Source organism: Camellia sinensis, chromosome 2, assembly GCF_055761805.1.
Source record: "Camellia sinensis isolate YWXY chromosome 2, ASM5576180v1, whole genome shotgun sequence".
In the NCBI taxonomy this organism is placed as follows: Eukaryota; Viridiplantae; Streptophyta; class Magnoliopsida; order Ericales; family Theaceae; genus Camellia; species Camellia sinensis.
The window spans coordinates 174167236-174311414 of record NC_138962.1 but is presented as its reverse complement, the minus strand read 5'-3'; the positions used below and the strand labels follow the sequence as shown (position 1 = coordinate 174311414).

The 144179-nt window shown below is 38.5% G+C and overlaps 4 protein-coding genes and 2 long non-coding RNA genes across 9 annotated transcripts in view; 3 read left to right on the top strand and 3 right to left on the bottom strand.

The window, feature by feature from the left end:
* The first annotated feature begins 44501 nt into the window (after positions 1–44501).
* On the top strand, positions 44502–47463 carry LOC114297107 (protein PHLOEM PROTEIN 2-LIKE A1). The gene is made up of 4 exons (XM_028241470.2): positions 44502–44551; positions 44845–44987; positions 46328–46446; positions 46887–47463. The coding sequence occupies exons 2-4, from the start codon at positions 44934–44936 to the stop codon at positions 47260–47262; spliced, it is 549 nt and encodes a 182-aa protein (XP_028097271.1). The 5' UTR covers positions 44502–44551; positions 44845–44933; the 3' UTR covers positions 47263–47463.
* Positions 47464–47545: 82 nt separating this feature from the next.
* Positions 47546–103205, top strand: LOC145820464 (uncharacterized). The gene is made up of 2 exons (XR_014362049.1): positions 47546–47649; positions 102942–103205. It is a non-coding gene; the product is annotated as an uncharacterized LOC145820464 (long non-coding RNA).
* Positions 103206–108535: 5330 nt separating this feature from the next.
* LOC114310505 (lectin) lies at positions 108536–111266 on the top strand. Its single transcript, XM_028256518.2, has 3 exons — positions 108536–108728; positions 110080–110198; positions 110647–111266. Exons 1-3 carry the CDS (start codon positions 108675–108677, stop codon positions 110852–110854), a joined length of 381 nt encoding a protein of 126 aa, XP_028112319.2. The 5' UTR covers positions 108536–108674; the 3' UTR covers positions 110855–111266.
* A 2666-nt stretch (positions 111267–113932) lies between these two features.
* On the bottom strand, positions 113933–114827 carry LOC145820462 (uncharacterized). The gene is made up of 2 exons (XR_014362048.1): positions 114253–114827; positions 113933–114147 (listed from the first exon to the last, which is right to left on the bottom strand). It is a non-coding gene; the product is annotated as an uncharacterized LOC145820462 (long non-coding RNA).
* Positions 114828–117212: 2385 nt separating this feature from the next.
* Positions 117213–124099, bottom strand: LOC114310518 (large ribosomal subunit protein uL3c). Its single transcript, XM_028256534.2, has 2 exons — positions 123345–124099; positions 117213–117638 (listed from the first exon to the last, which is right to left on the bottom strand). Exons 1-2 carry the CDS (start codon positions 123898–123900, stop codon positions 117349–117351), a joined length of 846 nt encoding a protein of 281 aa, XP_028112335.2. The 5' UTR covers positions 123901–124099; the 3' UTR covers positions 117213–117348.
* A 15636-nt stretch (positions 124100–139735) lies between these two features.
* LOC114310517 (UTP--glucose-1-phosphate uridylyltransferase) overlaps positions 139736–144179 on the bottom strand; it is a 12477-nt gene continuing 8033 nt past the window's right edge. The window contains exons 12-20 of one of the 4 annotated variants that reach the window (XM_082916140.1): positions 142416–142448; positions 142199–142236; positions 142049–142124; positions 141909–141965; positions 141742–141825; positions 141549–141647; positions 141372–141476; positions 140350–140421; positions 139736–140242 (exon numbers count right to left, since the gene is read on the bottom strand). In XM_082916140.1, coding sequence (XP_082772266.1) covers positions 140216–140242; positions 140350–140421; positions 141372–141476; positions 141549–141647; positions 141742–141825; positions 141909–141965; positions 142049–142124; positions 142199–142236; positions 142416–142448 — 591 coding nt within the window. In that variant the 3' untranslated portion in view covers positions 139736–140215. The remainder of the gene's footprint in view (positions 140243–140349; positions 140422–141371; positions 141477–141548; positions 141648–141741; positions 141826–141908; positions 141966–142048; positions 142125–142198; positions 142237–142415; positions 142449–144179) is intronic. The other 3 variants (XM_082916142.1, XM_082916141.1, XM_082916143.1) reach the window with 3 other exon arrangements.

The window sequence follows — 144179 nt, the reverse complement described above, 5'->3', positions numbered from 1 at the left end:
TTTCCACAATTTCTACTGATTTCAAGATTGATAAAAGAACATGTAAAAGACATCTCGCAGCATATATCAAATGTGTCTGGACTTGAGTAAGTACAACAAACAAAATAGAAGATAATAAACAGCAAATTACAAACTTATATTATGTGACAACCCTCACCTCTGATTACTACTAAACTGTGACTGAACATGATAAGTAACTGATTAGGATGAAATCCTAAACTGATTACATGAGTATGTTGCTTGATTGCATTTCTATCTGTTTATCAATTGATTGATCTGTTCATGTTTTAAGTTTTGAACTGCAAATTGAAGGCCTTATCGGCGGCCGAATCTGAAATTGATTGGTATTTTATGCTAATTAAGATTTATGTGATTTTATGGTAGATTTAATTGAAATTTGATTTGGTGTGATTAAATTAGATTAAATAATGTTAAATCGCATTAGATCAAGTTATTTACCAAATTACCATTGAGTGGGCCACTTTGTTATTACATGTTTGGAGCCTTGTTCATATTTGTTACACCATTTCTCCATCTCCCAGAGCAAAACGTGAGAGAGAGAGAGAGAGAATTGGGAGAACATTGGTTTCATTGAGAATTTAGCTTGGAGATTTAGAAGAATTGAAGAGAGATTGCATAATTGAGCTTGTATACCTTGAATTCAAGACCTAAGGTAGAGATTTCATCATCTCATTTGTGAATTTGAGTTGTATCTTGCATGGTTCATGGTAATTTAGAGTTCAAAGTCAAGAATTGGGTTAAGGAGTTGAATTTGAGAGTGAATTCATGCATGCATGTACACATTCTTGAGTTTTGAGGTCTTTTCCATGAAATTTGCTACATGCATGTTCATATTTTGATTATAGTTCAAGAATTCATCATGTTTTTGGAAGGATTGAGTTATTTGGCCATGTATTTGAAGCTTTGAATTTAATTGAATACATGCATGTTGTGTTTGAGCTTGTTCTTGAAGTTTATTTGGAAATGGTGTTTAATTGACTCATCCCTGGGCTTTGATTTCTCAAATTGATCTTCAAAACATGTTATATTATGGGTTTAAAGTGTTTTTTCCAGAAAATTGGCCCAAAAGGATCGAATTTGAGGCTTTTAAAGTTGAGTTTTGTGCTTGGGGATGAATCTAGAAATTCCAGATTTTGGACCCACGCTTGAGCGTAGGACTCCACGCTCGAGCGTACCCTCTGAGTCATGCACTTCCGCTCGAGCGTGGAAAGTTGCGCTCGAGCATGAAATGCATGTGCCCAGAAGTTTATGTGTTTTACAGTCTGCTCGAGCGAGAGATTTAACGCTCGAGCGAGGACCTGAGTCTCACGCTTGAGCAGAGGTCGAGCATCCGTCGAGCTTGAATTGCATGCATCCAGTACTTTTTGAAGTTTGCAGTCTGCTCAAGCGAAGGAAGTCACGCTCGAGCGGAGCTCCTTTGTCTACATGTCCGCTCGAGCGTAGAAAGCCACGCTCGAGCGAGACCCTTGTTTTCTGAAAATTTTGAAAGGTATTTTAAAATGCATCTTTGCATCCTCTTTCCATCCTAGGCATTCCTAGGTCATGTTTAAGGCATCTGAATGAGGATATTGATGTAGAACCACACCGAGTCAAGATAGGGGCTAAGATGTTAATCCCAAGTGTGTAACTTAGTGTGTGTTCATTCTGCAACTGTGTAGGGTTGACATCCGAGGCCGCTCATTAGCTGCTTATAGCCCAGTGCTCTGTGAGTAACAATGTTGTAAAGATATGTACAATTATGATTATTTTCTGAATGATCAACTGTTCTGCTTACTGAAACGTTATTGCTTAATGAATGAATGTTTGTCCTATTTATAAACTGTATCCGTGGCATCCATAGCAAGTTACTGTTACTGTACTGTTATTGCTACTGTCACAGAGATCTCTGTCAGTTCCCATGTTTGGAACCACTACTGTTTACTGTTATGATGGCCATCAACTGACTGTTCGGTTTGTTAAGACCTACTGTACTGTTTTGCTATGTGATGCACCATATATGACTGCTATGGTTTCTAAGTGACTGTTATGACTGTTTATTTACTGAAAAGACATTCATTCTTAACCTCTTTACACAACTGTTATTCACTGGGCTTTAGCTCACTGTTTATATTTATATGTAGGTGTCCAGGCACCGGATCGGAGTTAAGAGCATTGGGTTAGCTCCCTTTTTGTCAAGCCAACCATCGTGCCTCACTTCGAGGTTCCATGTCAGAAAGCCAAGGTTGTTTTGGGGTGTTTTAGATTCCCCCTTTTGCCTTTGTTCTGTAATAAATGTTGAGACTTGCACTAAATTGTTATGGTAGGGATTTGGTCCCTAACCTGAATGTCTGTATATGATGTATGTATATACTATTTTGGTTTTAAATGTGCATATGTTCCGAAAAGTCTTTTTGCATTCAGATTGTCACAGCTCATTGGACATCTTTTATTTACTGTTTTGGCTTCCGCCAGCCCCTTTATTCTGTAATACTGTCTTTACTGTTAAGTAGGCCTTCGGTAATCACGGATTACTGGCCGGTTACGGTGCTAAACCCATAGAGACGGGTTTGGGTTGTGACATATTGCATTAACAACAATTAAATCCATTCTTTGTCATCTTATAGGGCTTTAATTTGGACAAGTGAGTTGAATCTCATTACCTTCGAAGACATTGGAAACCTAATAAAGCAAAAAGAAATTTCCAATTATGTAAGTCTTTCATCAAAATTTCCCTGCAATATTCCATCAGCCTTTATAAACCAATATTGCAATTATAAATCATATTTTTCAAGTCATTGATGGCTATGGAGAGATCCTTTTTGCTGACCAAATGAGAGAAAGACAACAGCCAACTTCATTTTTTTTCACATCCATGAGCTTAGTATGTTACTACTATTTTATTTGATTTTCTCTGGAATTTACTTACTACTTTCTCTTGTTAAGATACTTCTTGAAGCCAGTTGTGTCACTAGTCTAATTTTCTCTGGCTAGTTGTGTGCATCTAAAATTTCTGTGTGTATATTTCTTAAATTCCTATCATTTCAACTTTCTCATAACATAACTATTTTTTGATTTTCCCTGACCACAGAATTTCATCAAGATGACGGAAAATCAAACTTTCCGAGTCTCATTATTTGACAAGCATATTGAAACAGCATGGAGGAACTACAGGTTCCTCCATTTTCCAATAAATACTAGGGATAATCAGAAGTCAACAGATGGAAATCACTGGACCTTGCTTGTCCTGGACAAACAAAACAATTTGTGGAGGTTCTACAACTCCCTAAGGCCAATGAGGGATGATGCAGAAGACAAATATGTCAAAGATGCCAAACAATTGGTAATGAGTGCAAATTTCTCTGATCCATCATAATGTTTATGCGATGATAATTTTCATAGAATCCCATTGATTTGTCTGTAAATTTCTCTGTTATTTAAAAATTATTTTTTTGCAGCAAGATTATGTGGAGAATTTTTTGAAAGCTTGCCTTGAAAGAGAGGCTTAATCACAACCCTCTTTCAAATTGACAAGCTCACAAAACACAAGTTACGACTTTGAGTATGTCAACAATGCTCCACAACAAGACAGTGATTCGTAAGTTTCATACAACATCTATAAATAAGATAATCTAATTTGCATGTTTCTTAAAACTAACCATACCTATAATTTGTATGCAGTTTGGATTGTGGCCTCTTTGTCTGCTATATAATGAAACAATATAGCAAGCAAGAACCTATCAGCTCCAAATTGTCCACACAAGACATAAGGTTGATGAGGGCAAAACTCATAGAGAGATTTGTGACCAAAGTTGGCCGGTCATGGACTGAACCAATTGAAATACCTCCAGAAGAAGAACAAAAAATGTAATAGTGAAACTGGTGAAAGGAAGACAATGTACATATCCACACAGAGAAAATTGTCTCACATATATGTATATATCCACATAGTATTAACCATTCAGTTTTTTGTTCATACATTGAAGGAATGATGATGCTTGATATGTATATATCCTTTTTTGACTAATGTAAATTTCATTTTTATTTATTTATTTGACTAATGTAAATTTCATACCTATCAATGGTTAAATATATATATATATATATATATATATATATATATATATATATATATATATATATATATTATTGTGATTGTCAATACAATCCACACAGAGAAAATTGTCTACAGAAATTTCTCTGGTATGATATTACCAGAAATTCACAGAGAAATTTAACTTGTATCGTCCCAAGGGGATGCCTATATGATCATGTAATCTGTAATGCTTTGTGTTGGTACAAAACAGTCATCAAACTCAACAAAACACAAAGCGCACAGTAATTTTCTCTACTACTGGAAAATTTCTCTGGATTAAATTTATGGATTCGAATGGTGACAAAAAATGGAATTTCTAAGTTGTGAATTTCTCTGGGTTGAGTGAATTGGAGAAGGGGAATTTCTCTAGGTTGTGAGGAAAATTTCTCTGGCTTTGAGAAAAAATTTTGAGTTGAAGTGATTCTAGATAAATTCTTCCCTAGTCTAGAGAAATTCTCAACTCAGAGAAATTTCAAAAGAGCTTAATTTTGTTTCTTGGTTGTACTCAGTGCAATAATTTTGTGTATACTCTGTTTGGTGTGCACATTTCTTGAAGTGAGTCCAGAAAAATTCTTTCCTAATAAGAATTTCTCTGTGAAGTCTAGAGAAATTCTCTGGATTTCTCTAGTTTAAACTTAGAGCAATTTCAACAAACACAATGTACACTGTTTTTCAATGCTATTAGCAAATTTCTCTGGATGAATTGGACCTCACAAAACACAATGCACATTTCAACAAACACAATGCCCATAGTAAATTTCTCTTCTACTGGCAAACTTCTATGGATAAATTTGACTGATATGAAGTTATCAGAAATTCACAGAGAAATTTAACTCGTATCGTCCCAAAGAAGGTACCTATATGATCATGCAATCTATAATGCACTGTGTTAGTACAAAACAATTATTAAATTCAAAAAACACAATCCACACAGTACTTTTCTCTGCCATTGTCAAATTTATGTGGATGAATTTCAAGCTTCAAAACACAATACACAGAGTGTCACGACCCCATCCCGCCCCTAGTAGAATGGTGCCGTGATGGCCAGTTCCGAGATTACCAAAGGCCAACTTACAAAGATTTACACACAATCAGAATATACATATGGGGCCTACATGTGCGAAAGCAATAAATTAAAATTTAAATAGTCCATAAGAGCTGTGCATAGATCAAATGAAATGTCACACATCTTAATGTAACTTACAACTTGGATACCATAAAGTAAGGTACAAAATACATCTTGATCAAAAGGCTTCTCAAGCCGATATAAACAAAAGAAGTAACTACAAGCCAAGAAGCATGATCTTCAAGATGCTACAAAATGCGAATCCAAAACAAGTTGCAAACAATCATCTAGGCATCACCGCATTCTTGCTCATCACCTACATATATATAAGAGAGGGTGAGCTTGGATACTCAGTGAATGATACCAGTAATAAAGGTTTTGCATGAATGATACTCAAGATCTCTTTTCTAAACAATACATATCATAACTTATACAAAACAAGGGATGAACCAAGTCCATCTATCAAGTCTTTCAAATCTTCAAGGGATGCTTACTAACATCAATATAATACAAGGGATGACATTAAGCAAAGGTGCTACAAAATGTAAGGACTTGTGTTACAAAGGTTTAAAGTCCCCTAGCACGTACGGACTTGTCAAGAATGTCATCCAAAACAAGGCTAATACTTGATACACAAAATAGGGATATTCATTCATGCTCAACAAATATTTTTTCCAAAACAAAGCAAAGCAAAGCTTTATCAAAACTTTATAACATAAATTTATTAAAAATACCACTCACATAGTTCTTCGGGTGTAGGAATTACAAGCAAGGATCCAAGGCCTACAAGCACATAATAAATCCCATTGAATGCGTTTCAAGAAGACAAGAAGAGATGCTCAAAGATGGATATGAAATGCATCCTTAAGACAAGCTTTACATGACATGAAGGAATCTCGGCATTTTTTTCAAAATCAAGTCAAAGCAGAACATGCTGGGAAGTTAAAACATTGCCTTTTCATCTCGAGAAAACATGCTGGGTACTAACCAGGTCTAGGCCAAGGTCCCACACCTCTTGGCCAAGGTGTGTTCCTGACGACCACATTCAAAGAAATGAAGTCTGGGAAAAATCTGGGTTTCCCTCTTGAAGAACATGAAGAACAACAACATGAAATGCTAAAATCATAACTTCTTCATTCGAAATCTGAGTTTTCATGAGATGAGTTTGAAAACATGGACCTGAGTACCCATACTTGAATATTTCATGGAAACAAACACAAAAATATGGAACTTGTTACAAACTTTCGGATCAAAACATGGTTTTATCTCAAGAACATAAGAACATCATTTTCTCTTTCTAAAACAAATTTAAACCAATGCATGGCTCATGAAACATGTTGGATCATGCAATGCAATCGGATCATCATAAGGAATAACAAGAGTAAATCAAGATTCTAACCGCAAAACACGGATTAAACGGTTCGAACTCTAAAGATTAAGCTTGGGATCTAGCTCTCTCACTCCAAATTCCTCTCCTCTTCCTAGAGCTTCTCTCTCTACCATGCAAGAGATATGACACAAAATGATACATTTCTAACTCTGCCGGCTAACTAAACCCTCTGCTGGGACACGTGGCACTACCGGGTTGGACTTCCTCAAAAGGTGATAGAAAGACAAGACAAGGTTATGACAAAGTGTGTATGACAAGTAAGGTAACAAAGGCACTCCAGCAGGTAATGAACTCGGCTAGGACAAAGCTTCAGCAAGTAAGGTCTCAATGATCTCGGCCAGGAAGGACAACACTTGGCCTAGCTGTGCCACACCTCGGCCTAGATGTGCCACACCTCGGTCTAGGTCGTACCAGTCCAGGGACAAGATCACTTTGGTATAACATCTCGGCTTAGATAATACACATCTCGGCCTTGGTGGTGAACACCTCTGCCCAGATAATGACATCTCGGCCAACATGTCAATGTGAGGGTGGGGGTCAACCAAAGTGGTTCCAAGATGGTCCTAGGTGTAAGAAGTTCAAAAGTATAACCTAGGCTTAAGATGACCTCGGATAAACTCACACCAAGCAAGGAACAAGACATGCAAGCAACACTTATGCGAAACAAATTAAGATTTGCAATGCAACTTAACAAGACAAGATCATGTAAATACATGTAAGCATGACTAGAGTAAAGTGAGGGTTGCTACACAGAGAATTTTCTCTGCCATAGAAAAATTTCTCTGGATGAATTTGACAGGTATTATAAACCCACTGCCTATAGTATATATCAACAAACACAATGCACACTTTAACTGATATTGAAAAATTTCTCTAGATGAATTTGATTGATATTATTATATACACTGTCTAAAAAATACGTTTTACAAAACAAAATACACAAAGTAATCATCAAATGTATTATTCAATTAATAAAATGTATTATCCTCAACTATTTAACAAAGGTTCCTTGCATGTCCTCTTATTATGGCGACCAATACTCTCACAACAACTACACTTAATCACCCTTTTAAACTCTCCAGTAGAAGCAATTCTGTTCTTCTTCGGCCTCCCAGCTGGTCTCTTACTCAATGGAGGTAAAATCATAGCATCTTCAATGCTACACACAGGTTTTTCAACAGTTGGAACTGGGCCAATTGAAAACGAGTATGCTTGACGATACATATCAGCATGAAAAAATGGTTCAACAAATGAATTCAAATTCTTTCCACTCCTAAAAATTGTAGCAACAGCATGTTGACATGGATACCCATTTATTTCCCATTTTCGACATGAACAAGTTCTCAACCCAAGATCAACCATAACCGAAGGAAATAATGCACTTCAAAGACATTATCAGATGATAAACTCACATTCCATGTCCTCCCATCCAAAAAAGACTTCTCCAATACACTATCCATAGGAGGACATAGAACTTTATTCCATTTACTAGAAAGTAGCCTCCTATCAGACCTCATATTCATGATTTGCAACCGTATCATGTCCACTAAATTTGTTATTGGCAAGTGTCGAGCTTCTCGTATCCATGAATTGAATGACTCGGCAACATTTGAATACATCTCACCATAACATTTCCCCGCAAAATATGCATCACTCCAATTTTCATATAGTAAACTCCTCAGGAAAACACTCACAATGTCTCCTTTCTCACTTTTTAATTCATTTAACTTGAATGAAATGATGCCTTTGTTGGTGCATATGCACATTTTGAAAATTTGGACAAAATCGTCTCCCTAACCAAATTTGTGTTTCTACACGACAACTTATCCCTTAAATTTCTCTTTAGATGTTCAAGACAAAATCCATGAAAGCAGTTAGGGAAAAACCTAGCAATTCCCTCCACAATACCATAATGTTGATCTGATATGAAACTTATCACCCTTTCTGATCCCAATACTCCACATAAATGTTCAAGAAACCAACACCAATTGTCTTTATTCTCATCATCAACAACAGCAAAAGCTACAGGAAAAAAACCTACAAAACAAATAGGAACAAGCATATTAGATATACACATGCAAAGAAAATTAGAACAATAAACAACCAGAGAAATTTGACACTGCCAACATCCAGAGAAAATTCACTTAGTGTCCAACTCCAAAGAAAATTCACACATTGGCAACATCCAGAGAAAATTGACTTAGTGACCAACTACAGAGAAAATTCACACAGTTAGAATATCCAGAGAAAATTCACTTAGTGACCAACTGCAGATACAATTCACACAATGACAACATCCAGAGAAAATTCACACACTGACCAAAATCCAGTGAAAATTCTCACTGTCACGACCCAAACCCACCCCTATCAGTTTAGCACCGTAATCGGCCAGTAATCCGTGATTACCAAAGGCCTACTTAACAGTAATAACAGTAATACAGAGTAGAGGGGCTGGCGGAAGCCAAAACAGTAATAAAAGATATCCAATGAGCTGTGACAGTCTGTATGTAAAAAGACTTTTCATAACACATTCACATTCGGAACCGAAATAGTATGTACATACATCATATACAGGCATTTAGGTTAGAGACCAAATCCCTACCATAACGGTACAGTACAAGTCTATACAGTATTACAAAACAGAGACAGAACTGAGACACCCCCAAAAGCCTAAGCTTGAACACACTTGGAACCTCGCAGTGAGGCACGTTGGTTGGCTTGACAAAAAGGGAGTTTAACCCAACGCCCCTAGCTCCGCTTCGGTGCCTGGACACCTACATATATATGTAAACAATGAGCTAAAGCCCAGTGAATAACAAATGCGTAAAGAGGTTAAGAATGAATATCCTTTCAGTATTTAAAACAGTCATTTGAACAGTTTATCAGTTATTCGATCTTAGCAGTCATAAGTGGTACATCCAATAGCAAACAGTACAGTAGGTCTTAACAGACCGAACAGTCAGTTGATGGCCATCATAACAGTAAACAGTAGTGGTTCCAACATGGGAACCGACAGAGATCTCTGTGACAGTAGCAGTATAGTACAGTAACAGTAAATTGCTATGGATGTCACGAATTCAGTTCGTAAATAGGACAAGCATTCATTCAGTAAGAAATATCATTTCAGAAAGTAGTACAGTTGCTCATTCAGAAAATATTCATGATTGAATATATCTTTACAACATTGTTACTCATAGAGTTCTGGGCTACAGATAGGCTAGTGAGCGTCCTCGGATGCCAACCTTACACAGTTACAGGATGAACACACACTGAGTTGCACGTTTGGGAAACAATAACTTAGTCCCTATCTTGACTCGGTGTGGTTTTACATCAATATCCTCATTAAGACGCCTGAAACATGGCCTAGGAATGCCTAGGGTGGAAAGAGGATGCAAAGATGTACTTTAAAACACTTTTCAAAATTTTCAGAAAATAGGGGTCTCGCTCGAGCGTGGCTTTATACGCTTGAGCGGACATGCAGATAAAGGATCTCCGCTCGAGCGTGACTTCCTTCGCTCGAGCGGACTGTAAACTACAGTAAAAATACTGGATGCGCAAAAATCACGCTCGATGGGCGCTCGATCCACGCTTGAGCGTGAGACACAAGTCCTCACTCGAGCGTGCATTCCCTCACTCGAGCGGACTGTAAACACATGAAAAGTACTGGATACACTCATTTCACGCTCGAGCGTTACTTTCCCCGCTCGAGCGGGATACATGTCTTCAAAGTTTACGCTCGAGCGTGAAGTCCTACGCTCGAGCGTGGGTCCAAAATCTGGAATTTCCAGATTGAACCTCCAAGCTCAAAATCAACTTTTAAAGCATCAAATCCAATCCTTTTGGGCTAATTTTCTAGAAAACACTTTAAAACTCATAATATAACATGTTTCAAAGATCAATTTGCAAAACCAAAGCCCAAAGGTAGTTCCAATTAAACACAATTTCAACAAAACTTCATGAACATGATGAACATAAGACATGCAAAAGTTCAATCAAAGCTTCCAATACATAATCGAATGAGTCAAAACTTCCAAAAACATGATGAATTTATGGACCATTGCTAGAATATAGACATGCATGTGAGGATTTCCATGAAATCAACCTCAAAACTCAACAATGTGTACATGCATGCATGATTTAAGCCTCAATTCAACATGTTAGAACCAATTTTAGACTTAGATCACTAAAGACTCATTAACCATGCAAGGCACAACTAGAGTTCGCAATCAAGAAGATGAATATCCTAACTTATGTCTTGAATTCAAGGTATACAAGCTCAATTTGCTATCTACTCTTCAATTCTTCTAAATTTCAAGCCAAGATTTCAAGATGAATCAATTCTCTCCCAAGACACTTTCTCCCTCTCTCGGTTTTGGGTCTTGAATAATGGCTGAAGAGGTGCTAAGGCTAACATATATGAGTCAACTAAATGGTCCTAGAATAATCCACTAAGTGGCAAAAGAGTAATAAAGCCAACTAATGTAATTTAACTTCATTTGATCTAATTCAATCATACCAAATCAAATTTCAATTAAACATACCATAAAATCACATAAATTCTAATTAGTGTAAAACACTAATCAATTTCGGATTCGGCCGCCGATAAGGCCTTCAATTTGCAGTTTAAACATAAAACATGAACAGATTAATTAACAGCCAAACAGATAGAAATGCGCTTAAACTAATACACTCAATCAATCAGTTCAAAATGTCAGTCACAGTTTAGCAGTAATCAGTGGTATTATCAGTAAATAGTGGTGAGGGTTGTCACAGTCTCCCCTCCTTACAAAGAGTTTGGTCCTCCAAATTCGAGTTACTTTCATTTTGAAAGAATACTGGATCTAGAGGGAATAGTTCAGGATATCTCTTGATCATATCGTCTTCCCTTTCCCAAGTGGCATATACGCCACCGTGGTTTTGCCAATCAATTTTCACTAACGGAATCTCTTTGTTCCTCAACTTCTTGATCCGTCTGTTTACAATCTATATGAGCCGTTCTTCGTAAGTGTAGTCATCACTTAGCACTACACGGGTAAACTCAATAACATGAAAGGGATCCCGAAGATAATCCCTCAACATTGAAATATGGAAGACATTATGCATATGCTCCATTTCAGAAGGAAGTGCTACTTGATACGCAACCGGATTGATTTTCCCAATAATCTTATACGATCTGACATATCTCGGCGCTAGCTTGCCCTTGACTCCAAAACGAGTCTGGCCTTTCATCGGTGTCACTTTAACAAAAACATGATCACCTACTTCATATTCTCTGTCTCGCCTTCGAACATCCACATAACTTTTCTGCCGGCTCTGTACGGTTTTCAATCTCTGTTGAATCAATTTCACTTTTTCAGTGGTTTCCTGTACAATTTCGGGCCCAAGCAAAGGCCCATCTCCAACTTCTGCCTAGAAAATTGGAAATCAACATTTCCTACCATACAAAGCCTCGAAAGGCGCCATACCAATGCTTGACTGAATACTGTTGTTGTAGGCGAATTCAGCCAACGGTAAGTGGCTTTCCCAATTTCCCTGAAAATCAAGGACACACATCCGCAGTAAATCTTCTAGAGTCTGGATGGTTCTTTCTAACCAGCCATCTATCTGAGGGTGGTATGCACTACTCAGTCTCAGTTCAGTACCCAATGCAGTTTGCAGACTTTGCCAAAATCTCGATGTAAACTTCGAGTACCTGTCAGAAACAATAGATACATGCACTCCATGCAATCTAACAATCTCATCAATATAAATTATGGCCAATCTGTCTACATTATAAATTGTCTTGACAGGTAAGAAGTAAGCAGATTTAGTTAGTCTATCAACAATAACCCAAATTGAATCCATACCTTTACTGGAGCGAGGTAAACCAACAATGAAATCCATAGTGATATGTTCCCATTTCCACTCCGGTATTGGTAAGGGTTGCAGTAAGCCTGTGGGTCGTTGATGTTCGGCTTTAACTTGTTGGCAATGAAGACATTTCGACACAAAATCAGCAATTTCTTTCTTCATTCCCGGCCACCAGAAATTCAGTTTCAAGTCTTGGTACATTTTCGTATTTCCTGGATGGATAGACAATTTCGAATTGTAGCCCTCTTGCAGAATTCTTCTTTTCAGTTCAGAATTACTCGATACACATAATCTTCCTTGGAATTTCAATACATTGTTCTCAAATTTGAAATCGGGCCTTGGTTTAGATTCTCATTCATCGATTATCTTCTTCAAGAAGTCATCATGTTGTTGTTTCTCCTTGATCTCTTCGATAAGTGCCGGTTGAGCAGAAATAGCAGCTACTGTTCCACCTTGTTCACGCAAAACGATCTCAACTTCAAATCTTTCAAGGTCACATATCAATTCTTTCTACCCGGTGAGTAAACAGGCTAAATTTCCAATCGATTTCTAACTCAGTGCATCGGCAACGGTGTTAGCTTTTCCTGGATGGTACAAAATTTGCAAGTCATAATCCTTTATCAGTTCTAACCATCTCCGCTGTCTCATGTTCAGTTCTTTCTGTGTGAAGAAGTATTTCAAACTCTTGTGGTCTGTATACACCTCACATGTTGGCCCATAAAGGTAGTGACGCCAGATTTTCAGTGCGAACACTACTGCAGCAAGTTCCAAGTCATGGGTCGGGTAGTTCTTTTCATGTGGTCTCAGTTGTCGGGAAGCATATGCAATCACTTTACCATTTTGCATTAAAACACATCCCAAACCCTTATAAGAAGCATCACTAAATATGGTAAAACCATCCGTACATGAGGGTAGGGTAAGAATCGGTGCAGTCACAAGTCGAGTCTTTAACTCTTGAAAAGCTAATTCTCTCTGATCGGTCCAGTCAAATGATATCTCCTTTTGAGTCAACTGAGTCATTGGTGGGGCAATCTTGGAGAAGTCTTTCACGAATCTCCTGTAATACCTGGCTAAGCCTAAGAAACTTCGAACTTCTATAACATTGGCCGGTCTGGGCCAATTCACTACTGCTTCAATTTTCTGCGGGTCAACTGTAATACCATCTTTACTGATCACATGCCCCCAAAACATTACATTATCAAGTCAAAATTCACATTTTGTCAGTTTAGCATACAGTTTCTGTTCTCTTAGGGTCTGCAAGGCAATTCTCAAATGATGTTCATGTTCTTCCGTGCTTTTGGAATAAATCAAAATGTCATCTATGAAAACAACTACAAATTCATCTAGGAATGGTTTGAAAATTCTGTTCATAAGGTCCATAAATGGAACAGGTGCATTGGTAACTCCGAAAGGCATAACTAAGAATTCATAATGTCCGTACCTCATTCAAAATGCAGTCTTTTCAATGTCTCCTGTCTTGATTTTCAACTAGTGGTATCCAGATCTAAGGTCAATTTTGGAGAACACTTGGGCACCCTGTAACTGGTCGAATAAATCATCAATACGAGGCAATGGATATTTATTTTTCACTGTTACCTTGTTCAGTTCACGGTAGTCAATGCAGAGTCTCAATGTGCCGTCTTTCTTTTTCACAAATAAGACCGGCGCGCCCCACGGTGAAGTACTGAGTCTGATGAACTTCTTATCTAACAGTTCTTGCAGCTGAACTTTCAACTCTTTCAATTCAGTCGGTGCCATTATGTAAGGAGCTTTAGATACTGGCTGTGTACCCGGAATCACATCAATGGTGAATTCAATCTCCCTATCAATCAAATCCCTTGGCAAATCATCTGGAAAAATAGCTAGGAATTCTCTGACTATAGGAATACTGTTCACATCAGTTTTAGCATCAGTAGGTACAATTAACACACAACACAAATATCCCTTACACCCCTTTTCAATCAGTTTAAAAGCTTTCATAGATGAAATCGGATATGGGGGAGGTACTACTCCAACTCCGTTAAACACAAATTCAGGCAGTCCAGGTGGATGAAAAATAACTTGTTTTGTTACACAATCTATGGTAGCATGATATTTTGTTAATCAGTCCATTCCCAATATCACATCAAAGTGATCAATATTCAGATGCAGTAAATCAATATACAAATGAACATCCCCAACAATAATTTCACATACAGGGTACATATAAGCACAAGTCATAGATCCTCTAACAGGTGAAGATACAGCTAACAGATAGTTCATAGGTTCCAATGGTCTATTTAATTTTCGCGAAAAAGCATGCGATACATATGAATGTGTAGACCCCGAATCAATCAGAACATAAGCATTTTGAGTACAGATTGAGAGTATACCTGACACAACGGTCTCGATATTCTGCATATCTCCCGGTACGAGTGCAAACACTCAGCCTTGCCTCATAGGCTCTTTTCCAATAGCTTTGGGGTTGGGTTTCGGTGGAGCAGTTGATGTTGCTGCGCTTGATGCAGCTTTACTATTGCCTTGAGAAGTGGAAGGGCAATCTTTGACCATGTGGCCCACCTTGCCACACCTGTAACAAGCTCCATAAATTTTATAGCATACCCCTTTGTGTCTCTTGCCACACTCTAAACAGGGCGGTATGGAATTGTTACCCTGGCTAGAACTATTCGAAGACCCAGTGTTTTGCTTCTTGTTCAATGAACTGTTCCGGCCTTTCTTAAACTTGAAGCCCCGTCTCTTACCACACCATTTAGTTCCTGGTGTTTTAATCTGTTTCAATGCTTCAATGTTTGACTCAGCCATTATTGCTCGGTCAAGAACATCCACGTATTTCAGTAACTTCAGAACATTTATCCTGTTAAGTATTTCAACATTAAGGCCGCCTTCAAACTTCCTGGCCTTTTTGTAATCAGTATCAACCATATATGGTGCATATCTGGCGAGTTCAGTGAATTTAGATTCATACTCTGCTACCGACATGGTGCCTTGTTTCAGTTGTTCAAACTCAGTCACTTTGCAGTCCCTGACACACTGAGGGAAGTATTTCTCAAAGAAGGCTCCCTTAAACTGAGCCTAATTCATAACAGTGTCGGTGTCACGGACAAGCATCCACCACCGTCTAGCTTCCTCTTGCAAAGTAAAGGTAACCAATAGCACTTTGTGTGCTTCAGAACACGGAAAGACTTCAAACAATTTCTCTGTTTCAAGAACCCAGGCTTCGGCCTTTAATGGTTCATGGCCTCCTTGGAATGATGGCGGTTTCATTTTATTAAACTTCTGGGTCAGAGCAATTATATCATCATTAACATTCGCTCGGGTTGAATTGGAGGAGGTGGGGGCTATTGGTTCTGTTGTAGCCTCAAGGCCTCAGTCAACAGTTCAACTGTTCTTTCTAATCTTGCCATTCTGGCATCAGATGATTATGTTTCATCAGCATTCCTTGCATTGTCCATTTCACTATATGCAATACAATGATAATAAACATAGGCAGTTGCATACTTAAACACATTAACACATTAACACATATATTCATGTCATGGCCATACACACTTTTTTCATGCTCATGCAATGCCCTAATTACTTTTCTAGGACATCCTATAGCTCATTTGGACACGTGTGTGTGGTATAACTCGTGGTTTAGTATCGCTCTAATACCACTCTGTCACGACCCAAACCCGCCCCTATTGGTTTAGCACCGTAACCGGCCAGTAATCCGTGATTACCGAAGGCCTACTTAACAGTAATAACAGTAATACGGAGTACAGGGGCTGGTGGAAGCCAAAACAGTAATAAAAGATGTCTAATGAGCTGTGACAGTCTGTATGCAAAAAGATTTTTCATAACACATTCACATTCGGAACCGAAACAGTATGTACATACATCGTATACAGGCATTTAGGTTAGGGACCAAATCTCTACCATAACGGTACAGTACAAGTCTATACAGTATTAGAAAATAGAAACAGAAGGGTGAACTGAGACACCCCCAAAAGCCTAAGCTTGAACACACTTGGAACCTCGCAGTGAGGCACATTGGTTGGCTTGACCAAAAAGGAGTTTAACCCAACGCTCCTAGCTCCGCTCCGGTGCTTGGACACCTACATATATATATAAACAGTGAGCTAAAGCCCAGTGAATAATAAATGCGTAAAGAGGTTAAGAATGAATGTCTTTTCAGTATTTAAAACAGTCATTTGAACAGTATATCAGTCATTCGATCTTAGCAATCATAAGTGGTACATCCAATAGCAAACAGTACAATAGGTCTTAACAGACCGAACAGTCAATTGATGGCCATCATAACAGTAAACAGTAGTGGTTCCAACATGGGAACCGACAAAGATCTCTGTGACAGTAGCAATACAGTACAGTAACAGTAAATTGCTATGGATGTCACGAATACAGTTCGCAAATAAGACAAGCATTCATTCAGTAAGAAATATCATTTCAGAAAGCAGTACAGTTGATCATTCAGAAAATATTCATGATTGAATATATCTTTATAACATTGTTACTCACAGAGTTCTAGGCTACAGATAGGCTAGCGAGCTTCCTCGGATGCCAACCCTACACAGTTACAGGATGAACACACACTAAGTTGCACGTTTGGGAAACAATAATTTAGTCCCTATCTTAACTCGGTGTGGTTCTACATCAATATCCTCATTAACACGCCTTAAACATGGCCTAGGAATGCTTAGGGTGGAAAGAGGATACAAAGATGTACTTTAAAACACTTTTCAAAATTTTCAGAAAATAGGGGTCTCGCTCGAGCGTGGCTTTATACGCTCGAGCGGACATGCAGATAAAAGATCTCCGCTCGAGCGTGACTTCCTGCGCTCGAGCGGACTGTAAACTACAGTAAAAATACTGGATGCACAAAAATCAAGCTCGATGGGCGCTCAATCCACGCTCGAGCGTGAGACACAAGTCCTCACTCGAGTGTGCATTTCCTCGCTCGAGCGGACTGTAAACACATGAAAAGTACTGGATACATGGATTTCACGCTCGAGCGTTACTTTCCCCACTCGAGCGGGATGCATGTATTCAGAGTTTACGCTCGAGCACGAAGTCCTACGCTCGAGCATGGGTCCAAAATCTGGAATTTCCAAATTGAACCTCCAAGCTCAAAATCAACTTTTAAAGCATCAAATCCGATCCTTTTGGGCTATTTTTCTGGAAAACACTTTAAAACTCATAATATAACATGTTTCAAAGATCAATTTGCAAAACCAAAGCCCAAAGGTAGTTCCAATAAAACACAATTTCAACAAAACTTCATGAACATGATGAACATAAGACATGCAAGAGTTCAATTGAAATCAAAGCTTCCAATACATAATCGAATGAGTCAAAACTTCCAAAAACATGATGAATTCATGGACCATAGAATATAGACATGCATGTGAGGATTTCCATGAAATCAACCTCAAAACTCAACAATGTGTACATGCATGCATGATTTAAGTCTCAATTCAACATGTTAGAACCAATTTTAGACTTAGATCACTAAAGACTCATTAACCATGCAAGGCACAACTAGAGTTCGCAATCAAGAAGATGAATGTCCTAACTTATGTCTTGAATTCAAGGTATACAAGCTCAATTTGCTATCTACTCTTCAATTCTTCTAAATTTCAAGCCAAGATTTCAAGATGAATCAATTCTCTCCCAAGACACTTTCTCCCTCTCTCGGTTTTGGGTCTTGAATAATGGCTGAAGAGGTGCTAAGGCTAACATATATGAGTCAACTAAATGGTCCTAGAATAATCCACTAAGTGGCAAAAGAGTAATAAAGCCAACTAACGTAATTTAATCTTATTTGATCTAATTCAATCATACCAAATCAAATTTCAATTAAATATACCATAAAATCACATAAATTCTAATTAGCATAAAACACTAATCAATTTTGGATTGGCTGCTGATAAGGCCTTCAATTTGCAGTTTAAACATAAAACATGAACAGATCAATTAACAGCCAAACAGATAGAAATGCGTTTAAACTAATACACTCAATTAATCAGTTCAGAATGTCAGTCACAGTTTAGCAGTAATCAGTGGTATTATCAGTAAACAGTGGTGAAGGTTGTCACACTCACAATGGCCATAACCATAGAAAATCCACACAGTGGCCAAAACTAGAGAAAATTCAAAGTGTCAGAGAAAAATCACATTCACTCAATTCCTACATGTATAGAAAATTCACATACTTAGATAAAATTAGATATATTTACAATTACCTTCATTCCCATCTTTCCCCGTTGCAGCAAGCATAACTTTTTTGTATCGTCTTTTCAAAAATGTTCCATCAAGAAAAAGCAATGATCGACAATATTTGAAACCAGCAATGCATGCATGAAAAAGCCACAAACACTCTTTTGAAACGCTTGTTATCTTCAAAATCTAACTCAAAACGATTACCTGGATTGTTCTTTAATGTCTCATCAAAATACCACCGTAATTGATCAAATGACAAACAAGAATCCCCATATGTACTACATTTTTCTTTTTCAACCCCCAACCAACCACAGTTATAACTGATTGAAATCTCATACTTGTCTTTCATTTCTTTGACAACATCCACTGGACGAGTTAAAGGTTTTGCACTTACCTCTTCAAGTATCAGCCCAAAAACTAAGCTGGAAGTCATCCTAGCATGTTTACTCATTCGAACCGCCACACCACACGTATGTTCATTGTTCAAAGTCCTTATGTAGAAGAACTCATTTATTTTTTCAATTAAGCATGTACACGCCACATACATCCCCTTGATTCCTTATATGCACATTCTGTCATAACCCTTAGCTTGTCATTTTTAACATACGTAAACTGAAAACCAATCTCAATAACATACTTGCATAAAAAAGTACGGAACTCAACTACACCACTCTCAAAACTTTTGTCCAACACTCGTAATACTATTTCGCCAACCAGCTGACAATAATACCTTTTATTGGTGAGAACAAAGCTTAGAGAGTGAATTCCTTTCAATATCCACCAGCCTATCACATTCACCATCCACAACATCTACCCAATTAGACCCCACTTCATCCTCTTCATCAGAAGTACTACACCTACTAACTGAAATATCAACTATATCAACACCACGTGCACAAACAACCCTCAACATATTCAGAAAATCAATATTATTTCGAACCATACAATTCGGATGGCCCACGATAGAATATGAAATACACATAGTCTCAGGTTTCAAATTCTCCCATGTTTTACACAAAATGCCAACCAATTCATAAAAATTCAATTCACATGAAACATTAATGACAAGAGTATCATTTCCATATTTGCACAGCAATAACACTGCATTGTCCATTGAAATTGAAAGAAAAAACAAGAAAAATAAGTTGTTCAACATAAAAACACTTCACAAGAACAACATAAAAGTCCAGAGAAATTTCTACAAATTATAATTTTCTCTGGATTATAATAACAACCTTATAATTTTATCTGGACTCAAATAAAAGTTCAGAGACATTTACAAACTGAAAGAAAAAACACTGTATTGTCCATCTAAACTAAAAGAAAAAACACAAAAAATAACTTTCGCTCAGAGAAACAAAAACTTATATTCACTTTCTACAAATATATAATTTTCTCTGAACTACAAACTGAAAATGAGTAACAACTTATAATTTTCTCTGAACTACAAATAAAAGTCCAGATAAATTTATGAACTTACATTTACTTTCTCAGATTCTATCTGCATTAGAAACTTCTAATAATATGTCCATATGAACTTATAATTTTCTCTGTGATTTTCGTTGGATTATAATAACAAACTTATAATTTTCTCTAGACTATACCAACAAAAGTGCAGAGAATGAAATTTCTCTGGTTTGAAAAAATATAGAACAAAACTTATCATTGATCAACATGTTGATGAAAAACAGAGCACGAAAAATGAACTCTAAACATCAAAATCAACTACACTGTCAACACTCTTTGAAATTGATCAAAAAACATAGAATGAAAAACAATTCCAAAAATAAAAATCAACTCTATCAAGCTAGTTTCTCTCTAAACAAAAATCAAAATTTATGTAGAATCTCCATCGAAAACATACCTAATTCAACTGCACTGAAAAACGTACGCGATCCTAGCAATCTTTCTCGTCAACTCCACTGACATCTCCATCGAAAACATACCTGATTCAACTCTACTATAACACTTACAAGATCGTAGCAATCTTTCTTGTCAACTCCACTGAAATCTCCGACAAAATCACTACCGCGAAGTCAGTTTCCTAAATCTCCACTGTGAACTCACCAATATAACATTCACCGTGAACTTCACTGAAATCTCCGACGAAATCTCCATGCGAAGTCAATTTCCAAAATAACCACTGTGAAGTCAAGCATATAATATTCAAATAAATTTATGTTATAAAAGAAGGGTAAATTAGGTACTTTATAACCTAAAATAAACTTGAGAGACCTTAGCCATCAAAAAATATTATTTTAAACCTCTTCTCCTATCAAAAGTAGAGGAGCGATCTTAGACCAATTTTCCCTTTAAAAAGTGCTTAAAATATTAAAAAAAAATCATTGAAAATAACAAAAATACGAAAAATTAAAAAGTAAAAGTACGAAAAAGGAAAAAAAGTTCACTAAAGACGAAAAAAATGATAGTAAAATTTTCATTTCAGAATTGACAATACAAGTGTTTGTGTCAATGTATTTTTTTTTTTTTTTCATCTTTAGTAAATTTTTTTCTATTTTTAGTTAAATTTGTTTTTTATTTTTTTTAGCTGCATCTAATCTAGATGCATCTGTAATATAATAATACTTATAACAATAATACTAAATACACCAATTAGTGTAATAACTAGTGTACAAATTGATGATGTGACATAATTTAAGATATTTTTTTTGAATTTGTAATTTGTATAATGAGTAGGGTCAATAATAATGTCACAACTAGTGTTACTATACTAATTAGTACACTAATTCTTGCATATAGCACCAATAAAATCTAAAAAAGAATCCAAAAAATTAATTTTAAAAACCTTTCTAGATATCCTGAATAGCCAAACAGAAATTGTAAAATTTTCATAAAATTAAGGCCTACTTTGGTATAATTAAAAAAAGTTAAAAAGTCAAAAAGTCACTATCTTATTTAAGTTACATCATCTTATTTAAATCACATTATCTCTCTATCACATCACTTCAAACCCAACCCATATTTCACTTTTTTTGTAAAAAGTTAAAAAGTACACTTATTTAGATCATCCCAAACAAACCCATTTAAGTCCGAAAAACAAGAAGCAAACAGAGTAATTAGTTTGACTAGCAGTCAACTCACATAAGGGAAAAACTTCCAATTTAAAAATGCCTTAAAAAGAATAATACTATATGTATCAATTTGTATATTAATTAATGTATTAATTGATGATGTGGCATAATTTAGAATAATGTTATATGTACCAATTAGTGCACTAATTGATGATGTGACATAATTTAGAATAATGCTATATGCACCAATTAGTGTACTAACTAGTGCACTAATTGATGATGTGACATAATTTAAGAGATTTTTGGGATTTATAATGTGATTAATGTGTAGGGTCAATAATAACGGTGATGCTACATACACCAATTAATGCATATACTGGTGTACCAACTAGTGTTATGATATTATTATTTATCACATTTATTATACAAGTTACAAATATCCAAAACCATACAAATGATGCTACACATTTGTTAGTACACTAGTATGTACATTAATTAGTACATATAACATTATTCCAATAATAATGTTATAACTAGTGTTGTTACACTAGTTAGTACACTAATTGGTGTATGTAACACACTGCATAATTTAATATGTTTTTGATATTTATAATTTGTATAATGAGTGGAGTCAATAATAATATCATAACTAGTGTTGGTATACTAGTTAATACACTAATTAGTACATGTAGTATTACCGAATTAAAAAGGCTAGAATAATAAAGGAAGTGTATGTAATTTACCCTATATTTTAGGATTCGTTTGGGATGTAAATTGTCTTTTTGAATTTTTAACTATTTTAGTCTGGGGCTAAAAAGTCTTGCTTGGGATAAATTTTTTTGACTTTTTTTACTTTTGTAAGAAATAAAATAAAATTATTATGAATTAGATACGATATTTTATCGTATTAGACTAAAAACTTATTTTTTCTTTTTATAACTATTTTAACTAAAACAACTTTTATCTTTTTTATGCCAAACGAACTCTTAATATGGTCTTTTCCCTCTCTCTCTCTCTCTCTCTCTCTCTCTCTCTCTCTCTCTCTCTCTCTCTCTCTCTCTCTCTCTCTCTCTCTCTCTCTCATGCCCATTTGCTTTCACCACCATATTTCTCATCTTCTACCCACCCAAAAAAAACTCCTCATCTTCTCTCGTGCTCATTTGGTCTTTAGATTATTTAAATTACTAGTGTTTCACCCGTGCTATGCATAAATTGTACTTATAATTATTTGTATCTATGTAAATTATGATTTTTAAATATCTTCTTTTTTTTTTTCATTTTTGCACACAGAAAAAAGAAATATAACAAATTAGCATATCTTTAATCAATTATTTTATGTTTGCTTTTATTCAAAATTTAAAAATAATGTATGGGCAAAATTATAACTAAATTAAGAAAAAATTTATTCCTAACAACATTTTTTTACTTCTATATAAATATTTTAAAAAATAAACATGAAAAAGGTAGTCAATATAATATTATACATTAAGCAAAAAAAAAAATGTTACTAGCAATTATGCTTACATAAATTTACTATAGTTTTAATTTCAAATTTAAAAAAAAAAAAACTATTTTAAAAACATTTTATTTAGCTAGTACTAAATAGAATTTTCTTAGCAAAAATAAAAGTAAAAAAATTTTGTTACAAATTTTCAAATATTTATTGTTGAACATTCTATTCTACTGCTTATTTGTTTACTTGCTTGCTTTGGGAGTCTTGATATTTGATCTTTACTCTACATTCATCGTATTGTTTTATTTGTTTATTTTCTTCTTATTTGATTTTCGTATGATACTTCTTTCATAGTACATCTCCGAGTGTATTAATGAAAATATCATACACTTAAAATGTACAAAATTACAATATAGAGAAAAAAAAGGTAAGTAATTGCCTAAAACTAAAACTACTTTAAGAAAAAATAAAAACACAAATGAAATTGTTTGAAATAGAAAATTATTTAACTATTTATTTATTAATTTTTAAAAATAAAATTTTACAGAAAACAAAGAAAACTATATAAAAAAAAGTACAGAAACCAAACATAAAATATAATACAAAAAATAAATGAATTATAGGATTTTCAAGAAGTGAGACTCACAAATAAATTTTCTAAAATCTTGTCTATTCATGTACTTTTTGTATTTTTAATCCTGATAATGACATTGAAATAGTTTACACTTCTTCCATTAGGTCCATCTAATAGTTTCAGCAAACGCAGATATAATAAATTTCATAACACAAAACACAAACAATTGTGAGACAAAATATCTAAAAATAAATAAAGCAATATCCAATGATGATGTAAAAGCACACCTGACGTTTTAATTAGAGGTATAACTAGATAGATTGCCAGATAATGTTGCTCACTCTTCCACACGTCCAATTTTCTATCGGTATTAAAATGAATGCATGAACCCAAAAATAAAAAAATAAAAAAAATTTGAGAAGACAAAGAGATATGGTTTGAGATATTTCAATTACTGAATTATATTAATTAATAGTTATTAGGCTTCAATGGTTGGGCTTCTAATATTTGTTATCCATTAAAGTTGAGTTCTTTAATTTTATCTATATTTACTTGATAATTTGAGAGTTGACACGTGTCAAGTTTTTACATAAATACTTGGCACATTTTTTTGAGCATTATTAATGAAATGCACAGTGTAATTTTTTTCTATTTTTTTTGCAATTGTAACCTGTTATTTTTTAATAAGAATTTATATTTGTTTTAGATATTTTTTTAATATACAAATTTTTTTTTTTTAATTTTTTTATAAAAATAATTTAACAATCTCATCACTAAGCTTAGTGTATGGAAAAGTTGAAAATGGTGCAGCAGTAGGTATGAGAGAAGTAAAAAATACTTGAGAAATTTAGCCAAAATCCCTTCATTGGACCCTTGTTTAGTGAAAATGACAAACCAATTTATTTTACTTTATAAACCCTTGAGGAGAAAAACACATAATTAAGTAAGGACAAAGTAAAATATCTTCTTCTTTTTTTCTTGGATAATATTGCCAGAGTAACATATTGTTGTGAATGAGAGTAACATGTTACTATCAGATAAAGTAATATGTTACTGTAAGACAGAATAACATGTTACTGTCAAACAGAGAAACTATCAAACAGAGTAACATGTTATTGTTACTGTTTACATAAATCTCAACGGTAATTATTATTATTATTATTATTATTATTATTATTATTATTATTATTATTATGTATAAAGAATTTCAAAGTCAACAGGATAGATCTTGAAGAAATAATTCTAAAAATACTAATTTTATTACAAACTGACATCTACATAAAAAGTTATATTATATTAAAATTCAATATTTTGATAATAATCATATGTGTTGGCATTTTCAAGGAATTTTGTTTAGGGTTTGGCTTTGGTCCAGTCCAAGATCATATTGGACCGTGCTGTTGGGCCCGTGGGGACCCACCACGGGTCCCGTTTTGATAATTTGAACCGTTAAATGTATAGAACTCGTCGAGTACTATATGCTTATAAAAAATCACGTGATCGGATACCGATAGCTATGTGATCAAAATAGTTTTTTGTCAACCGTTAATTTGTTCACTGTCCATTTTTGTTTTATACAAAACTAATTTGATCACATAGCTATCAATATCCGATCAACGTGATTTTTTACAGACATATAATACTCAACGAGTTCTACACATTGAACGGTTTGAATTATCAAAATGAAACCTGTGGTGGGTCCCCACGGGCCCAACAGCACGGTCCAATCTGATCTTGGATTGGACCAAAGCCAAACCCTTTTGTTTATACTGGTCTTTCATGCATTAAAGTTCAATTATGAGAGGGTTTTGACCAAATCTCCCATAAGGCATGGGGGTTGGTAGAAATTAATAAATGCTGAAGTTTTTTTTTTAAATCAAAAAATTAGAAAATTAGGATTGAGATATTAGAGCTCTCATAAAACTTGTGGGTTAAAAATCTCTATTTCCTTATATGATATAAGATAGATATAGATTATGTTTGGTCATTATTTAGATAAGTGTGAATAAAAAATAAACTATTAATTTTTTTAAGATAAATTTGATAAAATGAAAATGTTACAATTATTAATTTCTCTCATGAATGATATATATAAAAAATTTTACAAAATAAATTATTTAAAATATCAAAATATAATCTGTGAGGAGCCACGGACATTCCAATCCAAATTGTAGATTGCAGAAAAACCAAAGATTTTTTTTATGAATAATCATGACAATTAAAGAGGAGGGGGGGGGGGGGGGTTGGTTTTAAGAATCAATGTAAACAGTACATAGCCATCAAATGAAAGCTCCCAAAATGGAGAAGAAGAATACATATAAATTAATGAAAGATTTATTAAAAAATTGTTTTCAACTACTTGTATTTAAATTAGTTTATAAGATATTTTTAAGAGTTGTGCTACAGGCCTTGAATGTTGAGGCTCGAATTTGCCTTGAATTTGTTTAACTGGTCGTTCGACAAAGAGACTAACAATCGTGGTCGACAATGTGACAACCGCGGTAGACAAGTGTTTCACCCAATCGTTTGGCCGGTTGACCGGTGACCACAAATTCGCTCCATTTGTGCCTGAAGCTCTCGAGGCTTGAAGCATTAACCTATTTTTAAATTCTAATAATTCATATTATTTTGAACATTTGACCCACTAAATTTTAATTCTTATATTTAAAATATTTTAAATTAAGTGAAACATAAATTGGTGAATAGGAATTTATGAATAAATGCTCAAAAATTAATTGATGTGCCGTGCAATAAAATATTTTGAAACCTAAAACAAAACTCCAAGTAATTGTTATGAAGAAATATAAAATATTAAAATATTTATAATCCTAGTACATTTTAAAAATTATTTATTTAACTAATTTTTTGACTTTTTTTTATTTGAAAAAACGTGAAAAAAAATAAAGAGGAAAATTGATTTTTTAGTAGTGACGTTTTGACTAAAATAATTTAGGAAAATGATTTGGAGCCCTAAAAATACCCCCTAATTTCCATTTTGGGCAACTGTTTCCTTTTTTTTTTTTTTTTTTTTTACTTGATATGGAAATTAGGGGGATTAGGGGGTATTTTTATGGGGATGTAGCATTGCCCAATAATTTATTACCAAACTTGCCGTCAATAAACTTCAACAGTTCTAAAATTAATTTGATATTCCTCTTATTGATTTGATTGGAAGTTGGTATGGGTGGGAAATTAAATCATATTATACTATCAATTTTATTGGATATATTTAGTTTTTAAATTCATTTTGTAAATCTAATGATGATGTATAAATAATATAATTAGTTGATAATTAAAAAAAATTATGTGAAGAATTGCTCTGATGTTTCCTCTTACAAATTAAATAGAATAAACTATAGTGGTCGGTCATTTAATCAACGTCTCACTACATCTTCCAATTTGAGATCCAAGTAAAACAGTATTACATTCCTTTCCTCTCATTTTTAACTCCTAATTTCACATTATTAGAGTGAAATTAGAGGACAAAATTAGAAAAATAAATTATTTTTCTTTAACCAAAAACCCGAGGCACGGTCAGTCCATCATTTATATATTTCAGCCAACTAAAAAACAAGCTTTACTTAAATAGTCTAAAAATCTCAATAGAAAAAGTTATTCACGTATTGACGAGTTAAATTAGCCTATTAAAAAATAAAATAAAATAATTTAATAAATAATTTAAAATATTATATCTAGATTATAATTGTTTTATTTTTTTTATAATTATTAAATCAACTATAAAAAGATCAAAAACATATCTAAATAGATTTTTTTTTACCTAAGTTAAAATAGTAGAAATCACAAAAATTAAATTTAAAAACAAAAATCCCAAACCGACAAAAACAAATAGAAAAAGTTGTTCACATATCGACAAAAAGTTGAGGAAAAGAATCTACAAAAGCGTTGGCAGAGGACGGAGCATGACCATGTCTCACAAATAAATCAACAATGATATAGACTATTAAAAAATATATCATTAATAGTATTAATGTATTGAGAATAATAATAAAAAAAAAGTATAGAAAATGAATGGGACCCACTGTCACGTTCTTCTAGTGCTCTATTTCTAGTGCTCTCAAACATTTTTCCAAATAAAATATATGAGCCCTGTTTGACAAGGTGGGTTTGGATTATTTTTTTAAATAAAATTTAAAGAAAAAAAAAAGTTAAAATTATTAGTAAGATAAAATATCACATCAAATTTATAATTATTTTATATTTTTTTTCACAAACATCACATTTAATTATAAAAAAATCTAATTATTTTTTCAAATATAAAAATTTTAGACTATTAAAATTTCTAAAAATTAATATAACCTGCTAAAATTACAGTTTTACAACCATCCTCACATGACATCCCACAAAATAAAGAAGTAAACTAGTGGATAATTGTCTGATAAAAAAAAAAAACTAGTGGATAATTGAGAGTATTATGGCATTCCACAAACCCTGACATGGCTGTGGAAAAGTTTTGCACCATTGACAAAAGCAACAATGATATATCTCATTAATTTAAGAGTATTAATGGACCACTAATGAGGTAAAAAAAAATTTTAAAAAAAAAAAGAAAGAAAAAACATAAGGCCAAAACATCACATTAGTCAATGAGACCCACTCTCTAGAGCTCCTTTAATACTCCTAATTTAGAACTTCCAAACATTTTTCTTGACAAAAGAGTACCGTTAAGGATTAATAATTCAAAAAATAATAATATATTAAGAAAGATAATGCGCAAACAAATTCAAACTACAGTGTTTTTTTTTGTGCGTGTGTTTAAATTTTTCATTTTTAATATTATTATTTATAAAAAAATCTACAAAAGTATTCACAAAGTGAAAATTTCTCGCACTACGAGAAATTTTGGTTACCAGCATTTATATAACAATGGTTTGAAAAACGGTAGGAATGGCAATGGGGGCAATGGGGTGGATATTAATTTCTCATCCCCATTCCTCTATAATAAATTTTTCCTATCCCCCATTCCCCATTCCCCATGGGTACCACCCTCCCCATTTTTTAATGGGTATGGATTTTCCCCAACCCACTTTAATCCCCATTTTTATTTTTTATACTTAATGTTAACAAAAACTTTTTTTTTTTTTTTTAAGGTTCACAACAAAAACTAAATATACCTTCAATCTTTTTTCTTTCTTTTTAAATATATTTAATGTTAACAATTTTTTTTTTTTTTATTTTTTTTTAAGGTTCACAACAAAAGTTAAATATACCTTCAATCTTTTTTCTTTCTTTTTTAATATATTTAATGTTAACAATTTTTATTTATTTATTTATTTTTTATTTATTTATTTATTTATTTATTTTTTAAGGTTCACAACAAAAGTTAAATATACCTTCAATCTTTTTTCTTTCTTTTTTAATATATTTAATGTTAACAATTTTTTTATTTTTTTTATTTTTTATTTAAGGTTCACAACAAAAGTTAAATATACCTTCAATCTTTTTTCTTTCTTTTTTAATATATTTAATGTTAACAACCTTCTTGTTTTCCTTTTGTCTTTTTTTATAAAGGTTTTAGCTAAATATACCTTCAATCTTTTTTCTTTCTTTTTTAATATATTTAATGTTAACAACTTATTTTTTTATTTTATTTTATATTTTTTTAAGGTTCACAACAAAAGCTAAATATACATTCAATCTTATTTTATTTTATTTGGTTCAACAACAAAATCAAATACACATTAATTAATAATTAAAAAGTTTGTTTTATAATAATCAAATATATAATTTTGAGAAAATCAAAAAGTTTGTTTGAAAAAAGTGTTATAAGACTCATATTAAATTGCATCAGGGCATAAATAAGGAATTGTTAGCCACGGACAATTTAGACATTAAACCATCTTTCTCTTAGCAGATTTGAACAATTCATTTTAATTTATCCAAAATCTAATTATACCTTTAACAAATCTGAACCACTCATTTTAAGATATCTATGCATTACCACACCCAATCCATCCTCCATCTTCTTCCTTTAGTCCCCCACGAATTTTGTTGTTTGTTACTTTTAAAAAACAAAAAATATTTTTTCAATTAAATTTTTACTAATTTCACAACACCATCACCACTATTCTCACTTTCACTGTCACACTACCATCACCATAGCCACTACCATCATCACTGCCGCCATCACCCCACCACTATGTAACAATTTCTACTTTCACCTTCGTTCCATCACCACCACCACCAAATATAAAAAAATATATTTTGAATTTTTTTTATAAAAAATATTTTTCATTAAAAAATATTTTCTATCTAAATAAATGAAGCATAACATTGGGAAACAAGCTGATTTCAGTTAAATCTGTTCATAACTAAGAAAATTCTTTAATTTAAAAAAAATTATTTAGTATGACTTTGTATCCCCTTTTTGTTTTTCTAGCAAATAAATCTATGTACCCATCATTTCTAACCAATCACAACTCATGCTTGTTTTGATTCTCTACAATTTCCTTATTTCAAATACATTCATATATATATATATATATATATATATATATATATATGTTGTATAAATTGTGTGATAACATAAAACAAATAGATTCATACTCGTTAATTGAAATTTCAGAACAAGCAAACCATTCTGAAAATTACAATACACAACAAAATAAAATAACATAGAAAAGCAAACCGAAACCTACACTAGACAATGTCCTTAATTTTTTTTAAATAAATTTTAAAAATTCTAGATATGCATAAAATTTGACAAGAATAATGTGACAATGTTAATTAATGTGTATTTGATTTTATTGTTGAGCCAAATAAAATAAAATAAGATTGAATGTATAGTTTTGGTTGTGAATCTTAAAAAAAAAAAAAAAAAAAATGGTTGTGAACCTTAAAAAAAAAATTTAAAAAAAAAGAAAAAAAAATTAAATATATATTTAGTTTTGGTTGTGAATCTTAAAAAAAAAAAATGGTTGTGAACCTTAAAAAAAATTTAAAAAGGAAAAAAATTAAATGTATATTTAGATTTTGTTGTGAATCTTAAAAATTAAAAAAATAATGGTTGTGGACCTTAAAAATAAAATAAAAAAAGATTGGAGGTATATTTAGTTTTGGTTGTGGATCTTAAAAAAAAAAAAAAAAAAAAAAAAGGTTGTGAACTTGAAAAAATAAATAAATAAATAAAAGAAAAAAAGATTGAATGTATATTTAGTTTTAGTTGTGAATCTTAAAAAAAAAAAAAAAAAAACATATGGGGAAATTAGTGGGTACCCATCCCCAACCCATCCCCTATGGATATTTAAAGAATATCACCTACTCTACCCAATGGATAAGAAAAAGAGGGGAAAGCCCATGTATTTGGGTTGGATCTCCATGGATACCCACAGGGTAGGTTATCCATTGCCATCCCTAAAAAACGGTGGTACTATATGTATTAATATTAATTATTATATTATTATTTATCACATTTATAAATTATATTACAAATTAATACAATAATTAATATATATAGCATTATTTTTTGAAAAATGCTGCATAAGAGGTGGCCCTTTTTTCAAACAATGTCATGTTACCCCGTTTAAAGAGGCACGATTTCAGTACCCAAAATATGCGTGTTTTGGGTATTTCTTCCATTTAACCTATTGCGTTTCTCCATAGACTTACTCTCAGAAAAGAGAAATTTTACAAAATCCCTTTCTCATAAAAAGAAGCTTAGACACCAATATTGAGCCTCTGTTTGGGAAGTGGGTTGGTTTTTTAGTTTTTTGGTTTTTTTTACTATTTTAGCCTGGGTTAAAAAGTTTGGTTTGGGAAGAGCTTTTTGACTTTTTAACTTTTTTGACTTTTTTTGTGAGAGAAGAATGTAATGATTATGGGTTGGATGTGATATTTTATTTTTTGTAGCTAAAATAGCCTATTTAATTTTTTGTGGTTAAAATAGTCGAAAAAATCCCGTTTAACTCTTGCCAAACGGAGCCTGAGAGATGGGAGTTCTTACTTTTTAGTGAGAGAAAGTTTGTAAGAATGGCATCTAGGATTTGGATCTGTTGAATTTTCTTCGATTCCTCTGTAATCGTTTTATTTAAGCTTTGAATCTATGTGTTCTTCAATTTCTTTCTAATTGGTTTATGATTTGCCTTAGATAGTGAGGAGGTATAGATGAGTTCAACTTTTTTTAAAAATTTTGAAAAGTGAGGAGGTATACTAATAAAAAAAAAATTATAATGTGTTTTTCTATCTTTTTATAATTTTTTTTTGTCCATTATGTTTTCCTTTATTAAAGAGAATGACACTGCAACGGTGTCAGTATAATTTAATTATTGCACATGATAATGTTTGACAGTTGTTATCAGGGCCAGCCGTAAGGTCACATGGGAAAGGCGGCATTTTGAGACCCCGAATTATATTTAAAAAATGAATAGTTCTACTCATACAAGAGAAACGCAAATTTGTTCACAAAAGATACTGACGTGGTTAGATATGTGGAAAATGCAAAAGCGAAAGCGAAAGCAAAAGCAAAAAATGAAATATAAAAACACAGGAGCATGCTTTTGTGTTCTATATTCTATGTTAGTAGAATTATTCTTTCACAGATAGGTCTTTCTATAATTTTTTTTTTATTTAAAAAAGGTCTTTTTATACAATTTAAGCTTTTATGTTATCTCAATATTCACAATAGCTTTCAGTGTGTTTGGTTTTAATTTTTTAAATTTAGTTTTTTGAAAATTAAATTTTTTATTTTTTGTATTTTTTTATTTTTAGTGAATATTTTAAAATTTTAAGCAATTTTTTTATTTTTTCAAATGTACCTTACTAAGATGTATCTACATAGTAAAATATTTATGAAAAAATATTTTAAAAAATTAAAAAATATATAAAAAAATATAAAAAATATACTAAATTTTCGTATTTTTTTATATATATTTTTGGTATTTAGTAAATTTTTTAAAGATTTTTTTCACAAATATTATACTTTTAAGTACATTTATGTTAGGTGTTAAATTTTTTTTAAAAAAAATTGTTAAAAAAATTTAAAAAAATCATTAAAAATAAAAAAAATATGAACAACTAAAAAATAAAATTTTTTAAAAATTATTTTCTGCAAACCAAAATTAAACAAGCTTTTTGCTTTCGAAACTCGAGTTGAAAGCAAGTGTAGGATGCCAGGTATTTAATGGATCCTCTCTAGTGTATAATTTCAATTAAATGACGTTATTTTGGCTCATGAGATTTATCACTACTCTCATTTCGATGGTTCGAATTATTTATTTTGTTGAACATTCTATATATTTTGATTGTAACTTAAATGTTACGTATTTGGCTCGTTAAAATATATTTTATTAATTTATTAATTTGTATTATTTTATAATTTTATGTGATTTTATATATTTATATATATTTTAGTGTTTATATATAAATAAATATAAATAATATATAATCAATCAACCAAATTTCATAGTGATCATGATAATCAAGAAAATAATAGATTAAATATAATCAATAGAATTAATATTCAAAAATGACAATCAAAAGTCAAACTTATAATTAATAATTTTGAGATTGAAGTCATAGCCGTAACGATAAGAAACCTCATCAAAATAAACCAATTATCAATTTAACTATTACTTTAGAACGATTCAAAAAACTCAAAATAAAGAAGTGACTTTACAATATTTTTAAAAAAAAAAAAATCAAATTAAATTAACTCTTAAAGAATTAAAAAATAAAGATAAGTCATTAGAAGACGAAATTGCACTATTAAAAATTAACAAAAGTCTTAATGATTTTCAAAATAATGATACTTCCTCTATAAATCTTGTACTAGTCATAATTCCAACCGTGTTATCTTTGATAATCAATCAACCAAATCTCATAGTGATCATGATAATCAAAAAAATAATAGATTAAATATAATCAATAGCATTAATATTCAAAAATGGCATTCAAAAGTCAAACTTATAATTAATGATTTTGAGATCAAAGTCATAGTCCTAATTGACACTGATACTGATTTAAATTGTATTCAAGAAAACCCTACGAAATACTATCATAAATCTGGTGAACAACTACATATTAAATGCATATATAAATTACCCAAGATACATATTTGTCAAAATAATGTCTGTTTTAAAATATCATTTGTTTTAGTAAGAAATATGACCAATAGTCATTTTAGGCACTCCCAGATACTTGAATATTTAATGTTAAAATTTTTAATATGTGAGGATCTCGAAGACTTAAAATAAAAATAAGGAAAACAATTAAAATGGACAGATCCTTTATAAAGACCAGTTTTTGCTAGTCATTCTCCTTTTGAAGTTTTCTATTTTTTCTAGTAAATAAAGGGGTACTAAAAATTTCATCTTCATTAGTGGAGATACTAGAGGTACTATGACGAGAGAATTGACTACAAGTTAGGTGATTAAAACGTATGTGGGCAGAACCATCATCGTATTGTTGGATCTGGCGAACATTATTATTATCTGATTGGTATGGATGTGAATAATTTTCATTAATCGTAATCCATTCATCTGGAAGAGTAATGTCTTTCCAACAAATAGTGGTAGGGACATCAATATTTGTTTCATTAATACTACCTTGTATGAGTAATGTTTCATCTTTTGAACTTTTAACTAAGGCATGCACATTAAAATTGATTTTAATACATTTATAATAGATGCGATATATTAAAGTAATAGAATGAACACCACCTAGCATATTAGTAAATGCACCAATTGCTTGAATATTTAAGTTTAAAACTTTTAATATGTGAAGATTTCGAAGACTTTAAGTAAAATTTGAAAAACAATTAAAATGGACAGTTCGTTTATGAAGACCAAATTTTATTATACCCATTAAACCATCGTAATAATTGATAAATCAAACATCTAAGTAAATATTTTAAATATTTAATATATTATATGATATTTATTATAAAATAATTTTTTTTAAAAAAAATTGGAGAATAGGTGGCCGACACCCACCACATCATCATCATTACATAGCCAAGCCACCATCCCTCCTCTTTTTCTTTTGGGGAGGGAAAAAAAAATTATCAATACATAAGAGTGTAAGGCCCTGTTTGTTTTGGGCTATAGGGAGGGTATTGGAACTAGTAATACTAAGGTATTACTAAAGTTTCTGTTTGTTTGCAGAGAAAGCCTTGGGACTATTAGTCCTTTGGTATTGCTAATACCCTTGAAGGGGGATTAGTAAGGAGGATGTAGAGATGGTATTAGAAAATAGTGAGGGGATTAAATTTTTTTTTATTTTTTATATATTGAGAATTTTTTTTTAAATATAATGTTTAATTTTTTATATTTTTTTATTTATTTTATTATTTTATATAAAAATAATTTAATAATTCCTCACTATCAATCCCCTCACTAACAATCCCCTCACTATTAATCCCTTCCATTCTATCTCCCAAAACAAATGGGGCTAAATGTGTTGATAATAGAACGTAAATGAAAGACCGTGACGTGTAATACCATTTTCACCCCTCATGTGTTGTAAAATTTTTTATCCTTTTTCTGCTGCATGTTGTTTCCCTTCTGCTTCTTTTTTAATATTATTTATTCATCTTTACAGGTTTATCATATATTTTCCGGTGGGAAGCTTTCATGCTGTTGCTAATAATACAATGCAATTATGCAATCAAAGCCAATCCATCTGCGGAGACATAGATAGAGCACATCAATTTGCCTATAAAAGGCAGCCATGCTTCGGCCAGCACGGAGGGAGGAGAGCTCGAGAGCTCCAACAAGCCAATCCGTCTGAGAATTTTATTGTATTTAGTATTTTTAGTTTTAATTTGACTTAGATATAGTTGTATAACTCTCAGATCATTTTGTGCAATAAATGCTTCATTCAAATCATGTTATATTATAGTTTTTACTGCTGTGTATTAAAATTGTTAGACGAGTCATATCTAATAAGATGGGTCGTGCATCAACCGTAATTTAGTGTAGTTTAGTGGTGACGATCCGTGTTAAGTGAAGATAATTCATGACTTTCTGGTTTTAATATATAAATCCTCTTGAAGATGTATTTATAATCAGCTTACATCATAATATCTAAATCAATGATTTTTTAAGAACTAGATATCAATAATTCTCTGATTATGAGATTAGTGATGGATTCAAAATCTCAAAATTTTCTTATTTTATTTTATTTCTTTCATGTTTTATTATCTTGATTAGTTTTAGTTTTAATATTTTCAAAATCAATCGTTTCAAACTGCTTTAACTATTATTTTTTGATCAATACAACTAGATTAGTGAGTGTCAACATCTGATCTTAACTACTATTCTACATAATAGTTGTTTTTATTTGATTTTAAATAAAATATTTTGGTGTGTAAATGATAGCATCATATTTCATCAACACAAAAAATTAGACCAATATGATATGATAATCATGACTATGTAATTTATCGCTTTCATCACCAAAAAAAAAAAATTTATTTTTAAAAACACAATTGTTCTCTATTTTATGGAGACCTGTGATGCGTCCCACGAATCCAAACAGTACCGTCAAATCCAGATTATGGATGACAACAATCCTCCACACACACACACGCACACACACATAAAGATAAATTATATTCATCTTTCTTCAGATTTGAGAAAATATAATTAATTTCATACTTTTAACATAATTATATTGATCTCTCTTAAAATTTTAATGTTCATAACAATTAACTTTTTTTCACTAATAATTCATTAATTGTATAAATGAAAAAACAAAATGATGCTATCCTCTTTTGTTTTCAATGATGTTATCCTCTCTTTTTTATTAAAATATAAATTTTCTATTATTTATGTGTTCACAATCTGTATTAATTTCAATCGAATTGGACTTAGTAAAATGATGTCATTATAATTATGTTAAAAATATATATATTTTTTAATTTCAAAATAAATATGTGTAATTTACCTATATATTAATGACACATGCAAGTGATATATGCAAGTGGGGAGCATGAGGAAAACTTATTGAGTTTTTTTAGAATGTCATGTATTCATACTTTTCATTAATTATTTTTTAATTATTTAATATAAATTTATGAACTTCTCTTACAATATTTTTAAAATATCGTACTCCAAAAACATTCAATAATTACTCCAATGCGAGACACTGAAGTACGGATTTTAAGGTTTCCGAATAAATTATATTGTGTGTTTGTTTTTTAACGAATTCTTTGAATGATGAAGTACGCCTTTCTATGAGAACTTGTCACCTGTTGAAAATTCAAGTAACCTAAATAAATTAGGTTGCCACTATATTATTAAGAGGCCTAAAATATTTTTCTTAGAGTGTCTCTAATCCTTCATCTTTTCTTTTATTAAATTTAAATTTAATGAAAAAAGTTTTAAACTTGTACTCCAACGTTAATATCAAATCAATATCAAATTTAGAATTTCTTAAATTTTTCACTAATTTGAGGATGCCTGGAGTATTTTATCAAATTATTGTAACTGTTGAGATAATACACTGGATGACCGGCCGGTTGTCCTTTAGGACAACCTCTTCCTTGTTTAAACTTCCAGTAAATTTATACTAACAGTTCAATCGATCGGACATCTGTTCCGATGATCCTTCCGGTCGATCGGTGATTTGATTAAAAATGAAAATTTTTCATTAGAACACCCAATATCATATGAAGTTTTGATTCAAATTTGATGGAAAAAAAAAGGAGTAAACATTAGAAATACTCTTAGGTTTTGTTCGAGTTCTAGACGTGGGTGGACTGGTATGAGGTTAATTTTAGATCTTGTTTCGGTTTGCATGTAGAAAGATCAAATTTTTAGCTCTCATTTGGAAATAGACTATGTGGAGGGACTGATCAATTTTTAAATCGAACCCAAGGTAAGACTAGAACAAGCTCCATATTTTAAGTCGACCCAATATTATATAATTTTTTTATACATAAATATACTTAAGTATTTGTGTGATAATTTTTAATATAAATATATAAATTTTTTACAAAAAAAATAATAAATAAATATGCCAAAAATATACATATATTTTCTTATTTTGTTTATAAATAATAATCATAATATATTTTCCTATTTAAAAATAAATAAATAAATAAATAAAAAGTGGATTAAGTAATCATGAATTAGGTATGAATGAAAATAATTCTGCAAGAATTTAATTGTTGGCATAAAAATTGATCTTAATCTAACTTCTAAACTATTTTTAATATTTAATGCAAGTACTATCCCTTAAATTAGTTCATATTATTTAAAACCTGAGAAATTATAATATAATTTAAGCATAAAATTTAATTTGATTACTACCAACTATTTCTATTAATTAACTGATCAAAATTTTAATCAAATCCGAAGTATGGTTAGAACAATGCCCATATTTTAGGTTGACCTTGAATAGTTTTTTCACACATAAATATACTAACTATTCATGCAATAATTTTAAATATAAATATAAAATTTATCCAAGTTTGAATTTTTTAAATAATTATGCATAAACATGTACATATTTCTTATTTTATTATAAAAAATACTAACATATATTTATTCACCAATTTAATAATGTAACATGCCCGGTGGTACCCGTGCGCGTTAAACAATTCAGACCCTTGAATTCTTTGATCTAGTCTCATTAGTGCAATGTGAAACATAGATGAGAGTCCAGATTTGACAACTTTTAGAAAATCAATTTTATTGCAAAACCCTTGCCAGAAATGGACTACGTTATTAGATCTCAGCGTCGCCACCCAATATTTTGGGAAAATTAGGAAACCCATGACTTGTGTCAAGGCCATTGTTCGTCAAAACCAAAGATGCTTGACTCGGAACCTTAGGTATAAGAGGGAAATGTCAATAATGAGCAGCCCCGCTCACTCGATCAAAGATCGGTCTTTACTAAACCATGATATGAGTTTTATTTACTTTATATGTTCATATTCCGATTATTTAATAAATTCTAAAAATTACTATGTGACACATACAAGTATAGACTATGTCATTCATTTTGGAACAATTTGATTTCATGTATTTTAAAAAAGAGTTTTGAAAATGTAAAATTCAAAGAAATTGAGTCTACAATCATGAAAACCAATATCATTATAAATTAAGCGACACAACCTCCATCCACTAGCATTCATAGAGTTATATTACATAAGAAAATAGCCTCATGGTAGAATGCTAAGCATAGTAAGAAAACACAAATACAAACGGGATGCTAAAGCGTAAAACTTACATATTTGACGTCCCACGAACAAGCTACAAAACAAAGTTGGAAAAATATGCATGATCTTATATACAAGATTCTAGTGTAATTCACTCATGACATGCAATTAAAAATTCGGTTTCTAAAATATGACATTTCAAGGCATGGAACTGCGCACAAAATTAGATAATAGATAATTAAATCCATAGACATAAATCTAGCCGGATCTCATGGCATAAGACATGGATGCAAAACATGAGTATGATGACATGATAAAATATCATACATGTTCACAAATATAGAAAGCACGTAAAAGAATGGGATAGCAAGAAGTGGGGATGGGGAAATTATTACAACAATTTGAATCATTACATATCTGAATAAGGGATGAGAGGAAAGAAAATATTATAACAAAATAAAAATCCAACAACTCTCTCAAACTAAAAAAGAAAACAAAAGCGTCACGTGCATTGGAGACCACCGAAAATTGTTCCGCTTGACGCAAGAAGACTGTTCTGTTATATCTAGGGAAGCTTATTTTGCGGGAATATTATTCATCCTGGGACACTATTTACCACTGATAGTACTATTCACCACAACAATTACTATTCACCCTTCTTGGTCGTTATTCGTCTTACCGGACATTTTTCGTCCACAGTTACTATTCATCGCCGGAGGCACTATTCATCGTCGGGGTTATTATTCATCTCCGGAGGTTACTATTCACCGTCGATCACTATTCACCCAGTGGGGTCACATCTTTAAGAAATTAGGTGGTTCGACCGACCATTTGAAGCGATAAAATTACTACAATTTATATATAAATAATAAATTACAACATTTTATTTAAAGCAATAAATTACGACGATTTATATAAAACAGTAAATTACAGCAGATATGTGGGTGGTGCAACCTTCCCGTTAAAGTAATAAAACAATTATAAAAAGATATAAAGGAAGTATTATTTTGCAAAAATTTACCTTTCAGGGAAATGATGAATTTTTTGATTTACAAACTTTCTTTTGATTACTCTCACATTGTGGAGTATGTTGTTAAAATCTCAGTAAGAAGTTCAAGTTTTAGCTTTAGTGAAGTTTTGGGTGGTAACAAAATAAACTCTTTCTTTGATCCAAGTTTAGACCTCTCTCTAAAAAATTTTCACGACCTCTCATAGCCCTAATGGTCTTTTATATATAGGCCAAAAACCAAGACCATTTCATGTTTTGAAGGGTTAATTTTGAAAGGCCAAAACCTATTCATTTCTTGAAAGGCCAATTGTGAATAGTCAAAACACATTCATTTGTTATAAAGGTCAATTGTGAATAGTCAAAACCCATTTATTTTGTTTGAAAGGCCAATTGTGAATAGTCAAAACCCATTTATTTTTTTGAAAGGCCTATTGTTTCAAACTGCTAAATTTTTTGGACAAGAAAAAATGCAAAAAAAATATTTTTGAATAGGTCTAAACTAATTTGGCCAAAACGGGTGTAAAGTTGGGATTAAAGTCTAAATCTAATTTTTTTGCTTAGAAATTCATAAAATAGCACATTAAAATTTTCAACAGTGGGTGCTTAGAAGAAAGTGCCCAAGTCTTATGGCCGGTCAAAATGTACAAATAAATAAACGAGTTAAGTGATTTATACTTAGGCATAAACTAAGACAATTTTCTAATGATTAGGTCAGGGCCAAGTTGAGATAAATGTTGATTCAATTAGATTATGTCACTTTTAGTGTCTAGTACAACTATAAATTCTCAAGTCAACTCTTATTATTTTGTATTCATGAATTATGACATAGGAGAAATTATAATTTTATACCTAAGTAGACATACTTTTAAACTTTTACAAAATAAACAATGGGTAATTAATAAATTGAAAAATATAATTTATTATATGATTGGGCTATCTTTGACATAAAATAAACTAAATTACAAAACTTCTAAAACAAAATACATTTATATTTCATTATAAATATAGTTTTTCTAATTTCATTGCATTTTTAAAAAAAATATATTCTACCGTAGTTTATTTATTTCTTATAAATAAATTTTATGCTGTTATTTAATTTCAAAATTAATTTTTAATTATTTGTTTAAACCTGTGCATAGCATGGGTGTCATAGTTGTAAGCTTTTTTGATAAATCCCCTTTCTAAGAGTTTTATTCTATCCAACCTATATTCTTTTTAACTATTCCATTGGGTCCTATTTGAGGTAAGAAGACCAAAACACCTTCAATCTCTCCTACCCCATTAATGTTGATATTTAATATTGATTGTCATTATGTTTTGGTAGTTTCCATGATCATTCATATTCCCCGTATCTTCACTCTAAAAAAATACATTACCACTATTTAATATTGATATATATTAAAATTAAACATGGTTCTTTATTGATTGTTATTATGTTTTGGTGTTCCCATGCATCCAAATGTTGGTTGTACGTGATAAAGTGAATATTCACATTAGATGATGTAAATGTGAATATTCACATCAGATGACGTTGTGATAAAGGCGATATTATGGTTCACATCAGCATTGTATCAAATTACACAATCACAACCCTCAACTTTCATTTAAATATAAACATGACTGTACGTGATGACGTGAATGTTCACATTAGATGACGTGAATGTGAATGTTTACATCAGATGACGTTGTGATAAAGGTGATGTTAAGGTTCACATCAGATGAGAGAGAATGTTTACATTATTTTGAATATATTGTCAATTAAAAATATATTCACATCAGATGAGAAAGAATGTTCACATTATTTTTAATGTGTTGTCAATTAAATATATATTCACATTATATAATAATACAAAATAATAACATCAATGTTATTTAATTTGTGTATGAAATTTCCTATGCCTTGGTCCTTTCCCTTCTCTCTCTTCCCTCCAATATTAAATATCAATATTAAATATAAAGACATAAGAGTTTAAGAAAATAGTGTAAATCAAGAAAAATAACTTTATGGAATAAAAGTATAAATACATGGGACTAACTGGGTTAAAAATTTCCTTCATGGACTTCTTGGGTTAGAATATTTCTAAATGAGATCTATCAATAAAAATCACATTATAGTTTATAAAATAATTTTAAAAAATTACACCGGTACTATGAAGATCCATTAAGCAAAGGTGAGGGAGAGAGAAGAATAAACAAAGAGCCCAATGTGAGATGCCAAAACTAGAGTGTGAGAAAATCTAAAAATTATACTTTGTAGGTAAATACATTTTAGGAAAGATAAGATGATAAGGATCACTGGTAATTCATTGTTTTTCATTTTTATTTTGTTAGTCAATTTTTTGAATTAAACAAATTTTGCTAGATTGAGTTTCACAATATATATATATATATATATTATTACTATTATATGGAAAAATAAAAAATGTAATTAGTAAATAATAATAATAACTATTGAGTTTTACATAGTTTATGATATCATCTAATATATGGCAAACTAAAACTATGAAACTCTTAGAAAATAATAATGTATTTATATTTTATCATAAGTGTAGTTTTTATTCCTAAAAATAAAAATTAAAAAGTGCAATTTTATAATTTATCATAATTTTAGTTTAATTTTAGTAATTACATTATGATTCATATTAGGGAAAATTGGTCTAGGGTCCCTCTCCCACTTTTCATAATGGAAGAGATCCACAAAATTATTTTTTGATGTCTAAAGTCCCTTCCATCTATCACAGAGAAATTCAGCCCCCTTCCCCTTCTTCAATCACGTGTGAAGCTTGTTGAAGAAGAAACAAGAGTCTCAGTGGGGGCTAGAGTAGAGACCGAGGAGTTGGAAGAGAGAAAAGGAGGTCTTGGAATCAAAGGAGAAGATCTCGATAAGCGAGGGTTGATCACGATGCCTGGCCTTTCCCACCTCCACGAGATGGGCGTTTCCGGCCGTCTGATCCACGAAGCATATGTCACGGTGCCCTGTCTTGACGAACTGTCCTCTATCCTTTTAGAGAGAGAGAGAGAGAGTTCCTGGAGTTGAAAATGGTGGTGTTGAAATATTATATCAATGTTCGGTATTATTTCTTGCCTTATGGTATTGTCCGGTGTCTTTTACCAAACTTCTGCCAATGCTCTGACGATCAGCAAAGTTGAATCCATCGCTTTTGGAAACTTTACCTGAGCGAGCTATCTAACTGCTTTAGATGCGGCGTCTTGGAATTGCATGACTTGCTTGAGAGTTGAATCGGAATGTGGATTCTATTCAAATGGTGCTAACCCAGTAAGTTTTTTTTTTGCTTAGTTTGCAAACCAGAGAAATTTGTGCAATTCAGAGAAATTTGCAAACCAGAGAAATATGGGCAAACTAGATGGCACAGTGTTTGATTCTAACCCAAGTGTTGAGATTTGTGTAGCTAATCAAATTGTTGTTCCAAGAACAAATGCCAGCAAATTTTAATGCTTGAAAATGCAGTTGATGTGTTTCTGCAGGCTAAGAAAATTGGGTTAAACCCTAGTATTTTTTCATGCAATTTCTTGCTTAAATGTTTGGCAGAAGCAAATAGAGTGGAATATCTTGCAAGTTTATTTGAAGAAATAAAGAAGTCTGGACCATTGCCTAATGTACGCACCTATACCATTATGATGAACTTTTACTGCAAAGGACATCATGCAGTAGATATTAGACAAGCTACTGGAATTCTAGAAGAAATGAAGGAGAGTTAGGAAAGCCCAACTATTGTAACATACAACACGTACATTCATGGGCTTTGTAGAGTTGGATGTGTTGAATTTGCTTTGAACCTCATTTGAAAATTGAGGCAAAAAAAAATCAGCCTGCCAAAAGTTACTATTATAATGCGGTTATTGATGGATTTTGCAAAAGAGGCGAAGAGGATGAAACTTTGAAGGTTATGGGAGAAATGAAGAGTTGTGGAATTTCACCAGATGTGTGTAGTTATTGGACATCCAAAGTTAAAGTTACAGTGTTTAGTTGATATCTGGACCTGTAGTAGGGATTTTCTCTGATCCGCAATATTATTTCTTTGGGTTAGAAGGAATTTTCTCTGAGTTGATCACAAGTTGTTTCCACAAGTTGAAGAGGTGTTTCAAGACAGAGCGAAAAATTCCCCTACAACTGTTTCACATTTTTATTTCAAATTTCAAATCTTTATAGCTTTTTCACTCAAACACGGAAAATTCAAATTTCTTTGGGTTCATTTTGACCAATTTTCTCTGGATTTTTCAAATTTCTCTGGTTTTTAACTGAGTTTTCTCTGGGTTAAAACCAGAGAAATTCTCTGGTTTTTGAACTAAATTTTCTCTGGGACTGAAATTTCTCTGGATTGATGTTGAGGGACCTTAGACATCATGAAAATATTTGATGTCCTTTCTACTATAAAATCATAATATCAGGGACCTTAAAAAAAATACCCCTTCATATTATTGTTATTTAGAACATAAAACAAGCATTAATGGTAAGAAGAAGAAGAAAAAATCATAAGCAAAATTGTGATAAAAATAGTTAAAATTTAATTTTTAATTTTTTTTATTGTTTAATTTTAATTTTAAAATTAATTATTAATTCTTTATTTGAAAACCGTACATAGCATGAATATTACTCTGGTTATCAGAAATTTCAAAGAAAGTCACTGTAAATTACCTTAAAGTATATATTAAAGTTGTGTTGCGTAAAGCAAATTCTTCGAGAGAAACATGACCAATTTTTAGAATCTTCTCGTTAAAAAAGAAGGTATAATTTCAAATATGTATTATATGATATGATATAATGAGGTATTTATTATGGTTTAAATGACATTGACATTTTTACAACGTATTTTAATTTGGTTGTATTAGATTATATAGTGTAAAAAATAAAAAAATAAATTTAAAAAAATTATTTAGTATAATTTCTTATTAGATAGAAATAACTTAAGTAAGTTTAAAAAAAATTCTTTATCTAGAGGGGAGTATTTTTAATTTCAACTTTCAAATTACAATAAACTTTACCAAAGAGGACTAATATGATATGATCGGTCTTCATAGGGGAAATGCTATAAAAATGAATGGTCTAAACTCAAGTTCAACAGGCAAAGGAGAGGAAATTCTGAGCAGCTTTGAAGCCTTATTCATTAATGATGAAGAAGGCAGATCTCATCAATGGAGTCTTCCTTGAAAATAAAAGAAAGGTCAGGCCAACAAATCAATTCCTCCTTCCCTTTCTTTTGTTTTCTTTCTTTTTATTTATTTATTTTTTTGTTTCCTGTTTTCCAGTTCTTTAATGTTCTAATGTAATGTGGAAATGATTCAAAACTTGAGAAACTTTTTGCCTTCACTCACAGTAACAAACTAAATCAAAGGAAAATAAGTGTTGGAAGGAAACAAAGTCAGTTTGAGAATGATTCTTTAATACTACATTCATACTTGTTTTTTGGACTACATCAACTTCATCCTCATGTTTGTTTACTGTATCCTCTGCCTATAAAGCTGTAGAGGATCATCTTGGCCCTAGAATCAGAACTTGTAGTCTGGTGTGGATCAAAAACATCCCTCCAAAGGTCCAGTTTTTTGGGTGGTTGGCTTGGAAGAATAGGGTGAACACTGCTATTTTTTGCATAGAATTGGTGTTCTTCAAAGTAGCTCTCCAAATCTGTGTGTGTTTTGTAAGGCTGATTGTGGATCTTTGAACCATGTCCTGCTGTGTTCTGCCCCTTTTCTTGGCAAGTATGGGCTGAGATGATGAACTGGTGGGGGGTGCAAGGAGCAATGCCAGGATCTGTGGGGGAGGTTCTTCAGTGGTGGGCTGGGGGAGCTGTAAAAATGAAGGAAAGATTGTTATGGAATGCTACCCCCTTGGCTGTGCTATGGTCCTTGTGGAAACTCAGGAATGAATGTTTGTTTAAGGCATCTTCTCCAATTCTGGCCAAGTTGTGTGAGTTTATTAAAATAAGGATTGCTTTATGGGTGAATCTGAACTTTAAAGAGTTTCATTTCACTATCAATGATTTTGTGTTCAACTTCAGTCACATCAGAACTTGTCTTGGTAGAAGGGGGTTGTTGAATGCGTAGCCTGGCTCATTTTGGCAGTGGTGTTGTCTTGGCTTTCTGCTGTGTTTGTTCTGTTGTTTTGCTTCTCTGTTTTTCTTTTCTTGTTTGTTGGTCACTCACCAACGTTGTGGTGTGTTAGCAGATGATTTGGCCAGCTTTGTGGTGCCAACCTAGTTGAGATCATGGAGTTGGCTTTGATGTTCTTTGCACTCACTTTCTTTATTGATGTTGTATCTTGTACTTTTCTTGATTCCATCGATAAAGTTTTTTTTTTGCTGTTACAAAAAAAAACATTCATACTTGTTTTTTGTATTTTATTATTCTTCCCAATAAAGTCCATGATCGAGTTCATTGTAATCTCTGAATAATAAATTTGAGCCAAGAGCTGATGATGATTCACTACTAAACTAATATCATCTTTTTTTTCTTTCTTTTTTTTTTTTTTGTTTTTTTTTTTGTTTTTGGGTCCATTTATTGACAGAAAAAATGGGTTGACAAGAAGTCTGGTCATTCCTCCTTCATGTTGTATCCAAGAGCACTTTCAATTGTTTGGGGCAATGTAAATGACTATTGGACTTGGAAATGTTTCAAAGATATGAGGTCTGTGTGTGATACTATTAGATTTTACAGTACACCCATTTAGATATTTGTCCAATACGGATCCATCATATATGCAAATTCAATCTAATTCTTAAATTTATGGATATGGCCACTATCCATGAAAACTACTAGAAACTCAAATTCACTAACCTCAGTGCCAAACTAATGATGAACCCAACAATTCAAATCAATCTTCTCTCAACATGCTCGAATACTCCCCCCTCAATAGCAAGTTTTTAGGTTGGGTTTGAGTTCTACATTGGGATCGTATCTCCTTATTGAATTTACCCAATTTGTATGGTTCTTGTGCTTTATATTCAAAGTCATCAACTATCTTTAGTGTGTTTGAGTTTTCTAGAAACTCTCCGTTCAACAATATGATAGTGCAAATTCTACATACTATTAATTCATTAATAAATAATCCCTTTGCAATTTTGCAGTGATGATAATGTGGAAGTAGTGAAGTTAATTACCGTATGTTGGTTAGATGTGCAAGGGAAGTTTGAGATATCAGAGTTGTCCCCAGACGTTGATTATGAGATTGTATTTATAGTCAGGTTGGCTAAAGGTTGTTCTGGGTGGGAATTGCCCAATACACTCAAACTGTCACTCCCAAATGGACAAGTGCATGAACGCAACGTGTGCCTCTATGAGGAGCCCAAAGGGCAATGGCTGGAGCTCAACGTCGGCAACTTTCGGACTACCAAAGGTGACGAAGGAGAAGTGTCCTTCAATTTTACCAATCTTTATGGACACTGGAAATGTGGACTTCTTTTCAAAGGTGCCCTTATTAGGCCCCAAAAAATGTCTCCATGACACCCCCAATCTTCAAGCCTCCTCAATCCTATACTTAAAAGGAGGACTTGTGAATTTGGCAACGTTCTGTGCCGTTTGTTTCAATTTCAACTATTTATTTTTCTTGTCAAACTTTGTACCAGTAAAATAAAGGTTTGCATGCTCTGTTTGTTGTACCATAGTTTGTTTCAGCATCAATACTACTGAACTTTTTAAGCTGCATTGGGTAAAAAATATTTTTTAATAGAAAATTTTTTCTAGAAAATGTTTCTGTAAAAAATGTTTTTCTTTGTTTGATGGTGGTAGTGAGACGAAGGTAGAGGTGAAGGTGGCGGCATGGTGATAGGGTGGCTGCAGCAGTGATGGTGGTGGAGATGACACTAACAATGGTAGTAAGGTGACATATTGGTAAGATTTTAGTCCAAAAAATATTTTGACTTTTAATAGTGAAAAATATTTTATGTCCAAATATGTTTGTTTTTTATTGACTATGAAATTTTTTTTTGTTCACTTTCGTTTTTTATTGTACAAAACGCTAGAAAATGCATAAAGTATTTTTCTGCCCAAACAAACGAAGTATTCATTTCATCAGTCAGTCTTTGAGGCATACATATCTCAGTACAATTTTTACACGTCTTGATACATTTTTCATACATTTTCCATTTGATAAAGCTGAAATAAATTATTGATACTGCTGCTGTGAGGTACAAAGTGCAACACGAGTGTAAAACCAACATTAAAGCAAGTTCTTGCCAATGGTAAAAAAGGGGCCTTGAATGTGGGGGCTATTCTTAGGAAAGGTGATTTCACTATATTTCTGATTAGGAATAGGGGCTATCACAAGAATATATATATATTTTTTATTTGGGTGATAACTCTAAAAAGACAAATTATGTATAGTATGATGAAATGAAATGAAATGAAGTGGAAATGGAATAAGAGAGAATGGAATACAAGGTAGCATGGAATTTAATGTTTATTTTCATTCCATTATTTGATTCCCAACCTAGAATGACATAGAAATAGGATCATAATTCTCATTCTCATATTTGATTATGCCTATTAAACTAATGGAATGAAATAAATTATTATTATTATTATTATTATTATTATTCTTTTTTAACAACCTAATAACAAACAAGTTAAAAATTCATATAAATTATGAAAGTGTTGATAGTTGTGAAAGTGATGGTGTGAGTTGTGGTAGAAGTAGCGGTGGCAGCAGTGGTAGTAGAATGGTAGTGGTGGTAGGTCATTGTGGAATTAGTGGTGGTGATAAGGTGGTGTTGTGGTAGTTGTAGTTGTGATAGTGGTGGTTATGGCGGCAGGCAGCGGTAGTAGAGTGGTGGTTCTCGCAATGGTGGTGATAGTGGTTGTGGTTTTTGTGAATGTGGTAATAGTGGTGATAAAGTAGTGGTTGTGGTGGTAGAGGCAGTAGTTGTGGTAAGAGGGGTGGTAATAGGATAGTGGTTCAAACGATTGTGGTGGTGGTGGTTTTGTGGTTGTGGAGGTGGTGGTAATGGTTGTGGCAGTGGCGACAGCGGTAGTAAGGTGGTGGTGGTATATAGTGGTTGTGGAAGTGATAGTAGTGGTGGTGGCAACGGTGATGGTGGTGGTGGTGTGGTTGAGGTGGCGGTAACTGTAATTGTGACGACCGCAGTAGTACTGGTGGTGATGGGGTGGTGGAATGGGTGATAGCATAAGGGAATGGTGAGTGTAGATAAATGATAATATTTTATGGTGATTCATGATGGAATAGAATGGCTATTTCTTCGGTTGCAGGAAAGAATAGGCATTCTCATGTTTTGTTGGAATAGTCATTTCATTGAATTGACTATTCCTACTTAGATAAAGCGTATCAAACAAGGGAAAGAGAATATCAAGTTAGAATGAACAATCTATTTCAACCTGTTTCCCATTCTATCGTACCAAACGTGCTCAACTCCAACTTTGAAACCGTCATGTGTTCAAAAACTATTTTTATATTAAAATTCACAATGGTGTCTCCGTTTGTCTGGACCTAAAATAGTTTAGGGACAAGCTTGTGAACTGGACAATGTTGTGCGGGCTTGTGAGATTCACCACAAATCTTATTTCCATAATTTGAATCATTTATTTTATAAATCACAGTATAAGATCCATGGTACAAAGTTAAAAAGTTCCTAAGTCAAAAGTGAAATCCCTTGATAGATTCAACAATTATGGATCTACTACGCAATTTGTCAAAGGCTTGATGGCCAATTCAACCAATTGACAAATCCATCAACCAAATGATCAAAAGCCATAGCTAGATCAAACCAAATCGAGCATGTAAACAACTAATTCAAAAACAACTAAGAGAGTGGTGTGATTTTAACGTGGTAAATTTCAATTTGAGAACCTCCTGTTGAGATGAAAAATTACAGACTCAATGCCTGAAAATCAAATCACTAATTCAAAGGAGCAATTACAAGAGTTTCTTACAATCCTTGGTGAATCCACACTTGGACATAAGTGGCTCTTGCCAAATCCACAATCATTGCTCTCCCCGAATCAATCTTCAAGGTGCCGAATCCACATTCATTGCTCTCCCCGCCTTCAGAATCTACGAAAGGACTTTAGAAATGCCTTTTGGAATCCATTGGACTTCTCCATAGATGAAAAAAGATGAAATGGAATATTGAATATGATTAATCAATGCTCAAGGACTCATAGATCTCAAAATTCTGCATCAAGTAATGTGTAATACTCTCACTGGATAAATTCGGAAGAAGTTTCACACTGCTAAAGAGAGCAACGATCTGGAAATGATGAAAATTCGGACTTTTTAAACTAACTTTGCAACCTAGACCACTAGAGCCATCCCTTCACTGCTCAAGCGGTGAGTGGACATTCTCTATACTTTGACAGTAGAGTCTGAAACCTAGAGACAGTGATTTCACCGCGAGACCACTCCACTGCTTGAGCCGTGAAGTCTGGATTTTTGTCTGTTTGATTTGAACTAAGTGGGCTTGTCAACGATAGTTCGAATGCTCTGACTTACTTGCAACTTAAGACCATGAGAAGGATTCACACAAATATACAATTTACATGAATTATGTTACATACACTTCAAACTAAAATACGAATACAACTGAAAAAGAGTTAAACGAGATTGCCAAATTACTATTAATGAACTCTAAGGCCTAAGAAGAATCAATAACCTTGAAAAATAAGAAAGAAAAAAAAAACGTACAGTAGAAAAATAGAAGTTAAAAGAATGGATGAGGATAGTATAACAATTTTATTTATTTTTTAAAAAAAAGCTTCAAAATAGACCTCTGGTGATTAAGAAGGCTATGTTGAGTCAGATCTAAATCTCTGATTTCTAACATCAACTCAGAGCCATCAAAAAACCAACCACAAAGAATTGGAGCTACCTTCCAAGCAACATTGACACCTAATGGTGGTTCTAAGCATTGATGATTGCCGAACCCAACAATTCCAGCTTCTAAACCTGTAGGAAGGGGAAAAAATACAGCTCTGTTTCACTTGCAGGATACATATAAGACAGATTTAAAGATTTTTCACCACATTTATATAACTTCAAGGGATAGGTGATTACCTGGGCAGATTGTGGATTACCTTACAAACATCCAAAGCTCTTCCAAATGTGCAAACTGTTGGGACTGTGAGACACCAGAAATCAATCACACACAATAACACAAGAATATTTACGTGGTTCGGCAATTGCCTACGTCCACAGAGAGTTATCCACTATAGAATTTTTCCGGAGGGAGATTACAACTCACACCTCACAAACACTCTTTATAGCACTCTCACACTTCTCACACTCTCTATATCTCTGTGTGTTCTGCTCAACCTCTCATTCTCACCTCAATTTATACACAATTGAGGAAGAGGAGAGCCACAAACATTTAGTAGGGAGGTGGCCACCGCCACCCACATTAATGGGGAGGTGCCACCCCCATTTACCATCCGCACTTCTCTTCAAGTGGGTTCTCCATTTGGGCAGTGGAGAAATGGTGCTGCACTAACAATTCTCCCCCTCCACGCCCATATGGAGAATTGACTTCTCACTTGAAGTCCATCCTGGCAATGTCTTTGTAGATTTTGAGTTTGTTTCTCGAGACCACCTTTGTCAGTATGTCAGTTGGATTCTTATCTGTATGGATCTTGATCAGTTCCAATAACTACTTTTCCATCACTTCGCGTATCCAATGATACTGAATATCAATGTGCTTTGTGCGAGAATGGTACATCGAATTCTTGCTCAGGTCTATGGCACTCTAGCTGTCACAATGTACCGTGAACTTTTCTTGCTTTAATCCTAACTCTTGGAGAAACTGCAGCAACCACAACATCTTTTTTCCAGCTTCCGCTACGGCAATATACTCTGCCTCGGTTGTGGAAAAAGCAACACACTTCTGCAACTTGGACTGCCAAGACATAGTTCCTCTGCAAAAGTGAACAGAAATCCTGATGTAGATTTTCTACCATCAAGATCTCCCCCCATATTGGAATCCGTATAGCCTTCCAAGACTGGTTTAGTATCTCTACAGCATAAACACATTTTTGCTGTACCCTTGAGGTACCTTAGAATCCACTTGACTGCTTCCCAATGCTCTTTTCCTGGATTGGAAAGGAATCTGCTTACTACTTCAACAGCATGAACAATATCTGGTCGGGTGGACACCATTGCATACATTAAACTCCCTACGGCGGATGAGTAGGGAATAGCCTCCATCTCTTCTCTTTCTTTAGTAGAGGAGGGACAAGAACTCTTACTCAGCTTGAAATGATTAGCTAGCGGAGTATTGACTGGCTTGGAATCTTTCATGTTGGATTTTGCAATCACCCGTTCAACGTACTTCTCTTATGACACCATAATTTCTTGGCTTTCCTGTCACGCACAATTTGCATGCCCAACATTTGCTGTGCAAGGCCTAGGTCCTTCATGTCAAAGGACTGTGATAACTCTTTCTTCAGTGATCTGATTGCTGTGGCATCCTGCCCAACAATCAACAGGTCATCAACATAGAGCAGGAGTATGATGAAGTTTCCATCGGGAAATTTCTTGACATAGACACACTGATCTGCAGCAGTTCTCTTGTACTCATGACCCACCATGAATGAGTCAAACTTCTCGTACCACTATCTAGGCGCTTGTTTGAGGTCGTAAAGACTCTTCTTCAATCTGCATACTAAGTTTTCTTTCCCTTCTACTTCAAAACCTTTTGGCTGCTCCATGTAAATTTCTTCCTTCAGATCACCATGGAAAAATGTCGTCTTCACATCCATCTGTTCAAGTTCCTAATTCAAATTGGCCGCTAGTCCCAAAACTACTTGAATGAGTGTCATTTTCATAACTGGCGAGAAGATTTCATCAAAATCAATACCTTTCTTCTGCCTGAAACCTTGGACAACCAATCGAGCCTTATACTTGACTAGCTTTCCACTACCGTCCTTCTTCAACTTGAACACCCATTTGTTCTACAATGCTTTTCGACCCTGGGAAAGTTTTACCAAATCATAAGTCTAATTCTTCTGCAATGACTACATCTCTTCTTGCATAGCTAGATGCCAACAACTCTTCTCCTTATGATTCTGAGCTTCTTGAAAACTTTCTGGCTCCCCCTCATCAATAAGCAAAATATAATCAGAAGTAGGGTATTTTGACGACGGCTTAGACTCTCTTGTTGATCTTCACAACTGTGGACCAATAGTCTCTGGTGGAGGGGGTTGTGGCTCCCCCTGCTTAACACCCTCTTCTTTTGGATCTTCTTTTTCTAGCAATCCATCATGCAACTCTACATCATTGGCTGCATGTTGCGGTAGCTCTTCTTCATTAGTGGCATGCTGTGATGGTGCAGGATTGGGAACAATTTCTAAAACATCATTAACTTTGGGTTTGGCTGGTTTCCCAAAGTCTTCTAAGGTCTGGCCTTCTTGAAATACGACATCTCGGCTTCGAATGACGTTTTTGTTTTTCGGATCCCATAATCTGTATCTAAATTCTTCATCTCCATAGCCAATAAAGATGCATGGAGTAGTGTAGACACGCCTGAACGTCCCGGGAAAATCCCGTTTTGTTCATTGGGCTCACTACAGTTCGGACTCAATGTCACGGTTCTGAATCTAATCTCACAAAGTGCAATGCAAGATCGATAAATCACCAAAGAGTCCAAATCTGGCAAATCGTTTTAAAAAATTGATTTTTAGAAAGAAGTGCCAAACACAGACTGCTTTGCCAGATACAGAGTCACCACCTAAATATTTTAGTTTTGGAAAATTTAGGGAACCTTGACTCGTGCCTAAGGCCACATGTCCGTCATCACCAAAGTTGCCTCAGCTCGGGAACTTGGGTACGAGAGGGGAAGGTCATGCAATGAGCACCCCTACTCGCCCGATCAAAGATCGGCCTTTACTAACATGATATGTTGTTTTTGAAAACACATGCGCTCTTATTCCGGTTATTAGCCTAGAATTACTATGTTATGCGCACGGCAAACAAATATAAACTGGATCGCCTATGTTGGAACAAAACATCTCATGTTTGTTTTTGAAAGCAGTCTGCTACTCGCAAGTAGGCTAAAATGTGGATTTTGCCACCCTCAAGTGGGCTTAGAAAACATGGTGATTTGCTACTCTCAAGTGGGCTTAAAACTCGCAATCAATGCATTGTTCCAATTCAAGTAATCCAATCTTCACCCATAGGCATTCAGGCAGTTATATCACATAAGCAGTTAGTCTCATGGTAAGCATGCTATCATGGCAGTCACTCACACACATGCAAGGATGCTAAAGCATAAACACTTACCGAGTACTCCGAGCCAAAACAAAAGCTATGTTAGAAATCAATGCATGATCCTAGCTATGTCGAGAATGCCTAATGCAACACATACAAAATACAACTAAGATAGGCTCAACTATTCTAAAATGTCATGTGAATTGCAATTTGATACATGTATTCAAACAGGAATTGAAATACAATGCGGTTAGTATGATGCGCCGAGCCCGATGCATGCAAGACAGATGAATGGATGCAAACATGCGAGCATAAGGATGTTAATCGAAACATGCCCTAAAACTAACCATTGTAAGCTGGTAAATAAAAGGGAGAAAGAAGTGGGGGTTGGAAGACATGTATCACACACACGCACACTTATTTACAACATTGCCCTCTCGGAGGAGGGTCCGAATGAATAATACAGAACCAACTAGCTAATCTAAATTAATCTAATTAAACTAGTTATTACACAACAGAATGAATAACAAACTACAGCTAATTATTACACAACTCTAACTAATTAACAAATTAGCTAAGTTAGTAATTAAATAAGCATATAAACTATATGATATAGGCTGCCTCAACTCTGCTTTGGATGACAAAGGATGCATGCATGCTCGAGTCGCCTTGTTCGGATATCCCTCGCGACCGATTTGCCTCTGTTTGCAATTGATCTCAGAAACTTGCACCAAGCTCTAGAGAGATGAAACTCCATCTTGGGAATCTATAGGGATACTGCCAACTAGATATTGGCCTTGGAGACCACCTGCCAACAACTTTTTGTGGTAAAAACCAGAAAAAGTGGTCGGCCAACCACTTTATCTGGTCGGTCGACCAGTTTTTGTTGCTGGTTTTTGGTTTTCTGCAACAGAGGGCAAGAAAGGGGCATGGCAAAGTATTTGCAACACATGTATGCGCGACCACTCTCCTTATCATTACATAAGCTCAAGGGAGTGTAGGCCTCGACCCTCAGGCCACCAATCACGCATCTCGATGCATGATAGCTGAGGGGCTGAATTGCACAACTTAATATGAAATGAATGCACATATGAACACGTAAAGCCTTAAACTCCATCATGTATAGTCAAGAGTGTCGGCGACCAGGAATTGAGGTACGTTTCATCTCTTCGAGTATGAAACGCCCCTCGTTTCCCGTGTTTGGGCTAACTCCTATCCCAAACACAATGCAACAAACATGGCATGCACAACGCAACTTCAAGTATGCAACCTAATGCGATACGATTTAGACATGCAAACATGCAAGGGATGGACATGCAAACATACGGCTAGCATACACAATGCTTATGACACTTGCCTACACAATACACATGGCAACTAACATACACAATGCAATGAATATGGCATGCACAAATGTAATGTTTGATCATGCAACCACATGGCATACTCAAAGCTATGGACTACATGGCATACTCAATGCACAATGGACTTATACCAAAATGGATAGGCCTCGGCCATGTCCAAATCAGCGGCCGATGGTGATAAAACCAAGGCACTAAAACATATACAAGTATGCACAATGCAAGGGCCCAAACCTAAGGCACAAGACACAACTTTCCAAAAGCATTAAAAGTATGCAACATGGAGTACAATGGCATATGTTCCAGCACTGAAATGGCATGTAAGATGACTTAGAATCATGCAAAACAACTCATGTAATGCATGTTGAAAGGGTCAAGCATCAAAAGCTAGTGAAGCATATTACACTAGAGGCATGCAAGGCGATGCTCAAATGACCAAACCAACCCCAAACAGACCCTGTGCAAGCCAAAATAGTAGAAAAATGAGTTGAGATGATGGCTTTGAAAAGCACAAAAATGGGGCTCATGCAATGGCTCACAAATAGGGCATAAAAGCACAACTCAAAAGTGCAATTAAAAAGTGGAAAATGTGGAAGTATAGCAGCCCTATATGCTCTGAAATAACATTCCCAATGAAGCCAAAACATGCAAATATCTCAAGTTAAGCATGCAAGAGACCTCAAAACTCAAAGCTAGTCAAGGCTATTACACAACAAGCATGCATGGCAAGCATCATTCGACCAAGAGGCCTCAAAATAGAGCTAAGGCAGCCCAAAATATGAACAAAATCATGTTGGAGCAAAGCCAAAATGTGCTAGAATAAAGGGCCAAAACATCATGCGAACCGAGCTAGTAAACAAGATTTACACTACAAGCATATGGAGCATGTGAGGGGTTACAAAACTAGCCAAAAACAAAGTCATGACATGTCAAATGATGAGCAAAAACCCACTGAAATGGAGCTAAAACATGCTAGATTGACATGCTACCTTGATGAGCCATAAATGGGAATACACTACACATATGAGAAGCATGCCAAGGGTGACCAAACCAACCATGGACAGAGTCTAGGAAGGCCTTAAAAGTCACCAAAAAGTGCCTGAACCAAGCCTTGAAAGTATGAAAATGTATGCTCCTTTGATAGGCCAAAAATGCAAGTAAACAAGACAAAAAGAGAGAGGGTCACCCCTCTCTGATTTAGGACCTCAAAACCACATGCCAACCACTGAAAATCCACTGGATTTTAGTGGCTAAAAGGCCAAGCAAGGATTAGCTCAAAGGCCCTAAGGCATGACACAAAAAAAGGCCAAACAAGGCATGCAAGAGGGTAGGAGACCCTCAGCACCCAAGAGGCCTTAAAAAAACATGTTAAGTGCTAAAAAATGAAGCTTTTTTAGTTGAAAACAAAGCTCAAATAAGCATGCAAGTATGGCTAAGAGAGTGACCAAAACAAAGCTTAAAAGAGGAGAAAAGAGATTACCCTTGAAGCACTGCAACACCAGCAATTTTCTCAGCCAAAAACCAGCTTTTCAACCTCCAAAAAAGTCCTCCAAGAACCTTAGTTCAATGGTGGGGTGTATGGTTAAGAGTTGTGGTGTAAAGGTGAAGAACAGCACACACTTTTAGGCACCACATATAGAGATATAGAGGGAGATATACACTTGTGCCTTAGGCAAAATTCAGAACCTCTGGAATGGAGAGGGAGAGCCTCTCTTATAGAAAAACAAAAGGTTCAAGCTTCTTGAAGAAGCTAAACCTTGGATGCAATCCCTCCATACACGTGTATGGAGGATACAGTTTGTGCCCTCCAGCTGGCACAGCTGGCATCCATTCAGTCTGACAAAACAAGGGGAAAGGTGCCGACCAGAAAAGGTGGTCGGCCTACTACTTTTAGTGGTCGGCCGACCACCCAAAGTGGTCTCCCAGGTAAAAAAGTGGTCAGCCAGGGGAATTAGTGGTCTCCACACTGAAAGCAAGCCAATGGTGGGGTGGGAAACCAGAAAATGTGGCCCAAAGACCAAGAAAACCAGTTTCCCGACCAGAAAATCGGCTGGCGGGGAGAAAAGTGGTCTCCAAGGATAAAAGCTGGTCTCCCACCCTTGTACCACTTCCCAAACATGGAAAGTAAGGTTTGTACCCAAGACAAACTAAAACGGATGCAAGACGAGGTTTTGGGAGGAAGACGCACGGCTGGGAGCCCCAAAAACCAGCTGCTGAGCATCAAAAGTGGCGTACGACCACAAAAGTGGTCTCCCAGACCACAGTGTCCCTCTAGACAGAGGAAACAAGGTGTGTTCCAAAAACCGTGCCAAACGGAGAATGTTAAGTGGTCCCAAGCTGAGGCACACGGTTGACGGCTCCGAAAATCGGAAACTAGTCTCCAAATGGGAACAGTGGCCTACGACCACGAAAAGTACCCTACGACCACTGAGAGATGGTTTACAAGACATCTCCCTCCCTTCGGGAAGAGAAAACAAGACTTGGTCCGCGGACCGAGTCAAAGTACAAAGGGTTCCGAGGTCCGGAGGCAAGGCTCTCAGCCAAGAACTTCGAAATCTCGAAACAAGCACAACATGCGCAATCACCGAGTGCTCAATCGATGACGTCTGAGTCTTAAGGTCGGTCAAAAATGGGGTATCTACAAGTAGCTTTATCATCCAGCTTCTGTCTGTTCTCCTTGGATACATGTGCAAATGCTTTGCACCTAAACATTCTCAAATGAGAGTAAGAAATCTCCCTTCCAGACCATACTTTCTCTGGAATGTCAAAATTTAATGGAATTAATGGCGATCTGTTGATCAAATAGCATGCAACACAAACAACTTCTCCCCAAAATGGCTTTGGTAGCTTTTCCATTTTTAGCATATATCTGACCTTCTCCACAATGTCCGGTTCATTCTTTCAGCTACACTATTGTGTTGTGGGGTTCCAGGAATAGTCTTCTCATGTCGGACGCCGCGAGTAGCACAGTAGGCTTCAAACTCTTTTGACGTGTACTCGCCTCCATTGTCTGTTCAGAGACACTTCAACTTCTTTCCGGTCTCTCTTTCCACCATAGCATCAAATGTTTGAAAATGCTGGAACACCTCAGCTTTGGTTCTTAGGACATATACCCATACCTTCCGTGATGCATCATCAATAAACGTCAGGAAGTATTTTCTGCCACCCAAAGATTCCACTTCTATGGGACCACATACATCAGAGTATACTCTGCTCAACAACTCTGATTGTCTTCTAGATGATGAATAGAAAGCGACTCTATGTTGCTTCCCAAACAAGCAGTTGTCACAAGGGTTCAATTTTGCATCTTTGGTAAAGGGAATAAGTGACTTCTTTGCCAGAATTTGCAACCCTTTCTCACTCATGTGACCCAGCCTTTTATGCCACAAATTTGGTGATGCCTCATCTTTTGTTGCGTTGAGGCTATCTGAATGCACCTCCACATGAGTCTTGTACAACGTGCCACTTGCTTGTCCTCTGGCTACCACCAGAGATCCCTTTTTCAACTTCCACATGCCTTTGCCGAAGTAGTTCTCATAGCCTTGTCGATCTAAGGCTATCCCTGAGATAAGATTCAGGTATAAATCGGGAACATGCCTAACATCTTTCAACACAATCGTGCACCCAACTTTGGTTTGGATACGAACATCACCGATTCCCACAATCTTTGAAAAACTGGAGTTGCCCATCTTCAATGTACCAAAATCTCCAGTTTGGTACGTACTGAAGAACTCCTTTCGGGGTGTGGCATGGTAGGAAGCTGCTGTATCTACCACCCACTCGGTGTTGTTGTCTGACATATGGAGGCATTCTTTTTCTTCAACAGAGAATAATACAATATCTTCTGAGATAGTAACTGCAGTGTTCCCATCTTCAATCTTTGGATGTCTATTGCCTTGTTTTTGTTCTCCCTTCTGTAGACGTGCCCGAACGTCCCGGCTCCGCGCACGAAATGGCGCGAAATCTGGTTTGTTCATTAGCTACTACAGTTCGGACTCAATGTCACGGTTCTGAATCTAATCTCGCAAAGTGTAATGCAAGACCGATAAATCACCAAAGAGTCCAAATCCGGCAAATCGTTTTGGAAAACTGATTTTATTAAAGAAGTGCCAAACATGGACTGCTTTGCCAGATACAGAGTCGCCACCTAAATGTTTTTGTTTTGGGAAATTTAGGAAACCCTGACTCGTGCCTAAGGCCACGTGTTCGTCATCACCAAAGTTGCCTCGGCTCGGGAACTTGGGTATGAGAGGGGAAGGTCACGCAATGAGCACCCCCGCTCGCCCGATCAAAGATCGGCCTTTACTAACATGATATGTTGTTTTTGAAAACACATGTGCTCTTATTCCGGTTATTAGCTAATCTTACTATGTGATGCGCACAGCAAACAAGTATAGACTAGATCGCCTAAATTGGAACAAAACATCTCATGTTTGTTTGAAAATAGTTTGAAGGTGCTACTTGCAAGTAAGCTAAGACATGGATTTGCCACCCTCGAGTGGGCTTAGAAAACATGATTTTGCCACTTCAAGTGGGCTTAAAACACACATTTCGGTGAATTGTTCCAATTCAAGCAATCTAACCTTCATCCACAGGCATTCATGCAGTTAAACACTTAAGCAGTTAGCTTCATGGCAAGCATGCTATCATGGCAACACCTACACACATGTAAGATGCTAAAGCATAAACACTCACAGTGTACTCCAAGCCAAAACAGGGAACTTGTTAGAAATCATGCATGATCCTAGTTCATGTTAAGATGGCTAATGCAACACATGCAAAATGCAACTAGAAATAGGCTCGGCTATTCTAAGATGGCATATGAAATGCAACTTGATACATGTATTCAAATAGGAATTGAAATACAATGCAATTAGTATGATGCGCCGAGCCCGGTGCATGCAATACAGATGAATGAATGCAAACATGTTAGCATAAGGATGCTAATTGAAACATGACCTAGGACTAACCATCATAAACAGTTAAATAAAAGGGAGAAAGATGTGAGGTTGAAAGACATTCACACACTCACGCACAGTTGTTACAAAATTCGCCCTCTCGACAGAGGGTCCGAATAAATAATACAAACCAACTAATTAACTGACTATCCTAGCAAATTAATTATTACAAAACCCTTAGCTAATTAAACAAATTAATCAAGTTACAAAACCAACCAAGTATGAAACTAAAACAGGCTGCCACAGCTCTGCCTCGAAAGGATGAATGATGCATGCTCAATCGTCTCGCTCGGAAATCTGTTGCCATGCCTAATGTGACCTCTGTTTGCACTGTTTTAGACTTCTAAAAACCGTACAAATCTCCAAAACACTGCTGATCTACCTCATGGACATGCTGAGAGGCCATCGGCCAAATGGTATGGTCATCAGCCAAGAGATGAGGGTCATCGACCACTTTTGAGGCCATCGGCCAAATATTGTTAGCCAATCAGCACACTAGATAGCTGATCGGCCATCTCTTCCTGCAAACTGCTCCTTTTGTTGTAGCAGAGTACAAACAGAGGCATGGTAATACATTTGCAAGAAAATGTTGTGCAACTACACCCCTTATCATGTTTGAAGCTCAAAGAAGTGTAGTGTTCGGCCCTCGAGCCATCAATCACGCATTTCGATACATGATGGCCAAAGAGGCCGAGTTGCACAAATCAATATGCAATGAATGCACAAAAACACATAAATGTCTTAAACTCTATCATGTTGGATCAAGAGTATTGGCGACCAAGAATTGAGACACGTTTCATCACTTCAAGTATGAAACGTCCCTCGTTCCTCGTGTTTGGCTTAACACCCCAAACCAAACACAATGCAATGCATGCAACATGGAGATGTTACGCAATGCAATCATGATTGACTTATCAAAACCAAGGGCATGCCAACTGAATGCAATGCAACCTAAGCATACAAGGAAAGCTAATGCAACATGAGTATACCAACAACAATGTCATGCAATGCAACCTAAACATGCAAACATACAATGTATCAAGCATGCAAAATGCAATGCAACCTAAACATGCAAACATGCAATGTACCAAGCATGCAACAACATGCAAAATGGTCTTAAAGTAAAATGGATAGACCTCGGCCATGTCCAAAACAGTGGCCAAAATGATGAAATGATAGCATCAAATTCAAAACAAAGCATGCACGTGTAATGGCCCATCACCTAGGTACAAGAGCATAACTCTCAAGAGTGCTCAAAGAGCGACAAATGCAAGTGTATGACGACACTATAAGCTTTGAAATCGTGCATAGAATGATGTCAAATCAACCAAACAAAGCAAGTATAGCATACATGAAGCTCAAAGCTTAAGGCTAGCAAAGGGATTTACACCATGGCCATACAAAGCAAGCCCCAAAGGGCCAAGGGCAACCAAAATAGTCCCAAGGCAAGTCAAGATGAGACCAAAAATATGCTTGAACCTAGCCAACACAAGCTAGAACAAAATACCAAAAACATGAAGCATGTAAGGCTACAAAGGGCTGTTACACTACACCTATTACAACCAAACATGGCATGACTTAATCAATAAAAATCAGAGTTATGGCATGTCAAAATAAGCCCAAAAATGCACTGAAATGATAGCCCAAAGGCCTAAGTATGGAGGCATACACAATATCCATTCTTGAGGTACAAAGAGCCAAACCTCCTAAGCATTAAAAGAGTGACAAGCACAAGTGTATGATCATGAAACATGCACTGAAATAACATTTCAAATGATACCAAATTATGAGAATAGTCTAAGCAATGCATGTTAGTGGACTTGATACACAAAGCTAACAAGCTAAATTGAATCATGGCTATACAAAACAATGCATGCATGACTAAAACAACACCAAACAGAGCTCAAGCATGGTAAAACATGAGGGAAAGCTTCTTGGAGTTGAGCCAAAATATGCAAGAATGATGGTCCAAACACAAGATGCATGTTAAGGCAATAGAGAGGATTGCACTACAAGTGCATGGTGCATGCAAGAGGCTATCAAACCAACCTTAGACAGAGATATAACATGTTGAAATAAGGCCTAATACATGCTAAGATGGAGCCAAAACAAGCTTAACAAACATGTTACTTTTATGAGCTATCAATACAAGCATATGAGACACAAGGAGAGGGGGGTGTCCCTCTCCTATTTAAGACTCCAAAACAACCTTTCCACCACTGAAAATCCTCTGGATTTCAGTGGTGAGAAAGCCCAAACAAGGTGGTCCCAATAGCTTAAAAGGATGGTTCAAAACAAGGCCAAACAAGGCCTAAGAAGGGGTAGACTACCCCCAATACAAAAGTGACCTTAAACAAACATCACAAGCATGAAAAATCAAAACTTTTTACAGTAGAAAGTTAAGCTTAAATCAGCATAAAAATAGGTCTAAAAGCTTAAGCCAAAATAGGGGATTAAAAGGTTAGTTTCTCACCCTTAAAGAACACCTTCAAGAACACAACTCCAGCAGCTTTTCTGAGTTCAAACCAACCTAAAAACACTAACACCAACTCCTCAGCACCTCAGCAACAAAAGGATGGTGTTCTAGTAGGTGTTTGTGTGCAATAGTATGAAGATTTTACACTTTTGAGCACAAACAAAGGTAAATGAAGAGAGAGAGGTAAAACATATATAGAGAGAGTGATATATGTTTTGTATCTCAAATTCTCAGAACCTCTGGAAAGGGAGAGGGGCCTCCCTTCTTATAGAAATTCAATTCTCAAGCTTGTTGAACAAGCTTGAGTCTTGATACAATCCCTCCATACACGTGTATGGAGGATGAGAATTGTGCACACCAGCTGGCACAACTGGCACAAAAATATTTGCAAAAGCAGGTGGAAAGGTCTCGGCCAAGAAATATGGCCGATCGACCAAAAAGAGTGCTAATCGGCCAACACTTATGGCCGATGGCAAGAAAACAAGGCCGATGGCACCATGCCTTGGCCGATGGGCTGTAGGGATGGCCGACAAGCGACCCCCTTCCCTCAGAAGAGAAACCACAAGTCCTTGGTCCACAACCAAGCACAAAACAAACAAGTTGAGAGATCCTAAGGCAAGGCACGCAGCCAAGACCTTTAAGAACTCAAAACGAACAGGAGCACGGATGATCATCGAGTGTTCAAACGATGACGTCCAAGTCTTGAGGACGGTTAAAAATGGGGTGTCTACACCTTCAAGGCATAACAATATTTCTTGATGTGACCCTCCTGGCCACAATGGTAACACTTGAACTTCGGCCCACTCGTATCTTCTTTGGATTTCCCTCTGTCTTGAAATCTTCCTCTGCAGCGTCCTCTGCTTTTGCTTCTTTCTCTGTCTCTGCCTGTCACGACCCAAACCCGGCCCTATGGGTTTAGCACCGTAACCGGCCAGTAATCCGAGATTACCGAAGGCCTGCTGAACCGCAATACAGTAAAACAGAGTACAGGGCCTGGCGGAAGCCAAAACAGTAATTAAACAATGTCCAATGAGCTGCGACGGTCTGCATGCCAAAAAGATTTTTCATGCATTCATACATACACAAACAGTACAGTCTATACAGTACACAGTTAACAGATTGATCAAATAAATCATCAATGCGTGGCAATGGGTATTTATTTTTCACAGTTACCTTGTTCAATTCACGGTAATCAATGCACAGTCTCAGCGAGCCATCTTTCTTCTTTACAAACAAAACAGGAGCGCCCCATGGCGAAGTGCTAGGCCTGATGAACTTCTTATCCAGCAGTTCCTGCAGTTGCACTTTCAGTTCTTTCAGTTCAGTTGGGGCCATTCTGTAAGGAGCTTTCGATATCGGCTGCGTACCCGGAATCACATCAATGGTAAATTCAATCTCCCTGTCAATTAAATCCCCTGGCAGATCATCTGGAAATACATCTGGGAATTCCCTGACTATAGGAATACAGTTCACGTTAGCATTATCATCAGTAGGTACAGTCTGTACAGAACACAGATATCCTTTGCACCCCTTTCTAACTAATTTAACAGCTTTCACAGATGAAATCAGATACGGAGGAGGTACTACTCCACTCCCATTAAACACAAATTCAGGCAAACCAGGTGGACGGAAAACAACTTGCTTGGTCACACAGTCAATAGTGGCATGATATTTTTGTAACCAATCCATCCCCAATATTATGTCAAAATGATCAATGTTCAATGGCAGTAAATCAATAAACAGATGCATATCCCCAACAATGATTTCACATGTAGGGTACATATAAGCACATGTCATGGACCCTCCTACGGGTGATGATACGGCTAGCAGATAGTTCATGGGTTCTAAGGGTCTATTCAATTTCCGTGAGAAAGCATGCGATACATAAGAATGCGTAGACCCCGAATCAATTAATACATATGCATTTTGTGCACAAATAGAGAGGATACCTGACACAACGGTTTCAGTATTTTGCACGTCTCCCGGTACTAGGGCGAACACTTGGCCCTGCCTCATGGGCTCCTTCCCGGTAGCTTTGGGGTTAGGCTTTGGTGCTACAGTTGATGCTGCTGCGCTTGGTGCAGCTTTACTACTGGCTTGTGGAGCAGAGGGGCAGTCTTTAACCATGTGGCCCACCTTGCCACACCTGTAACAGGCTCCAGATATTCTGTAGCAGACCCCCTTGTGCTTCTTGACACACTCAGGACAGGGTGGTATGAACCCACTCCCTTGGCTGGGGCTAGTCGTCGACCCCGTGTTCTGTTTCTTGTTGGCCGGGTTGTGCTTGCCTTTCTTGAATTTGAAACCCTGCCTTTTACCATGCCATTCAGTTGTTGGTGTTTCAGATTGTTTCACTGCTGCCATGTTCGACTCGGCCATCAATGCCCGGTCGAGAACACCCACAAAAGTCGGTAGTTTCAAAACATTTATCCGGTCAAGTATTGCCACATTAAGGCCACCTTCAAATTTTCTGGCCTTCTTATATTCAGTATCCACCATGTGCGGTGCATAACGGGCAAGTTCAGTAAATTTGGTTTCATACTCTACAACGGACATTGTGCCCTGCTTCAGCTGTTCGAATTCAGTCACTTTTCTATCCCTAACACACTGAGGGAAGTACTTTTCAAAGAAGGACTCCTTGAACTGAGCCCAAGTCATAACAGTGCTTGTATCGCGGATCAACATCCACTACCTTCTAGCTTCTTCTTGTAGGGTGAAGGTAGCAAGCAATACTTTGTTCGCTTCTGAGCACGGAAACACTTCAAATAATTTTTCTGTTTCCAGAACCCAAGCTTCAGCTTTTAACGGTTCAAGGCCTCCCTGAAAGGATGGCGGTTTCATTTTGCTGAACTTCTGGGTCAGAGCAATTATATCCCCATCATTCACATTCACATTAGGTTCCGGCTGTACCGAAGGAGGAGGAGGCTGTTGGTTCTGTTGTTCAAGTCTAGCAGTTATCAGTTCCATCATTCTTTCCATTCTTTCCATTCTTGCCTCAGTAGATGAGGACTCAGGTTCATTTGCATTGTCCATTTCACTATAAGCAGTTATAACAGTTTTAAACATAAGCAGTCATTTGTTTAACAGTTTACCACATTAGCATGTATTCAGTCATAACATAACCACACACTTATCATGCTCCTGAGATGCCCTAATAACTTTTCTAGGACACCGTATAGCTCATTTGGACACGTGTGTGCGGTATAACTCGTGGTAAGTATCGCTCTGATACCACTCTGTCACGACCCAAACCCGACCCTATGGGTTTAGCACCGTAACCGGCCAGTAATCCGAGATTACCGAAGGCCTGCTGAACCGCAATACAGTAAAACAGAGTGCAGGGCCTGGCGGAAGCCAAAACAGTAATTAAGCAATGTCCAATGAGCTGCGACGGTCTGCATGCCAAAAAGATTTTTCATGCATTCATACATACACAAACAGTACAGTCTATACAGAATTTACAGTCACACAGTACCGGGACCTAATCCCTTGATAACAGTACGGTAAACATTCAGTCTATACAGAACAGTTAGACAGTATGAAGACAGGCGGGGGAAAACAAACAAAACACCCCCAAGCCATAGCATGGCAACTCGGAACCTCGCAGTGAGGCACAAAGGCTGGCTTGACAAAACTGGAGTTACCGTGACGCTCCTAGCTCCGATCTGGTGCCTGTACGCCTACATATATATATGAGCAGTGAGCTAAAGCCCAGTGAATAACATAAAGCGTAAAGGGGTTTAGAATGAATGTCCTTACAGTAATGAAAACAGTTCAATTCAATCAGTATTTCAGTTGTTCAGTACAGTAAACAGTCATATGTGGTACATCCATTAGCATAACAGTGACAGTAGGTCTTAAAAGACCGAACAGTAATGATGGCCATCAGTCAGTAAACAGTAGTGGTTCCACGAGGGAACCGACAGAGATCTCTGTAACAGTAACAGTAACAGTAAACAGTAGGTACTAAGGATGCCACAGTACAGTTCAGAAATAAAGGACATACATTCATTCAGTAATACCAGTTCAGTAAACAGTTCAGTTCAGTATTCAAAAGATATCAGTTGAACATATCTTTACACAATTGTTACTCACAGAGTTTGGGGCTACAGTATGCTAGAGCGTGCCTCCCCAGTCGCCAACCCTACACAGTTAACAGATTGAACACACACTAAGCTACCCAATTGGGAACGGTAATAACTTAATTCCTAATGCCTCGGTGTGTTCTACATCTATATCCTCAACAAGATGCCTTAAACTAGGCCTAAGAATGCCTAGAATGGGATGAGGATGCAAAGATGTACATTAAAAGCATTTTCAGAAAAATAGGGTCCCGCTCGAGCGCATGTTTCCCCGCTCGAGCGGTCACGCAACCAAGGTACACGCTCGAGCGTAAACTTACCCGCTCGAGCGTACTGTAAAAGTACTGGATGGGTGAAATCTCCGCTCGACGCCCGCTCGAGCTTGAGACAAGACTCCGCTCGAGCGCCCAATCCTCCGCTCGAGCGGACTGTAAAACAGTGCAGAGAGATGCTGGATGCTCGGATTCCACGCTCGAGCGGAAGTGCGAAATCTGGAAAACCCAGATTGCACCTCCAAGCTCAAAACCAAGTTCAAAAGCATCAAAACTCGACCTCTTGGGCTAAATTTCCAGAAAACACATGTAAACTCATAGTTAAACATGGTTCAAAACTCAATTTGAAAAATCAAAGCCCAAGGGTGTTTTATTCAAACCCAATTTCAAACCAATTTCAGGAACAATATGAACATGCAACATGCATGATCTCAAATCATTTTCAAAGCTTTAATGCTGTTTCAAAAGAGCTCAAACCTTCAAAAACAAGATGAACTCATGGAGTATGACCAAAAGATGGACATGCATGTGAGGAAACATGGACTACAACCTCAAAACTTCAATATATGTACATGCATGCAACAATTAAGTTTCAATTCAACAACAATGAACCAATTCATGACTTAGTTCTACAATGAAGCATGAATCATGCAAGAATAACTCAAAGACACCATTAAGATGATGAATGATCTACCTTAGGTATAGAATTAGAAGTGAGGGAGCTCAAATAGGCAGATACACTTCAATTTCAAGCAATTCTTCAAGTTGACTAAGCCAAACCCCCAAGAACAATTCTATTCTCTTCCTCTCTCCCTCAAGGTCGGCAAGAACAAGAAGAAGGCTGAGGAAAATGTTTTTGGCTCAAGTATAGTGAGCTCAAGGTGTAGAGGTAGTGGCCCACTCAAGGGCAAAACGGTAATTAAGTCCAACTCTTAAATTAGCTTATTTAATCTAATGTAAGCATACCTAATCAGTTTTCGGATAATTATACCATAAAATCTCATTAATTATGACGATCATAAAAATATCAATCAATTTCAGGTTCGGCCGCTGATAAGGCCTTCAATTAGCAGTTTAAACACTAAAATACGAACAGATCAAACAAACAGTCAACAGATAAAATGCAATTCAAACAGATGTACTCATTCAATCCAGTTCCAGTTTTCAGTCAGTCAGTTCAGTACTTTAATCAATTCAATTATCGATCATAATCAATTCAGTTTAACGGTAATCGATGGTTATCGGTAATCAATCAGTCTTTAATCGGTAAACAGTATGAGGGTTGTTACAGTCTCCCCTCCTTATAAAGAGTTTAGTCCTCTAAACTCGAGTTACCTTCATTCTGGATGAAAACAGGATTCAGTGGAAACAGTTCAGGATATCTTTTGGCCATGTCATCTTCCCTTTCCCAAGTGGCATACACGCCACCGTGGTTCTGCCAGTCAACTTTTACTAGCGGGATCTCTTTGTTCCTCAGTTTCTTGATCCGTCGGTTTACAATCTGTATAGGCCGTTCCTCGTAAGTGTAGTCATCACTCAACACTATCCGAGTAGGCTCAATCACATGGAAGGGATCCCGGAGGTAGTCTCTCAACATGGAAATGTGGAAGACGTTATGCATATGCTCCATTTCAGGAGGGAGCGCAACTTGATACGCCACCGGATTAATTTTCTCAATAATCTCATACGGTCCGACGTATCTTGGTGCTAACTTGCCTTTGACTCCAAAACGAGTCTGGCCTTTCATTGGTGTCACTTTCACAAACACGTGATCACCCACTTCATACTCTCTGTCTCGTCTTCTAACATCTGCATAGTTTTTCTGTCTACTCTATGCAGTTTTCAGTCTCTTTTGTATCAGTTTCACTTTTTCAGTTGTTTCATACACAATCTCGGGCCCAAGCAAAGGCCCATCTCCGACTTCTGCCCAGCAAATCGGAGATCTATATTTTCTGCCATACAATGCCTCAAAAGGCGCCATACCAATACTCGAATGGTAGCTATTGTTGTAGGCGAATTCAACTAATGGCAGATGACTTTCCCAGTCTCCCTGAAAATCAAGGACACACATTCTCAGTAAATCCTCCAAAGTTTGGATGGTCCTTTTTGATTGGCCATCTGTCTGAGGATGATAGGCACTACTCAGTCTCAGTTCAGTACCCAGTGCAGTTTGTAGGCTTTGCCAAAACCTCGATGTAAACTTCGAATCCCTGTCAGAAACAATAGACACAGGCACTCCATGCAGTCTAACAATTTCATCAATATAGATAACAGCCAATTTGTCCGCATTATAAATCGTCTTGACAGGTAAGAAGTGAGCAGATTTGGTTAGTCTATCAACAATAACCCAAATTGAATCCATACCTTTTCTGGAGCGAGGTAATCCCACAATAAAATCCATGGTGATATGCTCCCATTTCCACTCTGGTATGGATAAGGGCTGCAATAAGCCTGCGGGTCGTTGATGTTCAGCTTTGACCTGTTGGCAACGAAGACATTTGGACACAAAGTCAGCAATTTCTTTCTTCATTCCCGGCCACCAGAAATTCTGTTTCAGATCTTGGTACATTTTCGTATTCCCCGGATAGATAGACAATTTCGAATTGTGGCCTTCTTGCAGAACTCTTCTTTTCAGTTCAGTATCATTTGGTACACACAGTCTTTCTTGAAATTTCAGTACATTATTCTCAAATTTGAATCCCGGTCTCGGTTTAGATTCTCTTTCTTCGATGATCTTTTTCAAGAAGTCATCCAGTTGCTGTTTCTCTTTAATCTCCCCAATCAGCGCCGGTTGAGCAGAAATAGCAGCTAAGATTCCACCCTGTTCTCGTAAAACAATTTCGATTTCAGATTTTTCAAGGTCACAAAGCAACTCTTTCTGTCCTGTAAACAAACAGGCTAAGTTTCCAATCGATTTCCGGCTCAATGCATCGGCAACGGTATTGGCTTTTCCCGAATGGTACAATATCTGTAGGTCATAATCTTTAATCAGTTCTAGCCATCTCCGCTGTCTCATGTTCAGTTCTTTCTGTGTGAAGAAATATTTTAAACTCTTGTGGTTGGTGTATACTTCACATGTCACCCCGTACAGATAGTGACGCCAGATTTTCAGTGCAAATACTACTGCAGCAAGTTCCAGATCATGGGTCGGGTAGTTCTTTTCATGCGGTCTCAGTTGACGGGAAGCATAAGCAATAACTTTCCCATTCTGCATTAACACACACCCCAAACCCTTATGAGAAGCATCACTAAATACAGTGTAACCATCCGTACCCGAAGGTAGAGTCAAAACCGGTGCAGTCACAAGTCGAGTTTTCAACTCTTGGAATGCTGATTCCCTTTGGTCCGTCCAGTCAAATGATGTCCCCTTCTGAGTTAACTGAGTCAGTGGTAGGGCAATTTTGGAGAAATCTTTGACAAATCTTCTGTAATATCCAGCCAATCCCAAAAAGCTTCGGACTTCAGTCACATTTGTTGGTCTAGGCCAGTTCACTACAGCTTCAATTTTCTGCGGATCAACAGAAATCCCATTTTTGCTAACAACATGCCCCAAAAACATAACATGGTCAAGCCAAAATTCACATTTAGACAGTTTAGCATACAGTTTTTGTTCTCTTAAGGTTTGTAGGGCAAGTCTCAGATGATGTTCATGTTCTTCTATACTCTTGGAGTAAATCAATATGTCGTCAATAAATACGACAATAAAATTGTCAAGGTATGGTTTAAAAAGTCGGTTCATAAGGTCCATAAATGCAGCAGGGGCATTCGTGACGCCGAATGGCATAACTAAAAATTCATAATGGCCATACCTCGTTCTGAAAGCAGTTTTATCAATGTCTTCCGGTTTAACCTTCAGTTGATGATACCCCGATCTGAGATCAATCTTAGAAAACACTTGTGCACCCTGTAACTGATCAAATAAATCATCAATGCGTGGCAATGGGTATTTATTTTTCACAGTTACCTTGTTCAATTCACGGTAATCAATGCACAGTCTCAGCGAGCCATCTTTCTTCTTTACAAACAAAACAGGAGCGCCCCATGGCGAAGTGCTAGGCCTGATGAACTTCTTATCCAGCAGTTCCTGCAGTTGCACTTTCAGTTCTTTCAGTTCAGTTGGGGCCATTCTGTAAGGAGCTTTCGATATCGGCTGCGTACCCGGAATCACATCAATGGTAAATTCAATCTCCCTGTCAATTAAATCCCCTGGCAGATCATCTGGAAATACATCTGGGAATTCCCTGACTATAGGAATACAGTTCACGTTAGCATTATCATCAGTAGGTACAGTTTGTACAGAACACAGATATCCTTTGCACCCCTTTCTAACTAATTTAACAGCTTTCACAGATGAAATCAGATACGGAGGAGGTACTACTCCACTCCCATTAAACACAAATTCAGGCAAACCAGGTGGACGGAAAACAACTTGCTTGGTCACACAGTCAATAGTGGCATGATATTTTTGTAACCAATCCATCCCCAATATTATGTCAAAATGATCAATGTTCAATGGCAGTAAATCAATAAACAGATGCATATCCCCAACAATGATTTCACATGCAGGGTACATATAAGCACATGTCATGGACCCTCCTACGGGTGATGATACGGCTAGCAGATAGTTCATGGGTTCTAAGGGTCTATTCAATTTCCGTGAGAAAGCATGCGATACATAAGAATGCGTAGACCCCGAATCAATTAATACATATGCATTTTGTGCACAAATAGAGAGGATACCTGACACAACGGTTTCAGTATTTTGCACGTCTCCCGGTACTAGGGCGAACACTTGGCCCTGCCTCATGGGCTCCTTCCCGGTAGCTTTGGGGTTAGGCTTTGGTGCTACAGTTGATGCTGCTGCGCTTGGTGCAGCTTTACTACTGGCTTGTGGAGCAGAGGGGCAGTCTTTAACCATGTGGCCCACCTTGCCACACCTGTAACAGGCTCCAGATATTCTGTAGCAGACCCCCTTGTGCTTCTTGACACACTCAGGACAGGGTGGTATGAACCCACTCCCTTGGCTGGGGCTAGTCGTCGACCCCGTGTTCTGTTTCTTGTTGGCCGGGTTGTGCTTGCCTTTCTTGAATTTGAAACCCTGCCTTTTACCATGCCATTCAGTTGTTGGTGTTTCAGATTGTTTCACTGCTGCCATGTTCGACTCGGCCATCAATGCCCGGTCGAGAACACCCACAAAAGTCGGTAGTTTCAAAACATTTATCCGGTCAAGTATTGCCACATTAAGGCCACCTTCAAATTTTCTGGCCTTCTTATATTCAGTATCCACCATGTGCGGTGCATAACGGGCAAGTTCAGTAAATTTGGTTTCATACTCTACAACGGACATTGTGCCCTGCTTCAGCTGTTCGAATTCAGTCACTTTTCTATCCCTAACACACTGAGGGAAGTACTTTTCAAAGAAGGACTCCTTGAACTGAGCCCAAGTCATAACAGTGCTTGTATCGCGGATCAACATCCACTACCTTCTAGCTTCTTCTTGTAGGGTGAAGGTAGCAAGCAATACTTTGTTCGCTTCTGAGCACGGAAACACTTCAAATAATTTTTCTGTTTCCAGAACCCAAGCTTCAGCTTTTAACGGTTCAAGGCCTCCCTGAAAGGATGGCGGTTTCATTTTGCTGAACTTCTGGGTCAGAGCAATTATATCCCCATCATTCACATTCACATTAGGTTCCGGCTGTACCGAAGGAGGAGGAGGCTGTTGGTTCTGTTGTTCAAGTCTAGCAGTTATCAGTTCCATCATTCTTTCCATTCTTTCCATTCTTGCCTCAGTAGATGAGGACTCAGGTTCATTTGCATTGTCCATTTCACTATAAGCAGTTATAACAGTTTTAAACATAAGCAGTCATTTGTTTAACAGTTTACCACATTAGCATGTATTCAGTCATAACATAACCACACACTTATCATGCTCCTGAGATGCCCTAATAACTTTTCTAGGACACCGTATAGCTCATTTGGACACGTGTGTGCGGTATAACTCGTGGTAAGTATCGCTCTGATACCACTCTGTCACGACCCAAACCCGACCCTATGGGTTTAGCACCGTAACCGGCCAGTAATCCGAGATTACCGAAGGCCTGCTGAACCGCAATACAGTAAAACAGAGTGCAGGGCCTGGCGGAAGCCAAAACAGTAATTAAGCAATGTCCAATGAGCTGCGACGGTCTGCATGCCAAAAAGATTTTTCATGCATTCATACATACACAAACAGTACAGTCTATACAGAATTTACAGTCACACAGTACCGGGACCTAATCCCTTGATAACAGTACGGTAAACATTCAGTCTATACAGAACAGTTAGACAGTATGAAGACAGGCGGGGGAAAACAAACAAAACACCCCCAAGCCATAGCATGGCAAAACTGGAGTTACCGTGACGCTCCTAGCTCCGATCTGGTGCCTGTACGCCTACATATATATATGAGCAGTGAGCTAAAGCCCAGTGAATAACATAAAGCGTAAAGGGGTTTAGAATGAATGTCCTTACAGTAATGAAAACAGTTCAATTCAATCAGTATTTCAGTTGTTCAGTACAGTAAACAGTCATATGTGGTACATCCATTAGCATAACAGTGACAGTAGGTCTTAAAAGACCGAACAGTAATGATGGCCATCAGTCAGTAAACAGTAGTGGTTCCACGAGGGAACCGACAGAGATCTCTGTAACAGTAACAGTAACAGTAAACAGTAGGTACTAAGGATGCCACAGTACAGTTCAGAAATAAAGGACATACATTCATTCAGTAATACCAGTTCAGTAAACAGTTCAGTTCAGTATTCAAAAGATATCAGTTGAACATATCTTTACACAATTGTTACTCACAGAGTTTGGGGCTACAGTATGCTAGAGCGTGCCTCCCCAGTCGCCAACCCTACACAGTTAACAGATTGAACACACACTAAGCTACCCAATTGGGAACGGTAATAACTTAATTCCTAATGCCTCGGTGTGTTCTACATCTATATCCTCAACAAGATGCCTTAAACTAGGCCTAAGAATGCCTAGAATGGGATGAGGATGCAAAGATGTACATTAAAAGCATTTTCAGAAAAATAGGGTCCCGCTCGAGCGCATGTTTCCCCGCTCGAGCGGTCACGCAACCAAGGTACACGCTCGAGCGTAAACTTACCCGCTCGAGCGTACTGTAAAAGTACTGGATGGGTGAAATCTCCGCTCGACGCCCGCTCGAGCTTGAGACAAGACTCCGCTCGAGCGCCCAATCCTCCGCTCGAGCGGACTGTAAAACAGTGCAGAGAGATGCTGGATGCTCGGATTCCACGCTCGAGCGGAAGTGCGAAATCTGGAAAACCCAGATTGCACCTCCAAGCTCAAAACCAAGTTCAAAAGCATCAAAACTCGACCTCTTGGGCTAAATTTCCAGAAAACACATGTAAACTCATAGTTAAACATGGTTCAAAACTCAATTTGAAAAATCAAAGCCCAAGGGTGTTTTATTCAAACCCAATTTCAAACCAATTTCAGGAACAATATGAACATGCAACATGCATGATCTCAAATCATTTTCAAAGCTTTAATGCTGTTTCAAAAGAGCTCAAACCTTCAAAAACAAGATGAACTCATGGAGTATGACCAAAAGATGGACATGCATGTGAGGAAACATGGACTACAACCTCAAAACTTCAATATATGTACATGCATGCAACAATTAAGTTTCAATTCAACAACAATGAACCAATTCATGACTTAGTTCTACAATGAAGCATGAATCATGCAAGAATAACTCAAAGACACCATTAAGATGATGAATGATCTACCTTAGGTGTAGAATTAGAAGTGAGGGAGCTCAAATAGGCAGATACACTTCAATTTCAAGCAATTCTTCAAGTTGACTAAGCCAAACCCCCAAGAACAATTCTATTCTCTCCCTCTCTCTCTCAAGGTCGGCAAGAACAAGAAGAAGGCTGAGGAAAATGTTTTTGGCTCAAGTATAGTGAGCTCAAGGAGTAGAGGTAGTGGCCCACTCAAGGGCAAAACGGTAATTAAGTCCAACTCTTAAATTAGCTTATTTAATCTAATGTAAGCATACCTAATCAGTTTTCGGATAATTATACCATAAAATCTCATTAATTATGACGATCATAAAAACATCAATCAATTTCAGGTTCGGCCGCTGATAAGGCCTTCAATTAGCAGTTTAAACACTAAAATACGAACAGATCAAACAAACAGTCAACAGATAAAATGCAATTCAAACAGATGTACTCATTCAATCCAGTTCCAGTTTTCAGTCAGTCAGTTCAGTACTTTAATCAATTCAATTATCGATCATAATCAATTCAGTTTAACGGTAATCGATGGTTATCGGTAATCAATCAGTCTTTAATCGGTAAACAGTATGAGGGTTGTTACACTGCCTCTATCTTTATTTTATGTGACAAGGGCATGGGATTGATCTCCACCCAAGTCTTTCTGCCTTGTCTCTTCATTGTACATGGCGTCAGTGACCATGCTTATGGTCAGTTTCCCTTCTGGTGCAGAGTTGCTGAGAGAAACCACCAACGTCTCCCAACTATTCAGTAAAGAACTGAGCAGTAGAACGGCTTGCATTTCATCGTCTAAGCGCATCTTGATGGTTGCAAGCTGATTCACCAGACTTCTGAATTCACTGGTGTGCTCGGCGACAGACATACCATTCTTCAATTTCAAATTGACAAGCCTTCTCATCACCAAAGCTTTGTTCTGAGCGATCTTTGACCGGTACATGTTGTCTAACATTGTCCATAGAGCGTAGGCATTTGTCTCCTCAAGGACATGATGGTACACACCGTGGTCTATTCATTATCTGATATAACTGATAGTCTTGCAGTTCATCCTTATCCAGTCATCATCCTTCACTGCTTTTGGTTTAACCCTTTTTATAAAAATAGGGTCAAACAGGTCTTTATAATACAAGGTGTCTTTCATCCGTGACCTCCAAATTGCATAATTGAAAGGAGTCAACTTGAACATAGATCCTGAAGGCGACGATGATTCCCCTATCAACACTTGTCTATACAGAAAATAATCTCTGTCTGAAAAATAGGCGTCGCTGTTGAGTTCGGACTAGTCAAATTAGCCGGAAAAGCACTTCGAATTGTCCAAATACAAATTGGAAATTTTTGAAATATGATTTTCAAAATCTGACCATACAGATGTGTTCGGAATACTCCAAAAATTGGAAAGCACTATTGGATCGCCAAAAACGGACTCAGAGTGACTCAAATCAAGCCAAAATAGTTTGGACGGTTCTGATCTGCAGGTGTACCTTAGCCGCGAAGCACTGGATCACAGTTCCGCAGGTTGACTAGTCAACGGATACGATAACGTGGCAGACACGTGTCTGGAAGGCTGACACGTGGCATTGACGTGGCGGAGCGTGGCGCTAATGTGGCGTTGACTGTGCGCTAACGTGGATGCCACGCGGTCGTCTTCCTCCTTGAGATGCACATGAAGCGCGTGTGTATGCGTGGGATGACGCGCTGACAGCTCAACCGACGCGTGGCGGCGCGTGGTGAGAGTGATTGTCATGCGCTTCCTTTTGGTAGCGCATGTGGGGCGCGTGGCAGGGCTTCTGGGGCTTTGATTTGTAGTTTTGGACTCCTCTCTTCGAGACCTTGCTCCTGGTATGCTCAAAACCTCATTTGGAGCAACTTGATTTTTAGCAGTTTCAAAGAAACACACTCTGTTTTTCCAAAACGCAACCAATTTAGCTCTGATACCACTTATTAGGACTGTGAGACACCAGAAATCAATCACACACAATAACACAAGAATATTTATGTGGCTTGACAATTGCCTACGTCCATAGAGAGTTATCCACTATAGAATTTTCCCGGAGGGAGATTACAACTCACACCTCACAAACACCCTCTACAGCACTCTCACACTCCTCACACTCTCTATATCTCTGTGTGTCCTGCTCAACCTCTCCTCCTCACCTCAATTTATACACAATTGAGGAAGAGGAGAGCCATGAACATTTAATGGGGAGGTGGCCACCCCCATCCATACCCACATTAATGGGGAGGTGCTACCCCATTTACCACCCCCATGGGTTCTTTATTTGGATAGTGAAGAAATGGTGCTGCACTAACACAAACAAACATCCTACATTCTGAGCCCAATCAACTCCATACGTATGGTGGTCAATGGTATATTCATATTTGCTGCTATCTCCTCCAACCAAAGCATAGACAAATTATTTCTTTTCACCTATTGACATCTTTTAATTTTAATTTTAATTTAATTTAATTTAATTTTTTATTTTTATTTTTTTTCCCAGGGGGTTAAGTGTAGACAGGATTCATGCAAGTTTCATAAATGAATCCCAAATCTGCACAACTTCACACTCACCACATCACATCTTTAGGCTGTGTTTGATTGGGGGATTTGGAAAGGGAAAGTGAAAAAGAAAGGGAAACAGTGTGTAAAACTAAGCAAAATGTAAGTACATTTTATCCACATTTCACCTACCTTTTATCTTTTCCCTTTCCATTTCCAAATCCTCCAACCAAACACAGCCTTAGAGCATTCAATTCGAAATTCTGTAGATTGAAATTTCATTGAACTTGAGTTGCCTGGACAACTTATGGATACATGCCTAAAAAACTAAGAATTGCTAAGAAATTAACCAAAAGGAATGCCAATGGAAATGGCAAATCTAGACAACTCATTCAATAAAAATTGTATGCATAGCAGAGAGCATAATCAGTAAGAAAATTTGAAGTAGAACTGCTTAAAAGAATCAATATAATCATTGCTGCACTGCAAACGTTTTTGAAACTCAAAAAGATGTATCAACACAAGCACACCAAATGTGCATATAAAATTCACCCATATAATTGAACAACAACTGAAATAATATAGGACCAACCTACTGCATTTATTCCTTAAAATATTGGAAGTGAAGAACCCATTAGCAATAACAGTTCAAAAAAGCTGCTAGAGCTAGTTGTTGGATAGCTTCAAAAGCAGTGACTAGGTAATATGATGTTCTCGCAAAACAATACTTAGTTTTTTCCTCTTTTTTTTTTAAATAAAAAACAAAAGGAATAATATTAAATATAAAAAAGAAATACGAAATGGGGACAAGGAATCCTCTTGAAAATGAAACAAATAACACAAATATCTGTCCAATAATTCAAACAGCCCTAACCAAAAAAAAAAAAAAAAAACTATACATTACAAATAGCTCTCCAATCTCTAGATATCAAAAATCTCGGAGCCTCCTTAAATTTAGACAAAATTGAGGCCCAAAATGATGCCAAATAACACACTCTATCCCACAATAACTCCATGTCTTTAAACCTCTTGAAAAGTTTAACATAAATTCAATGATCAAAAGTGAAGCAAAGATACTGAGAACCATGTGATGCCTAGGCTCAACAGAATCTTGGCATCTCAATTTCCTATTATTGTTATTGTTTTAGGCTGGATCCAAATTTTTCCAGGACCGATGAAGGCCCTAAATTTAAAGTGACAAGGCCCCAATCAAGCAGATCATTATCATTGTATAGAACTATTGTATTAGATCATGACTATAGATGAATCTTCTAAAGCAATTGCAGCTCATTGTTCTTAGTTACGCTGATCAAAATATAATAAATTGACGTAAACCAACAAGTAGATCTAGCTGAGATACTACTTAACCAAAAAGTAAGTACATTTAATATCAATAGTGTGAAAGAGAAATAAATACAACACAAAACTCTTCTTCTTCTTTTTTTTCTTTTTTTTTTTGGATGGTCAACACAAAACTAACTTTTAGGTATGTTCTTCCCAACAATCTTTCCAGATGTTATTCAGAGAAGGTTTCCTGGCTTACCAGGAAGAGCCCCTTTGATCATCACAATTCAGAGATCATTGTCAATTTTCATAATCTTGAGTTTTCTGATCTTTCTCTTGGTTCCTCCCATGCTCCCTAGCATCTTTTTCCCTTTATACACACGGCCAGGAGTTGTCCAGGCATCAATTGATCCAAGAGCTCTGTGACTCTGAATGAATAGCCTTCCATTTGGATTAAGAAATTGCAAAGGGATTTTTTGTGGCGTGATGAGAGGGCGGTTACTCATTATCATTTGGTGGCTTGGGATCAAATTTGTAGGCCTAATGAGAAAGGGGGTTTGGGGGTTCGTCGCCTAATTGTGTTTAATACGGCTCTGTTGGGGAAGTGGTTATGGCGTTTTGTGGGGAAGAAGGATCGTTTATGGAGAAAGGTGGTAATGGCGAAGTTTGGTCTGGGCCACAGTGGTTAATGTTCGGAGAGGGTAGGCCAATCCCATGGTTGTGGGGTGTGGAAGGAGATTTGGTTGGTGTGGGAGGAATTTTGGAGAAAGGCTCGGTTGAAGGTAAGGGTTATGGATAGGGTTCGGTTCTGGCGTGACAAGTGGTATGGTGAGCTTCCTCTAGAATTGTGGTTCCTGTTAATTTACAACATTGCTGTGGATATGAAAGTGGTGGTGGGTGACGTGAGGTCGGGGTAGGGGTAGATGGTTGTTTGGAATGTATGCTTGCGTTGTGTTGTTCAGGATTGGGAGGTGGATCAATTGGTGGAGCTGTTAGGATTCTTGTATGGGTTGAAAGTGGAGGGGGAAGGAGAGGATTATTTGGTTTGGGATTGTTCAAGATCAAAGGGGATTTTTTCAGTGTCGTTGTTCTATGGTGCGCTAGTGCATAATGATGGTGCGCTGTTTCCTTGGAGGTTTGTTTGGGTGGTGGGTGTGCCTTCTAAGGTTGCTTTCTTTGTGTGGACGGTGATGCTCGGTCATAATCTTACTACTGATAATCTTATCAAGTGGGGGCATATCCTGGTTAATTGGTGTTGTTTGCATTGTGTGGATGCAGAGTTAATGGACCACTTGTTTATTCAATGTGTGGTTGCTTCTTGTAGACACCCTATTTTTGACCGCCCTTAAGACTTGGGTTGTGAGGAATTTTTTTACCTTTTCCATCATTCAACTTGTATCTAGACTCTTGACAAATCGGACAATTCTCTAAATTTGCATTCTCTTTCTAGAAAAGTGCACAATCATACTTGCATGCATGAATCGACACATATCCTAAGCCTAAGTCACGTAAGAATTTTTTGGCTTCATAAAGGGTCCATGGAATCACTTGATCACTTACCGATAGAAGGTCCTTTAATATCCCCAACAACATGTTGAAAGACTTATTGCTCCACTTGTTCAACACCTTCACATGAAGCATTTTAACAACCAATGATAAAAGAGAAAACTTACGACACCCAGGTTTCAACTCTCTTTGAGCATCATTCAACAATTTGTTAAAGTTGGGCACGCCCTCTTTTTATATTGTTAGCCACATCATCGTCATTGTCATTGTCATTGTCATCATCCTCCTCATCCTCTTCATTTTCATCATCATTTATGGTAGTCCCCATGTAAACATCTTCTAACAAATTTAGGATTTCATCTTGATCTTTGCCTGTCTCTACTTTCATTCTATCCCCAACACTTCCAAAGTCATTGTGGTTGTCATCAGTCAATGCATGAGATTGATTCATGGGAACATATTTCCCGTGATGCACCTAAGTCTTATAAGAAGGGGACATCCCTTTCACAACTAAATGATGCTCCACAATTTTACTAGTATGTCGTTCACAATTCAAACAATCCATACAAGGGCAACGAATCATATAATTTGGCCCTAATTCATCATTGCCAATTGAACAAAAGCCTTCACCCTATCTCGATACTGGGAACTCATCCTATTCTTAAGTAACATCCAACTCTTGTCCATATTTGGTCACCTACAACGCCATGGTTATGTGAAATTCCTTTGAATTAGAGAATTTACAAGATTATGCTTCCATATCTTTTGGTGACCCACAAGATTATGGCTCCACATCCCTTTCATGACCAAATGATACATCACAATAGTAAGTGATAAACAAGAATTACTATTCAAGTAAAATATGCAATTTAGAGTTAAGGGTGAAAAAAAAATCATATAGTAAGTGATGAAATTGATATATAAATTACAATTGCTATATAAATTGTGGTCTTAAAATTGTTACATATTAGTTTAGTTATTCTTGGAAAAGCATATTAATCTATTTTAGCTATTTGACGTATTTCTTTGTTGAGTTAGACATGAAATTGACATTTTGAAACCAAACACAGCAGCCATCCCTAATCATCGCATTTGGTCTTATTTTGTTTACATGTCAAATAGTTCCTTGAGTCATCTAAGTGTTTGTCATATCATGATGCTCAAAACATTAGGTAAAAAATGTGAAGCTTCTAACAGCCACAAATTTAATAAAAAAAAAAGTGCCAAAATTCTCTAAATAAATTTAAAATGCCCTAAAATATAGTCAAAGCTTACTTGATGTAGTAATTGCCCCCAACGAATGATTGCAGCTTTTTTATCACTTTACATTAGCCAATAACCTATAACATTTGAATTGTAAATCAAAGTTTAAATTAAAATCGCACTATACATGAAATTAATGGAGAGTGGGCATGAAATGAATGTCAAATAACATATAAGGATACTCATGTCCTGTCTTCATTTTTTTTATACATAAATGAAAAAGGAAGAAGAAACTATGTTATCACCATCTTATCAATCATAAAATCTGATTCAATGGTTAAATTTTTAATTTTATTTATTTATTAGAAATTCAAAATTGTGAAAGTAATATATATTCAAAACATTAGACAACAGCCCATACAGAATCAGACCTTACAACAAATCTATTAGCAACCCCTAGACACGTTCCTTAGCCACAAAACAACAGCAGCATCAAGCCAAACAAAAAACATCAAACAAACCAACAACCAACCATTCAAAAACAGAAACCTAATTGGTGAGACCAAACACAACACCTGAGCATATACTGATGATCCATTAAAAAGCTCAAATGGACAAGTAGAGTCAAAGACTAGTGACCCTCTACACCTAACCAGGCATCTGTTACATGCCACCAGACCTGAGCCAAATCAATCAGACCAGTGCAAAACTGATTAGACCATGACACCCACAAGGCAAAGAGACAGAACAACAAAGACACCAAGACTCCAACAGCAGCATCATACATTAACATTATACAGTGCAGCACCACAGACTGAGCAACAACCAATCAAACATCAGCAGTGATGAGACCAGAGCATACATTAGCAGATTAGCACACAACACCAGAACCAAAGAAAGAATTCTTAAATATTTCCAAATCACTGGTGATAACAAATCCCAAACTAGAAATTCTATTGATAGTGAATAATTTCAGGAATCAAAATTTATGACTAAAAGTGCATTTAGTTAAAAATTTAAAAGAGCAACATATTCCAATAAAAGGGGGAAAAAATTTAAACAACTGCCTGCCTGTTTGGATGGGATGATTTGAAGTGAAAATAAAAAGGAAAGCAAAAAGACTTTGTTTAGAAAATTACACACAAATTTCATTAACCGATTAACAAGAAATTTCATTAAATTTCATTAATCGCTTAACAAACAAAACACACAAAAACAAAAACACAAACATAATCTGTCTCTACTCATATATATATATACATTGTAGTCTTTTATTTATCATATATTCAATGTAGAATTGCTATCCCAAAATATATTTATCAATCCTAAAATCTGTCTCTACTCATATATTTAAAAGATAGATTTTAATATATATATATATATATATATATTGAGAGGGGGATTCCTAATTAGACCTGCAACTGTGGAAGAGGCCGGGCAGAAGGAGGTCCGAACGTGTTTGGGCTGAGCTAACCTGGGCTGATCCTGGGTTGGTTTGCTCGGTTGAAGTCCAGGGCCCATTCAGCTGAGATGGTTTTCTGTCAGCCCGGGCTTTACTGTTCGCATATTTAGCTTGACGAGAAAGGTCTTCCGCGGACCGACCTAGCTTGGCTGGAGCGCGGTCATACCGAAATGCTATTGAGCTCGGTTGTGATGAAGCTCGACAAGGGACTTTGTTGGACTCGTTAGGTAGCACGGTCGTAGAAGGCTGAGATAATGCCGCTGGCTGCTCGTTCCCGCCAATGCTGTTTGGCGGTTTGATTAAGTGGTGTTTGGCTGAATTTGCGCTGACAGATAGGAGAGCGTGATAGGAGAGTAGCTCTACATGTCAATAGGCGAATGGATACAGAGGTAAACGCAGAAAGTATATAAGCATGACTACACCCCCCACGCTAGGGATGGAACATCAATTGGTGAGAGAAACTTAACATTCATAGAGCTCTCCTCTTTTTCTCTCTCTCTCTCTCTCTCTCTCTCTCTCTCTCTCTCTCTTTCTGAGTGTGCTAACTTGACCGTCGGAGGGGTTTTCCGGTAACACACCGCTGGGTAGCTCACCGCCGTTGTGTTTGCAGATCAATCGAATAGAAACAGAGCTTGGACGCAAGGAGTGCGGAGAGCAACGGGTATTTCCTCCCCGTACAATTGGCGCCGTCTGTGGGAAAGCCTTGAGCAAACACAACCTTGCCTTCCAAGCTCATTGGATCACCCTTCATGGTGAACAACGACGAAGTGCCACTGTCTGCCATCGACGATGTCACCCCAGAGTCAGTTTGACAGAGAGACGGACTTCCCACCATTCCGAATATGACGGACCTGGAGACTTCCCTAAGAAGTCTTCCAAGAGATGCACGTGATAAGTGCGCCAGAAGCTTCGGTCACTCGCAGAGCCCAAACGGACACCAGTGGCGACGAGAGTCACACGTTCGACGCCTGGAGCACAAGTTGACGGACCAAGATGCCGTTATCCAGAGAATGGCGGCTGAGATGGAAGCTCTCAAACGACAGGTCAAGGGGAAGGGTGCTGCTGGAGTAGGAGACCACAGTGAGCGCACCCAACCTCGTCGCTCAAGCAGCTAGAGCCAGCAGCCCACACCCTCCCTTTCTATCACCAGAAACTATAGGGTTGGAGACTTAGACACGCCGGCAGAGAAGTCTAGCGCGGAAGATAGTGCCTACCACCTCTCACATCCGTCGACGACGTCGAGATATTCCTACTCCATTCATTCAGAGGACTTGAGGGATGTCTTGAAGGAGCGAGCTCGCCGATGGGAGATTCAAAGGGTACCGACGCTCCAACGGTTATCCTATGGAGGTCACACCAGTGAAGAGGTTATGATGCCGCCACCTCGTTCAGCCATGCCTGTCCCTTTGGACAGAGATTTGGGGAGGCTAAGTGCCATCCCCTTCTCCCATGAGATAGAGACCACGCCGCTCCCAGCGGGCTTTCACCAGCTCAAGTTTACGCTTTGTGACGGGAAAAGCGATCCGTACATGCATGTAAGCCACTTCCGGCAGGTCATGGCTAGACACAGGCGTAATGATGCTCTCATGTGCCTTATTTTCCCATCAAGTTTGGGCGAGCTGGGCTTGAAATGGTTTGAGAGACTTCCAGAAGAAAGCATCGAAGGGTGGCAGCAGTTGGTGGAAGCATTCGTGACTCGTTTCAAAACCAACACCAAAACACCAAAGGAAGTAGACCACCTTTTGAGCGTCAAGATGGAGTGAAGTGACACCCTCAAGGCATACACAACTCCAGGTACTGGGAAACCTTCAACGAGATCCTAGATTGCCCAACTAACATGGCAATCACCCACTATAAGCGCGGTCTCCCGGTCGGACATAGGCTGCGGGACTTGCTTACAATGAACCAGCCGACTTCTATGGGGCAACTAATGCAACGCATCAATAAGCACATCCGAGTAGAGGATGATGCGGCGGCATCCACCGCGAAGACAAATCCAGTGGTAACGGACAAAAGGGTGGCTGGCAAGATACACGAGGTCGCACAGGAGACAAACCATCCAAATGATCGCGTGGAGGAATCCAACCGTGGTCCAAATCGTAGAAACCGGGGTAGAGGTCGCCGCAATGACAGGGCAGAATATCCCCGCGATGACGCAGCTGATGCAAACAGAAAGTTGAACGCTCGGATGGGCATCACCACGGTATTTAAGATTCCAATCTATCGCATACTTAGTGAAATCCGCGATGAGGATTATGTTTGATTTTTCGCTAGGTTAGGTGATACGCAAAAGGGCTTCAATCCGCGGTACCGTTGCACATTTCATGGGGAGCGAGGGCACCGGATGGAAGACTGCTTGCCCTTAAAGCAACACTTGGAGGAGCTAGTCGAAGTTGGTCACTTAGACCTTTACATCGATGGGGGCGTTAGAGCCGCACACAGCACCCCGGCTGATCCGAGTGGTTCGGATGACTTGGAGGCACCCTCTCAAGGAGTGGTCAATGTGATCCACAGTATTGTGGAGCTGGCGCGGGTATGCGAGCTCCAAGGGATGATAAAAAAGGCAGAACATATGAGGGAAGTTTTGTCAGTCCAGCCCGCGATCAAAAGGGCAAGACCGAGGAGAAAGATGTGATTAGCTTCTCAACTAGGGACCTTGAGCGCATTCAAACGCCGCACAATGACGCCCTAGTAGTCATCTTCCGCATCAGAGACTTCGATGTCAAGCGCATCTTGATTAACCAGGGAAGCTCAGTTGAGATTATGTACTACGACACCTTCAAGCAACTCAAACTCCGGGATACAGACTTGGCTCCAACAACTTCACCACTAGTTGGTTTCAACTTACAACCAAAGTGGCCTATGGGAAACATAATCTTACCAGTCAAAACTAGATTCGTGGTCAAACAGGTGGATTTCTGGGTATTGAAGGTGCCGTCCACATACAACTTGATCTTAGGTAGGGGATGGCTTCACGCTATGCAGGCAGAGCGTCAACCTACCACCAGGTTATGAGGTTCCCCTCGGCTATGGGTGAAGTTGAGGAAATTTGGGGCGATCAAGTCATGTCGAAGTAATGTTTCGTGACAGTGAATGGGAGGCAAGCTACCAAAGGCTTCGTGCAAATGATTGAAGGTCCGAAAGACCAAGTGTCCTTGATGACGTGGACACCGGGGCTGAGGACAATGCCGTTGAAGAGTTGGTAGAAGTGCGGATCGACACCGAAAGTCCAAACAAGTTCTTTTTGCTGGGGCCAAGCCTGACCGCCCAAGAAATTACCGTGATGGTAGAGTTCTTGATGGCGAATATCGAAGTCTTCGCATAGACGCCATACAACATGCCTGGCATTGATCCAAGCTTTATTTGCCACCAACTCAATGTTTTCCCGAATGCACGTCCTGTCATTCAAAGGATGAGGAGATCAACTCTTTATCACGCCAAGGTAGTCGTGGAGGAAGTGAGGAACCTACTGGAAGCAAGAGCTATCCAGGAAGTGTACTACTCTCTGTGGGTTTCAAACACGGTCGTAGTGCCCAAGAAGAATGGGAAGTGGTGAGTTTGCGTTGATTACAAGACTGTCAACCAAGCTTGCCCTAAAGATAGCTTTCTTCTACCCAGAATAGACCAGCTAGTGGATCTCACGGCCGAGCATAACAAGCTCAGTTTCCTGGATGCCTATCGCGATTATCACCAGATTGCCATGCATGCTCCCGATCGCGAGATAACCTTTTTCACTACCCTAAGGGGACTGTTTTGCTATCGAGTCATGCCATTCGGTTTGAAGAATGCCGGGGCGACTTTCCAAAGGATGGTGACTAAAATGTTCGCTCTTTTGCTGGGTCGGACAATGGAGGCTTACATCGATGACATGGTGGTCAAAAGCAAGCAGCAGGCCGACCACTTATCCGACCTAGCCAAGATGTTCACTATTCTTAAACAACACAGGCTTCGCCTGAATGTGTCAAAGTGTGCCTTCGATGTGAGATCTGAGAAATTCCTGGGTTTCCTAGTCACAAACCGAGGCATCGAAGCGGACCCCTCACAAATCAAAGCCATATAAGAATTGAAGCAGCTTAACTCGACGCAACATCTCGCCGGTATGGTAACCGCGCTTAACCGATTCATAAGCCGATCATCAGATCATTGCCGCCCTTTCTTTAGAGCTTTGAAGTCCAAGTTTTCATGAGACATAGAATGTGATAGGGCTTTGGCCGAGCTCAAGATGTATTTATCTTCCGCCCCACTATTAGTGGCACCCAAGCCCAGCGAAGAACTCTACCTTTATCTAGCAGTTTCTCAACATGCAGTTAGTGCGGTCCTTGTCCGGTCAGAGGGCATCCAGCATCTCCCTATCTTTTACGTGAGCAAAACCTTGCTACCGGCAGAGTCAAGGTATTTGCCACTGGAAAAACTTGCTTTGGCGCTAATGATAGCCTCTCAGAAATTGGCGCACTGCTTTCATGCTTGTATAATCATTGTGTTGACCGAATTTCCTCTAAAAGCCTTGTTTGAACGGGCAGATTTCTCCGGTAGGATTCTGAAGTGGGCAGTCGAATTGGGGCAATTTGACATCAAGTTTCGACCCCAAACTGCCATCAAAGCTCAAGCCCTAGCAGACTTCATTGTGGAATTCTCACCTGGAACTCACCAGGCATGCCCGGTGGATCTTACCGCGGTAGCCGAGATGGCAAATGAAGGCTCAATAGAAATAGCACAACAGAGTGATGTTGGTGACGCGGAGCTTGCGTGCCCATCTGTACAACCTTCAGTTAGAATTGTACGCCTGCCTGGCAATGTGACGATGGACATATCTGTTGGGTCTGCGACCGCATCACCAAGGGGGGATGAAGACATATCTGTCGAAACCATCAACGGTGAGCTTGCAACAGACATAACCGTGCAGCCAAACGACCATGATGCCATCAACCTGCAGGCCTCCCAGGATCCCTCAGAAAGTTGGAAGCTTTTGGTTGGTGAAATGTGGAAACTTTTCGTAGATGATGCCTCGAATTGGCACGGCATCGGGCTGGGCATTGTTTTGATCTCGCCCGACTGTCTAACCATTGAACACTCTATTGTACTCAGATTCCTAGCGTCGAACAACGAGGCTGAATACGAAGCACTGCTGGCCAGACTTAGAAGTGCCCTCCAATTGCGCGCATCCGAGCTAATGGTCTACAGCGATTCCCAACTCGTCGTCAACCAAGTGTCTGGGATCTACGAAGCCAAAGATAATAGAATGGCCAAGTACCAAGCTCTAGTGAGAGAACACATCAAGGAATTCCAGGCAATAAAGGTCCAACAAATTGGCCGTGAAAAGAATAGCCGAGCAGATGAGTTGGCCGGTCTAGTTTCCATGTTCGACAATTCAACTCCCAATCCTCTCCTAATTGAGTTTCTCCAAGGCCTAGTATTGAGGACTCCGTGCAGACAGAAGTACTCTGCACCGAGCTTGGACCCTCTTGGATGGATACTATCATCATTTTAAAAGAACGAATTCTTCTGACCGACAAGAAGGAAGCACATAAAATCTGGGTGAAATCAGAGCGGTTTTGGCGCTCTCCATCTGGTGCTTTATATAAGAAGTCATTCACAGATCCGTACCTCAAGTGCGTTCATCCAAATAGCGTGGAAGCTTTCCTATACGAGATCCATGAAGGAATATGCAGAAGTCACATCGGGGGGAGATCTTTGGCCTACCGAGCTATCTCGCAAGGGTACTAGTGGCCATGCATGCAAGCGGATGCTTAGAAATATGTTAGAAAATGTGAAAAATGTCAGAAGTTCACCCACCAAATTCACCAGCCAACCAGAGAACTTCTTCCCCTCATAAGCCCTTGGCCTTTTGCGATGTGAGGGCTAGACATAGTGGGACCACTCCTAATGGCACCGGGCAATCGGAAGTTCTTCATTGCGGCTACGGATTACTTCACCAAATGGGTTGAAGCTGAGCCCTTAACGACTATCAAAGAGAAAGATGTCAAACGATTTGTTTGGAAGAATATGATAACGTAGTTTGGTGTCCCCAAGGTTCTGATTTTTGATAATGGCACCCAATTTGATGGGCGCCTGTTCAGAGGATTTTGTGAGGAATTGAAGATAGAATTCTATAACTCCACCCCGGCTTACCCGCAGTCTAACGGCCAAGCCGAAGCATCGAACAAGACCATTCTCGATGGGTTGAAGAAAAGGCTAGAGAAAGCCAAAGGAAAATGGGCCGAGGAACTCCCAAGAGTCCTTTGGGCATATCGGACAACCCTAAGATGCTCGACTGGGGAAACTCCTTTTGCCCTGGCATATGGCATGGAGGCAGTCATCCCATTAGAAATCGGCATGCCCACCATCCGCAGCGAAAATTTTGAGCCCAAGTTGTACTCTGAAGCCATTGCTCTAAAATTGGACCTAGCAAATGAACGTCGGGAAAAGGCGTTAATCCACATGGCTGCATACCAACAAGAATTGTCTAGGAAGTACAACAAAACAGTGCACCCCAGACCGTTTAAAGTCCTGGACTGGGTTTTGAGAAAGGTGATGGGCAACACGCTGGTGCCGGGCGAAGGCAAGCTAGGGGCAAACTGGGAAGGGCCTTACAAGATAATCGGTCTGGCGGGCAAGGAGGCATACCATCTAGAGGACTTGGATGGCAAAAGCATACCTCAGCCATGGAATACAGCCAATCTCAAACTGTACTATTTCTAGCATTTGTCTTTTATATGTAATTTTTTGTAAAAGGACTTGTTTTCCTTTATTTTGAATGTAATACTCCATTTGCTATTATAATGGAAATGAATTATTTATGCTTAAGAAGTTTGTCGTGTTCGAAGTAATGTAGTGAATGAGGGGGCATAATCTCAAGTTTTAGACAAGACGATTTACCCCGATTAGAAAGTTGGTGGTTTGTCCAACCCAAAGGCCCTAGCCGAGATGCTCTACCTCGGCTAGAAGAGTTGATGATGTGCCCAACTCTTGTGTTTTAGCCGAGATGATTTACTCCGGCTAGAAGAGTTGATAATGTGCTCAACTCTTGTGTTTTAGCCGAGATGCTCTACCCCGGCTAAAAGAGTTGATGATGTGCTCAACTCTTGTGTTTTAGCCAAGAAGATTTTACCTTGGCTAGAAAGTTGGTTGTTTGTCCAACTCAAAGGCCCTAGCTGAGATGCTCTACCCCAGCTAGAAGAGTTGATGATGTGCTAAACTCTTGTGTTTTAGCCGAGATGATTTACTCCAGCTAAAAGAGTTGATGACGTGCTAAACTCTTGTGTTTTAGCCTAGGTGATTTACTCTGGCTAAAAGAGTTGATGATGTGCTCAACTTTTGTGTTTTAGCCGAGATGATTTACCGCGGCTAGAAAGTTGATGATGTGCTCAACTCTTGTGTTTTAGCCGAGATGATTTACCCCAGCTAAAAAGAGTTGATGATTTGCTCAACTCTTAGTTCTGCTGAGATGTTTATCTCGGCTTCAGGATTTTGACCGAGATACTTTTCTCATCGGGCAGAAGTAGTACGGTTTTTGAGAATTAATAACAGCAACACATTCCAAGAGTACAAGCAAAATGTAAACTTTTCATTAATAGGAGAACTGGGTACATAAGGTGGGGCTTGTAGCCCAGTTACAAAAACTCGAACAAAAACCAAAAAGAAAAAGTCTAAACTACACTAACGGAGAGAGGTCGGCAAACTTATCCCCGGTTGCTTCTGTCACGGCTTCTACGACAACGACCGTAGCCTTCGCTTTTTCGCCGAGCTCCTGCTGGCTACTGTCGTCTGCAGCCTCCATCTCTACTGCCTCTTACAAAGCGTTGAAGACTTCGTTGGCGTAGGGAATCAAGTAGGTTGGCAAAAAGGCCGGGGGAGGTGAAGTAAACACCTCGGTCTCCACTCCTTGGCCGAGCTTTTCACAAGCGGCCTTCCAGCCGGACTTGAAATGAATGTCCTTGGTGGCCTCGACTTGCTTGCTTTAGTTGTCCTCAACCTTCTGGAAACTGAGATTGTTCGCCTCATCCATAGTAGCCTTCTGCGCCTCTTTCTCGGCTGCAATTTGAGCTTTCAGCTCGTCTCTCTCCCGCTCGGCCCTGCCGAGTTGGCCAAGGAGTCTTGTGTTGTCAGCATTGGTCATTTCGAGCGATGCTTTAGACCTCTCCAGCTTGGTTTCCAAATGCTTGACCTGGTTGGCCCCATCGGTCACCTTCTGCCGGAGCTTGTGAATGCGGTCCATCACAAGATGTTGTTTTTGGATGGCCTGCAAGAGGACGTGTTCGAGTTCAAATAAAGAAAATCAACCGTGCAAACACTTGAACAAATTTGAATAAGACATGCGGAATTCTTACCCGGGTCATAGACTTGACCGAGGACTTCACGAGCCGGGTGTCGGGCACGTGGTCGGTGCCGGACACGTCACTCGGCAGGAGTAAACCTTTTGTCAAGTCGAAGACTAGGAGATGTTCTTTGTCGCCTTTGACTAAGGCGTTGGCCGGGATCTCTTTACCCCGGTGCTTCAACTGCTGCTGCCATGGCGGCGTTAGCTCAGATGTGTCCGCGGGCTGCTCGGTGCTAAGCTCTGCAACTAGCTCAGCTGTTGGATCGGCGGACAGAGGCCTTTTCCCGGCTCTGTGATTTTCTTTGCTGGTCTGCGTCGCGACAGTCGACGCCAAAGCAATCACTGTTCCAGATGTTTGATCGGTAGTCGGGGCGTCGTGAGGGATGCTCGGCACCTCAGTGGACGTGGCGGTAATCAGATTTTTTATACGACTCCATTTGGCCATTTCCTCTTCCTCGATCAGACGAATTAGGGGCACGTCCGGTAGTATCGGATTGGGTGGTGGAGACGGTGCTCGGAGAAAGTCTGTAACTCTCCTCCGGCGGGAAACTGTGTATCTATAGCTCGATACATAGCCAAGAAGGTCGTGGCAATCTAGGTTACGATACCGTAGCGCTATTCTGATGGCAGCCTCATTTGGTTTGAAGTAGTTCACCTGCAAGGCTCCGATAGCTGCAGAAAAAAACAAAACAAAAAAAAAAAAGTCATTATCATGAAGGAAAGTGGTTTGACCGAGCTGTGAGCACGGCTTACATGTCGAACTGAAATTCTTGCTGATGTACCAGCCGGGCACCTCGGCTGTTTCATAATTTCCAGACACCCAGAAAAATTCATCATCGTGCATATCTTTATCTGGGGTGCCGATTATGAGTTTTTCCTTGCCCGGCCTAATCTTCAGGTAATAGTTAAGTCCGTCGCCTGTATGCCCGAGGGTGTACTGGCGTAGAATCTCGGCTAATCCTAGGTTTAGGCCGAGCCGGTTATTCAGCTCGGCTACCCTGTTTATTATTCTGAAGGTGTTGGTTGAAAATTGTGTTGGCGCTAGCCCGGTGCGCCTTAGGAACTCACATATTAAGGGTTGAACCGAGAAACGTAGGCCGCCTTCGATTATGAAAAGCACGGTGAAGGGGCATTGGTCTAGTCTGCCCCATGGAGTGGTGTCCTCTGCACCGAGCTTGAGATGTACGTCTGCAGGGATGCCATATTCTTCCCGGAACCCGGCTAGTACGACCGGCGTATCAACGAGGAAGCGATAACGTCCCATGTGAAGCTGACCTATTTCAACACAGCGGTATTGGTTGGCAAAATTTCGTGCAAAGGCAACTCGACCTTTTGAAAGCCTTGGTGTTGGTGCTTGGTCCCTTAGGACTTTGTAGTAAAAGTAAGTGTAAGTGGAAGCGCGGTCACGCAAAACGAGCTCGACTTTAGCTCGGTCAGATGGAGTGCCAGACCATCTCGGTCATAGAGGTATACCCCAGAAGCTCGGTCGTTCAAGCAGACCAGATATTAGCTCGGTCGACCGGTCCAGCATTCTGTTACCTCGGTTCCTACACGAGTCCTGCAAACTCGCGACTTGCTCAATTTTGGTGTTTTTTGGGATCAAAAGAAGACCTGGAGCCTGATCCGCCCCAGATCCTCACGTGTTCATCACAAAAGATGACGAACAGTAGAAGGAGAAGGGGCAGAGGTGATTTTTGGGGGCTACATCCTAAAGCCCACTGCTAACGTGCCCTAAGCTCAACTATGGCAATCACTGGCTTGGAAAACATAAGTAACAAATGAAGAACAATAGAGGGTTGAGAACTTACAGGCAAGGGCGCCGATGGAGGCTCCAAGCAGTGGGACGAGGGCCCTCAGCGACGACGATGGTGTGGAGCATGCTAGCTTGGGTGCTCTGATCTCAACGGGATGAGTATGGCATGGGCTCTCGATCGCAGGTTGGTTTTTGTAGAAGAGGATGAATAGCGGAGAAGAGATGAATAAGGGGCAAGCAACGGCTTTAAAAAGGTAAAAGAAGCGCCAAAATTCGAATGTGAAGAGGCGGCGAGGTTGGCAATTCGAGGCCAATAAGCGAGTGACGCGTGTCCGTAATGACTGCGCATCAGTATTGAAAAGATGGGTTGGTAAGTTGAGGTGCCAACCGAGCAAGTCAAAGGACCAAGCATCAGGCTTAACGCGGTTGAGGTCTTGCGGAGTAAGGCCGGGTGGAGAATCGACCCCGGTCGGATCATGTAATCCCAGTCACGCTTGAGTAGACAGAATTAAGAGGCAATTGAGAGGGGGATTCTTAATTAGACCTACAACCGTCAAAGAGGCCGGGCAGAAAAAGGTTCGACCGTGTTTGGGCCGAGCTAATCTGGGCTGATCCTGGGTTGGTTTGCTCGGTTGAAGTCTAGGGCCCATTCAGCCGGGATGGTTTTCTGTCAGCCTGGGCTTTACTGTTCGCATATTTAGCTTGACGAGAAAGGTCTTCCGTGGACCGGCCTAGCTTGGCTGGAGCGCGGTCGTATCGGAATGCTACTGAGCTCGGTTGTGATGAAGCTCGGCGAGGGACTTTGTTGGACTCGTTAGGTAGCACGATTGTAGAAGGCCGGGATAATGCCGCCGGGCTGCTCATTCCCGCCAATGCTGTTTGGCGGTTTGATTAGGTGGTGTTTGGCTGAATTTGCGCTGACAAATGGGAGAGCGTGATAGGAGAGCAGCTTCACGTGTCAATAGGCGAATGAATGCAGAGGTAAACGCAGAAAGTATATAAGCATGACTGTGCCCCCCATGCTGGGGATGGAACATCAATTGGTGAGAGAAACTTAATATTCATAGAGCTCTCCTCTCACTCACTCTCTCTCTCTCTCTCTCTCTCTCTCTCACTCTCTAAGTGTGCTAACTTGACCGTCAAAGGGGTTTTTCGGCAACACACCACCGGGTAGCTCACCGCTGTTGTGTTTGCAGATCAATCGAATAGAAACGGAGCTTGGACGCAAGGAGTGCGGAGAGCGAAGGATATTTCCTCCTCGTACATATATATATATATATATAAATCGTTCAAGATAGATTTTAGGACTACAATCTATTATATATTTATCATATACTCATATATATATAAATCGTTAAAGACAGATTTTAGGACTACAATCTATCATATTTATCATATACTCATATATAATATCAGAGAGAGAGAGAAGTGAATGCCGTCGGTGAAAATCAATCGGTGGCGAGAGAGAATGAGAGGAAAAGTGACGAAGACAAAAAAGAGGAGGGAGAGGGAGAGGGAGAGAGAGACATACCTCTGTTTTGCTGTGCGCCGCTTGAGACTGTGGATTGAGAGAGAATGAGATGAACAATGGTTAGAGCTTATTTGTTTATTCAGTAAAAGGGTCGGTCCAGTCTTAAAATAAATAAATAAATAATAATAATAATAATAATAATAATTTGAAAATGCAAAACGACATGGTTTCGTTTGCTGATTTATTGGCGACAAAAATCCTTCGGTCGCCATAAGTACCGTTCATCTTTTCCGCGACAATTTTATTTCTGTCGCCAAAACTTTACAATCGGCGACCAAAATTTTTGTCGCTATATGTTAATTTGGTCGCAAAAATATTTTTGGCGCTCCCGCCCAAAAAATTAAGTTGGCGCCAAACCTTTTGGCGACTTAAAATCTTAACTCGTCGCCAATAGTGTAATTTTGGCGACCAACAATTATATTGTCGCCGATTATATAAAATTGGTGACGAATTTCAGTTTGGTTGCTAAAAAACGTCGCCAAAAATGTTTTTGTTGTAGTGGTATATAATAAAATTTTAAACAAAAATAATATTTAAAATAAAATGTCAGGGGCATTTTTAAATTATGAAAACAATAGTGATTGTTTTATTGAAAATGAAGTGACTACAACAAATTATATTTTTATGTATGAAATTTTTGTGAAAAAATCTCAATATAAAAGTAATATCTATTGTGGGGACATAATTTTTGAATGACAACACGTGGCCGAGGTGACACCGAAGTGTCAGCCGAGGTGTTATGTGTCCTGGTCATGATGCCGAGATAATCTCGGCTAGGCCAAGGTTATCTGTGAAGATACCGAAATCTGAGATAAGCGGATAAGGGACAAGAGTCCTAAATTGAGAGAAGACTTCAGTTTGGGTAAAGATAAGACTCTTAGAGAGTTTATCCTAATCCTACTAGGAGTCCAAGATTAGCAGTAATCCTAAGTCCATTAGAGCTAGGCTTCTATTGGGACTAGGATTGTGTTGGCTATAAAAGAGAGGCATCCTCATGGGTCTAAGGTATGCTTTTTATGCTTTGTCTAGTGAGTTAAGCACTATTGATTATCTTTGAGAGATATTTTGCTGACTTGATTGTCGGAGTGCCCCCGGGTGGACGAACCACCGCCAGAATCTCTTCTTTCTGTTGCAGGTCATTCGGGCTTAATCTATTCTGCCAGTGTTCTCCAGCTGAGTAATAGTTTGGCAATGTGGTCGAAAATTGACACACACAATTTGGCGCCGTCTGTGGGAAAGAAAGAAGAATAGATGGCCAACGACGGACAGAAAGAGCAAATTGGGGATAACACTCCTACTGGGAGTGGGAGACCTGTAGACCTTGACGTCGAAGAGGACAACTGCAATGGAGACCAGAATCACGGAGGAAAGGACGTCGGCCATGAGGGCGACGTACCAAAGAAAACAGACCAAAGCGGTTACTACAATGAGGATGACCTCCAGATATGGAAAGAAAGATGCCTGCGGAGGGACGACGAAGTAAAGACCATGGCAAACAAATTGGCGAACCTGCAATCGATCGTCAATTTCATGATGCAAAACAATGTCATGCAGCCACCATTCCCGCTACAGGACACGCCGATTCCGGCGGCCAATGTCTAGAAGGGAGGGCAGAAAATAGTCCCTATAGCCCCCCAGCACGCCAGGAGCGAAAGACACTCTCACCGGCCTTCAAGGGAGGTCAGGCGGGGAGAGCCAAGAAGGGAAGAGTCTCGAAGGACACATCACATCAAGGAGGCAGACCCCAAGGAACATCGGCATGTTCAAAGGCAGGAGTTATGCTTCGATGTGAGCAAGTCAAAAAGGGCTCACAACGAAGCTGAAAGTAGTGCACCTAAGAGACTAAAATCAGGAGATAGCCGAGCCCTTGGGCGGACCAAGGAGGACTTGAGAGATTACCTCAAAAGGAAATAAGATCATGCCGAGGTAACTTCAATGGTTAAACCGAGAACACCATTCTTGGTAGAGCTAGACAAAGTTGAGGCCCCAGAAAGATTCAGTATGCCGAGGTTCCAAATATACAATGGGAAGTCGGACCCCAACTTTCACGTCGGCTTGTACTTGAACTTGATGGCGTTGTACACTAGGAACGAGCCGTTGCTCTGCAAGGTGTTCCCTTCATCCTTCGGAGAAATTGCATCGGACTGGTTTCACAAGTTGCCGAAAAGAACTGTGAAAACCTGGGAAGGCCTGGCCGAAATGTTTGTGGCCAGGTTCGTGACAAACAAGCTACAGCCATTGAGGGTGGACGCCGTAATGGCCCTGAAGATCGACAAGGATGAAAGCCTTAGGGCCTATGCCAAAAGGTATTATGAGGTATTCAACCGAATACCAGGACGTAACCAAGAAGTGGCGGTCGTGTCATTTAAAAACGGCTTGAAGGATGAGTGCCTGCTTCGAAAATCACTGGCAAAGGCATTGCCGAAAAGCATGGAGGAGCTGATGGCCAAGATAGAAAAGTATGCCAGAGCCGAGGAAGACACGCCGAGGACAAAGGCGTCCAAACAAGAGAAGAGAAATGTTTTGCCGAAGTGAAGCCGAGATAACACTGGATACGAGAAGACAAGAGCTTAGCCCAAGTGAGCAGATCTCAGATTCCAGATCTCGAATCCCAGATCCCAGAAGACAAGATCTCGACCTAGATGATTAAGTCCGAGAAGAGAAGAGCTTGGCCTAAGTTAAAGAATTTTTATATAAGGTCCACAAATGAGTATGTGGAAGCCATGTAGGGGGCAGATCCCTTGCCCATAGAGCAATATCGTAGGGATTCTTTTGGCCTTACATGCAAAAGGAAGCTGAAGCCTATGTAAAAAAGCATGAAAAAACTCTGAAATCCACCTGCAACGTACGATAGAACAGCAATTCGGCTGGGGGCATACCAGCAACAACTTGCTAGGGCTTACAACAAGAAGGTCAGCCTAAGAGAGTTCAAAGTTAGGGACCTCAGCCTGAGAAAGGTTGCCGGCAATGGGGCATAACGGCTGAAGTGCTAGTTTGATTTTTGAAATCTGTGCGATAGGACCGACCAGTCCTATGATGATGTTTCTGATTGAAACATGACAAATGACTTAGACTTATTATATGGCAGAGTAGAAACTTTACTTGCATATAATAAAGTTGAACTAAGTTGGGTTAACCTAGACTTGTCATATCGGCAAAATCAGACACAGATTGGAGCTAAGTGCCTTAGTAAAGAGACCAAGGTTAATAACCTCGGCCAGTCTTTGTTCAAATCTTACATCGGTGACGAGGTCAAAGCCACGTGCTTAATGAGAACCCAAGTGGAACTTAAGTTCACATTAGGGGGCAAAGGGCTGAAGAATGATGCTTGGGAATTGGAATTTCACAAACTAAGATTGGTTTAACACTTGTTGAAATTGAAATTTACAAGTTGAAGTTAAACCGAGGACGTGTTTAAAACTTGTTGAAATTGAAATTTACAAGTTGAAGTTAAACCGAGGACGTGTTTAACACTTGTTGAAATTGAAATTTACAAGTTGAAGTTAAACCGAGGATGTGTTTAACACTTGTTGAAATTGATATTTACAAGTTGAATTTAAACCGAGGACGTATGTAACACTTGTTGAAATTGAAATTTACAAGTTGAAGTTAAACCGATGACGTGTTTAACACTTGTTGAAATTGAAATTTACAAGTTGAAGTTAAACCGAGGTCACGTTTAACGCTTGTTGAAATTTAAGTTTACATGTTGAAGTTAGCCGAGGTTATGTTAAAAGAAGATTGGTTTAACACTTGTTGAAATTTTGAGAAAAATTTACAAGTTAAGCCAAGGTTATGTTGAAAGAAATATCTACATACTTGCCGAGATTACCATGTTGCCAAGACTTGGAAGAAATTTGAAAATAGAAGTCTTGCTAAGAGTGAAGTATCGAGTTGTAAATAACACTTGTGAAAATATTGTAAAAAATATTTTCAAGTGTTAAACCGACGCTGAGATAAACCGATTAGTGGGTACAACCGAGGTGTTACACCCCGAGGAGATTGCACAGTTAATGTGTATTTTGAAGACATGCAAATTATTTTGAGTATAGAATTCCTTTAGAAAATGAAAGAAGGCACTTCGGCCTAACATTGAAGAGTGATTGTTTAGGTTACAAAAAGGTCGGTGTGAAGTACGCCGGTGTCAGACGGTGGTAGTAACGAAGTGCAACGAAAGCCTCACCGGAGGGAGCGAGTGAAACTAGTTGCAGAAAGCTTCGCAAAAGCAGCAATGAAGGATTTGAGAGAGAAAGTTTGAACAAGAATGAAGATGCAGAAGTGAAAAGACGGAGAGAAAGTTGAATTTGATCAAAAACATAAAATGGCAGCAAAATACCATCAATGCATCTAGGGTGACGTGCTTGTCAAATGGCACACCCAGACACAAGACGACTTACAGGCACGTATCAAGTATGATCTAGTAAGGAGAAGAGGCGTGGCTGAAACGGTTGGGTTACTGTGCATGACAGCTTTCACGCGAGATAAAACTCTTGGAGTTCTTGATTCAATGAAGTAAATACCTCGGCTAGGAGGATGGTTTCGGCTAAGAAACTTGAACAAACTTGGTCGTTGGTTCTAAGGCATTGATGAAAGCAGACTATAAGTCTTGGTCATATTGAGCCGACGAGTTCTGACTTCGGCAATAAATGATGAAGCGAGCTTAGCCGACGTGCTAAATGGAAGAAATGATATAGGTTCCATCACCTCAGGATGCCGAGGTAATAGAACCTAGGGGGCAGTTGTGGGGACATAATTTTTGAATGACAACACATGGCCGAGGTGACATCGAAGTGTCAGCCGAGGTGTCACCTGTCCTGGTCATGATGCCGAGATACTCTCGGCTAGGCCGAGGTTATCTACGAGGATACTGAAATCCGTGATAAGCGGATAAGGGACAAGAGTCTTAAATTGAGAGAAGACTTCAGTTTAGGTAAAGATAAGACTCTTACAGAGTTTATCCTAATCCTACTGGGAGTCCAAGATTAGCAGTAATCCTAAGTCCATTAGAGCTAGGCTTCTATTGGGACTAGGATTGTGTTGGCTATAAAAGTGAGGCACCCTCATGGGTCTAAGATATGTTTTTTATGCTTTGTTTAGTGAGTTAAGCACTATTGATTATCTTTGAGAGATATTTTACTGACTTGATCGTCGGAGTGCCCCCGGGTGGACGAACCACCGCCGGAATCTCTTCTTTCTGTTGCAGGTCATTCAGGCTTAATCTATTCTGTCAATGTTCTCTAGTTGAGTACTAGTTTGGCAGTGTGGTCGGAAATTGACACACACATCTATCATTATTGATATGCAAATATAATTAATCTCACTATATATATGTAAAAATTACTAGAGTATTATTTATATTTGCATGTAGAGTTCACCCTTCATATGTTGTTGTACTATTGGTTGGTGATATTATATGTCAATAACAACGTGATATCACTATTATATGAAATTTTTACTCAAATTTTGTAAAAATTTAATTTATCATACCATTATATAATTTATATTAAGATTTAAATATATGACTTTTTTACATTATCCGTGATACACTAGCTATACGCAATATTTTCTTTTCGATTTTACTCAAAATTAATTGTAAAATTTTATGTGAAATACTTTTGTAATAATTTATTTAAGTTTTTGTACTTAATATTAATTCAAAAATTATTACTATCTTCTTGTTGTTCGTTATTGGAAAAAAATTAAAGTTGTAATCAATAAATGCCTTTTCTGATTTAGTTTCCTAACTCCGCCACTAGAGGGACTTATCAATTTTTAAATCGAGCTTAAGGTAGGACTAGAACAAACTCCATATTTTAGGTTGACCCAATATTATATAATTTTTTTATACATAAATATACTTAATTATTTGTGTGATAATTTTTAATATAAATATATAAATTTTTTACAAAAAATAAATAAATAAATATGCCAAAAATATACATATATTTTCTTATTTTGTTTATAAATAATAATCATAATATATTTACCATTTTTAAAAAAAAAAAAAAGTGGATTAAGTAATCATGAATTGGATATGAATGAAAATAATTCTCCATGAATTTAATTGTTGGCATAAAAATTAATCTTAATCTAATTTCTAAACTACTACTAATATTTAATGCAGGCACTGCCCCTCAAACTAGTTCATACTGTTTAAAACCTGAGAAATTAAAATATAATTTAAACATAAATTTTAATTTGATTATTACCAACTATTTCTATTAATTGACCGATCAAAATTTTAAATCAAATCCAAAGTATGGTTAGAACAGTGTCCATATTTTAGGTTCACCGTGAATAGTTTTTTTGCACATAAATATACTTAACTATTCATGTAATAATTTTAAATATAATTATCAAATTTTATCCAAGTTTAAATTTTTTTAATAATTATGCATAAACATGTACATATTTCTTATTTTATTATAAAAAAAATTAACATATTGTAATAACCCCGACCCTAGATTAACGTTAATTCGTGCTTAGTTAAGCCTAACAATAATTTAGGAAGGATTTGGAACTAATTTGCATGAGTATTGCATCATTTTTGTGTTTATATCTGTTAGGCATAGAAACATCTGTTCATGTTTTAGTTTTGAATTGCGAATTGAAAACCTTATCGGCGTCCGAGTAAGAAATTGACTTGATATATGTGCTAGTTAGAATTTATAGAATTTTATGGTAGGCTTAATTAAAATTTGATTCGGAACGATTAAATTTGATTAAAATAATGACATTTGTTTATTGTGAGCCATTACCACTTATTAGGCTAATTGAGCCCACTCACCTCCTTTAGTCATTCTTTATCATTCTTGAGCTTTGAGAGGAAGAAACGTGGGAGAGAGTGAGAGAGGGAAGGAATTGGGATCAAGCTTGAGGATTGGGAGAAATTGCTAGGAGACCTTGGTGGTTTGCTCAAGAACATCTCTAACCATAAGGAATTGAGAACTTTAGGTAAGAATGTTAGTTTCTAGCCTTGTAATTTAGTTGATTAATGCTTGAAATCAGTTATGTAGGCAAATTAACGTATGAATTGAATTAAAGGTTGGGAATTAAGAATGAATTCATGCATGCATGCATGTTTCATGGCATTTTAGAGAATTATTTCAAGAATTCTTCCATGCATGTGTTAATTTCACTCACATTGTGGTCATTCAACTTGTTTTCCATCAAATTATTAAGTTTGGTTATGTTTTGGAAGGTTTGATTTCAAGGGAGGTCCTTGCATGTTGGATTCATAGCATATTCTTAGAGTTCATGTTGATTTTGCACAAATTGGGTTGCTCTTGGGCCATGATTTCTTGAATTGATCCTTTAAACATGTTGTTTTATGAGTCTTCATGTGTTTCCTTAATTTTGGGCCCAGAAAAATGAGTTTTGGATGGTTGAAGGTTGAGTTTCATGCTTGGAGGTCAATCTGGATTTTCCAGAAATTTGACCCACGCTCGAGCGGGGACTTTCACGCTCGAGCGTGAAGCCTGAGTACATGCACTTCCGCTCGAGCGGTGAGAGTCACGCTCAAGCGTGAAATGCGTATACCCAGAAGTGTGTTTTACAGTCCGCTCGAGCGGGGGTCTGTGTCACACGCTCGAGCGGGGGTAGAGCGCCCGTTGAGCGTGAATTTCATACATCCAGCAATTTTTCATGAGTTTACAGTTCGCTCGAGCGGGGAAGTCCATGCTCGAGTGGAGCTTCATTGTCTGCATGTCCGCTCGAACGGGGAAAGCCACGCTCGAGCGTGGACCTTATCTTCAGCAAAATTTTGAGAAGTGATTTTCAATGCATTTTTGCATCCTCATTCCACCCTAGGCATTTCTAAGCCATGTTTAAGACTCCATAATGAGGGTAAGGGTTAGAAACACACTAAGAGCAAATGACATAAATTATGTACAATTCGAACGTGTGTTTCAAGTGTGTATTCGTATGTGTGTTCATGTAGGTCACGCGCCTCAGAACAAGTAAAGGGCCGCCTTACCATCTAGTTACGGCTACCAATTATCTGTGAGTAATACCTTTATAAAGTTATGTTCAATGTTAAATATTTTCTGAACATTATGACATAAAATGATTAGTTTTCTGAAATGCTACGCTATGTTTTGAATGAATGAATGATTGTCCAAGATTCTGAAAGTTATTCGTGGCATCCTTAGCTTCATATGATATGCGTCCCTTCATGGGTCATTAGGTCCCTTCATGGGTCATCAGAAACGTCTCTGTGCACATGAGTCATCAGAATGCCTTCAAGGTTGTCCCTTTATGGGTCATCAGATTTGTTAATGCTAATGGATGTGCTACGTATGATTATATGCAAAATCTGAATATGGAAATGATTATGAATAGGTATATGAATCTGTTTCTGATAAGAATTTGATTTCTAACTCTGTGATGGACATTATTCAGTAAATCCTTTACTCTGTTATTATTCATTGGGCTTTCTGCTCACAGTTTATACTATGTATGTAGGTGAGCCGGCATGTGACCAGGGCCAGAGTTGACGACCTTCATTCCTATTTTTGTCAGCCAACCGTTGTGCCTCCCGAGGAGGTTCCGATCAAAGTCTAGTTGCTATGGCTGTTTTTTTTTTTCTGTATTCATGCTAGTCTCTGTATGTGTTTTGTAAGGGCAGGTCTTGGGATGTACACTTTTGTAAATATTGGTGTCCTTTGACTGGTACGCTTATGTATATAAATAAGTTTTAAAATGTTCTATCCCATGTACGTTATCACAGCTCATTGGACCTTGTTTAATTTTGCATAATTGCTTCCGCAGCCCCTTATCTTGTGCTTTTCTGTTCAGAGGCCTTTGGTAATCCATGGATTACTGGCCGGTTACGGTGCTAAACCTACAGGGGCGGGTTTGGGTCGTGACACATATATTTATTCACCAATTTAAATAAATGAGTTAAATGATTCGTACTTAGGCATAGACTAAAACAATTCTCCAATGATTAGGTCATGGCCAAGTTGAGATAAATATTGAGTCAATTAGATTATATCACTTTTAGCGTCTAGCACAATTATAAATTCTCAAGTCAACTCTTATTATTTTGTATTCGTGAATTATGATATAGGAGAAATTATAATTTTATACCTAGGTAGACATACCTTTAAACTTTTACAAAATAGACAATGGGTAATTAATAAATTGAAAAATATAATTTATTATATGATTGGGCTATCTTTGACATAAAATAAACTCAATTACAAAACTTATAAGACAAAATACATTTATATTTCATTATAAATATAGTTTTTCTAATTTAATTGCATTTTTAAAAATACATTCTACCGTAGTTTATATATTTCTTATAAATATATTTTATTTTATTTTTTAATTTCAAATTTAATTTTTAATTATTTATTTAAACCCGTGCATAGCATGGGCATTATAGTTTATAAAATAATTTTAAAAAATTGCACCCGTGTTATGAAGATCTGTTAAGCAAATGTGAGTGAGAGAGAAGAATAAAGAAAGAACCCAACGTGAGATGCCAAAACTAGCTGTAACAGCGCCCGCGTGGGCCTCATGCTACAGTTCGGACTCGATTTGTGTCACGGTTCTTAATCTGAACCAAAGAGTCCAAATCTGGCAAATCGTTTTGAGAAACAGATTTTTGAAAAAAAGTAGTGCCAAACATGGACTGCTTTGCCAGATACAGAGTCGCCACCTAAATATTTTAAAATGGGGGAATTTAGGAAACCCTGACTCGGTGCCGAAGGCCACATGTCCGTCATCACCGGAGTTGTCTCGGCTCGGGAGCTTGGGTACGATCGGGGAAGGTCAGCTATGAGCACCCCTTTTCGCCCGGTCCGAAGACCGGCCTCTACTAACCGTGATATCCGTATTTGAAAACTTTGTGTGTTCTTATTCCAATTATTAGCCTAGAATTACTATGTTATGCGCACAGCAAACAAGTATAGACTAGATTGCCTAATTTGGAAATAAACATTGCATATCCGTTTGGTTTGAAAATGCTTTGGAATTTGCTACTCGCAAGTAGGCTAAAATACGGATTTCAACGAGTTTTTCCAACTCAAACAATCCGGCCTTCACCCACAGGCATTCAAAACAGTTTAACACATAAGCATCTAGCCACATGTTAAGCATGCTGTCATGGTAACATTCACACTCATGCGATATGCTAAAGCGAAAATACTTACATAGTACTCCGTGCCAAAACAAAGAACTTGTTAGCAAACATGCATGATCCAAGTCCATGTTAAGTGCCTAATGCATCGCATACAAAATATTGCTAGAATAGGCTCGGCTATCCTAAACATGTCATGTGAAAATGCACAATTATCACGTATTCTGTTCGGAATTGAAGTACTGATGCAGTTAGCGTGATGTACCGAGCCTAATGCATGTAATACAAATGCATGGATGCACACATGCATAGCATAAGGTATGCTAAATTAAACGTGCCCTAATCTACCATCATAAGCAGGTAAATAAAAGGAAAGAAAGAAGTGGAGGTTGGAAGACATGCACACACGCACACACACTTATTACAGATTTGCCCTCGCTCGGAGGGACCGAATAAATATTACAAATTAATTAACTACACAAGCTAATTAATATTACAAATTAACTAATCTAATTAACAAATTAAATAAATTAATTAAAGCAGGAAAACGTCTCGGGAAACGCGCCACCATGCGCAAGCTGCCTCTGTTTTCCTCCCTTTCCTCCTCTGGAGGCTGTCAAAGCCTCAGGACTGCATCCTTGGACAGAGGGGATCACCACCGGCTGAATGAAACTTCCACCGGCAGTGTAGTATGGCCATCGGCACAAAATAGGGTCTGTCGGCAGAGAAAATTGTGCCGGTCGGCACATTACACTGCCGGTCGGCAGAGTATTCCTGCAGAACCTGCAACTCACAGCAACAGAGGGCAAAACAAGGCATGGCAGCACAATTCAAAGCATGTATGCACCAACCATGTCTCTTATCATTTGTAATGACTCAAAGGGACATGTGCCTCGGTTCTCGGACCACCAATCACGCATTTCCATGCATGATGGCCCAAAGAACCAAGTATGCAACTTTGGTTTCAAATGCAATGCAAACCAATCAAACAAAACTCCCAATCCCTATCACCCAAGTCAAGGGACAAGGAATGCATGCAAGATGCAATGCAACCTAGGCATACAAGCTAGGAATGCAACATGGCATGGCAAGGCATTTATGCAAGCATACAAGCATACATATGGCAATGCAAATGGATGGCAAGATGGACTTATACATGAATTAGGCAGCTCTAAAATAGGCCTAAAACAGTAGCCATTGTGCTAAAAGGTGAGGGCTAAATGGCATGCACACACATGCACATAAGGACCAACACTTAAGCATAAATCAAACAACATTCAAGCACACTTGAAAGAAGGAAACATGGACAAATTAGCATGCAACATGAGCCCTAAAATCATGTTATAAAATGATGCCAAATCAAGTTATAAATCAAGTCAAGCATGCAACAAATAGTCCAAGTGTTCAAGGCAAATCAATAAGGCATTGAACTACACTTATCATGACCAAACATGGCGTGCATTAAACAACTAAAAACAGATTTTTAGCATGTTAAAACAAGGCCAAAGGACTCCTTAGATGGCATCTAAGTGGCCCAAATACAAAGGCATACACCATGACCAAAACGTGGAGCATTGCAACACATGCTTTCAAAGCATTAAAGAGGCATGCAAGGTAATCAAACAAGCATGGAAATGGGACTGAAATAGCATGTAGGATGATTCCAAATCACCAAAACAATGCAAAGATGGCATGCTACACATGCACATACTCAAGGCCAACAAGCCCAAATACAAAGGAGCTATATAATGCATGCGAAGATCGACCCAAACGATTATGGACAGAGCTAAAACATGGCAAAATAAGCACATAAACTTCACAAATGCAAGCCTAAAACATGCTCCAACAAAGGCTAACAACCTAGAACATGTTAAGGCACAAATAAGGCATTACATGGCAACTATGCTAAACATGCATGGAGTTCCAAAACCAACTTGAAATCATGTTATATCATGGATATATAAGCATGAAAAACAAACCAAATATGCTCAACACACACTCAAGCATAGGCTTCCTTAAGAGGCCAAAATAGGTCCTTTTCAAGGACAACAAGGAGAGGGGGTGGCCCTCTCCTTCTTGGGACTTCAAAGCATCATCTTCACCACTGAAATCCCTCAAGATTTCAGTGGTGAAGAGACCTCAACACCAAAATCCCGAAGCTAGCACAAAATGGCTCAAAATGAGGCCTTTTGAGGCCTAAGGGTGGTCAACAACCCTCAAACAACAAAACACTCTTAATAAACAATAAAGAGGGCCTAAAAACAGAACTTTTTTATGTTATACAATAATCACAAAAACAGCTCTAAGACTAGTAGAATATCAATGCAAAAATGGGGGAAAAAGGGACTAGTTTCTCACCCTTGTAGTCCTCTTCAACAAAGATGCTCCAATGGCCTCCTTTGGCTTGAATCCAACACCAAAACTTCAAAACACACTCTTTAGAACCTCAGCTCCAAGAGGAAGGTGAAACACTAGGTGTTTGTGTGCAATAGTGAGACACAAAACACCTAGTGTGCAAAATGAGAGGAAAAGAGAGATAGGAGAGTGTATCTAACCCTAACCCTAGGAAAAACCAGAGCTCTCCTCTGTCTTCTCTTCTCTCAAAAAAGTCTAAAGCCCTCTTTTTTCCTTTAGAGAGAGTTCCCCTCTATATGCCTCTTGTAAAGCTTACAAGACAAGCTTTGCAAGAGGGAGATCCCTCCATACACGTGTATGGAGGGGAGCAAAAGCAATACAGCTGTCTAAAAATATCTGCAAAAGCAGATGAACAGCAATCGGCCGGCAAAAAATGCCATCTTGGCCAAATAAAGTGCCGACCGGCACAAAATAGTGCTGACCGGCAACAAAGAGTGCCGGCCGGCAAACTATATTGCCGGTGGCAGCAAAAACCAGCCGGTGGCATCTAGCCACTGCCGGTGATGGGTGGGGATGGTCTACAAGCCCCACTCTGCCTCTCCAAGGCAAGATGCAAGTGTTTGGTGCAAAACCAGACACTAAACGGTCGAGTTCAGGGATCCTGAGGCAAGGCGCGAGAGCCGAGACCTCCGGGAACTCCAAACGAACACAAACATGGATAATCACCGAGTGTTCAAACGGTGACGTCCAAGTCTTGAGGACGGTCAAAAATGGGGTGTCTACACTAGCGAGTGTGAGAAACGTTAAAAATTATACTTTGTAGGCAAATACTGATTTTAGGAAAGATAAGAGGATAAGGATCATTGGTAATTCATTATTTGTCATTTTTATTTTGTTATTCAATTTTTTTAATAAAATAAATTTTGCTAGATTGAGTTTCACAATATATATATATATATTATTTATTACTATTATATGGAAAACTTAAAAAAAATGTAATTAGTAAAAAATAATAATAATAATTATTGAGGTTTACATAGTTTACAATATCATCTAATATATGGCAAACTAAAATTATGAAATCCTTAGAATATAATAATGTATTTATATTTTATCATAAGTGTAGTTTTGTTCCTAAAAATAAAAATTCAAAAAGTGCAATTTTATAATTTATCATAATTTTTGTTTAATTTTTACTAATTACATTATGATTCATATTATTGTTATTTAGAACCTAAAACAAACATTAATGGAAAGAAGAAGGGGGGGGGGGGGAATCATAAGTGAAATTGTGATAAAAATAGTTAAAATTAATTAATTTTTTTATTGTTTAATTTTAATTTTAATTTTAAAATTAATTATTAATTATTAATTATTAATTCTTTATTTGAAACCATGCACATGAATATTACGCTGGTTATCAAAAATCTCAAAAAAAAGTCACTGTAAATTAATTAAAACATTGTTATTTAAAAGTCACTGTATTAGACTATTTAGTGTAAAAAAAAATTAAAAAAAATTATTTAGTATAATTTCTTATTAAATGGAAATAACTTAAATAAGTTTAAAAATTCTTTATCTAGAGAGGAGTATTTTTAATTTCACCTTTCAAATTACAATAAACTTTACCAAAGAGGACTAATATGATATGATCGGTCTTCATAGGGGAAATGCTATAAAAATGAATGAACTAAACTCAAGTTCAACAGGCAAAGGAGAGGAAACTCTGAGCAGCTTTGAAGCCTTATGCATTAATGATGAAGAAGGCAGATCTCATCAATGGAGTCTTCCTTGAAAATAAAAGAAAGGTCAGGCCAACAAATCAATTCCTCCTTCCCTTTCTTTTGTTTTCTTTCTTTTTATTCGTTTATTTTTTTTATTTCCTGTTTTCCAGTTCTTAATGTTCTAATGTAATGTGGAAATGATTCAAAACATGAGAAACTTTTTGCCTTCACGCACAGTGACAAACTAAATCAAAGGAAAATAAGTGTTGGAAACAAAGTCAGTTTGAGAATGATTCTTTAATACTACATTCATACTTGTGTTTTGGACTACATCAGCTTCATCCTCATGTTTGTTTACTGTATTCTCTGCCTATAAAACTGTAGAGGATCATCTTGGCCCTAGAATCAGAACTTGTAGTCTGGTGTGGATCAAACACATCCCTCCAAAGGTCCAGTTTTTTTGGTGGTTGGCTTGGAAGAATAGGGTGAACACTGCTATTTTTTGCATAGAATTGGTGTTCTTCAAGGTAGCTCTCCAAATCTGTGTGTGTTTTGTAAGGCTGATTGCAGATCTTTGAACCATGTCCTGCTGTTCTGCCCCTTTTCTTGGCAAGTATGGGCTGAGATGATGAAGTGGTGGGAAGTGCAAGGAGCAATGCCAGGATCTGTGGGGGGGTTCTTCAGTGGTGGGCTGGGGGAGTTGTAAAAAAGAAGGAAAGATTGTTATGGAATGCTACCCCCTTGGCTGTGCTATGGTCCTTGTGGAAGCTCAGGAACGAATGTTTGTTTAAGGCATCTTCTCCAATTCTGACCGAGTTGTGTGAGTTTATTAAAATAAGGAATGCTTTATGGGTGAATCTGAACTTTAAAGAGTTTCACTTCACTATCAATGATTGTGTTCAACTTCAGTCACATCAGAGCTTGTCTTGGTAGAAGGGGGTTGTTGAATGCGTAGCCTGGCTCATTTTGGCAGTGGTGTTGTCTTGGCTTTCTGCTGTGTTTGTTCTGTTGTTTTGCTTCTCTGTTTTTCTTTTCTTGTTTGTTGGTCACTCACCAACGTTGTGGTTTGCTAGCAGATGATTTGGCCAGCCTTGTGGTGCCAACCTAGTTGGGATCATTGAGTTGGCTTTGATGTTCTTTGCACTCACTATCTTTATTGATGTTGTATCTTATACTTTTCTTGATTCCATCAATAAAGTTCTTTTTTGCTGTTTCAAAAAAAAGTTCATACTTGTTTTTTGTATTTTATTATTCTTCTTAATAAAGTCCATGATCGAGTTCATTGTAATCTCTGAATAATAAATTTGAGCCAAGAGCTGATCATGATTCACTACTAAACTAACATCATTTTTTTTTTTTTTTCTTTCTTTCTTTCTTTTTTTTTTTCTTTTTTTTCTTTTTTTTTTTTTTATATTTTGGGTCCATTTATTGACAGAAAAAATGGGTTGACAAGAAGTCTGGTTATTCCTCCTTCGTGTTGTATCCAAGAGCACTTGCAGTTGCTGGAGGCAATGAGACTGATTATTGGACTTGGAAATGTTTCAAAGATATAAGGTCTGTGTGTGATACTATTAGATTTTACAGTACACCCATTTAGATATTTGTCCAGTACAGATCCATCATATATGCAAATTCAATCTAATTCTTAAATTTATGGATATGGCCACTATCCATGAAAACTACTAGAAACTCAAATTCACTAACCTCAGTGCCAAACTAATGATGAACCCAACAATGGATGCTCTTCGAATCAATCTTCTGTCAACATGCTCGAATACTCTCACCTCAATAGTTAGTTTTTAGGTTGGGTTTGAGTTCTACATTGGGATTGTATCTCCTTATTGAATTTACCAAATTTGTATGGTTCTTGTGCTTTATATTCAAAGTCATCAACTATCTTAGTGTGTTTGAGTTTTCTAGAAACTCCCCGTTCAACAATATGATGGTACAAATTCTACATACTATTAATTCATTAATAAATAATCCCTTTGCAATTTTGCAGTGATGATAATGTGGAAGTAGTGAAGTTAATTACCATATGTTGGTTAGATGTGCAAGGGAAGTTGGAGATATCAGAGCTATCCCCAGAAGTTGATTATGAGATTGTATTTATGGTCAGGTTGGCTAAAGGTTGTTCTGGGTGGGAATTGCCCAATACACTCAAACTGTCACTCCCAAATGGACAAGTGCGTGAACGTGTGCCTCTATGAGGAGCCCAAAGGACAGTGGCTGGAGCTCAACATCGGCAACTTTCGGACTACCAAAGGCGACAGAGGAGAAGTGTCCTTCAATTTTACCAATACTGCTGGACACTGGAAATGTGGACTTCTTTTCAAAGGTGCCCTTATTAGGCCCCAAAAAATGTCTCCATGACACCCCCAATCTTCAAGCCTCCTCAATCCTATACTTAAAAGGAGGCCTTGTGAATTTGGCAACGTTCTGTTCCGTTTGTTTCAATTTCAACAATTTATTTTTCTTGTCAAACTTTGTACCAGTAAAATAAAGGTTTGCATGCTCTGTTTGTTGTACTATAGTTTGTTTCAGCATCAATACTACTGAACTTTTTAAGCTTCATTTGTTTGGGTAAAAAATATTTTTTAATAGAAAATTTTTTCTAGAAAATATTTCCGTAAAAAATGTTTTTCTTTGTTTGATGGTGGTAGTGGGAAAAAGGTAGAGGTGGAGGTGGCGGCGTGGTGATAGGGTGACGGCAGCAGTGATGGTGGTGGAGGTGACACTAACGGTGGTAGTGAGGTGACATGTTGATAAGATTTTAGTTCAAAAAATATTTTGACTTTTAATAGTGAAAAATATTTTATGTCCAAATATGTTTGTTTTTTATTGACTATGAAAAAAAAAATTTGTTCACTTTCGTGTTTTATTGTACAAAACACTAGAAAATGCACAAAGTATTTTTCTGCCCAAACAAACGAAGTATTCATTTCATCATTTTTCATACATTTTCCATTTGATAAAGCTGAAATAAATTATTGATACTGCTGCTGTGAGGTACAAAGTGCAACACAAGAGTGTAAAACCAACGTTAAAGCAAGTTCTTGCCAATGGTAAAAAAGGGGCCTTGAATGTGGGGGCTATTCTTAGGAAAGGTGATTTCACTATATTTCTGATTAGGAATAGGGGCTATCACAAGAAATTTTTTTTTTTAATTTGGGTGATAACTCTAAAAAGACAGATTATGTATAGTATGATGAAATGAAGTGTGAATGGAATAAGAGAGAATGGAATACAAGGTAACATGGAATGGAATGGCCATTTTCATTCCATTATTTGGTTCCCAACATAGAATGACATAGAAATAGGATCATAATTCTCATTCTCATATTTGATTATGCCTATTAAACTAATGGAATGAAATAAATTATTATTATTATTATTATTATTATTATTATTCTTTTTTAACAACCCAGCAACAAACAAGTTAAAAATTCATATAAATTATGAAAGTGTTGATAGTTATGAAAGTGATGGTGTGAGTTGTGGTAGAAGTAGCGGTGGCATCAGTAGTGGTGATAGTAGTGGTAGTAGAATGGTAGTGGTGGTAGGTCATTGTGGTATTAGTGGTGGTGATAAGGTGGTGTTGTGGTAGTTGTAGTTGTGATAGTGGTGGTTATGGCAACAGGCAACAATAGTAGAGTGGTGGTTCTCGCAATGATGGTGATGGTGGCTGTGGTTTTGTGAATGTGATAACAATGGTGATAAAGTAGTGGTTGTGGTAAGAGGGGTGGTAATAGGATAGTGGTTCAAACGATTGTGGTGGTGGTGGTTTTGTGGTTGTGGGGGTGGTGGTAATGGTTGTGGCAGTGGCAATAGTGGTAGTAAGGTGGTGGTGGTGTATAGTGGTTGTGGAAGTGATAGTAGTGGCGGTGGCAACGGTGGTGGTGATGGTGGTGTGATTGTGGTAGCGGTAGCTATAGTTGTGGCGACCGCAGTAGTGCTGGTGGTGATAAGGTGGTGAAATGGGTGATGGCATAAGGGAATGGCGATTGTAGCTAAATGATAATATTTTATGGCGATTCATGATGAAATAGAATGGCTATTTCTTCGGTTGCAGGAAAGAATAGACATTCTCACATTTTGTTAGAATAGTCATTTCATTGAATTGATTATTCCTACTTAGATAAAGTGTATCAAACAAGGGAAAGAGAATATCAAGTTAGAATGAACAATCTATGTCAACCTGTATCCCATTCTATCGTACCAAACGTGTTCAACTCCAACTCTAAAGCCGTCATGTGTTCAAAACTATTTTTATACTAAAATTCACATTGGTGTCTCCATTTGTCTGGACCTAAAATAGTTTAGGGACAAGCTTGTGGACTGGACAATGTTGTGCCGGCTTGGTGAATGTTGTGCGGGCTTGTGAGATTCACCACGAATCTTATTTTCATAATTTGAATCATTTATTTTGTAAATCACAATGGTACAAAGTTAAAAAGTTCCTAAGTCAAAAGTGAAATTCCCTTGATAGATTCAACAATTATGGATCTACTATGCAATTTGTCAAACACTGATGGCCAATTCAACCAATTGACAAATCCATTAACCAAATGATCAAAAGCCATAGCTAGAACAAACCAAATCAAGTTTGTAAACAACTAATTCAAAAACAACTAAGAGAGTGGTGTAATTTTAACGTGGTAAATTTCAATTTGAGATGAAAAAAGATGAAATGGAATATTGAAGATGATCAATCGATGCTCAAGGACTCATAGATCTCAAAATTCTGCATCAAGTAATCTGTAATACTCTCACTAGATAAGTTCTGAAGCAGTTTTACACTCCTAAAGAGAGCAACGATCTGGAAATGATGAAGATTCAGACTTTTTTAACTAACTTTGCGACCTAGACCACTAGAGCCATCACTTTCACTGCTCAAGCGGTGAATGGGCATTTTCTATACTCTGACAGTAGGGTCTGAAACCTAGAGACAGCGATTTCACCGCTAGACCACTGCTCGAGCGGTGAACTCTGGATTTTTGTCTGTTTGAACTAAGTGGGCTTGTCAACGATATTTCGGATGTTCTGACTTACATGCAACTTAAGACCATGAGAAGGATTCACACAAATATACAATTCACATGAAGTATGCTACATACACTTCAAACTAAAAAAGGATTACAACTGAAAAGGTGTCAAACGAGATTGCCAAATTACTGTTAATGAATTCTAGGGCCTAAGCAGAAACAATAACCTTGAAAAATAAGAAAGAAAAAAAAAAAACAGTAGAAAAGTAGAAGTCAAAAGAATGGAAGAGGATAGCATAACAATTTTATTTATTTTTTTTAAAAAGGCTTCAAAGTATACCTCGGGTGATTAAGAAGGCTATGTTGAGTCAGATCTGAATCTCTGATTTCTATCATCAACTCAGAACCATCAAAGAACCAACCACAGAGAATTGGAGCTACCTTTCAAGCAACATTGACACCTAATGGTGGTTCTAAGCACTGATGATTGCAGAACCCAACAATTCCAGCTTCTAAACCTGTAGGAAGGGGGGAAAATACAGCTTTGTTTCACTTGCAGGATACATATAAGAGACTTAAGATTTTTCACCACATTTATATAACTTCAAGGGATAGGTGATTACCTGGGCAGATTGTGGATTAACTTACAAACATCCAAAGCTCTTCCAAATGTGCAAACAAACATCCTACATTCCAAGCCCAATCAACTCCATGCGTATGGTGGTCAATGGTATCTTCATATTTGCTGCCATCTCCTCCAACCAAAGCATAGACAAATTATTTCTTTTCACCTATTGACATCTTTTAATTTTTTTTATTTTTTTTTTAGTTTTTTCCAGGGGGTTAAGTGTAGACAGGATTCATGAAAGTTTCATAAATGAATCCCAAATCTGCACAACTTCACACTCACACCACCACATCTTAGGTTGTGTTTGGTTGGGAGATTTGGGCAGTGATTTGGAAAGGGAAAGGGAAAGGGAAAAAGTGTCTAAAACTAAGTAAAATGCAAGTATATTTTATTTATATTTCACCTACCTTTTCTCTTTTCCTTTCCCTTTCCCTTTCCAAATCTCTTCCCAAATCCTTCGACCAAACACAGCCTTAGAGCATTCAATTCGAAATTCGGTAGATCGGAATTTTCATTGAACTTGAGTTGCCGGGACAACTTATGGATACATGCCTAAAAAACTAAGAATCACTGGTATGTTTGGTAACGTTTACGTTTTCAGTTTATATTTACAAAAATTTTGTAAATTAGTTTTTATTTATTTTTTGTTTAGTTTTAAAAAAACATAAACTACAAACGCGTTTGGTAATTGACAAAATGTTTAAAAAAATTTAAAAATATAAAAAAGAGCGAGAAATGATAAGTGGTGACAAATGGCAGCGGAAGACGGTGGTGGAAAGTGGTGACGGTGGGTAGCGGGTGGTGGTGGCTGGGTGGTGGTTGTGGGTGGGTGGGTGACGGTGGCGGGTGGTGGGTGGTAGCGAGTGGGCGGTGGTGGCGGGTGGTGAGTGGCGGATGGCGGGTGGTGGCCGGTGGGTGGGTGGGTGGGTGGGTGACGGTAACGGTGGCTGGTGGTGGTGGTGACGGGTGGTGGGTGGTGATGGGAGGTGGGTAGCGGATAGCGAGTGGTGGTGGGTGGCAACGGGTGGGTTGTGGTGTCGGGTAGGTGATGGGTGGTGGTGGTGGTGGGTGGGTGGGTGACGGTAGCGGGTGGTGGGTGGTAGCGAGTGGGTTGTAGTGGTGGTGGCGGCGGGTGATGGGTGGTGGTGGCAGGTAGGTGGCGGTGGCGGATGGCGGATGGAGGGTGGTGGCGGGTGGTGGCGGGTGGTGATGGTGAATGGATGGGTGACGGTGACGGGTGGTAGTGAGTGGGTAGTGGTGGTGGTGGTGGCAGATGGTAGGTGGTGGCAGGTGGGTGGCAGATGGCGGGTGGTGGTGGTGGTGGGTGGGTGGGTGACGGTGGCAGGTGGTGGGTGGTAGTGAGTGGGTGGTGGTGGCAGATGAGTGGGGGTGGCGGTGGCAGGTGGGTGGCGGGTGATGGTGGTGGTGGTGATGGGTGGTGGTGGGTGGCAGGTAGCTGGTGGTAGCGGGTGGTAAATGGTGGTGGCAGGTGGGTGGTGAGTGGTGGTGGTAGGTAGGTGGTAGGTGGTGGTGGCAGGCGATGGATGGTAGTGGCGGGTTGTGGGTGGTAGCGGGTGGATGACAGGTGGGTGGTGGTGGTGAGGGGTGGATGGCAGTAGCGAGTGGGTGGCAGCTAGGTGGTGGGTGGTGGGTGGTAGTGGTGGCAGGTGGTGGGTGGTGGTGGCAGATGGGTGGTGAGTGGTGGTAGCAGGTGGTGGTGGGGGTGGGTGGTGGTGACGGAAGACGGTGGTGAAAAATGGTGGCGGGTGATGGTTAGTGTTGGGTGGTAAAAAAAAAAAAACTCAAAACTCAAAATAGAAACACAATTTTTGAGTTTACATTTTTTGGCCAAATTTATAAACTGAGACCACTGATTTATAAATAAAAAATTTACCAAACAAGTTTTATTTGAGTTTTTAAAATTTTTGTAAATATAAATAGAAAACTGAAAACGTAAGTGTTACCAAACGGGAAATTAACCAAAAGGAATGCCAATGGAAATGGCAAAGCTGGACAACTCATTCACTAAAAATTGTATGCCTAGCAGAGAACATAATCAGCAAGAAAATTTGAAGTAGAACTGCTTCAAAGAAGCAATATAATCATTGCTGCACTGCAAACGTTTTTGAAACTCAAAAAGATGTATCAACACAAGCACACCAAGTGTGCATATAAAATTCACCCAGATAATTGAACAACAACTGAAATAATATAGGACCAACCTACTGAATTTATTCCTTTAATATTGGAAGTGAAGAACCCATTAGCAATAACAGTTCAAAAAAGCTGCTACAGCTGGTTGGATAGCTTCAAAAGCCGTGACTAGGTAATATGATGCTCTCGCAAAACAATACTTACATTTTTCCTTCTTTTTTTTTAATCAGCAACAAAAGGAATAATATTAAATATAAAAAAGAAGTACAAAATGGGGACAAGGAATCCTCTTGAAAATGAAACAAATAACACAAATATCTGTCCAATAATTCAAACAGCCCTAACCAAAAAAAAAAAAAAAAAACTATACATTACAAATAGCTCTCCAATCTCTAGATATCAAAAATCTCAGAGCCTCCTTAAATTCAAACAAAATTGAGGCCCAAAATGATGCCAAATAACACACTCTATCCCACAATAACTCCATGTCTTTAAACCTCTTGAAAAGCTTAACATAAATTCAATGATCAAAAGTGAAGCAAAGATACTGACAACCATGTGATGCCCTGGTTCAACAGAATCTTGGCATCTCAATTTCCTGTTATTGTCATTCATTTAGGCTGGATCCAAATTTTTCCAGGACTGATGAAGGCCCTAAATTTAAAGTGACAAGGCCCCAATCAAGCAGATCATTATCATTGTATAGAACTATTGTATTAGATCATGACTATAGATGAATCTTCCAAAGCAATTGTAGCTCATTGTTCTTAGTTATGCTGATCAAAATATAATAAATTGACGTAAACCAACAAGCAGATCTAGCTGAGATACGACTTAACCAAAAAGTAAGTACATTTAATATCAATAGTGTGAAAGAGCAAGAAATACAACACAAAACTCTTTTTTTTGTACTTATTTTTGGATCGTCAACACAAAACTAGCTTTTAGGTATGTTCTTCCCAACAATCTTTGCGGGTGTTATTCGGAGAAGGTTTCCTGGCTTACCAGGGAGAGCCCCTTTGATCATCACAATTCGGAGATCATTGTCAATTTTCATAATCTTGAGTTTTCTGATCTTTCTCTTGGTTCCTCCCATTCTCCCTGGCATCTTTTTCCCTTTATACACACGGCCAGGCGTCGTACCGGCACCAATTGATCCAAGAGCTCTGTGACTCTTAGATCCGTGCGTCATAAGGCCTCTCTTAAAGTTGTGTCTTTTGATACCACCTAAAACAAAAATCACACAAAAAAGAAAAATAACAATTAATAACACCATAAAGAAAAAAAAAGCAATAAGTGCAATAGGATTATGTTTCCAAACACAGAACACAGCAAAATCAATTATAATTTTACCAAGAAGATAATGAGGCATGTTTTGAAAACAAGGTTTTCAGTCAGAGTATGCAAAAAAACCTCCCTCCATTGTTTTTAGTTTAAATCAAAACTAACAAGAATATTTTAATTTAGCAAATTTATTAGATTAAATAATAAACCAATTAATTTAAGTAGAAATAAATAAAGAGAAATAAAACAAGAAAGAAAAAATTTACATGGAAAACCAAACTTGGTCAAATTACGGCGACACAAACTACTAGACCTAGAAACCCTCTTAAAATAATTTGAAAGATAGAAACTAGACTATAATGCACTGTCAATAATTCTAAGCCCCCAGTGTATTGGTTAAGCCCTACAAGTAAGTCAAGGCTCCAGTATGTACTAATAGAAATCCTAAGTGAACAAGGAAATCAAGATCCAAAGGCTTCCATTCCAAACACTACAAAATCACGCATCAAAGGACACACGTCCGAACAGTAAGCTACCACGAACGATAAGCACACTGTGATGAAACAAGTGCTCCATATTTCAAAGCAGAATATACTACGTCCGAATAAAAGACCTAGCGTTTGAATATTGAATGCTCTGGAAAACCAATTATGTATTTTAATTAGTTCTCATTAGAGCCCTTGCATTCAAACATGCAAGGTTCTGACTATAATAAGCTCAGAACGTAACTAACCAAAAGCAAAAAGCCAAATAATCAAGTGATGAAGAACAAGGAAGGAAAGAAAAAAGAATAAAAAAAAAAAAAAATCTGAAATTTCATATGAAGCGTGTTTAGGACATCAAGAATTGGAGATTTCGATTTTGGAATAATTTTGAGTTCTTCTTTGTATTTTTTCTAATTTTGAGTCTTTATGTCATTATAGTAGGTTTTAGTAATTAAGGGTATTATGGTAATTTCAATAATTGTTGGATATGGATTCTAAGGATCGCAATGGGTTTTATTTAGGGTCAAGATATTAAATGAGTCATTATTTATGAATTTTATTATGTCTACAATAATCTTAGTGGTCAAAAAGGTCCAAGTCTTCTATTTTGAAGTTGGAGTAGAATTAGAAGTCATCAAAGTTTCCTATTATGAGATTGAAGTAGAATTAGAAGTCATAGTCTTAGTTGGTCTAGAATATTAGTAGTTGCCGAGTGTTTTAAAAGGCGGCCCTAACCATGCGCTTAGCACGAGGCGCACCTGAGGCACCTTAGACAACTTGAGGCGAGGCACAGTAGGAAAGGCACATTTGAGGCGCTTGAGGCACGCGCCTTAGACTTAGGCGCGAGGCGCACGCCTCATGAGCTTCATTTAAATTTTTGCTCCATCCTTATTCTTTGTGTGTATAACCATATGGAATTACAACCCCTTTAATATAAAATGTAAACACATGTTTTGAACCCTAATTTTCATATCAAAAAAAGCTTTAGGCATTAAGCAAAAGCTCTGGAATTGCAAGATGAATATATGGCTTTGGGATTCCTTTCAATGTAGTAATTTACAACAGTTTCGGGTCAATAATTGAAGCTATCAGGCAATTTGGTCCCGATTTAAAATTAAAGCCACTAAGGTATTATATGGTGTGAGTTCCTTATCTAAAAAAAGAAATGAATCACATTAATAAATTGATAAAGAAAGATAAATAGTGTAGGGTAAAGTAAGATTGAATTTTATTTTTGAGAAATTTTTGAAACGTTGAATGTTATTTTTCATGATTTTTGGAATATTGAATGTCGTTCTATTTAATTATTTATTTTTTATCTTGTGAAATTCTAAGAATATTTGTTTTATGTTAAAAATTTCGCCTATATTAATATTTTGGTTATCTTTAGTGAGGTGTGCGCCTCGCCTTGCACCTCGCGCTTAAGCTCTAGAAGACCTTAGCGCCTCAATGCACCTAGAGCTTTTTAAAACACTGAGTCATAGTCCTTATAGAAGTAGGCTAGTCTTTGCCTATAAATATATGTGTAATCTTAATGATTCAATAGAAGAGTTGATATTATAAGAATTTGATATTGTGTTTGTGTGTAATTGGCCTAACCCTTGTGGGGATGAAGCGCTTCTTTCTCCCTCTTCTTCTTCTGCTTCCTCTCTTTCTTCTTCTTTGTGCACATACCCAAGTTGTTCTTGGGTTATCAATCACAGCCCATTAAAAATGTACATTTCAGCCCCAAAACCTTATCCTATATTACCCCCAAATCATCCCTAATCTCTTCTCCTTCCTATTAGCCTTCAATTTAAATCACTCACTGTTTGGGCCTTTAAACAGCCTTTGTTTAAAAATCCAGCAAGTTGTCCAACATCACCAAGTCTTTGGATTCTAAAAGTCAAGCCCAACAGCTAATCTAGCCTATGTCCAAAACTAAACTTACTATGGTCATGAACTCAATAGAACAAATATCTATTATGGTAGCTTTGACATTTCTCTTATGCCCTCAGTTGAGATAATGAATATGCACTTCAAAAATAAGGAAATGGTATGGGGTTAATTGACTTTTAGGCCCAGCCTAAATGCTACATAATTTCCATATATCTCAATCAAGTCCAGAAGGAGTACAGGGAAATTGTGGTAGAGAAAGAAACCATATAAAAAATCAAATTTCACCAACTATAGTTAATCTACACCACATTCAATTGATCAAGCATGTAGAAGAATGGGTCGATTTTACATTATCAGGATTAAAGGAGCCAAGGATACTATCTATGTAAAAATTACTGACACCTTAACGCATCAAATTTGATAGACCAAGTACTATGAGATTGAGTATCTGGATTAAAGGAGTCAAGTATCTACGTAAAAATTACTGATGCATTAACACATCAAATCTGATGGACCAAGTAATAAGAGATTGAGCCGTTGAGCACTTGAGTTGTTTTGTAAACATTAGCTTCCTGTAAAGATGGTAAATCTCATTCGATCAATTAATTTAAGTCCAAGAGAAGAGCATCTTTTCTTGATGTGTGAATTTATCAAACCAGTACGGTTTGCTTCAGCTTTAGGTCTTCGCATGTCCTTTTCTTCTTACATGAATTTTAAGCATTGGGCTTGGCTCTCCATAGGCCCTTTTACTTCTTAACACCACAAAGAGGTTCTCAATCACATAGGATCAATCTCATGGGTAATTATAGCACTAAGAACAAAATTGTGTTTTAAGTCTGTCTCCTCTTCCCTGCCACATGATACATGAAGCCAATGCCTTGTTTGTGCATTCTACAATCCAACAGCTTTAGGCACCCTGTCCTCTCTATCTCATCCTCCCTCCTCTCAGCTGAATTTGTCATCATCATCCTTTTGTCTTTTAAGTTATTAGATTTCTTCTCAGATGGATTCATGTAATCACAACCTATGGTATGGGTACCTTTATTTTGTTAGAGTGCTGCTATTAGCACCTGCCAAAATTCTTTGGACCCCCATTTTATATATTTTTTTTTATTACAATTATATCCTAAGGTAAAATTACATTAAAAGACATTATTAAATAGAACACGCACCTATCAATAAGAACTAATACTCTATAATATTTGACACCCACCCTCACCCCCACCCCCACCTCCAACTCCAAGTCCAAGTCTAACTATACGTATTCCATGTTTGTAAACCCTAAACCTATTACTTTTCATAACCAACTAATATAAACCCTAAATCTATTCTTTTTCATAATCATTTTAAATTCTGAATGTATCATCTTCATCACCATCATCAACGCTATTGAACTTGAAAGTTTTGCTTCAAGTATAACGTATACTTCATCACTTATTTCACTGTGTAGAGCAATGGAGGACAAGGACGAGGACAACAATTCTAGTGAGACCGGCATTCAATTGATAAGTTTATCTGTCTTGTATTAACATTCTCGATCGTTTTCGGTCATTCTTATTTCGTTCGAGTTGTTCGGTACTGGTTTACTGACTGTTAGAATTATGTTCGGTAATACAGTACTGAACATAATCCTTTCGTTCAATACATAGGTTCCGAACATTAATGCAGATAGTCAGTTATGTAATTTTCTTTGTTAAACTAACTTAGAATGGAAAAGAGTGAATTGGAATGGATTTAAGTTATGTATTTTGAATGGATTTAATTTATGTTATTTTAAGTTGTGAATTGGAATGGATTCAAGTTACACAGTGATGAACAAATTTTGTTCGGACATACAGTGCTGACAGGATCATTATTGTTTAACAAAACAGTTCTGAACAAAATACATTTTTTCGGCTACACAGTGGTGAACAAATTGATTTGGGCTACATTCAGAATTCTGATGGCGATTTAGACGATGATTCTGTTTTTCCTCATCTTACAAATGGTTATGCAAATCCCGTAGAAATTGGAGTATCTTCAATCGATCTCAGCGATGACGAAGATACAAAAAGCAACGCAGAAGATGATGATGAGAGGATGAAAGAGGTTACTAATTCGGCGATACGGATAGCGTTCAGAGAATATGAGAGTCGTCGGAATATTTCGTTGACGGCCGAGACGGCGATGAGAGTGATGGAGGGTTGGGGTCCAAGAATTCTATACTCGACCAAAGCTCCTAACTCTGGAGATTGAGTGAGTCAGGGAAGGAGAGATGAAAAATTAGGTGGGTGTGCATTTCATTGTGAAAATATTATGAATATGGATAGATTTTAATAATAAGTAGGGTGTCCAAAAAAATATTATTAAAATTTAGGGTTTAGGGTTGGGGTCCAAAGAAATTGGAGGTTCAAAGAATTTTAGTAGGTGCTAATAACAGCACTCAATTTGTTATGGTTACGGTTGTTTAAACTCCTCCAAAGTAGGAATTAATCATATTTCCAAGGTTTTCCATCACTATTTTATTTGTCCTTTAAGAGTTTCCCTCTAGGCACAAATGTATCCACCTCAAAGATTTCACCTCCAATTTCTAAAATATCCTGATAATACTACAGCCTAGCTAAAAGGGTGGGGATATATATATATATATATATATGAATTTGCAACAAATTATTATACTAGAACACAGCTTAAGAATAACAATTCCAAATTACACAGGAGCAGAAACAATAACAATTCCAAAATTTTTACCATGCAATTTTGAATATTTATAAAAGAATTTTGCATTTTAACCCCTTCAAAATTTTATATAATTTTTACTTCAGCCCCTACAAAATCAAAATAATTTTACTTTGGCTCCCTAAAATTTTGAAAAAATTCATTACTTTGTACAATTTTCAGTAATTATAAACTAAAATAGTATTTTAGCTGCCCCAAACCTTTGAAAAATCTCATTATTTTCATGCAATTTTGAGTACGTATAAAATAAATTAGTATTTTGGCCTCCAAAATCTAAATAATTTTACTTTGCGCACCCCCCCCCCCCCCCCCCCCCTTCTTACAATTTCTGAGTCCACCAATGTGTGAATACAAATAATATGTGCATCATATCACCACCAAATATCAAATTGTAAGCACTATGGTAAAAAATGAAAAGCTGAAACAATCAAAACAGACCCGCAGAGTATGAATTCACCATCAAACATTCTACATTCCCTTATCAGTTTCATTGCTAATTTGCAAAATTATCAATTACACACACAGTTAACATACATTCTATACATACATAATTAAAAGTAGCACATACCTTGGAACCCTTTGCCAATGGTGGTTCCAGAAACATCAACCAAGTCCCCTTCTTTAAACAGCTCTTCCAAAACCAAACGCTGGTTAGGCTCAAACCCATCAACAGAAACTAACCGAAACTCCTGTAGATGACGCAAGGGGATGATTTCAGACTTCTGAAGATGACCCATCTCGGGCTTAGTAAGCTTTCGGTCTCGAACCCTCCTGTACCCGACTTGGACCGCATTGTAGCCATCTGTGGCCTCGGTCTTGACCTGGGTCACAATGTTTCCTTCTCTGAAACCCACAACAGTGACTGGGACAACAGTACCACCGGGCTCAAAAAAACTCATCATGCCCAATTTGGTCCCCATTACACCCACCCCAGATTCCATAGACATGGAAATGGTGGTGGAAAATGGGAGAATTTTTCTGGGTTCGGTGAATTTGGGGGAGATGAGAGAGGGACCGAAGAGAGACGAAGAGGAACAACAAAGAGAAGTGAAAGTGTGAGTGCGAGGTCGAAGGATTAGGGATGGTGAGATTGTTGGGGTGGAGGGTAGAGAAATGGTGGCCATTTTTTAGGGTGAGTGGAAATGGGGAAGAAGGAGGAGGAGGAATGAGAGAGCTTTTCTTATGAGGACTGGGGAATGAGGATGGGATAAGATATGGGCATGATCTGGTGGTGCCATATCATGTGGGACTAGTCTATCATATCAGTATTATTGATGATGAGTGATATCAATTTGTACCTCCAATTTTGTCTTGTCTTTCTGTGGAAAAATTATATGATTACTCTATTTTTAAGGGTGTGTATGGTATTAAGTTGATGGACTATTTTATTTTGATTGTAATGATATGATTAATAAAATTGTTTGATGGAAGGATAATTTATTATTTTAAATGATATATGTATATATATATATATATATATTTCTTTTTATCGACAGTTGTTGAATTGTTATCGAAAAGTCACCAAAGGTAATAAGTGATGTGGTGGTGATATGAACATATAGCTAACACCGGATAGATAAATAGATGGATGACCTGTAATTAAATAAAAAGACTAATAGACAAATAAATAAGAATAATATAGTATTTGAAATTATTATTATCTTTATTGCTCAAAAGAACTTACAATTATTGCTCTAAAAATTTTTAAATTAAATTTTATGCTCTAGTGTCATCTATTAATTTAGTTGTTTCATTTCTACTTTTTATTATTTAATTCCTCTAACTATATTAAGAACTCATATACACAAAAGTACAATGCTACATCCATCGAATTCGGTCTCATCCGAATCGCTTAAATTTGTACATGTTGGTCATCCAACCGGTCATCCAAGAGGATGTCGGTCATCCGGCAGATGCCAATTGGATGAGGGTAACAGTCGTGATTAACAAGAGTAACAACTATAATTGATAAAAGTGACATTGGTTATCCAAATGATCGTCCGACTTATATAATTCGGGCGATTTAGACGAGTTTAAATTCAGTGTATCAATGATTTTTCTACACAAAAATATTGAGAAAAGTATTGTGTTGATTAAATTCAAATCTTGTAGAATGGAGCATACACATAAATGTGAGTCCAAATCACAAGTTAATTTTTGAATAAATTATACTAATCTCTTTTTTTCAAAAAAAATACAGTAACTCCTACAATTGTCATATAATTACACTCATTTTGGTTGTTGCTGTGCGTGAGGTGTTCATAAATCCAAGTCTTTTGCTTCACTCTGTGTGTGGTTTGTAACTACAATTCCGTTGCTTCAAAGGACCCATTACAGTAGCTTCCAAGGCCTCTTTGTTCATCAACTTTTGTTTGCTTCCAAGGCTCTCTACATCAATTGTTTGATTAATTTAATTTCTTTCTGTTTAATTGGAATTCACCGAAGGAAAGGCTATAAAGGAGATAAGTCGAGAGCTTAGTGATAAATTATTTAAGCCTGAATTAAAATTTTAATGAATTTTAACATATATTTAAATTTGTTTTGTTTACATAATGAATCGAACTCAAATGAATTTTTAATGAGCCGAGTACAAATCTAGCTCGAATAATTTGATATTTTATAATGCATATAAACGTGTAGAGTTAAAGCAATAAATTATTTAAGTTTAAATTGAAAACTTATCGAGTTTAAAATTATATTCAAACTTGACTTGCCTTAGCATCAAAATTTAATTTTCTTTGTCAATAGGCATAACAAAGAATAAAAAAATGACCAGGCCCAAGAATAGTGGACACGAAGATTGTGACTCTTCATGAAAGTCTTCTGATACAATACACGTTGTTTCAGAAGGAGGAAGTTGAAAACGATTACAGGCTACAGCAGTTATGAATCATGAACAAGTAGGGGTTGCTAATGGATGGACACGCGCGTACGTGGTTGCATCTCTTAAGCCAATATAGCATTATAAAAGCTGGAAATTCGAAGAAGAATGAACCTTCAACCCAATTCACAACACTTGTGAAATTTAGAAATAATTTAACTTATCTAAGAATAGTTTAGTACATATAATTTGGAGTAGATTTACAGTTACTCTTTGTAACCAGTGCTTTTGTAACTCTGTCGATTGTAATACTTGATTCTTGTAATTTAATTCTTGTAATTAAGTGACAAATTTGGGTGTCATTAATCAAGTTTCAGTTGTTGTTTTACTCTATTTCTTCACATTGCTACCTCCAAAGAAGTCCTTAAAACTGTCAAGGCAACGAACATCAATCACATTACTAGATTTGTTTGTTGTTTGTCAAAATTAATTTTATTTGTCGACTTTTCTATGTTGATTTACTCCAAACCAAATTGTTGCTAACTTATTTTGTCACACTTAATGGGACTTGTCTAATTTGGAGTGATGGCAAAAAAGGAGCAAATGGATATGCATAGAGATCCAATCTTGGGCCAAACTAGTGGCTCATATATGAAAATAAGAAATGTTTTTCTTCTTTGAATAGAGCAATTATTGGAAAGCATGTTTCTACATGGAAGACAAGAAATTTTGCAGAACTAAAAACCATATTAGAATTCAATTTGGCTAAAAAATTACAAATTGTTTTTCATGAAGAGCCAATGTATGAAAATAGTGTGGCTCAATGGATCAACACACCAGGTCATGAAGGTAACATGACTTTGAAGAGTTTCATAAGCCATTAATGGCTAAAATTAAAAAATAGCCCATTCTCTAGAAAGATATTAAAAATCTATCGCAAGATGACGGTGGAGATTTACTTGAGCGGCATAATTTTAAGCTAAAGATGGCTAAAAATTATGAACGTGAGGGCATTATTTTAAGCCAAAGATGGCTAAAAATTATAAATAATTCACGTTTATTGAATATGAATTTTTTGACATTGTTTAAAATGTCAAAGTTTATGGAATTTTTATAACATTCAATTATGTTAGTTTTGGAATCCAACATCCGTTTTGGATTTGTGAATCACACCAAAAATTAATGTTTGTGATATAACTTAAAAAACAACAATGATTAAAAAATGTCATATTAGTTGGTCCAGATTTTGTCCTTTAATTCATTTAAGACAAAATTTACTTTTACCCAAAATGAGGGGACATTGTTGGCACCAAAAAAAAAAAAAAAATCCTGTCAATTGTGGCTTGTAGATTATGGCCAAGTCTTTTTTAATTGATTGTGACTTTTTAATTGTGAGCAAATCTTAATTTGTTAATTATGGTCGGTTGTCTGTCGATTTAAATCATAAATCATTTTTAACATAAAATTATGACCATAAATATTTATTGACATGGACAGGCCCACGAGGCATACAGCCAATGGCAAACCGCCCCGAACCCATCGCCTCGGACCCATAGCATAACTTGATTGGCAAAGCCCAGGACAGCTGGAGTCCACCTGGACGTGGAGGACTAAGGGCATTCGGACACATGACAGATGAGACATAGGCCACATCAGCAGACAAAGATCTGCAGAGTTATTGCCATAACACATCACCATTAATGCAGCCCATCACAGCATTTATTACGACAACACCTCCCTGTCGGAACAGAGCCCCCTCACCCTGAACAAGGTAAGCTACGGCACAGGCTTTCGGCGGAAAGGGGGCACGTCACAAAGGACAGTGAAATGATTACCAAAGGATATAAGCAACAAGAGAAGCACAAGAATAAGGTTAAGCTTTTTATCTCTCCATCTTCTTCCCTACATTTTCCTGTTTTTTCTCTACTAATTCTCTCGCCGGAGGGTTCACTGGGGGACTGCCCCGTTCCCCTTTGGACTTGCTTGCAGGTCATTTGACGGAATCACCACCCGAAACCGGAACCTGAAGAACCTGGGCTAGACTGACCCATCCACACGGGACGACCAGTATCATCAGTTGGCGCCGTCTGTGGGAAACCTTGTGGTTTATTCGTGCGCTAGTTGTGTTCACTATCGCCGGAGCCCTCTCTTCTCACCGTTACCTTTTCCTCTCACCCGTCCAAGTGTATGGTCACGACTAGATCCATGGCTTCTCACCATAATACCACCGATCACCAAACAGACCCTTCCTATCTAAACAACCCACCACAATACATCATCGAACTTACTAACAGCATTAACCGCATGGCCGAGCAAAACCAGGCCCTGATCAACGCCTTACTCTAAAGAAACCTAACCGCCCCACCCCCAGACATTCCACCCAACCAAGAAAGAACCCCGGGCCACACTGCTCCACCACCCCCTCCGCCTAACCCAGAAGGTTTACAACCCCCTCCTCCTCCACATATGAGCCTACCACCTCCACCTCCACCTCCACGACCGTCAGTCGTGGCACTCGCCCCTGAGGGGGAAGCCAGCAGTGTCCAGCCTCCACTGACCGACCATGGCGACAACATTCCCCTCTGGGACGCTGAACTCCGAGCTATGAAGCTCCAACTACAAGGGGTCATGCAGAACATTCAGCACAAGCCCTCAGTCACCGCCAACTCTCCTTTTGTTGCCTCCATCCGCGACAAACCATTGCCTGCCAAGTTCAAAATGCCCACCATTGACTCCTTTGATGGCACGACGGACCCAGTCAACCATCTGGAAACCTACCGCACCCTCATGATCCTCCACGCTTTTCCTGACGAGATCATGTGCCGAGCTTTTCCAGTGACACTGAAGGGATCAGCTCGGTTGTGGTTTAGCCAGTTACCGGCGGACTCCGTCTCCACCTTTCAACACCTCAGTGACTCTTTCCTGAGCCAATTTAATCGGAGCCCAGCGTCAGAGACGCCCAGCCACCCAACTCCTTAACATTCGTCAGACTGAGGCTGAGTCGCTCCGCAGCTTCGTCACCCGCTTCAACACCGAAGCCCTTCAAGTAGCTGAGAATGACGACAAGGTCATTCTCACGGCTTTCATGGCCAGCCTGCGGTCGTCGGATTTCCTCTTTTCCCTCTCCAAAAACCCTCCAACCACCATGGCAGCCCTCCTATCCAATGCCCAGAAGTACATGAATGCTGAAGATTCTCTGGCCGCTCGACAAGAACCCACCCCTAAAAATCCGACCCCTAGAGACAAGAGGAAAGACTCCGAACCAAGAACCGCCTAGTATAATAACCAAACACCCCACTATAATGACCGACCCCCCCGTGCCGACCGGACGACTCCGACCAGACCGCCCGGTCGGTTTGAGCGATACACACCTCTCAACTCCCCTATGGAGCACGTCCTCAATCAGATCCAACGGGACTACCCCCTCAAGTGGCCCCTACCTTCCCGAAACCCTTCCACTCGAAAAGATCAGTCCAAATACTGTCGTTTCCACCAAGACCATGGTCATACCACCGACGAGTGTATTAACCTCAAAGATCAGATTGAGACCTTCATACGGCAGGGCCGCCTCAGCCGATTCATAGATAACCGCCCTCCACAGAGACAAAGAATCGACCTCACCAGGAACAATCACCGACAAACACCACCCCGCAACCGAGGCCCACCTAACCAAGGCCACGATCGCCCACCACCACAGCCTCGGCCTCTTGGTAATCCCCCTTCACCAGTCGGAGAAATCCGAGTTATCTCAGGCGGCCTTGCTTGCGGGGGACCATCCCGCTCGGCTCAGAAGGCAGAACTCAAAAAAATCAGGCAGGACTCAGACAAAGCGGTAGCGACGATGGACCGACCTCCCAAACAGTCAAAACAATGGGTCGAACCCATCACCTTCACCGACACCGACTGTGCAGGAGTCCGTTACCCACATGATGACCCCCTTGTCATTTCCACCATCCTCTCCAACTACAAAGTTAGACGAGTACTCGTAGACAACGGCAGCTCTTCAGACATTATCTTCCTCAATTGCTTCCGCCAGCTCAAGATTGGGGAAGAGAGCTTGTCTCCTCTCCAAACCCCTCTGGTCGGCTTCACCGGCGACCGCATTACCTCTATCGGCTCCATCGATCTACCTATCACCATTGGCGAGCACCCGCGGCAGACCACTAAGTTGCTCACCTTCCTTGTGGTCGACTGCCCCTCTGCTTACAACATCATCCTCGGCCGCACAGCCCTCAACGCCTTCCAAGCCATCACATCTACATATCATCTTGCCATCAAATTTCCTACCGATCTCGGTGTCGGCACTGTCAAAGGAGAGCAGACCGTGGCCAGGGAGTGTTATGTCGCCTCACTCAAGGAAGTCAAGCTAAAAGAGGCCATGATCATCGAAGGGCTTGACGTCCGAGATGAGGACGAGCTGGTCAGAGGTGAACCTGTAGAGGAACTTATTGAAGTTAACATTGATCCCACCAACCCAATCAGAATCGCCAAGATTGGCAGCCAATTACCTTCCCAAGTCAAGGCCGACCTTACTGCTCTCCTGACCGAGCACAGAGATGTATTCGCCTGGACCCATTTTGACATGCCAGGCATCGACCCCTCCTTCATAACCCATCGCCTCAGCATCGAGCCCCACTTTCGACCCCACCGCCAGAAACAACGCATTTTCCATCCGGAGCGCAACACCCTCATAGCCGCCGAAGTTGACAAACTCCTCGAGGCCCAATTCATAAAAAATGTGGACTATCCTAGGTGGTTGTCCAACGTGGTCCTCGTCCGCAAACACAATGGCAAATTGCGGCTCTGTGTCGACTACTCTGACCTGAACCGAGCTTGTCCCAAAGACAGCTACCCCCTTTCCCGCATAGATCTGCTGGTCGACGCCACGGCCGGTCATCAAATGCTCAGCTTCATGGATGCCTTCTCTGGGTACAACCAAATCCTGATGCACACATCCGACCAGGAGCACACATCATTTATCACCGACCGAGGTACCTACCACTACTGTGTAATGCCGTTCGGATTGAAGAATGCTGGGGCCACTTATCAGCGACTGGTTAACGCCGTTTTCCACCACCAAATAGGTCGGAATATGGAAGTCTACGTCGACGACATGCTAGTCAAAAGCAAATACTTCTCTGATCACCTTGCTGACTTACGTGAGACCTTTGCCACCTTGCGCAAGTACCAGATGAAGCTCAACCCAGAGAAGTGCGCCTTTGGCGTAGGTTCTGGCAAATTTTTGGGCTTTATGGTCAGTCAGCGCGGCATCGAAGCTAACCCTGAGAAGATCAAGGCCTTGGTTGAGATGCAGTCGCCTAGGACGGTCAAAGAAGTTCAGAGACTCACGGGCCGAGTGGCGGCCTTCAACCGGTTCATCTCCCGTGCGACAGATAAGTGCTTGCCCTTCTTCAAAGTTCTTCGGCAGACTTTTGAATGGACAGCTGAATCCGAAGAGGCTTTCCAACAGTTAAAGCAATGCATGGCCAACCCCCCCTTCTCTCCCAAGCAATCACGGGCGAACCCCTCTTCCTCTACCTAGCGGTATCGGGAACCGCAGTCAGTGCAGCTCTCCTCAGAGAAGACGGCTCAATCCAACGGCCGGTCTATTACATCAGTCGGGCTCTTAGGGGCGCGGAGTAAAACTACCCCTTGCTGGAAAAACTGTCCCTGGCCTTGGTCATTGCCTCCAGACGACTCCGCTCATACTTCCAAGCTCACTCCATTGTGGTCCTCACCGACCAACCCCTGAAGAAGGTCATGCAGCAACCAGAGCTCTCAGGTAGACTGATGCAGTGGTCCGTAGAACTCAGCCAGTTCGACATCTCTTACCGCCCTCGAACAACAATTAAGGGGCAGGCTGTAGCTGACTTCATCATGGAGTTCACCAAGCCGACCCCGACCACAACACCTCCGCCCCTACCAACTCCAACAGAGCCAGAAGATCCTCATTCTTGGACTCTTAATGTCGGCGGGTCGTCCCGAAGAGAAGGAAGCGGTGCCGGCCTCATCCTCATCTCTCATGAGGACGGCTACTTCAAATGTGCCCTCCGTTTCTTGTTTGAAGCAAGCAACAATGAAGCCGAGTACGAGGCATTAATAGCAGGACTCCACCTCGCCAAGGACATAGGGGTCAGCCACCTCCGAGTTTTCAGCGACTCCCAACTCGTCGTCGGTCAGATGACGGGGGACTTTGATGCCAAGGATGACACGATGCGAGCTTACAGAGACCTAGCACTCCCCCTTGCTCGCCTCTTCAATACCTTCCACATCAGGCATATTTCTCGGGCAGAAAACTCCAAAGCAGATGAGATGGCTCAGTTGGCTTCTGCTGACCATCCTACTCTCAGCCATGATGTCCGCGTTGAATATCTACACCACCCGGCCGTTTCACCCGATCTACAAGCTATACAATACATTCAAAATGAACCTATCCCTTGGGCATCCAACATCCTCCTATTCTTGACCACAGGAGCACTCCCAGATGACCAGCAGCATGCTTCCAAAGTCCGATCCCGAGCGTCCAATTACGTCATTGTCGACGATATATTGTACAAACGCGGCTTCTCCCGGCCATATCTACGGTGCCTCAATCCAGCGCAAGCAACTTACGTAATGCAGGAGATCCATGAGGGGATTTGTGGTAATCACTCAGAAGGCAGGTCCCTTGCCCAGAAGATACTCCGTACTGGGTACTTTTGGCCAACTCTCAATCAGGATGCGACCGACTTCGTGCTCAAATGCGATAAATGTCAACGCTTCGCCAACATCCCTCATGCTCCTCCTACAGAGTTAATCACACTCTGCAGCCCTTATCCATTTGCCAAGTGGGGGATCGACCTGGTCGGTCCGCTTCCCACCGGTCGAGGTCAGACCAAGTTCGCGATCGTTGCCATTGATTACTTCACCAAGTGGGTCGAGGCTGAACCCCTTGCCACAATCACCGAGCGGAACACCACCAGGTTTATCTGGCAATCGATCATTTGCCGATTTGGCATCCCTCAAGCTATCATCTCTGACAATGGCAAACAATTCGATAACGCGAAGTACAAAAAATTTTGTGCAGATCTCCAAATCCAACCGTGCTTCTCCTCCCCTGGTCACCCCCAAGCAAACGGCCAAGTTGAGGTCACCAACCGTTCCCTTCTGAAAATCATCAAAACCAAGCTCGAAGCTGCTAAAGGCCTTTGGGCTGAGGAACTGCCAAATGTACTTTGGGCTTACCGAACCACTGCTCGCACTCCCACTGGTGAAACCCCTTTTCGCTTAACGTATGGCGCTGAGGCGGTTATTCTGGTAGAAGTCGATTTGCCCACTCTCAGGATTTTACATCCGGATCTGGCCGCAGTCGAAGAACTCCACCAAACAGACTTGGACCTCGTCGAAGAGCTCAGAGAGACCGCTGCTGTCAGATTGGCTTCGTACCAGCAGAAAATGAGAACACATTACAACCGCCGAGTTCGACCACGAGAGTTCTCCGTAGGGGACCTTGTCTTACGAGAAGTGACTCTTGCCACAAAGAATCCAACCGAGGGCAAACTGGCAGCCAAATGGGAGGGGCCCTACGTTGTGAAAGCCTGACCACGACCAGGCACTTACTGACTTCAGGACATGGAAGGCCGAGACCTGCCACATCCCTGGAATGCGGAACATTTGAAGCGTTACTACCAATAAGTCCATACTTTTGTATTGTCAACATTGTTGTATTCCCCTTTCTATACATAATGTAAATTCCGACTGATGGCCTCGGTTTTCGTAACTCAACTGTCTCTATGTGGCCCCAATAACTTTTCCACTTGCAGCACTTCAAAAGCCTCAGCCAGACCGAGCACTTCAAAAGCCTCAGCCAGACCAAGCACTTCAAAAGCCTCAGCCAGACTAAGCACTTCAAAAGCCTCGGCCAAACCGAGCACTTCAAAAGCCTCAACCAGATTGAGCACTTCAAAAGCCTCGGCCAAACCGAGCACTTTAAAAGCCTCAGCCAGTCGGAACACTTCTAAGCCTCGGCCAGACCGAGCACTTCACAAGCCTCGGCCAGACCGAGCACTTCAAAAGCCTCATCCAGACTGAGCACTTCAAAAGCCTCGGCCAGACCGAGCACTTCAAAAGTCTCAGCCAGACTGAGCACTTCAAAAGCCTCGGCTAGACCGAGCACTTCAAAAGCCTCGGCCAGACCGAGCACTTCAAAAGCCTCGGCCAGACCGAGCACTTCAAAGCCTTGGCCAGACCGAGCATTTCAAAGCCTAGCAGAACCACATTTTCAACACTTAGTCACATTATGAAGTTTCTTCACAGTTCCAGGACCACGTTTTTCCTAGTTAAATTCCTCACGTACTCTCACGTATTTCATTCACTAATCAGATTATTCGCCAACTATTTAGTTACAATTTGCAACCTGCCTCTTACTCCAATTTTTGAATTATCCTTTCAATTTTCATACAACTCCAATCGAACTCCGCAGGGAGGAACTTTTAACTTTCAGTCTACACGATATTTTTATTGACCCAATCTTTACGACCAGTTTTTATCATAACACTTCATTCATTTTGGCAACGTAAGCAAAATAAATAAAAATTCAACTGGCAACATAATCCAAATAATCTTTGTACACAAATTCATTACAAGTAAATTCTTCATACGTTCATTCATTCATTCACTCCTTTACAATGTGTTCACAAGTTCAAAAAAAAAAAAAAAAAAAAAAAAAAAACATAGAGCACGCCCAGCTTTCCTTCTCCTTGGCTATTCCTCCTCGCTAGATGCCAGATCCTCTTCTTCAATACCTTCGTCCAGGGGGGTTTGGGCCACATCATCTTCCCCTATCGTCACACTACTAAGGTCCAAGTGTGGGAACAACTCTTCAGCTCTGCGCTTGAACATTTTCCAACCGCTGTCCCAGAACTCGGCCATTTCGTGCTTATAGAAATCTGACTGCTGGAAGCTTTCAATCACCTCTGTCTCTGTCCTACCTCCAGCAGTCTTCCTTGATGGGCCCGTCCCCCCCCCCGACTCTTGACCAGCTAGACTCCTGGCGACAGCGGCGTCCACCACCATCTGAAATTCGGAGGACCCCTTATATTGCTCCACTGCTGCGACGCACAGATCAGGGTAGGCCGCCTTTTCAGACGCCGCCTTCGCCCTCTCCTCGTCCAGCTCTCTTTGCAGGGCCCCCCTCTCAGCCGTCGCCGTCGCCCTCTCCTCCTCCACCCCCTTCTTCAGACTCTCCAGCTCCGCCACCGCCTTCACCTGCTCTATCTCCCACGCCCTCAGAAGCCTCCCCTTCTCCTCCTCTGCTCTGGCGCGCTCCTCCCCCAACTCCTTCAACAAATCTCCAATTCTGGAATCCGCTTCATCCTTTTGCCTGACCAGCTCTTTATTGCTGGTCATGGCCTCTTCATGCCGCTCGACTGCCACGGCGCAGGCCCTCTTAGACTCTTCCAACTTTTTCTGTTCACCAGCCAGTTGGAACTCGAGTGACACGACCTTGCGGCGTGTGTCCTCGAGCTCCAACTTGACTGCTGGCAGATCGGCATGGGCAGTCTTCCAGTCGGCACTGTCCTTCCTCAATTTGGCCAACTGGACCCTGGCCTTCTCAGCCTTCAACTTGGCAGCCCCTGCCTTCCTAAGGAGGGCCCCTGCCAAGGTAGTTACCTCCATTTGGGCGGAGCATAACCCCCTCAGCAGGTCGGCCTCGTTATACCCTGATGCCGCGCGCAGAGCCGTCTCCTCCACAATCTTCACCAGGCGGTCTGCCCCCGCCCAGGCTGGGCCTTCTTCTCCCTCCAACCTTCCAGCTACCGCGCGCGCATGATAGATCGCCGTAGCCAGACGAACCCCTCCTTCCTGGGGGTCAGTCCTCTTCTGGACCTGTTCCATTCCACTCGGCACTGCCTCAATCGACCCAACCTCCACTTGCGCTGATGGAGCAATCTCCACAACCTCCACAACCTCCACCGTTGGGATGATCTCCACCACCTCTGGGGCGTCCTTGGCCATGAGAACCTCCACCTCAGTTGGGGCCACCCTAGCCCTCTTGGCCCTAGACGCATCTGCAGCTTCCTCTGGGGCACTCCTCTTCTTCTTCTTCTTTTTTAGAGCTTCCACCGCCTTTCCAGCCTTTTCCTTTATAGGGTCTACAAGCGGCGGCCGCGGCTCAAAACTACTTAAGTCTTTTTCACCCAACGGCCTTGGGCGCGGTCGGATTCTCTCCCGCGCGATCGGTTGAGGCGGACGGTCCCTCTGCGCCTCCTTGAACTTCGCGGCCTTTGCCAGAATGGCCCGATCCTCTATCTCCTGAGCTTTTCTCCTCGCCTCCAATTCCGCCCGGCCGAGGTCTCCGCCTTTCGGCTGCGGTCCCAGCCCCGTCTCAAACAGTGCAGACGGTTGGACAAGCTCGTCCCATCTGGCCTTCTCTCTCTCTCTCCACTCCTTCACCCGCTTCACCCTCTCTTCCGCCATCGCCCCCAGTCTCGACTCCATCGACCTGGTTGGCACCTTCCAGATGGTGCGCACCCTCATCCCCCCATTAACAGTCACGTAGAACCACCGTAGCCGCCACCCCTTGATCGACGTGGGCAGCCCCGCCACCAATCCCCTCCCCATCACCACCTGTAAGGTGACCCAAGTTTCTTGCTGCCCTGACGCCTTGTAACACGAAAAGAACTCGTCTACCGTCATGGCCTCCCCCCCATTCGCCTTAGGCCACGCACTCGCACAGGCCAGCAGGATCTTCCAGGCATTGGGCATCAATTGCCCCGACGCTACCTCCAGGCGATTCAGCACGTCAAACACCACTTGAGGCAGTGGCAACCTCAGCCCCCCTTTTAGCGCCTCCTCGTACAGGGAAAACTCCCCTGGCCTCGCAGTAGACGGCCTTTCCCCTGATGTTGGCAGCAGTAACTCTACCTCCGCCGGAATCTGGTACCGCTCCCTAATCACCTCCAAATCCGCCACCGTGAGTGTGGATTTGTCCGCCTTAGTGTGCCACTGCTCTGGCTCCACCTGGCTTAGTGGCTTTGGGGCCAATATCAGGGCCGACGCCTGCGATTCTCCCACTGTCTCACCCACCCCCGCCCCCACCCCCACCATCCTTGCCTCCGTCCTGTATTGCGCTGCTAACTCCTCCCCATCATCATCCCCCAACGGGTCCACCCTCACATTAACTCCTTCTTCTTGTGCCATTTCTAGGGTTTGCTTGCAACTCACTTCTGACGCAGGAACAAGGGAGTTCAGAAAATGCTACACATGTATGTCGTATGTAGTGAAGGAATTAACACTTGGATATTTTGGGTTTTTGTACACAGGTAGTTGAAACGCATTATACCAACACCCCACGGTTTACCCGTATTCCATGGATCCGCATTAATTTTCGCCCGTTTCAAAACCTTTCAAATCAACCGCCAAAGCCGCCTTTTCAAAACCCCACTCGTGACCTATCGTTTCATTTCTGCTCCAACGCTTCATTTCCCCCACGATATTACCACGTGTATGGCCACGATGTACTGTCCCCCCCTTCCCCTGTCTTTTCCATTTCAAATCATCACATGGCCTCACCCTATCCCCTCTCTTTTCGAGCCCCTCTCTTTTCGAGCCCCGCGCCGTCCTGGTCGGCAAGCCCCACGGCCGACCCCCTTCACTCGGCCACCCTCGCGGTCGGCACGCCTCTCGGTCGACCCTTCTCACTCGGCCACCCTCGCGGTCGACACGCCTCTCGGTCGACCCCCCTCACTCGGCTACCCTCGCGGTCGGCACGCCTCTTGGTCGACCCTTCTCACTCGGCCACCCTCGCGGTCGGCACGCCTCTCGGTCGACCCCCCTCACTCGGCCACCCTCGCGGTCGGCACGCCTCTCGGTCGACCGCCCTCACTCGGCCACCCTCGCGGTCGGCACGCCTCTCGGTCGACCCCCCTCACTCGGCCACCCTCGCGGTCGGCACGCCTCTCGGTCGACCCCCCTCACTCGGCCACCCTCGCGGTCGGCACGCCTCTCGGCCGACGCCTCCCGCTCGGTCACCCTCACGGTCAGCTTCTCCCGATTCAATTACCCTGGCGATCGGCACGGCTTCCCGTAGACCTCTCCACTCGGTTTGAATTTCTCTTCCTTATTACTATTCCCTTCGTTGGACTAAAGCTGCACTCGGAAATGGGGGACTACTGACATGGACAGGCCCACGAGGCATATAGCCCACGGCAAACCGCCCCGAACCCATCGCCTCGGACCCATAGCATAACTTGATTGGCAAAGCCCAGGACAGCTGGAGTCCACCTGGACGTGGAGGACCAAGGGCATTCGGACACATGACAGATGAGACACAGGCCACATCAGCAGACAAAGATCTGCAGAGTTATTGCCACAACACATCACCATTAATGCAGCCCATCACAGCATTTATTACGACAACACCTCCCCGTCGGAACAGAGCCCCCTCACCCTGAACAAGGTAAGCTACGGCATAGGCTTTCGGCGGAAAGGGGGCACGTCACAAAGGACAGTGAAATGATTACCAAAGGATATAAGCAACAAGAGAAGCACAAGAATAAGGTTAAACTTTTTATCTCTCCATCTTCTTCCCTACATTTTCCTGTTTTTCCTCTACTAATTCTCTCGCCGGAAGGTTCACTGGGGGACTGGCCCGTTTCCCTTTAGACTTGCTTGCAGGTCATTTGACGGAATCACCACCCGAAACCGGAACCTGAAGAACCTGGGCTAGCCTGACCCATTCACACGGGACGGCCAGTATCATCATTTATATTATTATATTATGATTTTTATTATTATGATAATTAGTTTGGTGCGAGATATAATCATGTAAAATTGTTCATGGGATGAGGTGAGGAAACGTGGGTTTGTATGCATGAAGCAAGGAGACGTGTGCTAGATATTGTGGAAAGTGATGATTGGAGCTTGGAAGTTTGAAACGTGGTTGATATTCATACAGAAGAAACGTGCTCTGATGGCAGCAATATTTCTAGTAATTACAAAGTGGAGGCCTTCGATTTGAAGTCTATAAATAGGCAATGAAGATGCAAGCAGAAGAACATTAACAAAAACATCAAAATCATCAGAATTCTTTATTTATGAGTAGTCTATTTTAATTTAATAGTAAATTATCTTAATTTTTTGAAGTAATTTATTCTCTATTTTGAGTAGTTTTAATTTAGTGATTTTGTCATCATTTTCTAATTTTTGTAATTAGTAAATTCTTTTTTTCCTGATTCTTTTGCATTTTTTTATTTTTGTTCTTGTTCAAATCTTTACAACACGTAACAATTTCAGAAATACAACGTCAGTTTTAGTTTATTTCTCTCTGTCGATTTCTTCCAAAGAAGTCATTGATTTGTTCAAGGCATTAGAATACTACCACATTGATTGGTCTATTATGTTTTGTGAATTTTTGGTTTTCTCTCTCAATTTTTTTCGTCGATTTCATTCAAATCAGATTTTTGCTAACTCATACCTACCGAATTAATCTCGAATGAGTTCTTGACTTAGTCAAGCACAAGTTGAGTTATTTCGTTTAATAACCCTACTTTAAGGGTTGGTTTTGAGACCTTGTCTTTTTGTATTCATTTGTAAACGTATTGGAGATAATGGAATCAGATTTCGATTCCGTTATCCTACCTCACTTTGAGAAAATTACATAAAAATTATCGTGTATCTTTAGTAGATTTAATTTGCAAATTTTTATTTCCTTAGATTGATTTACACTCCTCATAAAATCATTTATTTTTCACAACAATAAAAAGAAAGAGTAAAGTTTGCTTTAAAGTTTGACATCTAAGTTTCATATGAAATTATTTATCATTTTAGGACCTAATTGTAAAATAATTTTACCTAAAATTGTCAATATTTTTACCTCTTCATCATTGTTTTACAATTAAATATTAACTCATTTAAAAAACACATGATCTAAGATGATATCTTTTCACACATTTAAAAAATTGTAAAAATGAAGCAACACGTAAGACCAATTAAACACAATACTATGTTAAATTTTGAAATAAATTAATGTTTTCCAAGTATAAGAAAAATTACAGAGCTAGTTCATCAGAGTCAACAAGTTGAGTTCTTGCAAACATTATCATAAAGAAATGACAACAACAACAAAAAAAAAAAATAAAAAAAAAAAATAATAAAAATTTGAGGATCAATGTATATATTTGGCTGAATTTGATTAAGCAATATTCTACAGTAGAGCTGCAGAACAGTCGATTTGCGGTTCTCTATAGGTATGTTTTTTTGGGGGTATGTACTCTATACATATGTTTCTTCTGTTTATAACCCCTTTTTTTTCCCCCTTTTTTGGCTGCCTGCTAATATGAAGATCAGCAAAAATAACTAACAAGAACACTAGGGAAATAAGTTTCAATTCTCCTAACAACAGTAGCCTTCAAGCTCGACATGAAATCCGCACGTCACGAATTTTTATTTAGTTGGTCAGCTCTATCAATAGTGCTATCTTCTACCAAAGAAAGAAAGAATATGCTTAATCAAACAAAATTTTATAGAAACAAAACCCGAACACAGAGGGATATATGCCTCAATGCATTACATGTTACAACAAAACATTTTGCAGCTTATCTTCTCCTACCGGCGTGCAACAAAAATTTTAAGGATCCTCATATATCCCTTGGGTCACTGATCTCCTGGAAACGGAAATAAAGAGTGGATGAATTTTATTTAGTTAAGTTCAACTAAATCAGGATAACAATCAATTACAGTGAAAACAAATGGAATCTGATAAAGGATTTACCTTGTTTTCAATAACTGCTCCATCAGGTATTTCTAATTTTGTACCGGGTTTTGCAACAATGGTAACTTTGCCCTTCAAAAACAAACCATCAAACACAAGATGTCAAAGAAGCAGTTCACAAAAATAGTTATAAATCAATTCTATATCTCAATGTGAAGACTAGTGAAGATTTTCTTTAAATTTATCTTAAGACGTGAGGGTTATTGTATTCCTTCATTCTGCCAGTAGAGTTAAGTTGATATAAGAACTATACTATCAACTGTCATGCATGCACGTTCAAATCCTAATGCTTCAAACTAAGAAGCACAAATATATTTATATGAAGGTGTTTCTTGACATGTATTAGAGATGGGAATCTGCAGTCATCGAACACTCTATAATACAAGTACGCAAGTCAAAATGTGCCCTATTATTTTACAAGATTTTTACAACAGGACATGTGTCAGACAAGTTTTGCTAATTGTGAATAACTTTTTAGAGACGGTTTTTCAGGAGAATATTGTGATTTGTGAGTTTTATGACAAACTGCAAGGGAAAGGATCCATTTGTTCTCCTGGGACCAAGGATAATTTGCCTAAACCAAAGGGGCAGGGTCAGATACAGTTTTTGAAAGAAATAATGAGGAATTCAACCCACCATGCACATGGCACAAAAGCTTTTGGGGAATTGAATTATAAAAAATAAAATAAAAAATCAGTCAAGGGAACCTTCCACAAGACGAGAGAGAGAGAGAGACAGAGAGAGAGAGAACAAAAGAAGAAAGAGGAAGGAAAGAGAAAAATACTATTCACTTTCCCTTGTTTGGTTGAGAAGAAAAGTACAGAGAAAGTTCAGGGATTTTTTTTGGATTTATTGTACCTTAAGCATTCAATTTTGCACACAAATTTAAATTTGAAGTTTCCCTCCAAAATTTCTTGATGTTACCAAGATTTTCTCAGGGAAAATTCCTACAAAAAAGCTCTCTCCTAGAAACAACTTCTCAATAAAGCAGTGTGAAAATGACGCACAAACATATTTGATACCTTGAGAATTATACCAGTCCCAAACCAAACATCACCCATCACCTTCAAGCTATCAAGCTCGATGATGCTAGGAATTGACTTGAAACGACTCTGGAAGTCACTAAGCTGAGAAGAAAGAAGAAAAAGAACATTAAACACAATAATAAAACATAAAACACAAGTTAGAATAAATTTTACCTTTTCAAACTCAGGTCCTAATTCAATTGAAGGATCAGCAAGATTTGTTCTAGCACTGTTTCGGGTTAAAACGCCTTCAGTGTAGTTGTACAGATCTGACTGCATAAAAAACAAAATATGATAACTAAACGTCAAAGCCTAGAATCAACAACCATCATTACGAAAATATAACAATGACAGGACCCACAGTAACCTGGACAACTAGTAAATCTGATGTTCTCGTCATTGGTTGAAAGCGAGATTGTGGAACAGTAACACCAATGGCACGATCAAAGAACTGGCTCAATTATAAACGTAAATAGGAATCAGCATTTAACAATACAGTGTACAAGAAGAATTTGGGGTATATATGATAATTACCCGTATTGCTGAACTTGCTTCTGTTTCTTGCAAGCGAATTTCATCATTATTCACTTTCTGGGAAAAAGAATAACTTCATAAATATCATATATCATTGAGCTTTACCATGCCAATTTCAATAAAAGAGAAAGTGATGACACCTTTGAAACTGGATAATTTTCCATATTCAGTGCATCAGTTTCAACAAGCCCTTTTATGGCCTTCAGATTCACCCACCTGTACAAAATATCATTGATATGGATTTCAAGTATATCTTGAAGCATAAGAACAATTAAACATACTTCACTTACAAGTTACTCGTATCACAAAGTCTGAACTTCTCTGCTGACTTGAATTTAGTAGTCGGGACCAAACACAAAAGAGGATGATCAATTAGAGAAAATAAAAAATGAAGCTACAACAATCTTATGAGGAAACATTTCTCACATACAAATCCAATTTAGCAATGGAAAGAATATAAATATCACAGGGGGTCAGAAATTGGGAGGCAAGAAAATTTCATCTTACACGTTTGTCAGGTATCTGTGCAATTTCTGAGAGCTGCATCACGCCATGACAAGACAATATCAGTCAAGGCTATAATCAAAACACACAGTGCTGAACTAATTCACCATGCATCAATGACTAGTTGACTATAAATCCACTTCATCATACTTGATTTGAATTAGTTAAAAACATGTCTCAGTTTATTGACCAACAATAATGATAAATTTGAATTCATTTTGACCGTCTCGATTCAGGCCATAATGGATAGAAAGTACAATTGAATTGTAATATGTGGTTTCAGTAAATTTCAAGTTGGAATCCTAGTCTGTGAAAATGACAGCCTTTTCTAAATGGTTTCTTTAGATTTTCCAGTCATAATTTTCATGTCATTTTACTTTCTAAAACATCAGCAATAGCTTATGAACATCCTGACAGGAACCTAACAATCAATGGGAAATAACCAAAATCTATTAGCGATTCACAGTTAATACCAAAATTAGAACATAATAATTATGTGCAGGCGAAGAAAGCATTTAACTTCACACTGTAAGAATAAGAAATGAGAACTACAACTGGACAAGAAAATTAATTTCCAAATTGAAATTCTCTGTGCATAAGCCAAACCTTAGTTGTTGATTGTCAACCTACAGTATAAGATACAAAAGTTGAAAAACTACAGCAATCTTCAGTTTCATTAGAAAGAGAAGCTTAACTACTTTTAGAAGTCTGTCTTCTATCAGAGAAGCATAGGCTTCTAGTGGCTCATCACATCATTCTCCTCAAAAGGAGATTCTAGATGCAAATTCCACTCCACACTTAGGAAGCAATATTTTCCCTTTTGTTACAAGTTGTTTACTGTTCTGGACTACGTCGAAAACAGACTGCCGAACATCAAGCTACCAGGAAAGTGCAAGCCATTTATTTTATCCGTTCAACCAATGGAGAAGCAATTAGAAATAAGGGGAAAATCCACTTTATCCCCCTGTGGTCCAGCCTCAGAACACTTTACCCCGTTATTTAAAAATAGTTAAAGACCCCTCGAATGGTTTTTGGCAGTTTTGCACTTTACCTCCCTACCATTAAAATTCCATTCAAAGTGACAAAAAGTCGACTGTACACGCCTATTTTGCACTTTACCCCCCTACCATTAAAAATTCCATTCAAAGTGATGAAAAGTGGACTATACACGCCTATTTCAAGAGTTGACATGAGAGAAAATGTCAAAATCAAATTTTAAGGTAAAAGGATAAATATATCCTTAACTTCATCTTCATCGGCCTAATCTATTAAAAACCCTAACTCTAAACCAACAACCACCTCCCTCACCACTACCAGACACCTCCCCTACCACCCCACCACCCACAGGCAGGTTCCAAGCATCCCCCACCACCTGTACCACCTCCCGCCCCACCATCCTTACCAACCCATTGTCCCTCCACCCTGCCACCTTCTGACCTCTCCCCAACCATCTCGCACCACCCCCCTTCCCCTCCCCAACCCCTCTCACCTCCTTAACCACCTCCTCCCATGTGCTGCGCAACCCCCTCTACTCCTTCCATTCACTCTGCAGCACAATGCCTTCACGTCTACAAGTTTGGATATGCAATGGGGAGCAACTTCTTGCCATTAGTTCTGGATATACTTGTGCATATATTTATATATGTACATGCACAATTATGTATGTGTGTATATATAAATTGTGTACATATATTATAATGAACTTTGAGATGAAATTAGAAATGAAGTTCAAAAGTTAGAAATTAGAGGATTATATGTGGTTTAATT

What these genes read in the sequence shown, in the direction of transcription:
- LOC114297107 (XM_028241470.2), top strand. Translation starts at nt 44,934, where the DNA reads ATGATGAAGAAGGCAGATCTCATCAATGGAGTCTTCCTTGAAAATAAA. An exon ending in TCCTTGAAAATAAAAGAAAG is followed by an intron (nt 44,988 to 46,327) that starts GTCAGGCCAACA and finishes ATTTATTGACAG; the next exon opens with AAAAAATGGGTTGACAAGAA. An exon ending in AAATGTTTCAAAGATATGAG is followed by an intron (nt 46,447 to 46,886) that starts GTCTGTGTGTGA and finishes GCAATTTTGCAG; the next exon opens with TGATGATAATGTGGAAGTAG.
- LOC114310518 (XM_028256534.2), bottom strand. Translation starts at nt 123,900, where the DNA reads ATGGCCACCATTTCTCTACCCTCCACCCCAACAATCTCACCATCCCTA. An exon ending in CATTGGCAAAGGGTTCCAAG is followed by an intron (nt 117,639 to 123,344) that starts GTATGTGCTACT and finishes TTTTTGTTTTAG; the next exon opens with GTGGTATCAAAAGACACAAC.
- LOC114310505 (XM_028256518.2), top strand. Translation starts at nt 108,675, where the DNA reads ATGATGAAGAAGGCAGATCTCATCAATGGAGTCTTCCTTGAAAATAAA. An exon ending in TCCTTGAAAATAAAAGAAAG is followed by an intron (nt 108,729 to 110,079) that starts GTCAGGCCAACA and finishes ATTTATTGACAG; the next exon opens with AAAAAATGGGTTGACAAGAA. An exon ending in AAATGTTTCAAAGATATAAG is followed by an intron (nt 110,199 to 110,646) that starts GTCTGTGTGTGA and finishes GCAATTTTGCAG; the next exon opens with TGATGATAATGTGGAAGTAG.